Source organism: Leopardus geoffroyi, chromosome A1, assembly GCF_018350155.1.
Source record: "Leopardus geoffroyi isolate Oge1 chromosome A1, O.geoffroyi_Oge1_pat1.0, whole genome shotgun sequence".
NCBI lineage: Eukaryota > Metazoa > Chordata > Mammalia > Carnivora > Felidae > Leopardus > Leopardus geoffroyi.
The window spans coordinates 116,118,216-116,255,198 of NC_059326.1; the positions used below are offsets into that span (position 1 = coordinate 116,118,216).

A 136,983-nucleotide genomic window follows, 5' to 3' on the forward strand; every position below is an offset into this window, starting at 1 on the left:
CAGTGGCCTCAGGAAGTGGGACTCCTTCAGTGTCCGTGTGCAAAAAAAGAGAAAAAGGAAACAGACTTTAGTTAATTTCTAGTTTTGAAAGTTGCGGACTTAAAAAAAGGATGCAGAAATAGTACAAATGATTTCACCCAGATTTCCCCAAACCTTACATCACTACCATGTAACAATCCTGCCCAGGCCCGGAAGACTCACAACAGCACTTGGATCCCGCTCCATGGCCCAAGCAGCCATGGGCCTGTGTGGGTGGGATTCAAGGGGGGTGAGACAGAGTTCAGTGCTTGGGAGGACAGTGGCAAAGCCACACTGCAGAATGGCATATGTGTTGGGGGACCTTTGCAAGCCCTACAGCAAGTCCCAGTGGTGATAGGTAGACTCCTGTTCAGTGAGCCATTCTAACTAACAAAACTGCTGGTAGGCTCTTGCTGACCGTGCCGTAGTTACAGAATTGTTCAAAGTGAAAATTTAGAACAATATCTCCAGTCTTAGAAAATCGATTTAAGGAAGATTTCTGTGAATTGGTGAGAAAGTCGTGAAAGAAGAGACATTTTAAAATGCTGCCACCTGGAGCCTGCTTCCAATTCTTTGTCTCCCTCTCTCTCTGCACCTCCCCCGTTCATGCTCTGTCTCTCTCTGTCCCAAAAATAAATAAACGTTGAAAAAAAAAATTTAAAAAATAAATAAAAAAATAAAAAAATAAAATGCTGCCACCAAAATCAAAATGACACCCCTTCAGATACCCTCAGATCATCAGCAGTGGAGGTCCTCAGGTGCTCGCCCGGTTACTCGCCTTCCAAGCTCATGGCAGACCTTGGAGTCTCATGTGGTCCTTTCTGCTTAGCCCTAATGTGACCTCACAATCCTCCTTACCACGGTGCCCTAGGCAGTGGCTGTGAATAGGCTTGAATCCAGTTGAACTGGATGAGATGAAGCCTCTTAACCATTCCTTGTTGGCTAACCTCCTCCTTTTAGAGAGATTTAAACCAAAGCCCAGAGAGGTTTAGTGACTTCCCCAGGGTCAGCGAGTTCAAGAAGGATGTAGTCGTGATTCCAAGCTAAGTGCTTTTCCTCATTTCATCCTAGTGCTATGGGCCCGCGTGTTTCACAGCAGTTCTCAGACTCCCACGTCAGGAAAATACCTACCTTTGCAGCCCATTCCATACTCCCCCGCTGCCACCATACCCCACCCCCAGCCACCACAAACAAACACAAAAACCTGGTAGTTTAGAGCAGGGCACCAGATTCCAAGTAGTAGGCAGAGACGAAGTGGATTATGATTAATCTGGATTCAGATCCCCTTATTAACACCGGGACCTGGGCAGGTTACTTAACCGCGGTGATCTTTGCATGCCTGCCTCCCCTTGGAAGCGTCCCAGAGGCTTTCTCTCCTTCATCTCTGCCTCCCACAGCACCTAGAGAAGTGCTGCCACGTAGTATGTGCTCAGTAAATGTGTGTTGGTGGAATGGAAATGCTGCCATTTCGAAAGGTGGTTGTGAATTCAGGTGAGTTGTCTGGGTCCCTTTCCCTCTGCGCTCCTTCCCATGCTATTTACCTCTTGCGAATCCAGATACTGGGATTTTATACATGTTCTTCTGGGTTAGGACTGTGATATCAGGCAAGGTATTGATTTAAAATGAAAGAAATTCTATTACAGCAGAGTCCTTGGGATGTCCCCATGGAGTTCAAAAGCCCAATTGGCCTTTGAACTGGGTTTCTAGGCCTGCAAATCAGGAACTGAAAGTGACCTTGGTACAGTTCTTTGTAATTTGAAGATGCAAAAGGAGAGTGTCTGTTCCAGGAGTGCCCTACTGGGTCATTGGCCAACCAACTAGAAGTTCAAAGTGGCCTCTCCTTTAGTCCAAGGTCAGCAGTTGGGGGGAGGGTGGTGATAGAATGGCATATTTCTCCTTCTGGAGGCTCTTCTTGGTGTCTGACACTGCTCTCATCAGTCATTATGAGGATAGAAGAGGAAGGAATTTAATGATCTGGCATCTCTGGCTAATTGGCTTCAGGTGTGGAATTACAGCCTGGCTTGTGGGAGCCTTTTATGCCTTTTCTCATCAGAAACTCCGATCGGGCGTTTTCATTGCCCTGGGAAGCCTTTCCAGCATAAACTCCAGCTCAGAGCCGCCTTTGCCGGGTATCAGATGACAGAATGTCCCAGTGAGGGCACTGCCCGGTGCCACCAAAAGCAGCGCTGGCTTAGGAATCTAGGTGGAGTGTCTCATTTCCGGGGTTCGGGTTTTTTTTCTGTAAAGCTGGGATGACAGGACTGTGATGTAGAATAAAGTAATACGCCTTGTACAGTTTATGGCACGTTTGTGGGCAGAGAGGAAGTTTAGTTTTCTCCTTCAGCCCACGTAAATTTTCTGAATTTTTGCTTATGGGTGGATGGGGGTGGTGAAGACAGGAAGCCTTCAGGGGCGAGGTGGGAAAGCCAATTGCTGAGTGTCACTTGGGTCTCCCCTGAGCATCCCCACTGGCCTGAGGCACCTGGGACAACTCCTGAGTCGCCCTCTGCAGTCATGGCCACATGGCCAGTCTCCCTCCCTGCTCTCGCTCCTGCTGTCTGCTTTCTGTTTGTTCAGACTCCCTAATTGCTTTCCATGTCACTCAGAGTAAAAGCCAGAGACCTTCCAGTGACCAGCAAGGCCCTCTCAGAGCCAGCTGCCCCCTGCACCCTCTGCCCCGCCCTCTCCGGCTGCCCATTCGCTCACCAGGTCCACTCCCCTCCAGGGCTTTGCCTTTTCTCAGAAATCTAAAGGAATATGTTCTCGTTTCTCGTAGTCTGCAGGCACGTAGTCATAGAGGCCGTCCAGCTGCCTCCCTTCACCCTTTGCCTAAACAGGCACCCCACCCGGGCACTCTCTATCCCTGTTCTCATCTCCTTTCCCTATGTAGTACTATTATGTGTTCCTTGGCTGCCTCTCTCCTCCTGCCGGAATATAAGCTCCTTTATACATACATATATGTACGGCCCCTTTGTATGTTAGGTTCACTCCTCAAATAGTTCCTACTATTTGTGGAATGATCGAGCGTCCTCTTCCCCCCGAATATCCTCTACCTGCTCAGGTGTCTTGTGAGTCGTTCTCCTTTAGGCCTTACCTGGGGTTCTTTTAGTCCTCGTCTGGGGAGAATCCTGGGAGTGGTCCTGAGAGCCGCTGTGTGCCGGGCTTGGTGCTGAACGTTGTATATCCTTTATTGTTTAATTGGCCTGACCACTCTGGGAGGTGGGTCCTTTCAAAGGAGGGGTTTTGCCAAGGTCGGAGCTAGTGAGTGGTGGGGCATTCTCATACTCAGTTTCACTGGGGCCTGTCTCTGCTTCACTGGCTCTGCTCGAGGAGAGGTGGTCCGCGCCAGTGGGCTCTGCTCCGCTGCTGCCTTCACCTCCTGAGGTCTGCGCTCGGCGTACTTGGTGCCTCTTTTGTGCTTCTTCCTTGTTGGTCTCCTGGTTTATCTTGGCCTCCTGGTTCTTTGTGGCAAGAGTTGGCTGCCTTACAAAACGCTCCTTTACATCTTATCCTCAGTTTCTCTTTGTTTAGCCTGTTTAACCTTTGTCCTTCCTCTCACATCTCTTAGCCCTTAGCCTGGGTAATTCGTTTGAGTCTTCTGATGCCCAAATGGTGTTCGCATGGAATTCCGTAGAATGCCCTTGTGTTTCACATGGGACTGGGCCAGCGTCTTTAAGACTCGAGCCAGGCCAGGGGCACCTAGGTGGCTCAGTCGGTTGAGTGTCCAACTCTTCACTTTGGCTCAGTTCATGATCTCACGGTTTTTGGGATCTAGCCCCATACTGGGTTCTGTGCTGACAGCGTGGAGTCTGTTGGGGATTCTCTCTCCCTGTCTCTCTGCCCTTGTTCCGCTCGCACCCTCTCTGTCAAAATAAGTAAACTTAAAAAAAAATTAGCCAGGCCTGTCATAATTGAGAAGCTGTGGTTTCTGACCCAGGAAGTGGGCTTAGTCACATATACTCTTTGCTGTGAGGAAGAGACAGATCCAGTGGCCAGAAGGATGGTGGCCTCTAGAGAGAGAGAGAGAGAGAGAGAGGAGGAGGAAGATGAACAAGGAAGGAGTAGGAGATGGACACAGTTCGTTTCCCAGACCCAGCACAGTAGCTGGTCGTGGGACTTGAGAAAGATCTCCTGACAGAATGAATCCCCAGGCCCTGTGCAGATGAAAGTGCACACCTGGAGACGGGAGTTGACTGTGGCCTGATGCAGCCTGAACGCGGCCCTCAACTAAGGGAAGATGGGCTCCTTTTGGGGTCCCCCTGGTATTTGTGGCTCTTGACAAGGGCTCTGACATCACCTATTTCTCTCAGCCATCTTGAGGGTCTCTTTTCCCTCCTCAGAGATGGCATGGGCCTTTATGGCTCATTGGCCTGAGAACTTGTTGAGCCTTGCTTTGGAGGAGAAGCTGTTCCTTCTCTTTGCAGTGTTCTGATGGCTTCCATTTAGGTTGGAGGCTTTGCTACTGGCTTGGGTTTCTGTGTGAGAGGCCAGAGGTTTTGATTTCACTGAGGCCTCGCCAGGCCTCTCTTCCCACGTAGCTTTCGTAAATGGTATTTCCTCTGTATGACTGAAAAGTGTTGACACCTCTCTTGGCTCAAGTAACCCTTATTAAATCCTTCCCATCTTGCTCATGTGGCACTTCAGCGACGTTGAGTGCTACTTTCCACCCCCTAGTCTGGGTCAGCTTTCTGTCCTCCACTGGTTTGTAATTTTTTTAATCTTAGCTGTAGTTATAGAATTAAGGTCTTCCATGATAGCAGAGACTTTGTCTAATTACACTGTTTGAGTCCCCAGTAATTGTTTATTGACTGATGAAAGATGAAGAGGAGTTTAGAGAGAGGCAGGAGAGGGGACAGGTGAGACTCTGGAATGAGCTTTTTCAAGTTTTTCAACTTTGGGCTTGAATTTGCAGAAAAGACTTTGCACTTCCTTTCCCTCCCTCGTTTTGTCTGTCTGTTTGTTTATTGCCTTTTGGAGACAGCATGCAGGAGTGAGAGAGGCAGAGGGAGAGGGAGAGGGAGAGAGAGAGAGAGAGAGAGAGAGAGCGAGCGCGCGCGAGCATCTTAAGCAGGCTTCACACTCAGCATGGAGCCCAATCTGGGGCGGATCTCACAACCTGAGATCATGACCTGAGCCAAAATCAAGAGCCGCTCAACTGACTGAGCCACCCAGGCGCTACCCGAGCAGAAAATTCATTGTGTAGCAGGGAGTGGAGCTCCGTTAACAATACTTGCTATCAGCTATGGGAATGATCACAACTGAGAGATGGAGCGTTGAGTCATTTTTGCTTCCGTGAGTGCTGGCCCTCACTTCTTCGCTGGTCCCTAAACATAGTAACAACTCACATACAAAACAATTTTTTAAATTCCGGTCATAATCCAGATATGCCATCGTCTCAAATCATTTTTGCATTTTTATTTCCCAGGCAGTTCTTGCTTACATGCACGTGTCATTTGTACCTGGCTGCCATTGTAGTGCAGAGGGCATTGCATATACGGTCTTCCTTCCTTTACTTGATCAGAAGCAACCTCCCTATGGGGCAAGATTTCTCAACTTCATTGTTGACGTTTGGGCTGGATAATTTTTTTTTAAGACTTTATTTTTGGGGTACCTGGGTGGCTCATTTGGTTAAGTGTCCAATTCTTGATTTCGGCTCAGGTCATGAGCTCATGGCTTGTGAGTTCAACCCCTGCATCGGGCTCTGCTCTGACAGTATGGAGCCTGCTTGGGATTCTCTCTCCCTTCCTCTCCCTCTGCCCCTACCCCACTTGCTCGCTCGCTCTCTCAAAAAAAAAAAAAATAAAAGCTCTCTGAAAAGATTTTATTTTTTTTTTTTTTAATTTTTTTTTTTCAACGTTTATTTATTTTTGGGACAGAGAGAGACAGAGCATGAACGGGGGAGGGGCAGAGAGAGAGGGAGACACAGAATCGGAAACAGGCTCCAGGCTCTGAGCCATCAGCCCAGAGCCCGACGCGGGGCTCGAACTCACGGACCGCGAGATCGTGACCTGGCTGAAGTCGGACGCTTAACCGACTGCGCCACCCAGGCGCCCCTGAAAAGATTTTATTTTTAAGTAATCTCTGTACCCTACAGAGGACTTGAACTTACAAACCCAAGATCGAGTCACATGCTCTACTGACTCAGCCAGCCAGGCACCCCGACTGGATACTTTTTGTTAAAGGTGGGTGGGGTGTCTCCTGCTTTGTGGGATGCTTAGCAGCATCTTCACCTTTATCCACTAAATGCCAGTAGTGGTTGCTCACTTACAGCAACCAGAACGTTTCCAGACGTTACCAGAGTCCCCCCTAGGGACCCAAATCACCTTTGAGGGCCATTGCAGTAGAGTCTGCATAATGAAAAATTTAAGTTGCCCATTGTTTTTTGAACCCAGTGGAGGAAAAGCATTCCTAAACAGTTTCATCAGCAGCTGAAAAATATATGCCTTTTTCTAGTGGTCTGCCCAGGAGGAAGGCTCGGGAACTTGGAACTATATTGAACTCCCTCTTGACCTCTGGCTGGACAGGCTTTGTTTCTGAGCTTCTCTTTAGTCTAAGACTGGAGAATCTGGGTGTTTGATACCATTCCCTATATTAAAACCAGCAGAAGGTCACCTGGCTGGCTCAGTCAGTGGAGTATTTGACTCTTGATCTCGGAGTTGTCAGTTCGAGCCCCACATTGGGTGTAGAGATTACTTAAAAACAAAATCTTAAAAAAACAAAAACAAAAAAACAGCTGAACAATAAGAGCTTGAGTCTAGTGGTCCAAATTTTTAAGTGGCTTTTTTTTTTAATGTTTACTTTTAAGAGAGAGAGAGAGAGACCAAGTACAAGTGGGGTAAGGGCAGAGAGAGAGGGAGACACAGAATCTGAAGCAGGCTCCAGGCTCTGAGCTGTCAGCACAGAGCCCGTCACGAGATTGAGAATCACAAACTGTGAGACCCTGACCTGAGCCCAAGTCGGAAGCCTAACCGACTGAGCCACCCCAGGTGCGCCTAGTGGTCCAAATGTTTAAATATTTACTGTTAATTGTTAATTATTAAATAGCTAGCTAAAGAACAGAGTTATACTTCAGTGGTTGCTATGTGTCAGGCGCTTTTATATATTAATTCATTCAGTCCTCGGAACACTCCTCTGAGATAGGTCTTAACTATCCCCATCATCTAGATGAAGAATCTGAAGCATAAAAAAAAAGGCTAACTTAACTTTTTCATGGTCGCGGCTAGGAAGTGGTGGAGCTGGGATTCAAAACCCAATCCAACCCCAAGGCCCATGCCCCTCCGCAGCTACCATTTACTGGGTACCTAGTGAGGTGCTTGATGCTGGGCTGAGAGCTTTGTGGACTTGGCTTCAGTTCTCAAAGTAGTCCTTCAGGCTGAGTAGTTATCCCGGAGTTTACAGGTGTGGAGCCAGAGTCTTAGAGTTACGATATGTTGCCCCTGGGCCCCCGGATAGCCGACCCAGTGCTTCCCTGTGTCACGTGGCCTCCCATGAATGAGGAAAAAAAATTTTCTACCTTCATCTTCCTTTTTCCCTTGTGTCAGGCATTAAGTCAATGTGAACTCTTTCTTTCTTTTTTTTTTTAATTCTTTTTAACGTTTATTGTTGAGAACAGAGACAGACTGCAAGCGGGGGGTGGAGCAGAGAGAGAGAGAGAGTGAGACACAGAATCAGAAGCAGGCTCCAGGCTCTGACCTGTCAGCACAGAGACCGAGCAGGGTTGGAACTCACAAGCTGTGAGATCATGACCTGAGCTGAAGTTGGACGCTTAACCGACTGAGCCACCCAGGCGCCCCAAATGTTAAATATTTCTGATTAGATCTTATTCTTCAGGTGGTCTGTCAACATTATCTCATTTAATCCCTACAGCAGTCTTGGTGGTTTCCCATTTTAAAGATTAGGAGACTGAGATTCAGAGAGAGGAAATAACTTGCCTAAAGTCATAAAGTAACTCATGAGCCGTGAACTGAATGAACCCAGGTCTGCTTGATTTCACACCATGTTCTTAACTTTTATGCTCTTTTGCATTCCATTAGAGAATATCCTTAGAATACTTCAAAATTAGCAATAGCTACTGGTGAGGAGTGGTACAGGAAGTGGGCTCTACTGGTAAGACATGTTCTTTCTGGGGACACTCAACTGCAACTCTATTCCGTTCTTTTCACGAAAGCACGTGAGATTGGCCTTGAGTGAATGTGCTGGGCTCTTGGTACCGAATTTGACTCTTGTTTCACACAATTGTGACTTCAGGGTTTAATTTGGCAGATTTGCTCAGCAAGGCCCGGTGCTTTAACAAAGTCCCTCTAAGAACTGCTGTAGGTGTCATGGACCTGGGCATTGTGTGAAGACAGTCTGGTCACAAAGACATGGGAACCATAGGCCCCTAAAGATGGCCTCAGGTTTTTCTGTTTTCTTGGATTGAGAGATGCATTCTGTTTGGGTCACATACTTTATGCGAAACACTCTCTTCTGCCTTTTCAAAAACATTGGCCTGCCCAGCACTCAGGGGTATTGGAGTATAAAAAGGAAACTGCTTTTTGCAGATCCAGTTTACTGAGTTGCCTGGTGGGATGTGCTCAGTGCCTGCTGACATAGCAGGCCTGTTGGTCGCACCTGGCTGGCCTGGGGAGACAGAAGATGTTGGGAGTCTTACCTACTCCCAGACCAGTTTGCTTCATTGTTCTTTGCCCCTTTCCACCCGGGTGTGGCCTCGGTTTTCTGCTCTAATACTCCTTTTACCTAGTCTTCACATGGGACCTATACATTCCCTTCACCTCTCACAGAAGCTTTTTAAAGTTACATTTAAAGTTACATACAAACCATGAAAAAATTGGTTTGGTGGACAAAAAAAAGCCGGCAGACTGCTTTGGGTAAAAGGCATCTAGGGAAATTGGAAGGTGCAGATGGGACAGAGCCGGTCAGTCCCTAGGATTGGAGCCAAGACCCTGGTGTTGGAACTTTCCCGTGAGCGTGGGGTCACCTACGGTGGCAGGAGTCTTTCCCTAGAACATTCATACCCTCCAAGTAGTAGCAGGCATTTGCTGTGCTGGAGAGGCCGGCTCCAGGGTGCTACCTGCACCCCCAGTGGGTGGCACGGTGCCTGCACATACCTAGCGCCTGCTTTCCAGTGGTCACTGTGGTTTGCCATAGGGGGGAAAATCTATATTCTGCTTATATTGTGGCTCCCCAGAGTTGAGGTGCTCTAAAAAGCAGGACACGGCATAGGATGATTATAATGAAAATGCTAACAGTGAAGATGAGGCTCACTGTCCGCATCGTTGGATGAGGGCTCAGCCCAACAGCCACTAATACTGTTGTGGTGACCACATCCACCATGATTGGGGCCCAGGAGAATGGCTTTTCCCACACCCCGACTAAGGCATCTGCCCCACTGCAAGCTGCTGCTCCTGGGTTGTATTGCCATTCTCTCACAGAAACATGGCCTTGTTTTGAAAATACCTTTTTAAATTACAGAGATAGCTCTTACTTACAGAAAGTAAATAATACCCTAATTTTGCTACCCAGAGATAGGAGTTAACATTTTGGTGTGAATCTTTTGTGCCGTGTTTAGTTTTTTTTAATGCAGCCCTTTTTGAAATTCACTTAGTATGTTAGTCTCATTTTCAATTCCTTAGGTCCTATATATCATCTGCTGCATCTTGGCCCTGTAGACTATGCACGTTAAGGAGTGGTGGTTGCTTGTCATCGAGGGCTCCATTTTAAACGTCAGTCTCGCACTGCTGACTTCACACGGGAGTGTGCCCCCAGCACGAGTTACTGTTGTTACGAAAAATCTCAAAACAGTGTAAAACTCTAACATAGATTGCTTTTCTTTTCCTTTTTGCCTTTTATTTAGTTCATAACATAACAGCTATAATTTATTGTCCATTTACTTTGTGCCTGGCACTGTGCTTACTGCTTTTCAAAGAGTTAATCATATACTCTTCCTAACAGTTCTAAGAGGTGGGTTCTATTGTCTCATTTTCAGGTGAAGAAACAGGGCCACAGAGAGGGTAAGGGGGTTGCGTTTTATTTAACTGGACCATACCAGGTGTAGCAAGCCTACCCCCCGAATCTGGTGAACCTGTGTCTGCAGGAGCTGGCCTGTGGCGGGTACAGCAGTGGAGAGGACCCTGCTCCCCTGCTGTTTGAGCTGAGCCGACAGTTTGGGGGCGGCTGACAGACCCACAGAGACAGACCAGTGAATGGGTGCTGACCGTATCTGTAGGCTGCCTTGGTCTTCTGTTCACACTTGCCTGGCTCCCCTCTTCCAGGAAACATGCACTTTGCTCTGGACTCTTATGGAAAGGCTCATCAGCTTACAGCAGGAAGCTTGCTGATGTGTGCCATCAGGGCTGCAGTTCTTTGGGTTTTGAGAGGCCAGTACCGTTCCCCTCCTCTTCCCACCTCGAGGCTCAGGGCCTTTTTCCTCATTTGATCAAAGGTGACTTGTGTGTCCAGGCTGAGATCCTGAACGGGAAGGTGGCACACTTCCTCAGGGTGCCCTTAGAATTAAGAGGCTTTCTGCAGCTTGGAGAAGAAACTAGAGCCTTCTCCCCACTCTACGCCCCCTCACCCCCACCCACATGTGCAGGCGCACACAGTCTCCTTCTAGGGATTTTAGGGATGTACTTGGCGGGGGCGGGGTGATATGGACAGAACTTTCTCCTTGGGGTTCCAGGCATCTGCCCCTCTTCTCAAGGACGTACCTGCTTAAAGACCATAAATTGGGAGTAGCCTGGGAATGTTTTCAGTGCCTTTCTATAATTTTTTTTAATGTTTGTTTATTTTTTTTTTTTTAATTTTTTTTTTTCAACGTTTATTTATTATTTTTGGGACAGAGAGAGGGCATGAACGGGGGAGGGGCAGAGAGAGAGGGAGACACAGAAGTGGAAACAGGCTCCAGGCTCTGAGCCATCAGCCCAGAGCCTGACGCGGGGCTCGAACTCACGGACCGCGAGATCGTGACCTGGCTGAAGTCGGACGCTTAACCGACTGCGCCACCCAGGCGCCCCATTGTTTGTTTATTTTTGAGAGAGAAAGAGAGAGCAGGGGAGGGGCAGAGAGAGGGGGACAGACCTGAATCGGGCTCTATGTTGACAGCAGCAAGCCCAATGCAGGACTTAGACTCATGAACCGTGAGATCATGATCTGAGCCGAAGTTGGACACTCAACCAACCTAGCCACCCAGGCACCCCTCAATGCCTTTCAGTTGTGCTTTCTGTAGGGCAAGATGGGGGAAAATGGCCGGTAGACTTTTTTTTTTCTCAGTAGTGTTTCGGTTCCCTCTGAGCTTTTCCATTTACCCTTGAAATGACTCCATTTGGTTGTCTGGAGGACAACCTGAAGGATTTTAGAGAGAGTGCAAGATTGTATTTGAGTTCTTAATAGGTAAAAATGGATTTTTGCTTTTGGGTGGGATGTGTATCATGCGTAGTTTATGAAGGGTCAGTACCCCCAACGCCCCCCCCCCCCCAAAAAAAAAGCCCTGTCCGAGTACCCTTGGGCAGCCACAGGTAACTATGAGCTCCTCAAGGCTATGGGCAGGATGTCCTGGGCATGTACATCTGAAGTAAAGGCTCTCCAGAGGCCTCTCGGGAGAAGGTATCTTCCATGGGGCCCATTCTCCCTAGCCTAACCAGCTTCTGGACCCTGAGCTCCCTTTACTCGCTTGACTCCCAAGGTCTCCCCCTGGTCAGCTCAATCCCCTGTGGGATAAAGTGCTGGTTCCCATACAAGAGACTGCTCTCTCAGCCACTGCAAGAAAGTTTAGGCTGAATGAGGTCTCTTGAAGGGTTTGAGCTGATAGAAGAGGGAGTGACCCCCTTCCTTTAGAGCTTAAAACTGATAGGATCTTCGTATTTTTTCTTAGTACTGCTTTGCTGTTGCTTCAGAGAATACCTAAGCCCAAACCTGCAGCTTGTTTGCAAGACAGGCTGGAAACGGTTTTTCCAGCCAAGGTATAATGTGTAAGGCAAATTGTTGGTTCATTTGTTCATTCATTCATTGGTTTGTTCCATATCTCCTATATGCCAGGACTCCTGAGTGCCTTGGGCTAGGCTAGGAAAATAGAGCTGCAAGTGACATTGGGAGTCTTCAGTAGTTTTTTTTTTTAATTTTATTAAAAAAATTTTTTTTAACATTTGTTTATTTTTGAGCGAAAGAGACAGAGCATGAGTGGGAAAGGGGCAGAGAGAGAGGGAGACACAGAACTGGAAGCAGGCTCCAGGCTCTGAGCTTTCAGCACAGAGCCTGACACGGGACTCGAACTCATGAGCGGTAAGATCATGACTTGAGCCCAAGTCAGGTGCCTAACTGAGCCACCCGGGCACCCCTAGGGAGTCTTCAGTATTTTTATCCAGGTGGAATCAGGAGCTAAGGGTCACCAGGGTTCCTCCTGGAGGTTGAAAAAGAATACCTGGCCACTCCGCTGGTCAGGCATGGGAGAAGGCGGGTAGTGGTAGAGGGTTCTGGGTGGTCACCAGCTCCATCCTGCCGACAAGGGCAAGGATGGGTAAGTACCAAGGCCGTGTGCTTGCGAACATCATCAGGAGACACTGCCCCTGCCTTTCTCAGTTATTGCCCAGCAGCCTGGTGTCCACAAGCAGTTGGGCTTGGGCAGTACCAACGGGAAATAGATGCTTCTTTTACCCCATTTCTGAGTCCTGTGTTTATTCTTCAGAAAGATCTTGGTTGCTCCTATAAAGTGGAACCTGACTGTAGGATGTCCCTATGAGCTTTACACTGGGCCCATGTTGCTGCCAGGTGCTCAGCAATTAGGGAGCCCTGCCTTCCAACCTTCAGGTCTCTTGTCTTGGGAGGAATAATAGCAGCTAGCATATACTGAGTACCTGCTGTACACTAGGCCCTGGCCTATGTGGATTAATTCATTAAGTTACTGAAGAACACAGTGAAGGAATAGGTACTGTTATGATCCCCATTTTGTAGACGAGGAGCCTGAGCTCAGGAGAGGTGATCACGCCCTCCAGGTGGCACCCAGAGTAGACCCCAGGATATCCAACTGTAAGGCCCCCTCCCCTCCTCTCTCCAGTGTTCCTTGGCGAGCTGCTAGGCCCAGGAGCAGTCACTCGGGTCTGCTTGTGCTGTGACCTGAGGAGGGGTCCTCCTGCCAGTGATGATTGTACTGGCTTGAGTGTGCTGGGCCTCCAGAGTTTGCTGAGAAGCCTCCTGTTCTCCACACTGGTGGTGCTGTAAATAAGCACATTGCTTTGGGCCGCTGAACTCTGTTCGGTGGATGGGGAGTGGTCAGATGCCTTCTGTCATTCCTGACACATTGGCGGCTCCCTGCATGGCCACTCTGCCTCCAAGGCTAAGCCCACTTATTTTAACACTTTAGGGTTTTCCTAGCAAGGATTAGCATGTCTCTCATGGTTTCAGTGGAAAGGTAGTTGGTCATGATGTTGGAGACTTTTTTCTATCAGGCTTATTTGGACAAGCTAGCTAGAACTCATCAGATGACCACAGAAGGAAGCTGTTTCCCTAAACCCCAGACCTGTCTCCAGCCTGGCAGGGTTCTAGTCACAGCCCTACAGACAAGGAAGGCCACACCTCTATCTCCCTTTTTCTGGCCTCACATTCACCACAGTGGGTGAGGACCTTTTGTCATTGCCTTTGGGGTTGATGTTGCTGTGTGGTGGGGTTACAGAACAGCAGAGATTGTTGTGGATGACTTAGTGGGGGCCAGGCACCCCATACAGTTCTTTCTTGATCTACAGGGATGACCATTATTGCTCTGAAATGGTGGGCAGGGAGTTGGGGAGGCAGGACAGTCCTTATAAAGTGAGGTCTGCCTTGAATCACCTCACCGTGTTCATTGAGCATGGTCATCAGTTCTATCCCTGACCTGAGAACTCACCTTGTTCTCACCAGGGCCTGAAACTGAGGTGCAGTCACCTGAAAACACAAGTCTTTTACTATTGCAAATTAATCCAGACAGTGAAGGGAAGAAACAACCTGGGGTGTTTTGCATAAATATATCTGCTAGAACTGTTAATCAGTAACACAGGAATCTGGTGCGTGTAGAAGCCAGTTATGGTCTGTATACCTAAGATAAAAACACACTTTGTGTTCAGCAAAAACGATATGGCAGTGTTTACCTTGTTACAAAATGCAGCAAGTCCTATTTGAATGAAACTCCTGAGGCCGTCATTCAGTGTGAGTCAGACAAGCATTGCTGATAACAGAGCAACCTGTGCCTGTCTGTGCCTGGACACTAATTGGTAGAACCCAGCAGCTACCTCCTTGGCCATCTCTGCCCTTTTGGACAAGTTCCAAAGAGCCAGCTCCCCTTAGTATATTAACTCTCCAATTTTTTCTGTAACCCAGTGCCTGAAAACCTGGAAAATAATAATTTTCCTGATTTCTTTTTAGCTTTCAAAGTCATAACAGTCATTGTCCTATTCAAGAGCCAGGGACATTGGGAGTTTCTGTTTTCTGATCTCTCTTTCCTTGCTTTGTTTCTGCAATTCCCTAGTTCCAGGCATCTTTCCAGCTTCTTAGCAGGGTATGAAATGGCAGATTGTGCATTAACTACCTTGTCTGCCATCTTTTGGGGGCAAGGAGAGTCGCGCTGTGATGACTCAGTCAGAAGCTGGGTCCAAACTAAAGTGACGCCCACTTCTTGATGAGACACTTAGTAGCCATCGTTTCTTTAAATTTTCTTGCATTAGTGGAAGAGAAAGAGACATGACGACGGGGCACTAATAAGATGGACATGCCTTTCCCTGTAGCTCATTGAAAGGATATGTCCTGATTCCAAATGCCAGTTGTGTTTATTATTGATCCACCCAGTGTGGCATGTCCCTGTGTGGCTCCTCAGATGGGTCTCTGGCTCTTCACTCCAAGTGGTCTGTGAGCTCCCGGAGTCGGGTACGGTGTCTTTTGTTCCTGGACTCCCCTGCAGGGCTGTGTCAGAAAAATGAGAGGCAGGCTACACGAGGTGGGAGGGAGACTGAGCAGTGTCTGCCACATCCTCTGGTGGTGCCGCACAATTGAGCCATCTGCGGGAGTGTTGAGGGAGGAAGGCGGGTGGACATATGGCAGGCAGAGTGGACTTGGGTTTTTTATGAGCACGATGTGCCTCTTGCTGGCCGGGTCCAGGCTGGCCCCGGAGGGCCCAGGGTCGGTGGGCACTACCCAACCGCAGGAAACTGCTGTGGGAGTAAGTGCTCCTGAACCGCTCGCATTTGGAGCTCTGCCTGCTGCGAAGCTCAGCCTTGGTGTCTCCTTCCCAGGGCGGCGAGGTGCTTGGAGTCCTCATGAGTAAGCAAAGCATTAAAGAATGTAGGGGTTTGGGGAGTGCCTGGTGGTTCAGTCGGTTGGGCATCCAGTGCTTGATTTCAGCTCAGGTCATGATCTCGTGGTTTGTGGGTTCGAGCCCTGTGTTAGGCTTGTGCCGGCAGCGCGGAGCCTTCTTGGGATTCTCTCTTTGCCCCTCCCCTGACTGCGTGCACATTCTCCCTCTCTCGAAATAAATAAACATTAAAAAAAAAATTTTTTTTTTAAGAATGTAGGGGTTTTTGTATATGGTGAAATACTCAGAACATAAAATGTATCGTTTTAACCATTTTTAAATATACAGTTCATTGGCCTTAAATACAGTCGTATTGTACAGCCATCACCACCATCCATCTCCAAAACTTACTTCATCTTCTTGAAAACTTAATCTATACCTCTTGAACAATAAGCCCGTCTCCAGCCACTCCTAACCACCATTCTACTCTCTGCCTTAGAAGTCGGTCCATTTTAGGTATCTCTTGTAAGTGGAGTCATACAATATTTGTCCTTTTGTGATTGCCATATATGTGTTAGCATCGTGTCCTCAAGGTTAGCCCAAGTCATAGCATGTGTTAGAATTTCCTTTTTTAAGGCTGAATACTATTCCATCATATGTATTAACCATGTTTTGTTTATCCATTTCTCCGTCAGTGGACACTTGGGTGCTTCCGTTTCTGGCTTTTGTGAATATGCTGCTTATAAACATGGGTGCATAAATACCTGTTCGAGTTCATGCTTTCAGTTCTTATGGGTCAAAGTTTTAAAGCACAAGCAGCAAGATGTCTTTGAAGGTCATTTTCTGATAAATTGCCCTTCTCCACTGAGGGCTAGGCTTACAGACCAAAAGTTAGCTTTACTCACCATCTAATTTTAGACTCCAACTTAAGCACCACTTGTAACATCAAGCTTCATTTTGATATTTGATAGGCTTCTACTGCGCATTACAACTCCAACTTAGTTGGCCACTTCTTTGTGATTGTGGGGGCACCCTTGTCACTTGCTGGTGGACGTTGGTAGTGTCCTTATTAGAGCTGGCTTCCTCTAGGGGTGCATGCTCTTTCTGACTTGGCCCCTCCTGACCCAAGTTGGGCTGGTCTTTTGACCTTGTCTCTGATCTGGCTCCATATGGGGACCTGAAACCCTGAGCCCACTGACAACTGAGGCTGTTGAGACCATTTTTCTTCCACCCATGGCAGCTTTGTGAGGCACAGTATTCTCTCCCATCTCTGCTGGTTCTTGTAATTTGTCTTTATTTCATCCAGATCTTATACAGCATTTAACATTATTAGAATTATATGTAAATTTTTTTCATGGGGGAGTACGATATTTTTCTAAATACTTTGGCGTCTGGGGTTGCCACAGGGACTGGTTTTCCCTGTACCAGTTTAAACCTAGTCCAACAGCCCTTGGCAACTGGTGAGGTGTACACACCTGGGGGATAATGGGCTTTTGATGGATTCAGCGGTCCTGGCATGGGTCTCTACCTCTTGATGAGACTTCTTTAGGCCAGACTGCCAGGTCAGTTCAGTTAGGAAGTAGAGATGGCTGGTTGTGAATTTTTTTCTTGATGGTTATATGGTTATTCTCTTTATTAATTTCTTAATAGAAATTCTCCATATCCACACTTGAGCCAACCACAGCTCTTTTGCATAGTTAAGGACGTTAAGAATCAGTGCCCCGGTGGACTTTGAGCCCACGACATGATAAAACCGTGGGCCATGCAGCCCTTATAAAATGGGGCCAGGACCCTGTCTCTGTGCACTGTAGCCATTTATCCTTGGCTGAGAGGCTTTTGCTGGTGCAGGTTAATGGAGACTGCATGCTCCTGGTTCCCATCCACCCTGCGCTGGCCTTCATGCGTCTGGCCCAGCAGGAGAACGAGGAGAACATTCTCTGCTACTTTTCTGCTCTTAGGGCTGTTACCCTCTGCTCTGGCACATGGCTGCAGGGCCCAGGAGGGGGAGGATCAAGCCATATCTTGTTGTCAATGCATTTTCATCTCTTTGGGGCCTCGCTTACAGATAGCACTGTCAACCCTGCTTTTTTGCAGGTGAGGACACTGAGGTTATGAGAGGTGAAGGGGAGGGCTGAGTCAGAGCAAGCCGCTCTGGAGCCTAAATCAAGAAGCAAGGAAGGGAGTGTAGAGGAGTCTGGGCTGGGGATGCGTTGAGAGAAGGCATCAATACATGCTTAGTACTGTGGCCATTGTTTTAGTCTCCTGACGGTTGCTTTATTTGGCTTTGCTTTAGATGCTGGAGGATGAAGGGACAAGTTTGCCAGAGAGCAGATCAGATGCTTCTCAGAGGATCAGAAAGATGTGGGTGGGGCATGGAAGAAGAGCCGTTCACACGGTAACCCAACCTCAAGTTAGGTCTCTGTCCTAAACCCTGGGAGGGGCCTGGTAATGAATCAGGCAGCTATTCCTGGAACTGACGTGGAGGAAAGGGATGCTCCTCTGCTCTGGGGCAGGCGAGCCATTCCTCGGGCAGGGACAGAGAAGGAAGAGCTGGTTCAAGGAGCGCACAGACAGACCCTGGAGGTGGGCTGTTGTCTGCATTCACAGATGTCACTGTCTGTACAGCCTGAGGGCTGGAGGTGCCTGTGAAACCCACAGTGGGGTTTCACTGCTGGAATGGGTGGCCACAGAGCCCAGTGTGCCCAGGACTCCCTTCGGGGGGATGGTTTGTCACTAGGCATGAGCCTGACAGGATACAAGTGTCTCTGGCCCTTGGATTACAGGCCCTGTGCTGTTGTCCTGTTTGTTCCCATGCTGGCCAGGTCCTTCTGTCCTAGACTTGGGATTCCAGCTCCCTGTCCCCTGCTCTTGGAAGCTGCTCTGTTCTGGGCCCTGCCGGAGTTTCCCAAGGTCATACTTGCCAAAGATGTGACCATGTCCCCCTGATCCTGAGCTCTGATGCCATGTGTTTGAGGCAAAAAGAAAAGTGTGTGTGTGTGTGTGTGTGTGGGAGGGGGTGTATGTAGGTACATGAGTTGGGGTCAGGGCAGGGCCTTGTACTCCTGGCATTTCCCCCTCCAACATTTTATGTTCTCCCACCATGGGTCTGCTAGAAGTGGGGCCTGGCTCTGTTCATTCATCCCCTTCCCTCAGAGTGGCTTTGGGCACGTGCCTGCCTAGGGGTGGACCTGTCCTGTCCTCCAGACAGTGAAGAGCCAGCTGGCCTTAGGGTCCTTTGCTCCCAGAACAGCCTGTGACTCTGCTCCCTGGCCTCTGGTTTCTTTCTGATGCTTCTCCCCAGAGTCAGGTGAGAGCCCCCTTCTCTCTGCCTATGTGGACCTGTCTGAAAGAGGCCCACTAAGTCAGGGGAGGGGTCTGCCTGCAGGGTCATGGTCACTTGAATAATAGTGATAATATCAGGGAACATTGATCGAAAGCTTTACAATGTGGTAGGCACTGTGCTAAGTATTTTATAATGTGCCTGGTCTTCTGATTTTCTCGACAATCGGTGGGGTGTAGATTATCAATGTAGTCCTATTTTACAGCAGAGGAAACTGAGGCTAAGAGAAGCGGTCACCTGCCCAAGGTTATGTGGCCCATGTGTAGATGAGCCTAGTTTAAATCCAATTGGATAACGTCATATGAAAATCTTTGTTCTAAAATCCTAATTGTGGTGCCTAATACTAAATTGGAACAGGGTGTCTTTGGGAATTGTGACCAGAACTGGAGAGACAGTGTCAGGTGGGAAGGGTTCCTTCTCTGCTACTCTCTGAACTTCCCATGTCTGGAATCTGAGAACCCTGCTGCCTTATACACACATACTCACTCTCACTCTCAATCTCTCTCACTCTTCTGCTGAACCTCAGGTTCAGGTTCCTGCGAAGAGATGTTGGAACAGCTGAGGCCAGCTGTAAGAGAGGAGGCTGGGGAGACAGGGACAGAACTTTTCTGAGAACACAGCTAGTGCCCTCTGCAGGCTGTGTTTTGGGTGTTGGAGGGTGGGGCATAGAGTAAATCGAGCTCCTGCGTGGCCTGGTCTGTGCTGGGCAGTCTGTCCACAGGACAGGTGGTACTGCTTGCCCACCGCGGCAGTGAGCATTGCAGGAGGTTCAGGGCACCTCTCTCTGCTCTGTGTGTACAACCTTAAGTGGGCTCCTGCCTCCTCACCGCAGAGCTGTTCTGTCCCAGCTTTCCAGGGACCACAGTTCTGCACCCACCCAAATACAGGCCTTGGTGCTTGAAGCCCAGAGGAAATTCACCACGTAGAATTAACACTTTCCTTTGGATTATCAGTCATTCAAGTACTACCCTTTACACTGTGCATGTGCCTAGAGGTGGCTTCCCCACAGTCAGAGAGGAAGCACTGGCCCCACCTCTAACACAGTATTCACAGGTCTCCTGAAAGGGGCTGTGATACATGAGGCCAGTTGAGTCTGCAAAAGCAAGGCAAGGAACCTGAGGCCCTCAACAGGCTAGGTAGCAGGGCTGCTGAACAAGGGCAGATACACACCCCTGGGGTCCATGCAGTCTGACTGTGAACAGTCCAGATAGCCAAGGAGAAAGTGCTATAGGAAGGAGGAACCTTGCTCTTTGAGCAAAGGAGTGACATGCTGGGCAGGTACGGGCAGAACAGTGGGTGTGTGCTGCGTGAGAGGAGTCAGGAAATAGACATGTGAATGCTACCTTCTAGCTGATTTTGGACAGACCACGTAGACTTCTCTTGAGCAGTTCCCTCCTCTGTAAAATGGGACCACAGTGTGTTCTTCACGTGGGAATACGCAGGGCTCTACAGACTTCGGTCTGATGACAAAGACAGGAATGATGAGGGTGGAATCTAGGAGCAGTGGACTGGTACCTTGGCTGAGGTGGCGTCCATCCCATGTCCCAACAATCTGGGGTGTTATAAGGCCCCAAAGGCAGAGCAGAAGAGTGGAGGGGATGTTTCCAGGAAAGGGAAGATGAACGAGCCCAGTGACCTTGTTGCCAGTGTCAAAAGAGGGCCAAGGGGTGAGGTGGGCACTATTTTCAGGGTCAGATGGGTAGGCACTGAAGTTTCTGACAGGTATACTGCTGAGGTGTGACAGACAGGGGTGTGGTGGGTGGAGGGGCTCTGCTGAGGAAGCCAGAAGAGAAAGAGCATGATGTTCACCTCCAGGAGTGAGCAAAGAGCGGAGCCATGGGGGTTGTCAAGGGACCTGAAGACGCCCCTTGGAAGATCATGGAATCTTCTGGGGTGTACATAGGGACTGGCTGTCCCTTCTCCCTTGGTGCCCTCTTTCTCTAGGCCTGGGCTCAGCTGGGCTCCTGACACCTGCCCAAACCTAAACCCAAACAACATGGAGGAACAGAAGAGGATGGGGTTTGGTGATTTCTGAAATGCCACCAGCTGGTGATGGTGGAGAGGGAGGAACCTTGGCAGTGGCCTGTTTCTGATGCACGGGACTCAGCCTTAGGAACTGTACCAGTTTCGGGGGTGCTCTCTGGTCTCCAAGCTCCTTGGAGGGAGTGGGGAGCAGTGATTTGAATATGCTGCTCACTGGGTTTGCCCTGAGAGAGTCAGCAAGGCCTGAGAGGAGTCAGAATTGCATTGAAGACATCACTGATAGGGAGGGCTATGGGTCACAGGAGCAAAGTCAGGTTATGAGAGGAGCAAAAATAACTGGGAGCACACGTTAGGTGGAGTTTGACCAGGGTTGGGGTGAGGGTGGCACTGTCTAGGTAACAGTGACACGGGGAAGACAGTCTGGGACTAGGGTGGGTGCCACCAGGGAGCCAGGGTGGTCAATACCCACTGCCCCCAGACACTTGTGGTAGAGGCTAGTAGGGATCCAAGGTGTGCTGAAAATGGACAGGTCCTCCGTCCTGCCAATAGGACTCGGCAGTGACAGTCCAGAAGAAGTAAGCTTTGAGTGTGACTTTGGAATCAAAGATTCACTTTCCTGGATTAAGGAAAATGTAAAATGCAGATGTAAAATCCTCTACCCCTTGCCACATCCTGACCTTTAAGTTTCTTGTATCCTTTTGGAAACTTATTTGTGTATATGTGTGCATCCTTTTCTTCGTACAGATCAAATAAGGCATGCCATGTACCTTGCTTAATTAGTTGGCAACATGGAAGAACTAACTAGTTCTTTTTAATTTTTTTTTTTAATGTTTATTCATTTTTGAGAGACACAGTGGGAGCGGGGGAGGGGCAGAGAGAGGAGACAGAATCTGAAGCAGGCTCCAGACTCTGAGCTGTCAACACGGAGCCCGACACGTGGCTTCAACTCAAGAGCTGTGAAATCATGACCTGAGGGGAAGTCGGACGCTCAACTGATTGAGCCACCCAGGCACCCCTACCTAGTTCTTTTTAAAGACTGTTTAGTTTTCTGTCTTACAGTATGTGTTGATTTAGCTAATCAGTGTCCCATTGATACTAAGGTCATTGTTAATTTGGGGTTTTGATATAGCAGACACACTATACCCATATCTGAACATTGGGACAATTATTTCTGTAGGAAAAACCCTCAGTGTGGATTTTATGAGTCAGAACTATATGCACTGCCCCCTATCTCTTTAAAAGGGGTTCTGCCGGGGTGCCTGGGTGGCTCAGGGGCACCTGGGTGGCTCAGTCCGTTAAGCGGCCGACTTCGGCTCAGGTCATGATCTCGCGGTCCGTGAGTTCGAGCCCCGCGACAGGCTCTGTGCTGACAGCTCAGAGCCTGGAGCCTGTTTTAGATTCTGTGTCTCCCTCTCTCTCTCTGACCCTCCCCCGTTCATGCTCTCTCTCTGTCTCAAAAATAAATAAACGTTAAAATAAATAAATAAATAAATAAATAAAATAGGTTCTGCCAGTTCACACTTGCTGATAGTGTTTGAGAATTAGAAATGATGCTGGTGACACAGAATTAGAAACGATGCTGGAGCCGTTGTGAGGATTAAATGAGATAATGCATAAAGCTTTCAGCCAGTGCCTGCCACACCAGGCTGAGAACAGGGCTCACTGCAAACTGGACCACTTTGGACAAGCCTCAAGTTAGGTGCTGGGTTGGGTTTCATTGTCAGCTTGGGGCAGGGGAGGCGTCAGGACACAGTGCTCTGACGGCTGCTGAGCCGTCCCCTTCATTCACACGTTTAAGAAATGTTTAGTGAATGCCTGATGTGTGCCAGACACTGGAGCAGAGATGGAGCAGGGAAGCAGACAGGCATGGCTCTGGCCCTCTGGAGAGGGTGGGAGTCTCCGTGGCTTGTGCTAAATACTGCCTGCATAGGACGCTGCTACTCGCAGTCCCCTCTGACTAGGTCTTTCTCTCCCCTGCCCCTGCCTTGCCCCCAGTGTACGTGGTGGAACGGGAAAGGAAGATGGACGTGGACACCGGGTGTCAGGCAGCCCTGGCCGCGTGTTGGACTGCTCTGTGCTGCTGCTGCCTCCTGGACAACTTGAATTGAGCAGTTGGGACCCAAGTGCTCCCTCCAGGCCCACTGCCTTGTTACTGGAATAAACAATTAGTGCTGCACCACTTCCATTTTTTCTTTCTTTTAAAAGTACCTAACCTACGGTCTTATATTTTAGCACCTATGACAGGTGTGAAGTGGCATCTTACTGTCTTTTTAACATAGTGACTCAGTAGTTCTATTCACTGTGCAGTGCTCACCACAATAAGTACAGTCACCAGATGTCACTGTATAACATTAATATGCTGTCACTGACTGTATTCCCTATGCTGTATTTTTCATCTCTGCCACTAACTTATAGCTAGAAGTTTGTACCTCTTAATCCCTTTATCTCTTTCACCCATCCTCCCCACCCACCTCCCCTCCTGCAACCAGCGTTTCTCTAAGACTGTTTATTTAATTCTACATGCAAGTTGAAATCATCTGGTATTTGTCTTTATCTGACTTATTTCGCTTATCGTAATACTGAGTCCATCCATGTTGTCACAAATAACAAGACCTCGTTCTTTTTCATGGCTCAGTAATGCTCCACTGTGTGTGTGTACGCGAGTACACGTGTCTCTGGGGGGGGGGGTTTACATGTGCCACATCATCTTTATCCATTCATCTACGGATGGGCACTTGGGCTGCTCCCATGTCTTGGTTACCGCAAATAATGCCACAATAAACATAGTTCAATTAGTGTTTTTGTTTTCTTTGGGTAAGTACCCAGTGGGAGAAGTACTGGTTCATATGGTAATTCTGTTGTTAATTTTTTAAAGACCTCCATACTGTTTTTCACAGTGGCTGCACCAGTTTGCATTTCCACCAGCAATGCACAAGAGTTGCATTTTCTTTGTTTTAAAGATTTTTAAGCATTCTCCACACCCATTGTGGAGCTCAAACTCACAGCCCTGAGATCAAGAGTCTCTCAACTCCACTGAGCCAGCCAAGAACCCCAAGGGTTCCGTTTTCTTCACATCTTTGCCAGTGCTTGTTGTTTCTTGTTTTGGGGGATGATCACCATATTGACAGGTATAAAGTGATACGTCATTGTGGTTTTCATTTGTATTTGCCTGATAATTAGTGATGTTGAGCATCTTCTTATCTGTCCATTGGCCATCTGTACATCTTCTTTGGACAAATGTCTATTTAGGTCCTCTGCCCATTTTTAATAGAGTTAATTATTTTTTGGGTGTTGAGTTGTATGGGTTCTTTGTAGCTTTTTGGTGTTAACCCCTTTTGGGATATGTCACTTGCGAATATCTTCTCCCATTCAGTAGGCTGTTTTGCCATTTGGTTGATGATTTCCTTTGCTGTGCAAAAGCATTTTCTTTTAATGTGATCCCAGTAGTTTAATTTTGCTTTTGTTTCTCTTGCCTCAGGAGAAATATCCAGAAAAATGTTGTTAAGGCTGATGCCAAAGATTACTGCCTGTGTTTTCTTGTAGTTTATGGCTTTAGGTTTTTAATCCATTTTGAGTTTATTCTTGTGTATGGTGTAAGAAAGTGATCAGTTTCATTCTTCTGCATGTAGCTGTCCAACGTTCCCAGCACCATTTATCAAAGAGAATGTCTTTTCTCCATTGTGTATTCTTGCCTTTGTCATAAATTAATTGACCATATAAGCGTGGGTTTTTCTAGGTTCTCTATTCTGCCCCACTAATATCTGTGTCTAATTTATATGCTAATACCATATAGTTTTTTAAAAACTGAAATATAGTTAAAACACAGTCTCAGGTGTACAGTAGTGATTTTAGAAGTATATACATTATGTTTTGCTCACAAGTGTAGCTACCATCTGTCCCCATACAACAGTGTTACAATGCCATTGACCATATTCTCTCTGCTGTGCCTTTCATCCCGTAACTTATTTCATAATTAGAAGCCTGTATCTCCCACAACCCTTCACCCACTTGCCCATCCCTCATTTCTTCACTCACTCTGGCAGCAGTTTGTTCCCCTGTATTTATGGATTTGTTCTTAATTTATGTTTTGTGTTTTAGACTCCACATATAAGTGAAGTCATATGGTATCATCTATCTCCATCTGACTTATTTCACTTAGCAGAGTACCCTCTAGGTCCATCCATGTTGTTGCAAATGACTAGATCTCATCCTTTTTTTTTTGTGGCTAAGTACACACACACACACGTACATACAAATATATGTATGTATATAGGGATATATATAAAATATCCATCCCATATCTTCTTTATCCACTCATCTATTGATGGACAGTTGGGACTGCTTCCATCTTGGCTATTATAAATTATGTTGCAATAAACATAGGGGTGCATGTTATCTCTTCAAATTAGTTTTTGGTTTCTTTGGGTAAATACCCAGTGGTAACTGGATCATACTATAATTCTTTTTTAAAGAAATTGCTTTTAAGTTTATCCATTTTTAGAGAGACAGAATGTGAGCAGGGTAGGGGCAGAGAGAATCCCAAGCAGCCCAGCTTTGCGCTGTCAGTGCAGAGCCTGACGCAGATCTTGAACCCATGAAACTGTGATACCATGACCTGAGCCTAAATCCAGAATCATATGCTTAACTGAGTCACCCAGGCGCCCCTTTTTTAAGTCTTTTTGAGGAACCTCCATACTGTTTTTCACAGTGGCCGCATCAATTTACCTTCTACCAGCAAGGCACAAGGATTCCATTCTTTCCACCTCCTCACCAGCATTTGTCATTTTTTGCCTTTTTGATTCTAGCTATTCTTACAGGTGTAAGGTGCTTTGTCATTGTGGGTTTGATTTTCATTTTTCTGATGATTAGTGATGTTGAGCATTTTTTCATGTGTCTGTATGTCTTTAGGAAAATGTCTATTCAGGTCCTCTGCCCATTTTTTTTTTTAAATTTATTTTTTTATTAGCATATAGTGCAACAATGATTTCAGGAGTAGATTCCTTAATGCCCCTTACCCATTTAGCCCATCCCCCCTCCCACAACCCCTCCAGTAACCCTCGTTTCTTCTCCATATTTAAGAGTCTCTTATATTTTGTCCCCCCTGTTTTTATATTATTTTTGCTTCCCTTCCCTTGTGTTCATCTGTTTTGTCTCTTAAAGTCCTCATATGAGTGAAGTCATATATTTGTCTTTCTCTAATTTTGCTTAGCATAATATCCTCCAGTTCCATTCACGTAGTTGCAAATGGCAAGATTTCATTCTTTTTGGTTGCTGAGTAATAACTCCACTGTATATATATACCACATCTTCATAACTGCATTTTGTGTGTGTGTGTGTGTGTGTGTGTGTGTGTGTGTGTGTGTGTATACATACACACACCACATCTTCATTATCCATTTATCCATTGATGGACATTTGGGCTCCTTCCATACTTGGGCTATTGCTGATAGTGCTGCTATAAACATTAGAGTGCATGTGTCCCTTCAAAACAGTATACCTGTATCCCTTGGATAAATACCTAGTAGTGCAAATTGCTGGGTCGTAGCGTAGTTCTATTTTTAATTTTTTCAGGAAGCTCCATACTGTTTTACAGAGTGGCTGCAACCAGTTTGTATTCCCACCAGCAGCGCAAAATAAGCCCTCTTTCTCCACATCCTTGCCTGGGGTGTCTGTCAGAGGGCCCGACACATAGATAACCAAGCATATGATATCCATGCTTCAGGGAGGCCCTTCTTTTCTAATACAAATCTTTTCAAAATAAACTTTACATGCAACTCTGGTATGGAAAATAGAATGGTTTGTTGATGGTTTCCTTCACTGTGCAAAATGTGGTTTTTTTGGTGTGGTCCCAGTACTTTAATTTTGCTTTTGTTTCTTCCCTTGCCTCAGGAGGCATACCAAAAAAAATGTTGCTAAGGCCACTGTCAAAGAGATTACTGCCTGTGTTTTCTTGTAGTTTTATGATTTCATGTCTCACATTGAGGTCTTTAATCTGTTTTGAGTTCATTTTTGTTTATGGTGTAAGGACTCATCAGTTTCATTCTTCTGCATGTTGCTGTCCAGTTTTCTCAGCACCATTCGCTGAGGAGAATGTCTTTTTTTCATTGTATATTCTTGCCTCCTTTGTTGTAAATTAATTGACCATATACGTGTGGGTTTATATCTGAGCTCTCTATTCTGTTCCATTGATCTCTGTGTCTGTTTTTGTGTCAGTACTATATCATTTATTTTACTATATAGCTTTGTGTAGTAGATCTTGAAATCTAGGATTTTATGTCCAGCTCTGTTCTTTCTCCAGGCTGCTCTGGCTATTTGAGATCTCTGTGGTTCCATACAAATTTTAGTATTATTGTAGTTATGTGAAAAATGTTGCTGGTATTTTGATAGGGACAGCATTGGATCTGTACATTGCTTTGGATGATAAAGGCTTTTTTAAAAAGATTTAAGTAATCTCTATACCCAACATGGAGCCCAAACCTACAACCCTGAGATCAGGAGTTGCACACTCCACTGACTGAGCCAGCCAGGCACCCCTGGATAGCATGGACATTTTAACAAAAGTAATTTTTCTATTGCATGAACATGGAATATCACTTTGTGTTGTCTTCAGTTTCTTTCATCAGTGTTTATTAGTTTTCAGAGTATAGGTTTTTCACTACCTTGCTTAGGTTTATTCCTAGGTATTTTATTCAGTATTTTACTATTTTAATTTACCTTACCTGATTACTAGTGACCTTAACATAAAAATAAAATTTTTTGGTGATTTACAGATCCTGTGATTTTTTTTCCTATTGGTTTGTCTTATTGGTTTATAGGGAATCTCTAAATATTCCACACACTAATATTTGTCACTTTGACAGGCTTGCCAATATCTTCTCCCTATCTACCTTAGTCTTTTTTATAGTGTACTTTTCTAGTATGAAAGTTTAAGAGAAATTTTAATGTTTGCTTAGTTTTGAGAGAGAGAGAGAGACAGAGTATGAGTAGGGGGAGGGGCAGAAAGAGAGAGAGACACACAATCTGAAACAGGCTCCAGGCTCCGAGCTGTCAGCACAGAGTCCAACGCAGGGCTAGAACTCACAGACTGCAAGAAAAAGTCGGATGCTCAACTGACTGAGCCACCCAGGTGCCCCTCTAGTATGAAAGTTTTTAAATGTCATGTTTATCAATCTTTCCCTTATGCTTTGTGTTGGGTCTTTGAAATATCGTTTTCTATTCCAAGATCACAAAGACAAGCATATTACCTTCTAATTTTTTTTCACATAGTCTTTAATAAAATTAAAACTTAATTTTAGTTTTGATCATGGTGTTGGTTAAAGTTCTGGTTTTCTTCTTTTAGTTCCAACATCATTAGGTCATCCTTTCCCCACTGATCTGAAATAAGATTGGTCATATACTAAGTTCCCCTATACGAACAAGCTAGAATCAGAATGGTTTGGTCCAATAAGCATCTTTCCTACCCTTAGCACATATGTACATATACCCCTTTTTCCTCTTCAGAATTTGCTTGGCTATTTGTGGCCTTTTACTCTTTAATCTGGATTCTAGGATGAATGTGTCAATTTCTATAGAAAAGCAACATGTTTGGCTTTAATTGGAAGAGTATGTAAGTTACAGAATAATTGGGAGAAGAGTTGACATATTTATAGTACTAACCTCCTATCATAAACATGGTATCTCTCCCTTTAGTTGTTTTTATGTCCTCCAGTAAAATCGTATAATTTTCATCACATAGCTTTTGCATAGCCTTATGTTGGCTTTTAAAATTGGATTTTTTCTGAGGTACATTAGTTTTAATGGATTTTTTGGATTGTGGATGGATTCTTTTTAAGAAAATATTACATTTCTGGTGAAAATAATTTCTACACTCCAGTAGGGTCATAGATGAGAAGATTCTAACCCAGTTTTATCACAGCATTGCCTTGGGGCACTTTCTTTTCTTTTTTTTAATTTTAATTTAAGTTTTTAATTTACATCCAAGTTAGCATATAGTGCAACAATGATTTCAGGAGTAGATTCCTTAATGCTCCTTACCCATTTAGCCCATCCCTCCTCCGACAACCCACTTTATTTTTATTTTTAAATTTTATTTTTTTCTTAAATAATCTCTATGCCCAACTTGCGGCTCAAACTCAACCTCAAGGTCATTAGTCACCTGCTCTACCAACTGAGCCAGCCAGACACCCCCCACCCTGTTTGGGACACTTTAAACTGTGGGAGGAGGAGTTATTCAATACACACCATGCATACTCCTGGGGAACCACCACCAGTCTACAAGGAGCAACATTCATTCATTCACTAAATGCTGACCGTTTCCATTGTGTTAGGTAATTGACCACACAGAAGAGACCCCCTCCCTGCCATCATGGAGCTTCTTTCCATTCTAGGAAAGGAACCAGACATTAAATAATCCCCCAGGTAATACTTAATATACTTCTTTCCTACAAAGAGAAGATACATACTGCCATGAAAACATAAAGGGGGGGGGGGGGAGTGCTTCTTGAATAGTCTGGGAGAGATCTGAAAGACAAATAGGTGTTAATAGGCCAAATGGTTGTACAAAGAGCAGGTGCAGAGGCCCAGTGGCAGGAGAGAACATGACTCATTTTGAGAAATCAGAAGAGGAAATCAGCATGGCAGAAAACAGTGGGATGTTGGGGACTGATGAGAAACGGGCAAGAGCAAGACAAGGGGCTCCTAATCCCAGTTAAACATTTTAGTTTTTGTTCTGTGAGAGGTGGGAAGCCACTGAAGGGTGTTAAAGGGATGACATGACCAAACTGGCATTTTTAAGAGATCCCTTTGGCTTCCATATATAGAATGATTTGGACAGGGCATAGGTTCACATGAATGCATCTGAGATATTTGGAAGTAAAACCAAGAGGAGGTGGTGATGGATTGGATATGGGGATTGAAGGAGAAAGGCACAGTCAGGGATGACTCCTAAGCTTCTGAGGAACTGGATGCCTAGGGTTTGTGGATGTTGGGAACAAAAGAAAGGTACTCTAATTGGGAGGAAGAAAACCATGTTGGGCTCTGAACATGTTGGGTTAGATGGAGGTGTCAAGACGTCAATGAGACATTCCAGTGGAGATGTCAGGTAAGCAGCTGCATACCCCTGGACCTTAGAGGAGAGGTTGGGCTGGATATAGCGCCATGGAAAGCACTGGCATGTTGGTGGTAATAGGAGCTGTGGGCGTGAATGACATCAAGGTGGGTAGGGAAAAGAGGTGGCAGTGGAGGACTGAGCTTTAAGGAAAACTAGCTTGGACCTATAGGTGTTGAAACCTACAAAGGAGTCAGATATGGAAAACCAGGAGAATGGGGTGTCCTTGAAGTAGAGAAGAATGTGTATTAAGAGAAAGGAAGTGATGAGTTACCATCAAATGTTGCTGGAAGGTCCGGTAAGGTAAGAATTCACGGATGTCCAGGGTACCTGTGGTCAGTTGAGTGTCCAGCTCTTGAATTTGGCTCAAGTCATGATCCCACAGATGTGCGACTGAGCCCCTTGCCAGGCTCTGTGCTGAGCTTGGAGCCTGCTTGAGATTCTTAATCTCTTTCTCTCTCTCCCCCCTCCACCTCTGCCCATTTCCCCCCACTGGCATGTTCTCTCTCCAAAAAAAAAAAAAAACCCACTTGGACTTAGTCACACTATTGTCACTGAGGGGTGGGGTGGGTTTCTCTCTAGTTCCTATTCTTTGAAGGACATCAACAGGGAAAGACAGGACTGCTAGGACCAGCGAACAGGGTTCCTTGGGTATGGAGGAAGGTGGATATTTGTGTAGGCCTGAAAAAGAGGAGTCCAGAGGTGCAAAGAACCAGCTGGGGCATGAAGGCTTGGAACCCCAGCCACACTGGAAGCAGTAAAATTTCATGCAGTAAGACATCAAGTTCTAGAAATGCCAGGCCCCATGTAAGCAGGTCAGGCTACTGACAGAGGAAACCTTGCACCTCAAGCAAACTGGGGTGTCTGTCAGAGGGTCCAACACATAGATAACCAAGCATATGACATCCATGCTTCAGGTAGGCCCTTCTTTTCTAATACAGATCTTTTTTTTTTTTTCATTGCCTCCCAAGTTTGAGGAATCTAATACAGATCTTTTCAAAAGAAACGTTACAAGCAATTCTAGTATGGAAAATAGAATCTGTGCAATTGCTATTGAGGCAAGGAGGCACTTCCTGCCTTTTTATGGGATCCCAAGGACCTGAGGAATAGATTTGAAAGCCTTTGGTCTTTCCAGGTTTTCCAGTATATTTGGCAAAGGGAGATTTAGTTTGGGTGGGTTTTGCCCTGGAATGTCCCTCTGCCATACTGCCTTGCAAATAAAATCATCAGTTTGTAACTGCTAGTATATTTGTTAAGTTCTGGTGGGTACTTGATTTAAGGATAGCATTCCATTGTATAGAGATACCATTTTATTCACCTCTTGATGGACATTTGGGTTATTTCCACTTTTTGGTAATTGGCAAATTTATGTACAGGTTTTTGTATGAACATAAGATTTCATTTCTCTAAGGTAAATACCTACAAATGGAATTTCTGGATCATATGATTAAGTGTATGTTTAACTTTAAATTGCTACAGTTTTTGTGTGACCGGGTTTTCTTTTCTCAAAGGTGAATAACCAGCAGTGGAATTTCTGGATCATATGATTAAGTGTATGTTTAACTTTAAACAGCTACTATTTTTCAGAGTGGCTGTATCATTTTGCATTTCCATCAGCAATAAGTGACAGTTCGAGTTGCTCTATATCCTAGCCAGTACTTGATGGTGTATTTTTTTTTTTTTTTAAGCCATTCTCATAGGTGTATAGTGGTATTTCATTGTGGCTTTAATTTGCATTTGTTAAAAGGCTAATGATGTTTTCATGTACTTAAATGCCCTCCTTCTATCCTCTTTGGTGAAGTATTGGAGTCCTTTGGCCACTTCTCAATGGAGCTGTTTTATTACTGTGGAGTGTTTTTCAAGAGTCTTTAGATAAAGTAAATACAAGTCTTCTGTGGGATTGTATTTGCAAGTATTTTTTCCCCAGCCTGTGACTCGTCTTTTCATCCCCTCAAGTGTCTTCCACAGAGAAAAAGGCTTTAATTTTGATGAAATCCAATTTTTCATTTTTCTTCTTTTGTAGAGCATGCTTTTGGCATCAGGTCTGAGAAGTCTCCCTATCCCTGGTCATGAAGATTGTCTTCTGTTTTCTCCTAGTGTTTGGTTTTATGTTTTACATTTAGATATGTGATCCATTTTGGATTCTTACATAAAATGTGAGGTTTAAAATGTTTTTCATGCTAGTTTTTTCATCATTTGTTTGAAAAGACTGTCCTTTCTCCATTGAATTGCTTTTCCATATTTGTCATAAATTGACTGGCCATGTTTATGTGGGTCTGTTACTGTCCTCTCTCCTGTTCCCTTGATCTTTGTGTCATTCCCTTTGCCAATACCCTGTCTTGACTACTGTAGCTTGATATTCAACCTTAAGATAGTCTAACTCCTCCAACTTTGTCAAAATTGTTTTAGTTATTCTAGTTCTTTGGCCTTTCTACAAATTTTAGAATCAGTTTAAAAAAGGTGTGATGGGATTTTTTTTTTTTTTTTTTTATTACAATTGCATTAAATCTTTAGATCGTTACAGGGCCTGATGAGTATTTAAATGAGATTGCATGGGGTGGCTTGGGTAGCTAAGTGTGTGACTCTTGATTTCACTTGAGGTCATGATCTCACACAGTTTGATAGATGGAGGCCCACATCCAACTCTTGTGCTCACAGCTTGGAGCCTGCTTGGGATTCTCTCTCTCAAAATAAACTTTAAAAAAAAATTTTAAAGGATATTGCTTGCTCTTAGGTGCTATATAACCTTTAATGACATAAGGCAGCCTCGTCCTTCATTAGCTGTGTGGTGATTATTCCAGAGTTAAAGCCCTGGGTTATGATTGATTATAGTAGTGTCTTCTGAAGGCAGTAAATGAGGTGTGGTCTACATAATAGTGGATAGGAATGGCTAGGAAAAGACAACCAGAACATTGAAGGGCTTGGGCAGGTCAGCCATCATCATTCACAACTTGATCTTTGTAGACCTCTTCCCCTGTTCATGCCCATGGTTCTCCTGGTCTGTGGCAGTGGTACAGACTTTTAGTGGAAGAGTGGGGTGCCAAGGAATCGGCTGTTGCTTGTGTTGTCATCCTGTTTACTCCTTCCCATTAGAGACCTTCAGTCCCCTCCCCAGTTTCTTGGCTGTCTTCAGAAAAAAGAAAAACTCAGGCTTCCCAACTCCTAGTCTTTTAAATGTGTACATCCTTTCCTCCTTGACCATCGTTTCATATTGTTTCATATCCTGTTCTTCTGTGGACCTTTGTGTCTCCATTGTCTTAATGACAGCCACAGACTCCTCCTATCTAACAGGCAAATGCTCAAATGTACTAATGAAATGTTTCCAAATATTGCACCCTCTCTGGTCTCTGAGGGGTCTTAACAGCTGAGGTGTTAGTGTTCTGCCTCCCTAGTCCCCGGGCATATACACAGCCCCTTGCCTCTTCTCTGGCCATTTCCCCTTTTCTTTGAGCAGCTGTGCTTTGCAGTGACTGCCAGTGTCCCTGCTTTTGTCTTCCTGTGATGACTTAGGGACACACACACACACACACACACACACATCCCAATGTGAATGTGGATTGGTTGGAGGAGCCCCTGCTTGCACAGAGACCCAGAATAAGAAAACCTAGATTTCCGGTGATTTCTTACATAGGACGTCATCTTATTGTGGCTCCTACGTAAGTCCTCTTCCCTCTTTAGCTTGATGCCAGGCCCTGGGCCAAGCACTTTATTTGCTTATGTTTTTGTCAGAAAACCTAGACTCTTAGATACTACTGCCCCCTCCCTCATTTTGCAAGTGAGAAGACTGGGACGCAGAGAACACAACCAGTCAGCGGCAGCTTCAGGATTGGAACTTGGTCACTGCCCCTCTGGAACCCATGTACACAGCCACTGTCCTTAGAGAACAGTCATCTCTCCTTGCCCACCCCTTGGAAGCACCTCCCTCTGCGCCAGCACACCCGCTTGCTGCTTGCCTGCCTGGGGAATGCAAACTCAAGTGTGAAGAAGGTCCCTGAAATTCACTCTGCCTCCTAGTCAGTCAACTGCTGACCACGTCGTTCTGAAGTAGTGGACTCGACTATCTTGGGGACACACTCTGGAACAGGGCAAGGACTAGATCTTGCTCTCCCAACACAGACTGTGGATTTTTGAGGGAGAGCAAGGCCCAAACAAAGGCCTTTCACCCCTCCATACACAGCCACATTTCAGGTCACTTGGAGCCAGGCTTCCTATCTGATTTGAAGTGAGCCTGATACGCAAAGGAGGCAGGAAGGCCGGGGGAGAGGCCATGACCTGCCTTTCATTCATTCTGTGACCTCAGTCAAGTTACTTCCCTTCTTTGAGCTCAGCATTCTTTTGCCACAAAATAACTGGCCAACCTGATCCCCAAGGATCAGTGGCCCCAGCAGGTCCAGCCCAAGGATAAGGCCACAGGAGGTGGTGGCACTGCAGTCCTACTTGTCAGACGGGCACAATGTGTCCAAATGTGGTTGTTTTTGTGGTTTATGGAAAAAAAATTTATCAGGTCTGTGGTTTATGCGACTGATAGGGAGGTGGACAGGGCTAGCATGTTGGCCTGGTGACTGAGCCACAGGGGGTTGGGGGCTTGGAGGACTGGGGCTCCTTAGACCCTTGTCACTCAGAAGGTTCCATCTTGGTTTTGTCTAGCCACTGCTTCCTTCACAGGATGGTGGCAAGTGCACTTCTGAGATCTCCAAACACCCGCCTTCATGGAGGTCAGCAGGCTCTCTCACCTTGTTGTACCAATCCACATACACACCTGGCACTCGATGCCTAAAGAATGATGGATGATGGGCTTCATGGGCACTTGGATGGCAGTCAGTAGCTACATGGGTGGGTGGGTGAACTGGTTGCAGTTGTCTCCCATACCAAAGCACCTGGCGTGGGTATCCTGGAAGACTTAATTTCACAGACAGGGCTGCCAGAACTAGAGGCACAGGAGGAGGAGGAGGCGTGAGAAGCAGAGTGGGCCGAGAGGCCTGGGGACGTCATGAGCTTAGCCCCGCAAAGACAGCTGCTATTGCAGAGCCTAAGCCAGGTCTGGCCGTACCAGACCCACATCCTGCCTGTGGAGGAAGACGAAAGTAGGCATTTTCCCAACCTTTCCTGCTTTTAACCTTGACACGCCAATGAAAACTGTACCCCCTCATTTGCCTTCACCATTTCTAATCACCCTTCACCCATCACCATTCCCCTCAGCATATGTACCTGGGCTCTGAGAGCAGGTGGCACAGTGGTAGTGCCTTTGAGACATCTTTTCTCACCCGTGCATACCTGTGTGCCAAGTAATAAATAATCTTGCTGCACATGCACATCCAAGGATAGGTGAAATGAGTCCTCAACAAATTGTGTGCTTTCCTCTCTACTGCTTACAAGGAATAGGATCCATCCCTATGGCTATCTTGAGATTTTTGCTCATTGCTAAATTGCTTAAAGATTTTGGTGTGAGCAGTAGGAGGGCTCTTCTGGCATCGTCTGATACCTCCTGGGAGACTGGCTGCCTTCCGTTGGTCTAGATTCTCAAGATTGGGCAAGGGCAGCTGAGTACAGACTACAGGCTTCCTGCCTCTGGCAAAGCCACCATCTCTGCTGAGGGCACTTCCTGGGAGCTCCAGTGGCCATGGTAGTCTCAGTGGTTGAGGAGCAGTCCTGGGTGTCCATCAGTGATGTGGGCTGTGAGGCCAGGGGGCAGCCTCCTAGTTGCTGGAGTGTTAAAAGGCCCAGACATGAGAACTCTCTGGGAGACCCCAGTCTTTTTGTTTGCTTCTCCTTAAGATCTCTCCCAGGTTGGGACTGTTTACAGATGCACACACAAAAAGGGAGGGCCTAATAAGACTGTATCACCAATTCAAAGCGCTTGATTAATCATTTAAAATGTCTGGGCTGTGCCAAGTGAAGGTTTCAAATTCCAGGACGGGTGATTGAGGAATTGGAGCCTTTAGCTGAGAAGGCCTCTGCTCAAATTTCTTGCAGGTCTTCTCTGCCCTGGCCCTTCTGCCTGGCGCTCCACATGCCCACTGCTGCCCAGAAGTAGGTTTCTGAGTAGCACGTGAGTGGCCCCACGAGGCTTGTACAATACAGTAGTCCCAAACTTGGGACTGCTGGTTGGCGAGTCTGGTGACTCTGGAAAAGACCCCAGGGCTTGGTGGGCAGGTTGTTGGACATGGGGGGCTGCAGGCATGCTTCCAAGTGTCTTCCATCTGTCTTCAACTGCTTCCGGCACCGAGTCAAGAAAGGTTGGTGGGAGACTTTCCTAGAAGCTACTCAGCTCCTTCCAAAGACACCCTGCACCCAAGACTAATCTAGGCCTTTCTGATGTATTCTGGGTCTTGGGGTCACACCTGTGTGCATGTACACCCCTCCCTGCACATTCCACCAACCCCCTTCACTACCATCAAGCACACAGCACTTCTGCACTTGGATTCAGGTGGCAAAGCTCTGAGTAGCTGCTCCTCATTGAGGGTCATTGCCAAAGGGCTATCTGGGAGTAAGAGAAGCTGGTGAGGGGAACCCCTAGGGCTAGGGCAGAGGTAGGAGTTTGGTGGCACTGGCAGGGAGATACCACATGCAAGTGGGGAGGGTTGGCCTTTTGGCTGAGGTGAATATAAGCCAGTCCATAAGGCTCTGCCTGCATCCATCAGAAAAAGGTAGAGCCCAGCCCCTGGCCCCAGGCTGGTCCCAGGGCAGGCATATGATCTGTAAGAAGCAGCTCAATCTGAGCGGCACCTACAGGCACCAGAACCTGCCTCCCAACCTGAGCAGACTGCTGAACTGCCTGGAAGGGCAATGTTCCAGTTGGTCCAGGAGTTGCAGAGACGGTACAGTTTCTCTGTACTGTTCCTCCAGCTTCCTGTAATGTTTAACATCTTGTGTAACCATGGTGCTGCCCCCTTTTTATACCCTGCTTGCCAGTAGAGGCCAGTTGCCAGGGGGGTATGAACACCTGTGTTGGAATCGTCTTTGACACAGCTCCTGCCTGGTGACCAGCACTGTCAGTGATGCTTCAATGCACACAAGTCCCCTGGCTTCAAGTACCCCGGGAGTTGGGTAGAGTGGGCTGCATAGTAGCTGGCCAGTCATCCGGGGCAGTGTAGGAGCTCCCGGGCAGATGGATCCACTGAGGGGCAGAGTAGGGGAAGAGCAGTAAGGCCCCCTGGGTGGGGTGGGGTGGTCCTGGGGCTGACTGGGCCATGCTGCTCAGTGCAGGAGGCAGCCTCTGGACATGCAGGACCTCACACCTGCCATGTAGGTAGGGCATCTAGGAAGATACAGTTGTATGCCATTCCTGGACCACATCGGGGAGAGGTGCCAGGAGGAACTGTGAGGCCTCAAGGGCTTTCTCCTGGGCCACTCCAACCTCTAGACCTACTCTCCACACCCTCTTCCTCCCCCTACTTTTCCAATAGTTTGGGGTCAGAGGTTCTGTCATCAGCTAATGGCAAAGAGAAGGTCAAAAGGGCTTTGGAAGACTTGGTAATCCAGGGAATAACTGACAGGGATTCTAACGTATGCACCAGCACCAACTGCCCCACCTGAAGTTGACACAGCCTTTTGGTTTGAAGTGTTCTGTCCTGTAGCCAGATTGATTTCTTCCCTCTATAAACACTGTGTGTATTGCCCCAGGTTTTGGAGCTTGTCATATGAAAGAAGGCTTGGCAAGGACAAACTTGACTAAACTGAAGGAGAAAGGTGTTAGAGGAAGCAAGTCCGGGACATTTATTTCCCTGATGAAGCTCTGTGGTAAAACAGGAGTAGGCACAGGGCCAAGGAAAAGCAGTGAGGAAGACAGGTGTCCCGATACCTGTATCACAGGTTTGTGAACACTGAGTGGTACTGTATACAGAAGGCCCTTGGCACAGGTCCCAGCACAATTGTGATCTCAAATGGTAGTTTAAGAGAGGCTGCAGGACCTCTCACATGGCAACTGGGCTGGGTCTCAGGACTGCATTAAGCAGACTGGTTGTAAAACTGGCAGGAGAGAGGGTCCTTCTGTCCCCAGGCAGCAGAGCCAGCCCTCCAGCAGGGACAATAAATGGTAAGGAATTATTCCAGGGTGTCTGCACCTAGTTGTGTTGTTGCCCTGTCGGAAGCTGCCCACTGCAGGATCAAGGGGAGGCCAGGGACTTGGGTCAGGTCATCTAGGCAGACAGCAGGTGAAAGCCGTTGCCTAGGACTTTCCTGCTGAGGTGACCCCCCGGGTCTGGACTGCCCAGGCCTTTCATGGGTGGGGTGGGCTCTGACTGGTGTGAAGACCGTCCTCGAGCCCATTCAGTCCTGTGCTTATCCTGGCTTGCCAGAGGCCGGGGTTCAGACCCTGTGCCTGCCTCAGGTGATAATGTGTGCTTGAACAAGAGACTTTTCTAAGCCTTGTGTTTCTTACCGGTGAAATAGGAATGATGGTATTATCTATAGTCAGGTACTACTGTTAAGACTAAATCAGGTAATGCACCTTATAAATGGGCTGTCTTCTCTTTCACTAGGCTTTCCCCAGGGCTGGGTGTTGTCTGCCAGACCTTAGAACAGTGTTGCTTGTGTTGCTGAGCCAGGTCAGATGAAAGCAGCTGACCTGAAAGTTGTGCCACAGGAGAAAGAGAGGCCTGTGGATGGCACCGCCTCAATGGGACAGCTTGGAAAAGCTCAGTACTGGGGCTCCTGGGTGGCTCAGTCAGGCATCGGACTCTTGATTTCAGTTCAGGTCATGATCTCATGGTTTGGGAGTTCGAGCCCAGCATCCAGCTCTGTGCTACCAGCTTGGGATTCTCTCTCCCTCTCTCTCAAAATAAACAAACATTAAAAAAAAAACAAAAAAAACCTCACTACTGACCTGGAGTATTGTAGCTACTATGCCAGGCTCCAAGGAGAGGACTGGCCAAGAGAGGAGGCATAAAAATAAACAAAAATAGAACTGAAAGAAGATTGCCGAAGGACCAACTTAATTTGTAAGATTCATTAACTTTGAAAAAGTTTAAAATCCTCACTGCTTATAAATGAGTTTTGCGGTGGCTGCGGTTTTGAGATTTTCCTACAAGTGGCCACAGATCCTCTGAGGCCAAGGCTGACCATCAGCCATCTTAAGTATGTGCTTACAGGAAGAGAGGGTGATGTCGGCTACAAGTCTGCTGACTGGTAAAGGGTGGTTGGGGTCCTTCAAGACCTGTGAGTTTGTTTAGCATGCAAATTTCTTAATAGAGCACTGAGCCCTGACAGGGCTCAGATTTCCAACCCCATTCTGAGAAAATCCCTCACACTTGACCAGGTCTTTACCCCTGCCTCCTCCTGCTCTGTGTGAAAGTTAAGAGGCTGGGGAACATTCTGATAGCACTGCCCAGGTTTGAGAGATGAGGATTCTGGGTTATTCTTTTAAGGCCTGCAGTTCCTTTTTAGGTGATTTTTTTGGGGGAAATGGCGTAGCCATATCTTAGGCACAGGACATAGTGCTGCCTGGTTTATAAACCGAGCAGGGTTAGCCAACTCTGGCTGGACAGTAATGGACACTTCTTATTGCTTTGGCTGCCTTGCTGTGAGGCCACTTTGTTGGTTCTCTAGTACCTGTCCCTACGGGGATAAAAGTCTGTATGAAGAGGAGACAAAGTAGCTGAGGAACTAAGCCACCCTTCCTCCAGTCATCTGGTCTGGTCAGCACTGGCTCTGTAGGGCTTGTGCCAGTTCAGTCTCACCCTCTCTCTACTTCCCCTCCAGTGTATGTGGTGGAAGACCAAAGACGGGATGACCTGGGCCCATCCACCTGCCTCACAGCCTGCTGGACTGCACTCTGTTGCTGCTGTCTCTGGGACATGCTCACTTGACCTGACCAGCCCTCCGGTCCTGCCAGCTCTGCCACCGCCTTCAACAGGTGTGCCTGCCCCATCTCTTCTGATTGCTGAAATAAATGAAAATGACTAGCTCTGCACAGACATTTCTACCTTCAACACAGTGGGATTCTAGATTATTAGCAGGGGTTGCACTGCTGTTTAATTCAGTGACTTTATCTTTTTAATGTTCAAAATGCATTTCTTATTGGCCTTTCACAAATGTGCTAAATGACTTTTATTTTTTTGGCCAAAGGCTTAGTTATAAAATATATATTTATAATTTTAAAATTATACATTCAAGGTAGTGACATGATGTAATCACACTGAATGATTTCTTTGCTGACACCCTGTATGTTTCAATAAATTGGTCTAAACCTCAACCATCTGAATTATTCCAGACAGGATACAAGCCCTGGGTTTGTACCCCAGGAGGGGTCTATTTGCCTTTTTATTCCACTGTGGGTAGGTGCTATTAGGAAGGCAGGTTCTCACCAGGCTAGCATTTTCTCCCTGGTCCTGCTCAAGAGATAAGCTCACCAAACTGTTATGTGCTTGTACCCAGAGCCTAGGAAAAGGACCTCTCGGTAACTATGGGCTGCTCCATAGGCCTTCTTTTCTGCTGTCACACGCCTCCCTCTACACACACACCCACACCCATCTCAGCTTTGGCCACAGGGTGGCGCTGAGCCGCCATAACAGGAAGTCAATATCCGTCAGCTGGCCCTGAGAGGCTACAGCTGACAGATATCGGCCTGCCCACCTGCACTCTGAAGCAGTGAGGTGCTCATAAATATTTAACTACCAGTTGTCTTTAAAACAAAACCATATTTTGTCCATCACCTTATTACTGTGGAGTAAATGATCCCACAATAGCTGATTTCAAGCTACCAACTTGATGTGGAGTTGGGAAGAAAAGCGCAGGAATACACCAATTTCCATCATCCAGATGCGATAGACTGTTAACCTCAGAAACAGATAATGGCCAGATTTAGTAATTAGGAAGGGACAAATCTGAATATTTATTACCCTTGTTTTAAATAGGATTACATATTTACATAACTTGATTTTTAATAATTTGCTCTCCAGAGCCAGTACAAGCCAGCTCCAGCACACCACTGCCCCTAAGCCTCTAGGAGGCCTTAGGATTGTACTGTCCACCGGAAGACAGCCTGACTGCATTTTTGTATGGAACATGTGGGAGGAAACAGGGAAGGAATCTTTAGGCAGAATGCCACCAAGGTTCACTTAAATTCAGTTATACCCTGGTCTCCCTTCTTCCTGATCTGCATGGAAGCTCAGAAGTAGGATTTACTCAAAGGAACAGAAAGGAAAAAAAAGAACCAGGAAAGGCTTCAATGTGAAAGGAACAGAGCCAATGTTCTGGAGGGGGACAGGTCAGGGAGGAGCCGAGGTTGAAAGCCTCTGGCCCTCAGTTCTCAAGAAAGGCAGACTTAGAGTGGGTGGGGGGAACAGATGCCTTTTATTGGTCTAACCAGCGTAACTAGTAGGTTTGGGCAGAGCTCCCCTATCTGTCCTGGCCCCCATTTTTCCTGGGTGTTCGTGACTCACCCCAGAGGAGGAGAATGTCGGGCAGGGGTGGCAGGCAGAGCCAGGATCGAAAAGGGGATCAGGGTGAAGTAGAAAACACAGGGTTACCAGATCACTCAAATACAAAGTCCATCAGGGCAGAAGAGAGGATGTTTCCCCACATGGGCCCCTCTGCCCTTGCCAGGAGTAGAAGGGGGCAGGAAGCTTTCACTAGAGGTTTCCTACTGTGCCCTTCGTGCCATCAGCATCTCCCGGATGTTGTCCTCAGCTTCCTTCACACTCCGCTCCAGGTAGGATTTTTTCTGCTGCAGTATGACAAAGAAACCAGGGTTAGGGGGTATGGGCCAGGCTGGCAGATGCAGCTTTTCCGCCCAATGGTAATGGCTTCTCCTCTGTGAACAGTGACTTCCACTAGCATGTTGTCTCCTGGGGGCCTGGTACAAACACACCTGCCCAGAGTGCTCCCCTCATCCCGCCCACAGACATGAGGGAGGGAGGGGCAAGTTATTTGGTGCAGGAAGCAGAAATGCTCAGTGGAAGGCAGCTGCACTCTTCCCCCAGAAGGAAGTGAACTCAAAACAGGCGTCTCAGTACATGAAGTTATACCAGACAGACAAAGGCCAGGAAATTCCAGGACAAAGCTCCGGCCGCATAACAGACTGTCTCTCAAGGTTTTCCATAGCCCAGGCCAGGCGCCTGTAGCTGCCACTGCTGCAGAATGGACTGGGCACCCTCCGCTCTGTCCAGTCAGAGGGCAGGCTGCACGAGTGCTAAGAAGTTGTATCACACGTCTCATCGAGGCAGATGAGTCAGGATGAAATCTGCTTTTCTAATGAAACCACTGCCTGCCAGGAATCCAGGACAGTGACACACTGAGTAAAACAGACCTTTTGGACGTTCACCTCCCTACCCCATCTGGGTCCTAAATTAAAAATCTCAACTTAGACAAAGAACTTAAACTACTTTCAGGAGCCACATCTGGGCCAGGATTACAAAAGATTAGTCAAAGGAAATGATGTCTGTACATTATTTGCCCTGTGGTCACCCCAAAAATATGGTGGCTTCACCACTGGTCCCTCCCCTGGGGACATACTTGTGGTTGCATTCTCACTTGACATGAAATGAGGCTCCCTTTTTCAGAAATACTCAAAATAATCCCCTAAGGGTGCATGTGACTAAGCCACACTGGAGTCAGTAATGCAAAGCCCTGACCCAGACAGCTTAGATGCATCCAGTGCCCTTCTCTCATTCACCCCTACACCCTAGCAGCTGTGGATTCACTTTGACCGTTCAAGTGCCCATATGACCTGGGAAAGACTGAGCCAGAGAACAAGTGAGCAGCCTGGCCTGACAGGCCTTCTTTGGGGACTGATGCCCAACCAAACCACCGAGGCAGGAAAATCAAAATGAAGGCCTCTGGGGCTTGAGGCCTTCACCATTAAAATCTCTGATGCCCCTCTACATATTCTTCTGTCTAACTTCTCCCACTCTCTGTCCAGATATTTATTAAATGCAACAGGGGACTTTTTCCTATAGGTTCCAATGCTGTGGCATCTTTATCAGTTCTTATCTGAGCCTCTAACTCCTGTCTGGCTTCTCCTAACTTGAAATCTCCTGAAGGCTAGAAAGAGCCATATCTCTCTACTCCTCTCTCATTTGTCCAACTTGCACACCATTCATTCCTTACCAAACAACAGGAGCTCCATAAAACTCACAGTGGCCACAGATGTATGCTGGTGCTAAGGAATTTATTATCAGTGTGATATCAGAATGGGAACTCAAAGTTCCTTTGATAAACAATCCCTAGACTTTACATGTGGTGACTTAAAGAGGGAAATACTAATAACTCCTGACACACCACTGAAGAATGTACACGTACTGGGTGTTGCACAGAAGGGGAGCAGGAGCTAAATAGTGAGGGCCATGTACCATCTGGGCACCTTCCCAGCCCTGTGGAAATCTAAGGAAAAGGCCAGTGGGGCAAGCGGGGTTGTGCTCCCACAGCATCAGCTGATGCCCAGGGACCCATCAGGTCTGCTGCATTCTATCTCCGTCAACTCGCTGCCCAGCTGGCAAAACTAAACTTGGAACATCAGCCAGAACTTTTCTACCTACTGTACAGGCCTCTGGACAAATTCAGGTTAAAATTCTTATCTTTAAAATTCATCATTCTATGTCTCTTCCTTCTATCTTCCACTTAGAGTTCTATGATTTTTTTTTTCAGGATTTTTACCACTTTATAACCTAAAGTCTTCAAGTTTCAAAAAAATAACGCAAAATAAACTTGTCTATGTTGAAATCTTTAATTACGTAAATAAACTTTTTGCACATTAAATTTTTTATTTCGGGGGCACCTGGGTGGCTCAGTATGTTAAGTGTCTGACTCTTGGTTTCGGCTCAGGTCACGATCTCATGGCTCGTAGGATCAAGGCCCATGAGGATCCTATGGGATCCTGATCCTAGGATCAGGATCGGGTTGTGCACTGACAGCAAGAGCCTGCTAGGGACTCACTTCCTCTCTCTCTCTCTCTCTCTCTGCCCCTCCCCTGCTCATGCTTGCTCGCTTGCTTGCTCTCTCAAAATAAAACTTATTTTAAGAATTTAAAAGATAAATACAATTTTTATTTCATCCTACCAGATGGGTCATCCCTAACACAGAGGGAACTGTTTTCTAACTTTTTCAGTAGTTTGTGTCTCATCCTTAAAGATACCTAAGCCAAGAAGACCTTCACAATCAAACCTGAATCAGAGTATGTGATGTGTGTTGAATTCTGTCTCACAAAAAGATACATTAAAGCCCTAACCCCCAGGACCCATGGATGTGGCCTTATTTGGAAATAGGGTCTTTGCAGGGGTAACCACATTAAAATGAGGTCATACTGAATTAGGGTGGGCCCTAAATCCAATAATTAGTGTCCTTATAAGGCCACATGAAGACAAAAGGGACACAGACCGAATGCCATTCCTTGATGGAGGCAGAAAGGGAAGGATGTATCTATAACCCAAGGAAGGCCAAGAAGGGTCGGCAACAGAAGCTATGAAGAGGAAGGAAGGATTCTTCTTCAGAGGCTTCAGAAGGAGGGTGACCCCACACCACCTTGATTTTGGACTTCTAGCTTCCAGAACCTGTGAGAGAATAATTTTCTATTGTTTTAAACCACCCAGTTTATGGAGCGCCTGGGTGGCTCAGTCAGTTAAGCCTGTGACTCTTAGTTTAGGCTCAGATCATGATCTCACGGTTTGTGGGTTCAGGCCCTGCACTGGGCTCTGTGCTGACAGTGCAGAGCCTGCTTTGAATTTGCTATCTGTTCCTCCCCACTCATGTGCACACTCACTCTCTAAATAAATAAACTTTAAAAAATAAACCACCCAGTTTGTAGTAATTTGTGAAGAAGCCCCAGGAAACCATGAAATGAGGGATGCCCCAGAGAACAAGTCTACCCAAAGTTCTTATGTACTCACACCTTCTGACCACACTGAATCATAGAGGCCTGGGTAAGAATTTCTAAAAGTATGTCGGGACCTGTACTTCTCCCAAAAAAATTGTGGTAGAAATGATCCAAATAAAAATGAGACAGAAAGGACGCAAAACCGTAAGGAAACTGATTAAGTCAAAAATTTTTCTTTCTTAAATTTCTACACCTTCTTCCTAAAACTCACCAAACCAGATATTTTGTGGACCCCAGTCTCCCCCACTTCTATAGATGACAACTCCATTCTTGCAAATGCTCAAAACCTTTGGTGTCACCTTTGAATCTTCCTTCTTTCACATCTGACATCAACCAACAAATCCTATGAGCACTATCTCAAAATGTGTCCATAATCTGACCTTAATAAATAACCTCCTAAGTGGTCTCCCAAGTTGATTTTGAGAGAGAGAGAGTGCGCACGACCATACACGCGTGAGCAGGGAAGGGACGGGGGGGGGGGGGGTGGGGGGTGCGGATCTTAAGCAGACTCCACGCTCAGCTCGGAGCCCAGTGTGGGGTCCGATCTCATAAACCACAAGATCGTGACCTAAACCTAAATCAAGAGTTAACTATGCCCCCCTTCTGCCTTCTGATCCTCTTCAGTTTCTTCACACAGTGCTGAGTCCTCTTTTAATGCTCCAATGGCTTCCTATTTCAAAGTAGAAGGCAAAGCCCTTTTGAAAAGCCATGTTTAGACTTGTTCTCAGCAGACTCTGACCTCAACTCCCTCTCACCCACTCAGCTCCAGCAACACTGGCCTCCAGCTCCGACTATGCACTGCCCCTCCAACCCACCACCATGCTCCTGCTTGGCTTTTGCCCTTTGGCTCCGTTAGGAACACTCTTCCCCAAATATCCACAGCACTTGCTCACTTACTTCCTTCAGCCCTTTCTCAAATGCTTCTTGCTGTGATTATACAGCAGCTCCACGCTCCCTATTCTCACCCTGATTTGCATGCATAGCCTGTTACCACTGGAAGAAGCAGTATTTGTGGGTCTTCCCTTACAAGAAAGGAATGTCCATGATCATGGGCAAGACTCTGTTCTGTTCACTGCTATAATCCCAGTGTCTAGAAAAATGGCTGCTACAAGACAGGAACTCAATACTTGTTGAAAAAAGTACATCATCGGAAATGAGTACTTACTGATTTACTTATATACACACTGCTGCTTTGTAGTTCTCCCTCACAACTTGGAATGAGGATCACCAACAGAGCAAGCAAAGGTAAAAACTGACCATCTCCTTCAAGATGGTTTTCAGTTTGGGGCACTGCCTTCTAACCTCTGCCCCTAGGTATACATAGGTCTAAAACTCAACCCTCCCTGATGTCCATGGGAAAATCAAAGGCTTGGCTTCCATAAACAGAACAGGTCCTAAGGTTCAGGCCCCTTGATCAAACCAACCTGTGAAACTGTGAAACAAGCTATCCCAATTTCCCATGTCCTGGAGTTGGAAATCCTTGAGAAAATGCTCTGAGACTGGCCTGGGCTGCCAGGAGCTCCAGGGGAATTATGACTGCTGTGTAAACTTCCGGAAGCCTTTTAAACCCACACCTTCCAGCAGGAGTCCCAGGAACGCATCAGCTGCAGCATTTTTGTGTGTTGCTGAGCAATCTCCCTCAGAACCTTTACCCTAGGAAACTCTCTAGTGGAATCAAACTACAGAGCCCTGGATGCAGCGACATTCTTGTGGGCCTTGTTCTGGAGTGAAATTCTGAGATTTCCTGTGGGGCTCAGCATGGCCAGGGAAATGACACTGCTTGAGGTACTACTCATCAGCCTGAGGCTCTCCTTTCTGGGAGTCTGGCTGAGGGGCTAGTGTTCTAGTCACATCCTCCCATAAAAGAAAGAGGCTCAAGTCTCTAGAACTTTTCTGACCTCACAGAATCTCTCAGAGAGACTCCTGAAGTAATTCAACTTCTGATGCTTTATCTCTATACTTTTTTCCTCAGAACTTTTGTCCCCCCCCCCTTCTCTAATATTTTTCCTATTTGTCATTTCTTAGGGCATAGAAAGTAGTTTTCCCCTCTCATCCTCTATTTCCCCATTTGTAAAATGATTTGGACAGTATCAGTATCTGCACTCCCCCATCATTATTCTTTAGTCACAAAACGTTTTCTTCAAATGACCTCTTAAGACAAAACAACACAGGTAAAACAGAGCTCGGGCAAGAATGGGGGGTTATGGTGGATAAAAGCAGACCTTCTAGCTTGTCCCCAGACTCCAATCCAGTACAGGATCAGTAGAAAGGGCCATCTTGATCCCCCCCTCACACCCCTGATGTTCTAGGGAATCTGTGTTCAGAGACCTTCTGCTCTGAATCCCATGTTTCAGATCCTGAATTTGACCTACCCTGGCCAAACACTTCTCCCTTATGTTGAACCCATAGCTTCCAGCTTGTGCAGACCATTGCTAACTTCAAGCTCTACTGTTAATCTAAAAGGGTGAAGCAAAGGCTACCTTCTCACTGTTGTTCCCATGACTTCCAAATTAAAAACCCAAAGCCTCACTGATTCTCATGTTCTATCAGTGTGCAGAACTCTAAAACAGCCAGAGGGTACCAGCTGCTCACACAGGGGAAGTTTAGCAAGAGGCCAAAAATTCACCAAAGACTGAGAAGGCATGTCTTAGCAGATGGGGGAGTACACTGTGATGAAGGCAGAGAAACAAAAGGAGGAAGAGAAAATAAGAAAGGCAACGTGGAGGCACAATCAGAGAAGTCAGGAAGGGAAATGAGACAGAGACAGATGGGCAGGGCTACAGCAAGCAGAAGCAGGGCAGAGCTCTGAAAGTGCAAGTGAATGGTAAAGAGCACTCACCAGAAGCAGGCCAGACAGGCCAAGTTTGACCGGCAACCGAAAGCTAAGAGACAACTAACTGGTCCACAGACACGATCTATTTGTGAACTCATGAGGGTGCATCTACTTTACCATCAAGGACACAACTAGGCTATAAGGGACCTTCTGAACTAGAACATAAGGCTGGGAGACCAGCTCAAAGATGAGAAAGTAATTGTAGGCATGGAGCAGAATATAAGAGAAATCTAAGAAACAGTCACTGTCTCTGTGTCTTTTAGAAACAGCTTTCAAAACCTCTTTCAAAGGTTCCTCTCCTAAAAGACTTGTTTCAGCTGAGCACTGACCTTGTTTTTCTCCCAGGTGTTCTCTTAACCTGCAAAGAGACTCTGACACTGCTACTGAACAGGGTCAGACTCCCAAATCCTACCTGTAATCACATGCTCAATCTGCCCAAGTCAAACCTCTACGTTACTCAACACCTTATGGCAGAAATACAATGGGGGTGGGAGTAAGGTTTATTCTTTCCTTCAAACAACAGCGGTTGGCCCCTAGGTCTCCCTGGAGTTTAGGTGATCTCTACCAGTGTTGCCCTCCCTAACACATCAGCTTCAATTAAGTCCCAGAGAAAGCCCAGCCCATCAGACAACCCAGGAAAGAAAGTAGAAACTCCTAGGTAAACAGAGCCAGGGGGCAACTATTCCAGTGCACATGGTGCTGATGATGCCACATTCAAAGAATCATTACATTTTGGGGCATCAGACTTAAAAGGGATGAGGCATGCCAGTAAATCATGTCAAGTGGCTCAGAAAAGATTAAGAGGAGAAAGAACCTGCCCATGGCCTTAAACATCTAAAGCAATGGCTCTTAAAATGTGGTCCCTGGAATTTTTCCAGCATCAGCAACTCCTGAGAACCTGTTAGAAATGCACAATCTCAGGCCCCACCCGAGACCCACTGAATCAGAAATTCTAGGGATGGAGCCCAGCAATCTGTGTTTTCACTGCTCTCCAGGTGATTCTGAGCACTGTGAAGTTTGAGAACCACTGTTCCAAAGTGAGTCAGCAGAGGGCCAAAGATACAGTATCTCAGGCTCTGTGAGGATGTTTCTGTCACAACCACTCAACTCTGCCGTCACAGCATAAAAGCTGCCACAGACGATGTGTATGCTAAGGAGTGCACCGAAAATGAACGACAGCTGTGTTCTAAACACACAAACACAAGCAGCAACGTGGGTCTGGCTAGCCAGGCTATAGTCTGTCAACTCTGTTCTTAAAAAATAGTCTTAACTGAATCCAGCAGGTAGAGATTTCAGAGATTTTTAACTTTCAAGAAAAGCTGATAAAAGCCCAAATGTCCAACCATCCATCCTTCTGATTCATTCATTCACTCATTCAACCCAATGCCAAACCCTATCTCTTTTTTCCTCCCAAACTCTGGTCCTCGAAATTTGTGGCAGCATGCCTTACCATCCTCCCGTAACTCCTTGTTGTCGGAGTGTACAAGATACTGGGCACTGTCCCTCATTTGCTGATGGCTCACGGTCTTCCCATCCACCACTGCTGCACCACTCAAAGTGACTCCAACAAAAATGTAGATGATCCATTCAACACCATGCTCTCCCCTGCCCTCACAGTCTTTACTTCACCCCACCTCAGCCACCCACCCCACAGTCATACGCTCGAGACCATGTCAACACCACTAACTGCGCCACCTCAAAATTTCATTTTTACCACTGCTACTTCATATTTTTCCAACTCACTCTGATACTCTCAACTCTGGCATGTCTTCAACCTCATCCCGATGACAAGGTTTTCATTACATATTATGCTTCCATGGCCTTTTCCCTCTTACTCAGCTAAGCTTCCACAGTGCACCATTTATATTTAACCCCTTATAAATACTTTTTCTCCTCCGCTGTGCTCTCCCTCTGTTGCACTTGCCTGGCAAAATGCCAGCCCAAGTTAAACCCATCTGCCTACTCCATGCGTATACCTAAATGCTGCTAGAGAAGAACACTTAAATGTGCTGGTTTCACTTTAAATTCAGGACCATGAATCTCAAATGGGTACAACACTGACCCAGTATTCTGTTAAACTAAGTTCACTTGTGTGCTCTCCAAAATAGCTACTCCACACTTTTATCTTGTTTCCTCAAATCTCCTATACTACCTCCTCCCTGCCCCCTCCTTTCCAAGTCACTGAGAAAATACAAGCAATCTGAGGAGAATTCTCTCTTCTTCCCACTACCACATCTTCCACCTGACCCACACTGATACATATACTCTCTTCTTACCCTGTTGTTAAAATGGATAGTGTCCCTGCTTCTGTCAAAACGCAACCCTTCCACTTGGGTGTTGGTTCCACCTCTACTCACCTCAAAACCTTCACTGCTGCAGTCAGCCTTTTTCCTCCTTTCTAATTTTCCATTTCCCTTTCTCTGAAAGATCTTTATTGTTGAGGCAAATCACTTTAATTTTTTTTTTAATGTTTATTTTTGAGAAAGAGCAGACGAGCAGGGGAGGAGCAGAAAGAGGGAGATAGAGAATCAGAAGCAGGCTCTGTGCTTTAGTGTAAAGCCGGACGTGGGGCTCAAACCCACAAACCTACAAGATCATGGCCTGAGTCAAAGTCAGAAGCTTACCCAACTAAGCCACCCAGTGGCAGATGATTTAAGACAAATCACTTTAAAAACCCTTTCTTGTCCTCACATTCCCTGTAGGTATTGTCCCCTTTCTTTCCTTCCCTTCTTAGCAAAATTTCTTGAACCAATTGTTTTTAGTAGCTCCCCACTTTCTTACCTCCCATATGCTCCCCAGATATCTCCAATTACTATTGGGGTTATTTTTTATAGAGCAGAGGAATCTGTTACAATCTTCTTATAACTCTGTGGGCCTAATACTCTACAAGTCTTCCAAATGAGCAAATAAAATACGTTTTACTATTTCAGTTTATCTTATTTTGTCCTAGTTTTACAAAACCAAGAGAATCCAACTCACAGTGTTTACAGTGGAGTTTGGCCTGTAGGCATGATAAAGGGGTAGGTGGAAAAGGGTGCGCCCTCTCAGAGAGGAAGTAAGGGCAACTCCTTGCATTCTTGGACGTGGAGGTGCACCTGACTCAACTGTCAGGGCAAGACTAGCAGTGAGATATGTGAGCAAACACCTGAAGTCACTTCAGCACTACTCTCTGCTCCAAGCAAATCAAGAATTTCAGTTTCCTTACAATTCAACAAAAAGATGGACCCAATTAAAAAAAATGGGCAAAGGACTTGAACAGACATTTCTTCAAAAAAGATATGAAAGGGGGGGGGGCACCTGGGTGGCTCAGTCAGTTGGGCGTCCGACTTCAGCTCAGGTCATGATCTCACAGTTGGTGGGTTCGAGCCCCGTGTCAGGCTCTGTGCTGACAGCTCAGAGCTTGAAGCCTCCTTCAAATTCTCTGTCTCCTCTCTCTGCCCCTCCCATGCTCATGCTCTGTCTCACTCTGTCTCTCAATAATAAATAAACGTTAAAAAAAAAAAAGATATATGAGGAGCACCTGGGTGGCTCAGTCGGTTAAGCGTCCGACCTCAGCTCGGGTCATGATCTCGCAATTCGTGAGTTCGAGCCCCGCATCGGGCTCTGTGCTGACAGCTCAGAACCTGGAGCCTGCTTTGGATTCTGTGTCTCGCTCTCTCTCTGCCCCTCCCCTGCTCATGCTCTGTCTCTGTCTCAAAAATAAATAAAACATTAAAAAAAATTAAAAAAAAAAAGATACATGAATGACCAATAAGCACACAAAGAGATATTCAACCTCATCAGTCCTTAGGAAAATGCAAGTAAAAACCACGATGAGATACCAATTTTATTTTTTTTTATTTTTAATTTTTTTTTATGTTTATTTTTGAGACAGAGAGAGACAGAGCATGAATGGGGGAGGGGCAGAGAGAGAGGGGGACACAGAATCGGAAGCAGGCTCCAGGCTCTGAACTGTCAGCACAGAGCCTGATGTCGGGTTCGAACTCACAAACTGTGAGACCATGACCTAAGCAGAAATCAGATGCTTAACCAACTGAGTCACCCAGGCACCCCAATGAGGTACCACTTTACACCTACTTAGGATAACTCTAATCAAAACCAGAAAACAGATGCTGGCAAAGATGTAGAGATATTAGAACTCGCATATAACCGCTGGTGGGAATGTAAAATGATGCAGCGGCTGTAGGAAACAGTCTGGCAGTTTCTTAAGAAGTTAAAAGATAAAACTGCCACATGACCTAGCAATTCCACTCCTAGGCATGTACTCAAGAGAAATGAAAACAGGTATTCAAACAAAAATATTCACAATAGCTCAAAACTGGAAACAACCCAAGAGCCCATCAGTTGAAAAAATGTGACACCCATACAAGGGAATACTGTGCAGCCGTCAAAAGGAATGAAGATGTGAACCTTGAAAACATGGAGTGGCAGCACCTGGATGGCTCAGTCAGTTAACCGTTCGAGTCTTGATTTTGGCTCAGGTCATGATCTCATGATCTCACCGTTGTGGGTTCAAGCACCACCTAAGGCCCTGCACTGACAGTGCCAAGCCTGCTTGGGATTTTCTCTCTCTCTCTCTCTCTCTCTCTGTCCCTCCCTGGCTCGTGCTTTCTCTCTCTAAATAAATAAATAAACAAGAAAGAAAAAAAAGGGGCACCTGGGTGACTCAGTCGGTTGAGCTTCTGACTTCAGCTCAAGTCATGATCTCACGGTCCGTGAGTTCGAGCCCTGCGTTGGGCTCTGTGCTGACAGCTCGGAGCCTGGAGCCTGCTTCAGATTCTGTGTTTCTCCCTCTCTCTGACCCTTCCCCGTTCACACTCTGTCTCTCTCTGTCTCAAATAAACAAACATTTTAAAAAAAGAAAAGAGAAAAAAGAAAAGATCGAGCTAAGTGGGAAAAGGCAAATACTGAAAGCCACATGCTGTGTGATCCATTTATATGAACATCCAGAATAGGCAAATCTATACAGACAGACAACAGATTAAACTCCCCAAGTGCTGAGGGAGATGGGAAAAGGACGACTACTTAATGGATAAGAGGTTTCTTTTAGAGGTGATGAAAATGTTCTAGAATCAGACAGTGGGCATGGTTGCACAACACTGTGCATTTTATGTTATGTGAACTTTATTTCAATTAAAACTAAAAATCCCTAGTCTTCTCAAAATGCTATTCCACAAAGAGAAAAAACAGGACACTGTATTTAAAAACAGGCATGGCAGGATGCTTGAGTGGCTCAGTCAGTTGAGCATCCAACTCAATTTTGGCTCAGGTCAAGATCCCAGGGTTGTGGGACTGAATGCCAGATAAAGCTCCACACTGAGTGTGGACCCTGCTTAAGATTCTCTCTCTCACTCCCTCTCCCTACCTCTCTCTGCCCTTGTCCGTCACTCACATGCATTCTCCCTCTCTAAAATAAAAATTACCAAAAAAAAAAAAAACAAAAACAAAAACAAAAATGAAAAACAACAAAGAAAACAAAAAACAGGCATGGTAAGGCAAGTTCCTAATGAACTACTGTCACAGCAAATCAGTATTTACTCCACACAAAAACTCAGAGAAAAACTCAGAGTAACACACACAAACTGAGCACGGTAAACTAAACTGATGTATTAATTTGTGAAAACTAACTTTAATGTTATTAGCGGAAGCAGTAAACATTTAATGATTTAATAAGGTACTCTTGGAGAGCCAATGAACAAACAAGGGTAAGGAAACTTCTACGTGATCACATTACTACTTTCCAATCGAAGAGCATATTTATACAACTAAAAAAATAGAGATATGGCAACCGGAAACCCATAAAAGGAACAGGAGACAGTGAAAACAAGCAAGAGCTCAAAGCCACCGTAAGCACAGATTAATGACTCAGAGACTCCTCCTTTGCTGATTTGTATAGGTCAGCAGAGGGCAGAACTGGAGAACTACAAATATACTCCAGTATCAAAGAACTATTTATAAAGCTTTTCCAAAAAACTGGCTTTCTTTTCATTAAGAAAGAGAAAAGGGAAACTAATAGTTATACCTCTCAGTATCACCAAGGAATTACTGTTATTGAACTCTAAGCTATACCCCTAGATCAGACAAGCAACCTAGGATCTTTGCTCCCATTGCTCGGAGTGTTCTGAAGGGCACGGAGAGGTTAGCTCACACCACCCAGTGATACTTCTCCATCCGGGGTGATCCAGGAGCTCATACCATGATGGAATTACTCTACAGACCAGACGTCACAGCTGCCACTTGTCCCAACTCCACACACACCCAAGTTACCATGGAACTGGTACAAACAGAATGGAGTTTAATATGCTGTTAGCTCTGATGTAAGTAGCTGACATAACACCAATTAAGTTCATAATGACACTAGAATAATAAAAGAGCACTTGGCACACTTCTCTTTGCAAACATGATTTAAGGAGTGGTTTTCATTTTTCCCTTTCTTCAATTTCCAGATGCTAGGTCACTAAGAAGCCACTTACAATCTTTTAGCTCAAAGAGTTGGGGTTTGGGGTTTTTTTCCTAAGAAAAGAACCACTATATTAGAAGGCCCAGCTACTAGGAATATCCAATTATGATACAGGAACCCCCATTTTTTTCAGAGCATAAATGAATAATACTGTGGGTGGAATCTAAAATCTGGAATCCTGCGTTCCCACTCATCTTCCTCTCTTTCCCTGACCAGTTCTGGTTCGGGCTCTGTGCAGGATATCTGATCTCCATTTCTTTTCTTTTTTCTTTTCTTTTCTCTTATCTTCTTTTCTTTAATGTTTACTTATTTTAAGAGAGAGAAGAGTGCATGCATATGGGCACATGAGGACAGGAGGGGCAGAGAGAGCGGAGAGAGAGAATCCTAAGCAGGCTCCATGCTGTCACCACAGAGCCCAACATGGGGCTCAGTCCCACAAACTACGAGATAATGACCTGAGCCAAAATCAAGAGCCAAACTCAACTGACTGAGCCACCCAGGCGCCCTTGATCTCCATTTCTAAAACATGGGCAGAGGCCATGAAATTTATGAGATGGCTTCACCAGAGAATCCATGGCCATTAGAAAATAAGGGCAGCAGACATCACTAACCTGCTGGTACTTGCATTCTTGAGCCCATCAACTAACCCTACCAATGGCTGTATTTATGCTATACATGGAAGAAGTCCCTGGGCCCTTTGGCCACACTTTCAGGGTATATACTTAAGTTATAGACCGTGGGTTTTTGCACATAATACAGAAAGTTATTTGTTATTATAAATACCTTACAGCAGTTTAAATGAGTGAACTACATATATTAATGTGGGGAGAGCTCAAAAAAAAAAAAAAAAGGTTACTGAGAGATAGCAACAATATGATGTCACTTGTTAACTACAAGATGCCATAAAACATGGGATGGAAAGAGAACACACCAAAAACCTGATAGTAGTTGCTTCCGGTGAATACGAATAAAGTTGAGGTGGGGTTGGAAGGGAAGTTACAAAGGAGATTTCAATTTCATTAGTATTACAATGAACATTTGTTCGTTCTGGGCAGTGAGTACACAGGTGTTTGTTAAGTTAGCTTTGTACATTTGTATGTCTTTATTATTTTCCAAATTAAAAAAAAAAACCTTTATCTTATAAGCATTTGGTGGCAATATGCTCAATTGATAAGCAGCTACTGAGCACCCAACATATGCAAACAACAAATCTTGTATTTATTATTTGCTGTGTACAGGCAGTGTCCAGTGATGTACAACTATTATGTTAAAAGGTAGGTATTTGGCGGGGGTTGGAGGGTGCTTGGCTGGCGCAGTGGGTCAAACATGTGACTCCCGATCTCAGGGTCATGAGTTCAAGTCTCATGCTGGGTACAGAGATTACAAAAAAAAAAAAAAAGTAGGTGTTTTTTAAGGGAGAAATGCTTATCCTCCTAACCTCCAGTATTCGTCAGCTATAGCGGTAGCCTCTCTATCTACCCTCAGGAAAACTAATGGTTTTTCTTTTTCTTTTATAATTTTTTTTAATTTACATCCAAATTAGTTAGCATATAGTGCAACAATGATTTCAGGAGTAGATTCCTTAACACCCCTTAGGCATTTAACCCATCCCCCCTCCCACAACCCCTCCAGTAACTCTGTTTGTTCTCCATATTTAAGAGTCTCGTGTTTTGTCCCATTTTTACATTTTTATATTTATATTTTTTACTTTTGCTTCCATTCCCTTGTGTTCATCTGTTCTGTGTCTTGAAGTCCTCATATGAGTGAAGTCATTTGATAGTTGTCTTTCTCTGACTAATTTCACTTAGCATCACACCCTCTAGTTCCATGCACGTAGTTGCAAATGGCAAGAATTCATTCTTTTTGATTGCTGAGTAATACTCCATTGTATGTATTTATTTACCACATCTTCTTTATCCATTCTTCCATTGATGGACATTTGGGCTCTTTCCATACTTTGGCTATTGTTGATAGTGCTGCTGTAAACATTGGGGTGCATGTAACACTAGTGGTTTTTCTGATTGGTATGTTTGGGCAAAGGCAATGTTGCTTAGCTTCTTTTGCTCTACCAGCATCTGCCTGCTTGCAAAAGGTACACAATCTGCCTAACTTCAGCTGGTTCCAAACTTAGGCAGATAATAAAGGGATTATTTATTGTTCCTCTCCATCAACACCATTGTTGCTATTTTATAGAAGAGCATATTTAGGCTTATAGAAGCTAATTTACCCAATGTGGTGAGTGGCAGAGCTGAAGTTCAAATTCATACTCATCTGATTTCAGAGTTCATACCCTTAATTATTATGCCAAGGCATTATGCTACACATATCCGAGCAAAGAAAAAAAAGTACCTACCACTTGCTAAGAATCTTGAGATGAACTAAAACAAAATATTCTCAAGGTTCAAGTTTTTCTTAGTATATCCTGAAAGAGGGTAGGAAAGTGCACAAATTTGTGTGTGTGCATATATGAGAGTGTGTATGGGGAATAGGGAAGGTACTAGTTATTAGGAAACTTCAAAACTAGTTCAAAATTAGTAGGCATGTTTGCTTTCACTCATGTTAAGTACCCACCTCCCTCAAATATTACTCAACATAGCAGGGTTTCTTATCTCCTGTGCTCTAAATGAACTGTGTTCAACCACTCCCTGCAGTATAGGCCCATGGACCGAGGGCTCAGCTCTAAGCCTAATCTGACGTCAGCCTCTACCTTTTGCAAACCCTCCCCAAGTAACAAACCTGCTTCCCTCAGCAGACCAGGCTTGCCCAGCTCCAAGGTCAGTACTAGTAAGAGAAGGCCAAAAAGCATTTGCAACTCAAGTCTAACTGAGTTGACAGCTCCTGCTGCCACCGCAAAACCAAGGGTCTGAACAGTGTCCTTGTCTCAGCATGGGCTTGCCCATGTGGGCGTTCACTTAGTTCTTTGGACTCACACTACACACTGTCTACACCTCTGGTAAGAGCTTTACATCCTGGTGCAGTGCCCTCGGGCTCAGTCCATGAAACTCATTCTTTCTCTAGCTACCTCTTCTCCTTAGTTGACCTAATCCAGCTCGGTAACTTTAAATGCCACCTATAATAGATAATTCAAATTATATTTCACTAGCCTAGAGTTCCAGATTCACATATTCAACTATCTATTCAGTATCTCTACCTGCGTATCACAAACCAAACTTTCAATTTGCTTTTTTTTTTTAATTTTTTTTTTTTCAACGTTTATTTATTTTTGGGACAGAGAGAGACAGAGCATGAATGGGGGAGGGGCAGAGAGAGAGGGAGACACAGAATCAGAAACAGGCTCCAGGCTCTGAGCCATCAGCCCAGAGCCTGACGCGGGGCTCGAACTCACGGACCGCGAGATCGTGACCTGGCTGAAGTCGGACGCCCAACCGACTGCGCCACCCAGGCGCCCCAGCTCAGAAGTAATTTTAAAAGCAAATTGAGGGGCGCCTGGGTGGCGCAGTCAGGTGTGTGTCTGACTTCAGCTCAGGTCATGATCTCATGGCCCATGGGTTCAAGCCTTGCGTCAGGCTCTATGCTGACAGCTCAGAGCCTGGAGCCTGCTTCAGATTCTGTGTCCCCCTCCCTCTCTGTCCTTCCCCCGCTCGCACTCTCTCTCAAAAATAAACATTAGGGAGATTTAAAAAATAAAATTACTTTTGAAACTTGAAGCTCAACTAGGAAACAATGACCAATGAACTACCAATAGCACATCTGTTCCCATAAACATATGCAATCTCTGTGGAGCCCAGCACACATGGAATGTTGTGTGGAAACCACACTAAATGAAGAGCACTGGCACTGGGAGTAACTACTTGCCCAGAACAAGTAGTACTTACACAAAGTGAGCAGAAACAATGCAGATTTCATTCATTTTAGCCTTAACACTTTTCTCTTAAACCTCTCCAGCCTCATTTCTCACTCCAACCTCCTTTACCACTCCACTCCCAGACTTTCGTTCCCATGATTTCCTTTATCTGAAATGCTCTCTCCTGTGCCCCAGCCCTACATCAAGCAAAATTCTAACTGACCTTCAAGGCCCAGGTGAAATGACCCCTCTCCCATGAACCCACTCCAGATCTCTCCAAGAGGAGAATGAGTGATACATGGGGAGGAAGGAGGGTCCAAAACTTCAGTCCTCTCTTCCATCCCTACACCCAATTGTCTTTGGCACTACCTTAAAATATATTCAGTCTGACCACCTCCTCTAGCACTGCACCCTGGTCCAAGCCACCATCAATCTCTCCCCTGGATAATGCAACAGCTTCTTAACAGATCTTCTTGCTTCCACCTTTGCCCCCAATATTGCTATTTTCAATATAGCACCCAGTCTGGTCCTTTTAAAATATGAATCAAGGGGTGCCTGGGTGTCTCAAATGATTAAGCACCCAACTCTTGATTTTGGCTCAGGTCATCATCATCTCACAGTTGTGAGAATGAGCCCCGCACAGGGCATGGAACCCTGAGATTCTCTCTCTCCTTCTCTCTCTGGCCCTCCCCGGCTCATGCGCTCTCAAGAAACAAACAAAAATGAAAAGCAGTATGAATCAGATCATGTCATTCATCTGTTCAAAACCATCCAAAACTCCCAATTCCAGAGCATAATCCAAAACCTTTAATATGGCCTGCAAGTCCTATGTAATCTACTTCTCAACCACTCCCTGATTTCTTCTAATATTCTCTACCTCACTCAGCTCCAAATGAACTGGCCTCTGTGCTATTCTTCCAACTCATCAATTACAACCTCACCTTCGGGTTTTTATACTTTCTGGCCCCTCTGCTTGAAAGCCTCTTTCCCAGATGTACACATAGCTTGCTCTCTCACTCCCTTCAGGCTTCTGCTCAAGTATCACCTTATAAGTAAAACCTTCCCAATCAACACTATATAAAATAGCTTATACACTCCCATCATTCTCCGTCTCCTGACTCCATGTTATTTTTCTGTTTAGCATTTATAAATTATACTGTTTATTATCTGTTGCTCCCTCCCTTTCTCCAAAATATAAGCTCCATGCTCATCAGGGTCTTTGCTAATTTTGTCTTCGTTGCATTTAACAGTGCAAGGCATATATTAAGTACAAGAGACTATGTCCCTTAATGTATGAAAGTAAGAACAAAAAGCCTCCACAGTTAGACATACCCCAAAGTACCATGTATAATCAAGATACTTAGCAAACACTTAATAATCTTTGTTTTAAAATATGCATATACTTCTTCTGACCTAACAACTACGACTGGCCAAAGCCTTACAAATCCAGGAATTGCTTACTCCTCCCAAAGGAATCAGTTTTAAATCAGCTCAACCTCTGATATGAAAAGCATCTAAGTTTAAAATTTAGTCAGTTGTGGGGTGCCTGATTGGCTCAGTGGGTTAAGCATCCGACTCTTGGTTTCAGCTCAGGTCACATCTTGCAGTTCGTGGGTTTGAGTCCCACAGCAGGCTCCACACTGACAGTGCAGAGCCTGCTTGGAATTCTCTCTGCTCCTACCCTGCTCATGCTCTCTCTCTCTCAAAATGAATAAACTTTAAAAAAATAAAAAACAAAAGTTTATTCAATTGATACTTTAGAGTTTTGTTTGAAATTTGAACTAGTTTAAGGCTTCAACTGTACAATCAGAAGCTCCTTCTTTCTCATGTTTTTTATCGCCACCTATCTAAAGACAGCAGAGAGTATGCATGAATAAAGGCTTTGAATATGAACTCCAAAGAAAGCCCAGTTCTGAGCAGAAAGTGAAGTTTTTCTTTACAAATTTCAAGAGCTGATTAAACTCAACTACAAATTACACCTGTTTTGTGCTACTTGTAAAGATTTAAAGCACTGCCAGTTATGTCACTCCACATGAATCACAAGACTTAATCATATATATAGCACAGATAGTCGTTAAGACTGTGTTCTACATTATGTATTTGAGAACCTTTAGTTCAGTTAAAATCATGAATTCACGGGGCGCCTGGGTGGCGCAGTCGGTTAAGCGTCCGACTTCAGCCAGGTCACAATCTCGCAGTCCGTGAGTTTGAGCCCCGCGTCAGGCTCTGGGCTGATGGCTCAGAGCCTGGAGCCTGTTTCCGATTCTGTGTCTCCCTCTCTCTCTGCCCCTCCCCCGTTCATGCTCTGTCTCTCTCTGTCCCAAAAATAAATAAACGTTGAAAAATAAATAAATAAATAAATAAAATTAAAAAAAAAATCATGAATTCACTAAATTAGGGAGTATGGCAGGTTGGTGACTTAAGAAATGTCTAAAAGTAAGCATTCCCCTGGGCACCTGGGTGCGTCAGACTTTGGCTCAGTTCATGATTTCACTGTTCGTGAGTTTGAGCCCCACATCAGGCTCACTGCTGTCGGCACAGAGCCCACTTCAGATCCTTGGTCCCCCCCCCCCGCCCCTCCCCCACTCACACTCTTGGAAAATGAACATACATACATACATACATACATACATACATAAGCAAGCATTCCCAAAGCCTGTAGTAGCCAAGTGCACAAATCCCAAATCTTTAGGTAAACAAACATGAGGATCTTCATTAATACAAACTTTCCCAAGACATTCCCCCCAGCAAAAGAATCTCTAATAAAAGCAATCCATTGGGGCGCCTGGGTGGCGCAGTCGGTTAAGTGTCCGACCTCAGCCAGGTCACGATCTCGCGGTCCGTGAGTTCGAGCCCCGCGTCGGGCTCTGGGCTGATGGCTCGGAGCCTGGAGCCTGTTTCCGATTCTGTGTCTCCCTCTCTCTCTGTCCCTCCCCCGTTCATGCTCTGCCTCTCTCTGTCCCCCCAAAAAAATAAATAAAAAATAAAAAAATAAAATAAAATAAAAAAGCAATCCAGTTCTCTCTTTGGTGTTTGAAGTGGTCAGGTTCAAACCACCTGCCCCTACTGCCCCCCCCCCCAAAAAAAATTGCACAAAGGAAGGGATGTCGGATAGGACTTCAGATACAAAAGTAAGTAAGCAACTTAAGAATATAAAAAATCAATAATCCCTCAGGTGGGTTACACAAACTGTAGAATACCAGCAATATAACTGAAAATCTGCCCTAGTTTTCATATACTCCACCACTGGTGAACACATAGCAGGAGATAGGAAAGGCATTTAAACCATCCCTTTATGATCAATAGTTTTACAAACAAGTACTAGACTGCTATCTCTATAGACCGTTACTTCTATTATATAGAAATATTTATTTCTACAGAAATATTTCTACAGAAATAAATATTTCTATAATAGAAATATTAGAAAGAAGTGAAGGCACAGAGAGGTCAAAGCCAAATCCAAGTACAGCTTTATGCTGGCACTGTGGGTTAAAATTGCACACAGGTATACTGGAGTCAAATGTGTGGTTAATTTCATCAAACAACCTGACTCTCTAAACAGTGCGTTAGGGAAAAGTAGTCAACAGAAAGATTTCTTTATTCTCACACTAACTCCCCCATTTGTAATCACCATTCTCTCCCTCTTACCTTCTCTCACACACTGACTGCATATTTCCACTGTCAAAAGTCACATTTAAAAGACTAGCAAAAGACCACAATCAGTTAATCTCTAGCATAACCACTGATCAGAACATGCTCTTTGAGCCCCCCAGCTCTGGTTCTGCACTGTAAATGGATGTGGGTGCGTGAGCCCTATAGGGCTTGGGAAAGGGAGAGCTCAAACAATGTTCTTGTCAGCACTTTAAACAAAAAATCCATTCAATGAGAATGGCACCATGTTCCTTTTGCCCTTTCTCCCTAGGAACTAAATTAAACAGATTACAGACAGTGGCAAAAGCTGGCCTTAGAACAGCCTCCCCCTATTTGTTATTTTTAGCAATTTAGTCTGACAACGCCTGACAACTAAACATGCCTAGAATAGCTAAAGGGAGGGGGGATTATCAGATACTACCAGCAAAAAAACACTAGTCACCACTTCCTCCAACCCTAAGAAATAATTTTCCATGTCTTTATAGCATCATCCAGAGTTTGAGCTTTTAGACTCTCATATAAAAACAGACTGTGTAGAAAACATCAGTGGAAACTGATAATGCTTCCTGATCTAGAGGACTGTTCCACCCTCACATATGTTTTCTTAAAAACAAAAGCAGAATAAAGTGAAGTAAGTCATTTTACACAAGTTAGGGGTAAAATGCATCTGTGTCCATTTTGGAAGAATTCCCTCACCAGGTAATTATGTACCCAAAAAATGGTTTCATGAATAATGAAGGAATTCAAATATTTTTATTATGCTGGTGACAGGTGAAGGACATGTTTGCAAGTAGAACAAGGTGAAGTGGGAGAAATTCTCTAATTAATCAAAATTAGGAAGAAAGCACCACCCGTAACACCTTATTTATAAATGAAATAATGTGCGGGGCACCTGGGTGGCGCAGTCGGTTAAGCGTCCGACTTCAGCCAGGTCACGATCTCGCGGTCCGTGAGTTCGAGCCCCGCGTCAGGCTCTGAGCTGATGGCTCAGAGCCTGGAGCCTGTTTCCGATTCTGTGTCTCCCTCGCTCTCTGCCCCTCCCCCGTTCACGCTCTGTCTCTCTCTGTCCCAAAAATAAAATAAAAGTTGAAAAAAAAAAATGAAATAATGTGGTGAAAAATCTCTGAAAAATGAAAAAATAAAAAGGTAAAGTCCTGGGGCACCTGGCTAGCTCAATTAGTGGAGTATGGGATTCCTGATCTTGTGAGTTCAAGCCCCACGATGGGTATAGAGATTACTTAAAAACAACACCTTTAAAAAAAAAAAAAAAAAGATAATGTCCTAAGCAGTGTAACTATCTGCATCAGATTAAAATTCATACAAATACATTTTTTAATATTTAGTAAGATAAAATGTCCATGAACATTCAGGAATTTAATAATTTAAGAACATTTTCTGAACATTTTTTGCCACTATTCTAAGTAGCATGTATTTTCTAAGACAGTATAGGATAAAAAAAAAATACTAAAATGAATAAAATGATGTCTTCCTGGGTATGTTATTTATGTTTGTAGAATTAATTCAACTCCATCCAAAAGTATCTCTAAAACGTGTAATGCCTAATATAAACTACCTTAAGCCATCACATTCACATTTGTGACTTCAGTAATTTAAGAAACTACTATAAAGATATCAAAAGAGATGCTGTTACCTTGTATTACACTTTAACTGGCAAAGCTGTAGGCACACAACTACTTTTATTTTAGCTTCAAAGAAAAGGATTCCAATTAACTTTATAAATTAAATCTGGACATGAAAGGAAACTGGTGTTTGTTTTGTTTTCCCTCCTTCCATCTTTTCATTTTAAGGGGGTGTTTTTGCTCCTAAAGTGTCAATTCAGAAAAAGACCAATGTTATAATGATAAACTTAATAGAAGTGATCACAGATATCGTCTAATCCAACACGTTTTACAGATAAGGAAACTGAAGCCTAGAGTACAGCAAGGGCTAGGGGTGCCTAGATGGCTCAGTCAGTTGAACCCCCGACTCTCAATTTCAGCTCAGGTCATGATCTCACAATTCGTGGGATCAAACCCCAGGTCAGGCTCTGTGCTCTCTCTGCCCCTCCCCCACGGGTGTGAACACACAAGCTATTCTCTCTCTCAAATAAACTAAATTAAAAAAAAAAAACAAAAGTACAGCAAGGGCTAGAATCCAGAACTCCTCACTCAACAGAAGGTATTTAAATTAAGAATCTGGGGTAATGAATGCTCTGTTGTAAATCTAGTAGACTTGGAGATCTCAATTTATGGTTCAAGTATCAGTGTGGATCTTGTTCTTTCGAACTGACATGCAGAGTGCTCATTAATACAGGTGTGGCCTGTCCACACTGAGTATCGAACAACTCACTTCCTCTGTCCAGTATCTGTTACTTCAGTTTAGAGAAGACCTGTGCTGTAATAACTGACCAGAATCAGAATGTGAGGCCAAAAAAAAAAAAAAAAAAGTATACTGATTAACTTCTCCTTACCATCTAGATACAAGAGGAGGGAGGTGTGCAATAACATGAAAGAAAATTCAAAGTCTACATCATCAAAAGAAATCATTCTCTAAGCAGGCTGAAAGTGACTGCAGGAACTCTCAGGTATGGGAGGGAAGAGGATAAAGACAAATATTTATGGTCAGGCACAGAGAAAAGGTAGACGATATAAAAAATAAAGCAGCAAAGCCTGAGGTCAACAATCCTCTGAAGCATTCAAAGGGATAGTCTGGTGTGGGTACAGACAAATATTCCGAGGAAATCAAGGCACTCTGGGAATGTATCCTAGCAGAAACGATGAACAGAATCAAGATGCAAAAAGCTAAACTCAAGGCTAAACGGAACGCAAATCCTTTTATCTCATTCATAAAATGAAGACACACGTTATCAGTGAACAGATCAAACCAAAGGGGTATATGTGTAAAATATTTGTGATATATATTTCACAAATAAGAAAGACTGTCTAGTTAAAAGGGCATATCTATTTGAATTGTTCACGTTTAAGTTCTCACCAGAGCTGAAATGCTTTTTAAGTAAACTCTACTCCCAATGCGGGGCTCAAATTTACAACCCCAAAATCAAGAGTCACATGTTATACCAACTGAGCCAAGTAGGCAACCCTGAGCTGAAATATTTCTCATAAGGAAGTGAAATGTATCACAGTTTACAACTGGGTAAATATTAACACTTGGATCATAACACATAAACATTGACCAAGGCACTGAAAATATTTCTAATAACCAATAAAGAATACTCAACCACAAAAAGAGCATACTGGGCTTTTCCAGACGCATGCCTACTCTTCTCTAAATGCCAAAGAGGAAGATTATGCAGCTCCATTAAGCTCTAAGACAACAGGACATAGAGAATATATATATATAGCTCACTATAAACTCTAGGGCTTCCAACCATCAGGCTCTTTAAGATTTAAGTCTTAAATAACTAAAAACTATTTTAAAACAAACATCCATTTTTATAAATGTTGAGAATGCAAATGAACTCTATAAAGAGATAAGTATTCATATCTGAAATCCCAAAGTATTGGACAGTAAGAGAAACTTCACTCAAGACTTCCCAAGTCAAAACATAGAAATGAGTTTACAAACTAGTAATTATTTTTTTTAATTAAAAAAAAAAAAAGCCACTCAGAGGTGTCTAGTGAGCTAGTACTACAGAAGGTATGAGACACCATCAAGCTAATTTTTACAGTAGAAACATTTTTTTTTTAATTTTTTTAACATTTATTTGTTTTTGAGAGAGAGAGTGAGTGAGTGTGAGTGGGGTCAGGGCAGAGAGAGAGAGGGAGACACAGAATCCGAAGCAGGCTCCAAGCTCTGAGCTGTCAGCATAGAGCCTGATGTGGGGCTTGAATTCATGAACCATGAGATTATGACCTGAGCTAAAGTCGGATGCTTAACCAACTAAGCCACCCAGGCGCCCCCAGTAGAAACATTTTATACTTCTCTTCAGGACTCAAAGTCTCCTGGGTCAGAGTGAGAGAGGACTCTAAAAAAGAGCTCCCTTCAGCAAAAGGCTACAAGATAAACTGTATAAACACTCTATGAGAACTTGACTTGGTAAGAATAAATGGACTGTCTACAAAGATAAATTGTGTTACTTCTACAAAATGGAATACCACATAGCAATGAAAATCAACAAGTCACAATCTTGAGCAACATGGATGCACTTCACAAATACAATATTGAGCAAAAGGCAAAATATGTATATGGTGATTTTTTTCATATGAAGTTCAAAAACGAATAAGAGTAAATTATACTGCTTGGGGGATGTATACATAGGTAGTAAAAATGTATCTAAAAATGAAAGAAAGAAAAAGGGACACCTGGGTGACTCAGTCAGGTGAGGGTCTGACTCTTGATTTTGGCTCAGGTCATGATCTCACAGTCGTGAAATCAAGCACCGTGTCGCATTTGGCACCGACAGCACAGAGCCTGCTTGGGATTCTCACCCCCCCACACAGTCTCTCTCTCTGTGCCTCCCTCACTCACTCGTGTGTGTTCTCTTCTCTCTCTCAAAATAAATAAATTAACATTTTAAAAAAAGAAAGAAAAAGAAAGAATACAATTACACCAAAATCAGGAAGATACCTAAGAATAAACCTAATCAAACAGGTAAAAGACCTGTACTCCAGAAGCTATGAAACAATGATGAAAGAAATTGATGACGAAGCAAAGAAATAGAAAGACATTCCACGCTCATGGATTGGAAGAACAAATATTGTTAAAATGCCAATACTACCCAAAGCAATCTATGCATTCATATATTCCTATCAAAATACCAACAACATTTTACACAGAGCTGGAACAAACAATTCTAAAATTTTTGTGCAACCACAAAAGACCCCAAACAGTCAAAGCAATCTTGAAAAAGAAAAGCAAAGGGGCTCCTGGGTGGCTCAGTGGGTTAAGTGTCTGACGTCAGCTCAGGCCATGATCTCACAGTTCATGAGTTCGAGCCCCATGTCAGGCTCCACACTATCAGGGCAGAGCCTGCTTGGGATTCTCTCTCTCTCAAAACAAGGAAAGGAAAGGGAAGGGAAAGGGAAGGGAAAGGGAAGGGAAGGGAAAGGGAAGGGAAAGGGAAGGGAAAGGGAAGGGAAAGGGAAGGGAAAGGGAAAGGGAAAGGGAAAGGGAAAGGGAAAGGGAAAGGGAAAGGGAAAGGGAAAGGGAAAGGGAAGGGAAGGGAAGGGAAGGGAAGGGAAGGGAAGGGAAGGGAAGGGAAGGGGAAGGAAAGTGGAGGGAAGGGAAGGGAAGGGAAGGGAAGGGAAGGGAAGGGAAGGGAAGGGAAGGGAAGGGGAAGGAAAGTGGAGGGAAGGGAAGGGAAGGGAAGGGAAGGGAAGGGAAGGGAAGGGAAGGGAAGGGAAGGGGAAGGGGAAGGAAAGTGGAGGGAAGGGAAGGGAAGGGAAGGGAAGGGAAGGGAAGGGAAGGGAAGGGAAGGGAAGGGGAAGGAAAGTGGAGGGAAGGGAAGGGAAGGGAAGGGAAGGGAAGGGAAGGGAAGGGAAGGGGAAGGAAAGTGGAGGGAGAGGGGGAGGGGAAAAAAGGGCAAAGCTGCAAAGCTAGAGGTATCACAATTCCAGACTTCAAGCTGTAGTGACCAAGAAAGTATGGTACTGACACAAAAACAGACATGCAGATCAACGGAACAGAATAGAAAACCCAGAAATGAATCCACTATTATATGGTCAAATAGTCTTCAAAAAAGCAAGAAAGAATATCTAATGGGAAAAAGACTGTCTCTTCAACAAATGGTGTTGGAAAAACTAGACAGCTACATGCAAAAGAATGAAACTGGACCACTTTCTTACACCATACACTGAAATAAATTCAAAATGGGTGAAAGACCTAAATGTGAGACCTGAAACCATAAAACTCCTAGAAGAAAAAAAAAGGCACTAACTTCTTTGACATCAGCCACGGTAAATTCTTTCCAAATATCTAGGTCTTTTGAGGCAAGGGAAACGAAAGTTAAAAAAATAAAAAGTAAACAGTTTCTGCACAGCAAAGGAAACAATCAACAAAAGGCAGCCTACAGAATGGAGGAAAGAGATTTGCAAATGACATATCTGAGAGAGGGTTAATATCCAAAATAAAGAACTTGTAAATCTCAATACTGAAAAAATGAACAATCCAATTAAAAAACAGGCAGAAGACATGAACAGACATTTTTCCAAAGACAGAGACGGCCAACAGACACATTAAAAGAGGCTCAATATCACTTATCAGGTAAATATCAATCAAAACTATAATGAGAGAACACCTCACACCTATCAGAATGGCTAAAATCAGCAACACAAGAAACGGCAAGTGTTGGCGAGAATGTTGAGAAAAAGAATCCTTCGTGCACTGTTGGTGGGAATGCAACCTGGTACAGCCACGAGGGAAAACTATATGGAGGTTCCTCAAAAAGTTAAAAATAGAACCACACTATGACCCAGCAATTGCACTACTAGGTATTTACCCAAAGAATACAATAATACTAATTCAAAGGGGTACATGCACCTCAATACTTTTTTTAATGTTTTATTTTTGAGAGAGAGGGAGAGTGCGTGCGCGCGCACGCACGCACACAAGCTGGGGAGGGACAGAGAGAGGGGACAGCTGACAGTAGAGAGCATGAGGTGAGGCTCAACCCTACAAATCATGAGATCATGACCTGAGCCAAAGTTGGACGCTCAACTGACCAAGCCACCCAGGTGCCCCACATCTCAATTTTTATAGCAGTTTTATCTACAAAAGACAAATTATGGAAAGAGCCCAAGTATCCATCAATTGATGAATGGATAATGAAGATGTTGTGTATATACAATGGAATATTACTCAGCCAGAAAGACGAATGAAATTTTGTCATTTCCAATGACATGTATGTAACTAGAGAGTTTTACGCTAAGTGAAATAAGTCAGGCAGAGAAAGACATACCACGTGATTTCACTCCTATGTGGAATTTAAGAAACAAACGTGCAGACGGAAAAAAACAAGAGAGAGGCAAACCAAGAAACACTCTTACCTACAGAGAACAAACTGATAGTCACCAGAAGGGAAGTGGAAGGGGAGATGGGTTAAAGAGCTGATGCGAACTAAGGAGTGCACTTGTTGTGATGTGCACCTGTGATGTACGGAAGTGTTGAATCACTATATTGTATACCTAAAACTAGTATTTTTAAATTTTTGTTAATGTTTATTTAGTTTTGAGAGAGACAGAGACAGAGCTTGAGCCGGGGAGGGGCAGAGACGGAGGGAGATACAGAATCCGAAGCAGGCTCCAGGCTCTGAGCTGTCAGCACAGAGCCCGACGCAGGGCTCAAACCCTCGGACCATGAGATCATGACCTGAGTTGAAGTCGGACACCCAACCGACTGAGCCACCCAGGCGCCCCACCTAAAACTAGTAGTACACTGTGTGTTAACTAATTGGAATTTAAATAAAAACTTAAAAAAGAAACAATTATCACAAAACTTATGGTAGCAGCTAAGGAAGGGGGCAGGGATGGCCTTGTGACTGGGGGGCGGGGAGAAGAATGGGGGAGCCTCTGGTGCATGCCAATTTTTTATTTCTTGGCATACATGACTGTTACAAGTGTTCATTTCATAATTATAAAGCTGTATGTATTTTAATGTATATTTCTGTAAATGCTGTATTTCACTACCAAAAAAATGCTAATTTCTTAATGGATTCTAAATTTTAAGTTATGCCAGCACTGAGTATAATTCTTGTATGATGAATAAAACAAACATTCCATCACTGGCTCTGCTCTCACCTGCCCTTCTCTCTCCACTAAAAATACAGATAATAATCAGTGTCCATCATATAACAGTGTCCATTTGACCTCACTCCCAAAGAGGGGCTCCCATCATATCCACAAATGGTACCAGCTCAAAAATGAAAAGTACTTAGGGCAAAACCTGGACATCCAGCCAAATGCCTACCAGTTACCACCCATGCTATGGAAAAAATGACCTTCAACAGGCAGAGTAAAACCTCCTCAATCATGGGAACTCCTCCAAAACATTCCCTCATCAGAGTCTCAAAAACTCAGCCAAATGCAGAGTGTTACAGGCACCTCCTACCAGGAACCTTGCCGCTATTCTTCCTACTTATTTCAGGAACCACTATCTGACCAAAATTGTCATTTTTGTGGAAGAGTCAGAACTTTTACAGTTTCGTAGATCTTACTTACAGCATGGGCTGCAAAGCTATTTCACAACCCTGAGATTGTAACATTCTGTGTCAGAAGTGGCATCATACAGGCCAGAATGTCCTGGGTTTCCTTATTCTTGTTTTTATTCTGTCACTGCTGAGCTAACCAGGGTAGTGGAAGGGGTGGTAACCATGTCAAAGATAAAGGAAAGGAAGTGGTCACCCTGTATACGCGTGTGCTTAAAATATGTAATGGAGACTTCAGACTGAATGCAGATGAGCCTCAAGCAATAACTGCCCCCCACCTGGAACAGAGAAGCGAATCTAGGAGAATGGTGGCCAAAATGTGCTCAAATACACCACTGAAAGCTTGCACTCATCTCAAGGATTCCAAATCCTTGAGATTCAAAAGACAAGAGGGCAGAAACTGAGCTCCAGATCATCTGAAAGCTGAATCCAAATTTTTCCAACTGCAAAAAAAGTCTACAAAATTATTCCCTCTTACCTCCAAAAAAAGTGAGTAAAAACATAGGATGTATTTTTCACTCTTTAGAAGAAATCTATCACCTCAATCTATCAATAAGGTTTCAACTCAACTTTAACTAAAAGTGGATTTTCTCAAAAATTTGAAGACTATTTCCCCATCATAGAAATGCTATACATTTCAAAAAGAAAATTATTTTTACAATGACAGAGAAGACTCAGAGTCATCATTCCAAACTCCAATTATATTTATGTCATTTAAAAAATTAGGCCATTGGGGTACCTGGGGTGGCTCGGCTGGTTAAGACTCTTGATTTCTGCTTAGGTAATGATCTCACGGTTCATGAGATCAAGCCCCACATCAGGCTCCATAATGATAGTGCAGAGCCTGCTTGGGATTATCTCTCTCTTTCTCTCTGCCCCTCCCCTGCTCACGCTCTCTCTTTCAAAAGAAATAAATAGACATTTTTAAAAAAATTATACCATCAGGTGCCTGGGTAACTCGGTTGAGTATCTGACTCTCGATTTCGGCTTGGGTCTTGATCCCAGAATCGTGGGACAGAGGTCTGTGCTGGGCGTGGAGCCTGTGTGATGCTCTCTCACTCTCTCGTTCTCTCGCTCTCTCTCTCCCTCTGCCCCTCTCCCCCACTCACATGATCTCTCCCTAAAATAAAAATTTTTTAATTATGCTTTTGTACTTTCCTAACAACATACACTATACTAATCACCATTGTATTTGACAGAGAAAGAGTGTGAGCAGGGAAGGAGGAGAGGGTAAGGGGAGTGAGAGAAATTTTAAGCTGGTTCCATGCTCAGCACGGAGCCCCACGTGGGGCTCAATCCCACAACCCTGGGATCATAACCTGGGCTGAAATCAAGAGTTCAATGCTCAACTGACTGAACCACCCAGCTGCCCCTCGGCCATCTTCTTGAAAAAGTTATTATCAAAAAAATTTTTTTAAATAGACATAAATAACATGGTTACTCTATCATACTAAAGCCACCATTTTATGTTTTCTCTTAAATAGAATCAGCTTCACTGGTCTATACTAATCACCATCAGGATAAATTGGTGATTATTCCTCCAAGACCCTGATCTATCATCTATACAAAGAAAAACTAAAAATCCATGCAAGATTATCATATTATGAGTCTGTTATGAAAATATTTTCCAATCAATCCCAGTAAAACAATTACAGCCAGAAGAATGGCGCACCATGTGGGTATTAACTTGTAAACATGGAGTTTTAAGAAGAAAAAGACAATAAAACTATCTTCCCAAAAAGACAGTAATTTCCTTTACCCTTCCAGTAAGTAAAGAGAACTCCCTATCGAAGGAACATGAGGGCAGGGTTATAGTACTCCCACCTCTGCTGCATAAAAGGAAAGGCTCAGCAAGTGAGCCCACTAAACTGCTTGACAATGTAGCACAGCATAGGAGAGTTTATCAAGAGCCAAACAAATTCTAAGTAAGCTTTCAACTCATAAATAAAGACAGAAGGAGAAAATCTGCAGAAGGTAAACGTGAACAGTAAGAAGAGACATGGATGAAAAGGAGTCTAGAAAATACTAATGAAAATGGGTTCTCATAGGAGAGAAGATGAATCAGACAAGTACCTATATAATTAAAAAGGGTTATCCACAGTGTCATCTGTATACATTGCTGGCAGAGAGTGAGGAGACATACAAATTCGACCAATTTAAGAGCTTTGGTCAAAAACTCAAACTACACACCCAGACACAAAACAGTCTTACTCCTTCTAAGATGAAAACATTCTTAATGGAAACAGCCTGGCCTTTATATGCTGACTTATGTATAAACTGTGCCTCCCCAACTATATAGTAAGGTATTTTAGGGCAAAAATTTAATGATGACAATAAGTACATAGGATTAAGACAAAACAGGTGGAACTGACAAGAAATGCTAGGGCCCAGAAAAAAACACTGTCAATCTGAAAGGAGAAGCAACAGCTACTCCTTAGGAAGAACTACTTAGTGCTCTGAATCTATAGCAAGCTTTCCAAGTAATAGGAAACCCTATTTGTAAGTACTTCAGCTGGCAATAGCTTATATGTCCAAATTACCACTCTATGCTATGAAACTAATGAAATCATTAGGGAGAACAAGGAAAAAGGACTTAATTTAAGACTGAGGAATCAGAAAATGATTCTTTGGATAAGGAGCCCTAAGCTAAGATCTTAAAAACTAATATATAGAACTGGTAATAACTAACTGCAGGAGGAGAAAGCTCCCCAGGGGAGTCAACTAGTTTTTGCAAAGAAAGTAGAAACAAAGAAAGCACAGCAAGTTCTAAAAACAGAATATTCCTGAATGGGTGGAGTATACAGTGTAAGAAAAGGCAAAGGAAATGAGGGAGATAATAGAAATAAACAGGAGTCCTTTCACAAAAAAGCCTTGAAAGTATGTTAACAAGTGTGAACTTTATCTTAAGAACAACGATGGGCTTTACACAGAAAAGTAACAGAACCACATTTTCTAACGTTTTACAAAGGTCATTCTAGTTTAAAAGTAGGGGAAAAAATTCCAGAAAGAAATACCACCTAATAGAGAAAACAGGAAAAGAAGTAATTTTCAGAAATACTAAGAATTTTCCGGAATTGATAAAGGATCTTAATCCTCAGATTCAGGAAACCCAACTTAAACCAAGTAGGATTAAGAAAAAAAATTAAAAGGTGGGGGAGTGGCGCCTGGGAGGCTCTGTCAGTTAAGAGTCTGACTCCTGATTTCGGCTCAGGTAATGATCTCACAGTTTGAGAGATCGAGCCCCGCACTGGGCTCTGTGACAACAGTACGGAGTCTGCTTGGGATTCTCTCTCTCCCCATCCCCCACCCCCCTGCCTCAAAATAAATAAACTTAAAAAAATAAATAAAAAGACTAACCCCACACCTAAACATATCCCAAAGAAACTACAAAGCATGAAGACAAAGAGAATATTAAAAGGAACCAGTGGAAAAAAAAAAAAGAAACAACTAAGCTGACAGATGACTTCTCAACAGCAACAATGGAAGCCAGAGTCAGTAGAATACTTTAAAAGACCTGGGAAATTCCTTCATATATAAAGCAAAATTAAACCTATCCTCTGAACTATGTATACAGTAATAATGAGCACGTATAATACCCAGACAGTGGTCTATAAACACCACTGTCCACTAAACTGAAAGACTAAGGAGAAATTGGGAAGTATCATCATAGAGGGAGATTTGACATCTCTCAATAACTAACTGAATAATCAGGAAAAAAAAATCAGTAAGAAACATAGAGAATTTGAACACTACAATTAACAACAATGTATGTGTTGGGGCATCTGGATGGCTCAGCCTATTGAGCATCCAACTCCTGATTTCAGCTCAGGTCATGATCCCAGGGTCATGGGATCGAGCCCTGTGACAGGCTCCTTGCTGAGTGTGGAACCTGTTTAAGATTCTCTCTCTCTCTCCCTCTGCCCCTCTCCCCAGCTCATGCTCACTCGTTCTCCTTCTGTCTAAAATAAAGAAAGAAAATTAGAAACAAAACAAAAAAAACAATGTATGTGTGCATTAGTGCACATGTGGGCACATGTATATGCATTCGTTTCAGGCTGAAGTAACAAAACTATGCAAGTATGGCAGTGCAAAATACAGCATTGCTTCAGGGGAGAGAACAGAGTATGTAGTAGATGATACTATTAAAAATACAAATTAGAGCAGTATTGGAAAGCATACTAAATGTAGAGGTAGGGATCATGCAATAATTAAATGCTGAGGTAATAAGGAACCTACAATGGTTAAGAGAAGTGGAAAACAAGAAGGTGGGAAATATAAACTACAGGTGGAAAGATAAATTGTAAAATGATGAAAAACAGTATATACAGCATAATTCCTCTCTATTTTTAAAAAGTGTATACATGTGTGTATGAATGGGTTTATAAAATAAAGTTTGGAATGATACCCACGAAACTCCAGGGGTGACATCTGCAGGTGTGTTGGCTAGAGGGGAAAGTAGTATTTTCATTTAATCATGTTTTATTTTTTGGCCTTTTTTCTTTTATAGTACACTTAATAATGCTTTTATAATATAAAAAGCATGTAAAATAAAAAATTAAAAAGAAAAAAGACACAATATAATGTTCTAGGGAAGAACCTAGAGTTTAACCCCACTAGTTTTTCCTAGCTGTAATTAGCATTTCAAATGGGTACCAACGAGCCAGCTATTCTAGTTCAGTTACCTGACACTTGTCAGGACACTCTACCAGTAATGAGAAACTCCAAAAAAGGTAACTTTGGGGAAAAAAATTTCTTAATCCTCTTCAAAACTGAACAGTATGCTAAAATCATCATCTGTGGCAATTTTACCTTTAATATTCTTTTTAATTACAAAAGTTAACACAGGGATGCCTGGGTGGCTCAGTTGGTTAAGCTTTCGACTTCACCTGAAGTCATCATCTCATGGTCTGTGAGTTCAACCTCGCATCAGGCTTTCTGCTGTCAGCACAGAGCCCACTTTGGCCACTGTCCCCCTCTCTCTCTGCCTCTCCCCTGCTCATGCACTCTCTCAAAAATAAATATTAAAAAAAAAAAAAAGTTAACACATACGTGTTAAAATTTATCCAACACAAAGATTATAAGAAAAAATAATTTCATGCCCATACCCATCTAAATTAATTTCCTTAGGGGAACCAGTGTTAATTTAACGTATATACTGACATCATTTTTGCCATTCATATACAGATCTTATTTTTTGTGTTTTCATAAAAAGAGAATTATATACACATTACTTTCTATCTGGCTACTTATTCATCAGGATCATTTTTAGATGTATTTACCTAATGCTACAAAAACAGATTTTTGGTTATCTAACATGAAATAGTTTTAATTGGAGTTTTTAAAGTTATTTTGTTTGAAAACAGAAGATATAAAATTCAATCTAGAACAGCTGGGCTAACAAAAATGACAAATAGGACATGATAACAACCTGGTTACTAAAGGATAAGGATTTTTTTGTCCTTATTTGTTTACATGCTTATTTATTATTTTTTCAATACACTTTCTAAGCTACAAATTATCAAGTTTGTTTAAATTATGATCAGTAGTTAAACAAAAATAAACCTAAGTAACCTAAGACACTACACACTCACTCAGGCCATGCCAAATTGGTTCCCCTAAGAAATCCCCGGGAAGCTACAAGGGGTGTCTCACCAATTCCACAGAGAGCTGAGTCAGATTCTGAAATACTGCCTCAAATAGTACTCACACAAATTAGATAAAGTGACCTATGAAGTCATTGTAACCATCCCCATTTCAGGAAATCTTGGCCCCAAAGAAATAATAACCAGTCTCTTGCCCAGGCCAACTTTTACTATATACAGGATGGACCTTCCACTCAATCCCAAGAAGAGTATCTCATCAAAGGTTTTAATGTATACAGAAAATGTAGTAAAATTCAATTTTCCAAAAATGTAGTAAGTTACTCTTACCCATCATCTTTTTCCCTAGCTAAAAAAAAAAAAAAAAACTCGTTTTCCTCACTGCAGCACCATCATTCAGATAGTTATACCTAATCTATATTAAAGGAATTACAATATATAAAAAAGACCTATGTCGAGATCTTTTAAATACTATTATAATTACCTACTCTCATGCCTATCTACCACAATATGTGATGTTTAAATATACACCGTGTGTCTTACTTTGTTTTTAAGAACAGACATGTTCATTCAAAGGCAATGGAGAAAATACATTCATATTAAAAGCATCCTATCTTCTTCAAAAGTCTCTACAGTTGCAACAAACCATTTTTCTGTCTTCCTTTCCTTTCCTTTCTTTCATGGGGCGCTGGGGGGGTGGGGGGGAGGTGGGGGTGGAGGTCTTACACACTGCCATGACCGCTTCACTGCTCTAACACAATTCGAAAAAATGAAAACAATGGCAGGCATACATTTTCATTTAACATGACAAAGTTGAGGTAATTATTTTTTTTCTTAAAATTTACTGCTGTCAATATGGACTCAAAACTTACTTCCAATTCTTTAATTTTTTCTTCTGCTATTTTCTGTTTCTCTAACAGTTGATTGTGAATTACCTCTTTGGACTGAAGAATAAACCTACGAAACAAAAAAGTTGACAATTAAGCCACATGACCACTATAATCAAAATCAACAGCTACATACTACAAATATTAAACGAAGAAAAAGAAAAGGATGATCTCCTAATTCAAGGACCAATAAAATACACTGCTATGTTCATGTGACATACTTGGGAAACCACCACAGGTTTAAGCCTTCTTGGCTGAGAAAGACTAAAGTTTAAAAGAAAATTCTGCTTTCTTGTCTAAGAAGCGAATCAGGCTTTAAGCAAGATTCATAAACAAATTTAAAAAATTAAAAGGGATAAAAATCTATCACAGGCTAAGAGAAAGTTAAATAATAAAAATCCCCCATAATTTTATTTTTTCAATTGTCTGTATCAACTTTTCTCTAGATATTTAGTATTTATATATTGGAGCTCCCCTTCCAATCTTTTTTAACTTTTTTGTAACAGCAGTAACTCATGACCTTTTAAAGTCACAATCAAGTACTGTGTTAGGATCAATGCATTAGTGTTTATATGAGTTCCTCAAACAAAAAGCACTGTATAAAGCCTAGTATCTTTTATTATTATTTCCAGAGTGTATAATACCTCTGAAAACAGCTCAAAAGGCACAAGTGGAAAATTTCAACTTTTTCCATTTTACAATCAAGCACATTATTTATAACTAATGAGAATGGAAATATGGGGAAGCTTTAAAAATTAGCATTGAATCTGTTTTGTACACTTATGTTCATAATTCTTGCTGTAGGGAAAGGAAGAATAAACTATTTTGTAGACTCAAAAAAGTGAAATGAATTATTTCCTTTCAACTCAAACCAAGGGCCCAACTAGGCTGTAACAGATTTCAATGAAAGATCACATTTAATGAGCAGATGGTTTCTTCTCTTTGCATGAAACTTAGAGTTTAACAACAAAGAACATCATTTCTTTTTGTTGTTTTTATTAAAGTATAATTGACAAGCAACATTCTATTAATCTGTGTACAACACAGTGATTCAATATTTGTATATACTACAAACTGATTACCACAATAAATCTAGTTACCTCTCATTGTATTCCCCATGCTGTACATTATACAACCAAGACTTAGTTATTTTATATTTGTACCTCTCAATTCCCTATTTTATATTTGTACCTATACTTTATATTTGTACCTCTCAATCCCCTTCACCAATTTTGTCCCCCCAGGCAGTTTCTACACTCCCCCTCCCCACCCCCGCCCAGATTCTCTGCACATATGAGTCTGGGTTTTGTTTCTTTGTTCTGTTTTTCAGACTCCACTCATAGTGAAATTATTTGGTATTTGTCCTTCTCTATCTGACTTCTTTCACTAGCATAATACCCTCTAGGTGCACCCATGTTGTCATAAATGCCAATATTTCATTCGTTTTCATGGCTGAGTACTATTCTAGTGTGTGTGCGTGTGTGTGTGTGTGTGTGTGTGTGTGTGTGTGTGTTTTAATATGTCTGTTGGCCATCTGGATGTCTTCTTTGGAAAAATGTCTATTCAGGTGCTCAGCCCATTTTTTAAGTGGATTGTTTGGTTTTTTTGTTGTTGTTATTGAGTTAACAGAAGTTCTTTATATATTTTGGATATAAACCCCTTATCAAACAGATGATTTGCAAATTTCTCCTCCCATTCAGTAAATTACTTTTTCATTATGTTGGATTCCTTTGTTGTACAGAACCTTTTTAGTTTAATGTAACCCCAACCATTTATTTTTGCTTTTATTACACCTGCCTTTGGAGTTCGACACTGCTCCCGCACACCCTGCCCCCCGCCCCCACAAAAATCACGAAGGCGATACTAGGTGCTTACTATGTTTTCTTCTAGGAGTTTTATTGGTTTCAAGTCTTACGATGAAGTTTTTAACCCATTTTAAGTTAATTTTTGTATATGATGTGCGATCACAGCTCAGTTTTCCCAGTACCATTTATTGAAAATGACCCTCCTTTCCCTAATGTATATTCTTCCCTCCTTCACCATAAATTAATTGACCATATATGCATGAGTTTACTTCTGGGTTCTCTACCCTGTTTCGCTGATCTGTACATCTGCTTTTAACAAAGAGACAACATATCAAGGCAGCAATATGCAGTTTTCTCTACCAACCTCAAAAAACAACAAAAAACAACAAAACCACCACTGTGTCCAGGGTAGGTTTTTACCAAGACAATCTATTATTATAAATATAAAACAAGTAAAAACAGACCAAAAATGGCAACTCCAGCTTTGTCCTCCAGCGTTTTTTCCACACCTGGGGGAAAACTGCTTCCCTCCACTTCTTCTTTATGAGTGAATACATCTTGGTATATATAATACAATCTGGTAAATTTCTCTTTCATTCCACTAATAATTAACCTTGTTAATGTCCTGATGTGGACAGTCCAGATAATTTAACTGATTATCCTGGTCTTTAGTAACTTAATCCTTTATAAAAATCTTACTCATATAATCACTGCAAAGACAGCCCACTTCTACGTAAAACAAGGATTACTATATAATCCTTTGTGTCCAAAATATTACTATTAGTCCAAAAGACAGGTGTGCTGTTTCTGATGTGACTATGATTTATAGATATTTCTTCTCAGTACTAATTATTTAGTACAGTATTTGAAGAGCAAAGTGTTTTACAACTGTATTAGCTCTCGGTGACACCATGTAAAAAGTATTATAAATCTAGGCCCAAAGTCACAAAATTATGTCATTTCATGCACAATTTTACTAACAGCCTTTTACCATGAAAATGATTTTCAGAATAAAATATACATTTTTAAATAGCATTGATTGCTGTCCAGTGAGTGGTATCCTCAAATAATAGGTCATCAGACATTACCTTTATTAGTGTCTGGGAAATTTTCAAAGCTAAGATTAGAGATCAAGTCACTACTTATGTGGCCTTTAAAAATAAAGTATCTGAACAGATACTAAATCCCTTGAGCAGAAAATAAAGTTACTAGAAAGCGAGAACACATCAACAAAAACATGTTTTTCCATGGCCACACACCCCTTAGGTAGCTATAATGGACTGTGCCAACTTCAAAGACCAGAAAGATGTCACAGAAGCTGGCCAATTTACTATTAAGCCTAAGGACATCTCAGCCATGAAAGTTCTAAACAAGGAGTATTGAGTAAACTCAAATGTATTACCTCAATGAGTAGTTACATTGTAAAATTAAAACAAACAAAAACTTAAGGACAACTTGGTTGAGTCCTTGATTTTTAAAAAATACCAAAAATGGTATTAAAATTAAAAATGGTATTTAAATACCATGTATTTAAAAAATACATGGAGTGTGTGGGTGGCTCAGCCAATTGAACATCCAACTGTTGATAATAGATTAGGTCATCAGCCCAGGGCCATGGGATTGAGCCCCAGCCCCACCATCGGGCTCCACAGTGAGTGTGGAGCTTGCTTGAGATTCTCTTTCTTTCTCTTTCTCTCTCTCTCTCTTTCCCCCTTCTGCCCCTCTCCCTGACTCACTCTAAAAATTTTTTTTAATTATTAAAATATAGAAAAAAATTACGGGCGCCTGGGTGGCTCAGTCAGTTAAGTGTCTGTCTCCTGATTTCAGCTCAGGTCATAGCCTCAAGATGTGAGAGCTCAAGCCCTGTTGTCAGGCCCAGTGCTAACAGTACAGAGCCTGCTGGGGATTCTCTGCCTGTTCTCTCTCTCTGCCGCATCCCTGCTTGTGCTCTTTCTCTCTCTCAAAATAAATAAACTTAAAAAAAATAAAAAATAAAACATTAAAAATAATTAGTAAAAAGTAAAAATTTTAAAAAGCCAAACATAAATCCAATGAAGCCTGGAAAGAACCCCAAGAAACATTTGGATTTCTGGAAAAACTCTCTAGAAAACACGTTATCTGTTGTTAAAAGGCACTGAATTATCAGATGCTATTTTGAAAACAGAACATATAATAATGTAATTATGAGTCATACATCAAAAATAAATATTAGGCACATAGTTTCTCAGAGTAGAGAATTTCACAGAGATCCTGCCTGATAGTTTATGGAAAGCCAAATGGTAGATAAAGGATTCTGCAGTTCAGAATGTGCCACAAAGGAAAAATAAACTATGAAGAGGCAAATTATTTTTATATGACAAATGTCATGCAAAGAATGTACTTACAATATTCAGGATTATATATTTTAATTTTTTTATGTTTATTTATTTATTTATTTATTTTTTAAAATTTTTTTTGTCAACGTTTATTTATTTATTTTTGGGACAGAGAGAGACAGAGCACGAACGGGGGAGGGGCAGAGAGAGAGGGAGACACAGAATCGGAAACAGGCTCCAGGCTCTGAGCCATCAGCCCAGAGCCTGACGCGGGGCTCGAACTCACGGACAGCGAGATCGTGACCTGGCTGAAGTCGGACGCTTAACCGACTGCGCCACCCAGGCGCCCCAATGTTTATTTATTTTTGAGAGAGAGAGAGAGAGAGTGCGCGCTAGTGGGGGAGGGGCAGAGAGAGAGGGAGACACAGAATCCTAAGCAGGCTCCAGGCTCTGAGCTGTCAGCACAGAGCCTGACATGGGGCTCGAACTCATGAACTGTGAGATCACGACCTGAACCAAAGTTGGACACTTAACCGACTGAGCCACTCTGGAACCCCTAGGGATTATATATTCTAAAGTAGAGTCATTGCTTTGTAAAAGGCCTCTACATGAGAAATCAGTGCTATGTAGGCCTGCACTGTCAACTTTCAAGGACAAGTAGCCTAGTTCATTTCCTCATTTATAATTATACTAACTGAAGTACATAATTTTAATGATGGCTTGTAGATTTGTTTTCTGAGAAACATCAGAGGTTATGTTCTGAACTGTCCTGCAGGTTGGTACATGACTTCCATTTTCTTATGACTCAGAATGAACCAAAAGTGGCGTTTACCTGCCCAAAATAAAATCCAAGATGAGTGGCGACGTTATCTTTTGGGTATACTTGCAAAGTATGCTCACCTGGACTCACTATTGAGAAACAAAAACATGCTCCTGATAATGTATTATGTTCGGGTGGGAAATTCTTAGAGGACATCTGAAAACACATTCTAATGGCATTTAGGGCATTCACAAATTAAGTGGCACAGGAAAGGCTGAATGAGCCTATCTTGCTTGTTTCCTTCCACTGGTGATGATAACTACTATCATGTGCACACAAAGATCTATGCGCAAACAAATTTTTACTTCATAAGTTTTAGAAAGCAAGCAAGGACGAACCTAAATCAGTAAAGAAGCAATTTTAAAATCATGGGACATCCATATTGTATAATACTGAGCAAGTAGAGACTTTTGTTAACTTGGCACAATGCAGAACAGATCCCCAGAACATTCTTCCTGATTAAAAACAAAGCAAAAAATTTTCTAAAATTTTGCTAAGTCAACACACATAAAACATTCCAGAGGCCCAAAATAAAGTGAAATCAAGAACTGTGAAAGTTATGCAAGTAGTAAATTTGTTTTCAAAGTGAGAGTTTCTGCTGAATCCCAGAGACCTTAAGGATTCATACTGGCAAAGAAATAGGAGATAAAACCTAGAAACCAGGGACACCTGGGTGGCTCACCTGGTTAAGCATCTGACTCTTCCTTTCAGCTCAGTTCATGATCTCATGGTTCCTGATATGGGAGCCCCTCGTTGAGCTCTGCACTGAAGGCATGGAGCCTGCTTGGAATTCTCTCACCCTCCCTCTCTGCTCCTTCCTTGACTGTGCTCGTGCTCTATTTCTCAAAATAAATAAACTTAAAACTGAGCCAACCTGGCTCAGTCGGTTAAGCATCCGACTTTGGCTCAGGTCATGATCTCATGGGTGAGTTCGAGCCCCACATCAGGCTCGGTGCTGACAGTTCTGAGCCTGGAGCCTGCTTCAGATTCTGTGCCTCCCTTTCTCTCTGTGCCTCCCAGCTTGCACTCTGCCCCTCTCTCTCTCTCTCTCCCAAAAATAAACGTTTAACCAAAAAAAAAACCCAAAAAACAAAAAACTAGAAACCATCCAAAATGAGGATACTTTTAGGAGAATCCTCAGTTAGAGTCAGGTCCCTAAAGATTTCCACCTTCAGTCTAAGAGTGAAGAAACTTGCCTCTCAGTAGCGTAAAATAGAAGAAACTAGTCTGTCTATAACATAGTAGTAAATAAAGTGAATAAATAAAATGAAGACATAAAATGTCCCCTAAGCATGTATAACCACAGGAAGGGCAGTGGGGAGATGGGCAAAATGGGTGAAGAGTAGTGGGACGTACAGGCTTCCAGTTATGGAATGAGTAAGTCACAAGGATAAAAGATACAGCATAGGGAATATAGTCAATGGTACTGTAATGGTATTGTATGGTGACAGACAGTAGCTATACTTGTGGTGAGCATAGCAGAACATACAGAGTTGTCAAATCACTTTGTTGTACACCTGAAACTAACATTATTTTTTCTTTTTGTTTTGTTTTTTCAGTTTGAGAGAGAGAAAGAGAAAGCACAACACAAGCTGGGGAAAGGAGCAGAGGGAGAGGGAGACAGACAGAAAGAATCCCAAGCAGGCTCCAGGCTCAGCGCAGAGCCTAACACACAACTCGATCCCACGACCCTGAGATCATGACTCTAGCTGAAATCAAAAGTCAGACACTTGGGGCACCTGGATGGCTCAGTCGATTAAGAGTCCAACTTAAACTCAGGTCATGATCTCATAGTTCGTATGTTCAAGCTCTGCACTGGGACCCTATGCTGCCAGCTTAGAGCCTGGAGCCTGCTTCAGATTCTTTGTCTCCCTCTCTCTCTGCCCCTCCCTTGCTCTTGCTTTTTTTCTCTCTCTCTTAAAAATAAATAAACATTAAAAAAAAAATAGGGGTGCCTGGTGGCTTAGTCGGTTAATCATCCGACTTCAGCTCAGGTCATGATCTCAGGATCCACAGGTTCAATCCCTGCATCGGGCTCTGTGCTGGCAGCTCAGAGCCTGGAACCTGCTTCAGATTCTGTGTCTCCCTCTATCTCTGCCCCTGCTCTGCTTGTGTTCTCTCTCTCTCAAAAATAAATAAACATGGGGGCGCCTGGGTGGCGCAGTTGGTTAAGCGTCCGACTTCAGCCAGGTCACGATCTCGCGGTCCGTGAGTTCGAGCCCCGCGTCAGGCTCTGGGCTGATGGCTCAGAGCCTGGAGCCTGTTTCCGATTCTGTGTCTCTCTCTCTCTCTGCCCCTCCCCCGTTCATGCTCTGTCTCTCTCTGTCCCAAAAATAAAATAAAAGTTGAAAATAAATAAATAAATAAATAAACATGGGGAAAAAAAAAGTCAGACACTCAACCAAATGAGCCGCCCAGGCTCACTGGGTTAAGTATCATGACCCAACTATGCAATCACAAAGAAATCCACCTTAAATAAAAAGACATATATAGCTTAAAAGAAAAGGCATGATCATACCCACTAAGATGTAAATAATGAAAAAGACGGATAACAGCAAATGTTGGAGAGGATATGGAGAAACTGGAACCCTCATACATTGATGGTGGTAAGTACAATGGTGTAGCTGCTGTGGAAAACATTCTGACTGTTCTTCAAAAGATTAAACATAAGAGTTACATGTGACCCAGCAATTCTACTCCTAGGAATATAGCCAAGAGAAATGAACACACACACATGTATGTAAATGTTCAAAGCAGATTATTCATGATAGTCAAAACTGGAAACAATTCAAATATCCATCAAATGATGAATGGATAAATACAATATGGTATATTCATACAACAGAATATTACTCAGCAACAAAAAGGAATAATGTACTTATACAAGGCTTCACCTGGGATTAACCTTTAAAATATAATGCTGACAAGGTAAACATAATCTCTAGTACTGTATGATTCCATTTACATGAAATGTGAACAGGCAGATCCATAAAGACACAAGACTGCTTACGACCTCAGGAAGAGAGGAATATGGGATAACTGCTAATGGAGTTGGGGATTCTTTTCATAGTGAAAGAGATGTTCTGGAATTAGTGTAAGTGACTACACAATTTCACGAATATTCTAAAAACCAATGATTTGTGCGCTTTAAAATGTTTTAAAAAGTCAATTTTATGTTATGTGAATTTTATCTTTAACAAAATAGCAAAAAGACTTAGACACTTCATACAGAAGAGGTAAAGATGGCACCTAATAATATCAGGAGTTAGTAAAGAAATGCAAATTACACCCACGAGGAGAGGCTGTTGGAATGCCTAGGATTAACAACAACAAAAAAGACAATATCAAGCATTAATGAAGATGGAAAGCAACTGGAACTCTAATATATAGATGGTTGGCAAAATAGTACAGCCGCTTTGGAAAAGAGCTGGGCAATTTCCTATAAACTTAAGCAATTGCTCACTATTCAACCCAGCAATCCCATTCCTAAGTTTATAAGCAAGAGAAATAAAAATATATGTCTATGCAAAAAACACACACAAATATTCATGATTATTATATTCATAACTGCCAAAAACCAGAAACAACTCAATGTCCATCAACCAGTGAATAGACACAATGTGGTGCCGCCATACAAGGAAATACTATTCAGCAATAAAAAGGAACAAACAAGTGATATACCTAACATCATCAAGAAATCTCAAAAGTTACGCCAAGTCAAAGAAGGACACAAATGGTTATATACAGTATGCTTCCATCTAGGTATCGTTCTAAAAAAGAGAAAATAAGAGGGAAAAACAAATCAATGGTCACCAGGTAGTAAGGGTGAAGAGAGAAGAATGAATAAGGAATGTTTTAAGGAGATGTAAATATTTCATCACTAGGCTGCGATGTTAATTACACAATCACATACGTTTGTCAAAACGTATAGAACTGTGTGACTAAAAAGGGTAAATTTTAGGGCTGCCTGGGTGACTCAGTTGGTTAAGTGTCCAACTTCAGCATAGGTCATGATCTCACGGTTCATGAGTTCGAGCCTGTGAGTTTGAGCCCAATATCGGGCTCTATGCTAACAGCTCAGAACCTGGAGCCTGGAGCCTGCCTCAGATTCTTGGTCTCCCTCTCTCTCTGCCCCTCCCACTCTTGCACTCTGTCTCTCAAAAATAAACATTAAAAAGAATTCTTTTTTTAAAAAAAGGGTAAATTTTATTCTATGTAAACTATACTACAAAAATGAAAAATGAGGAAATGACTTTATTTCCAACAAAATAAAAATAATACAGTAATGCTAAAATGACATTAATGTAATATTTAAGAGTTCTAGGGGCATCTGGGTGGCTCAGTCGATTGAGCGTCCTGCTTAGGCTCAGGTCATGATCTCACAGTTTATGAGTTGGAGCCCTGCATCAGGCTCTGTGCTAACAGCTCAGAGCCTGGAGACTGCTTTGGATTCTAGGTCTCCCTCTCTCTCTCTGTCCCTCCCCTGCTCATGCTCTCTCTCCTCTCTCAAAAATAAACAAACTTTAAATAGACTCTCAAAGTGACTAAGGAAAGAACATCAATTTTTTTAAATTATGAAATAAAATCAGGAAGATGCATAATCAAAAAGAACTGATAACAAAAAGAACCAAATTCTGGAAAATAAAAGTAACAAAAATAATTACAACTACAATAATTAGTTAAGAGATACATGAGATAAAAAGATGTAAAATGTTTCCATATGATTTTACTCATACCTGTAATTTAAGAAACAAATGAGCAAAGGAAAAAAGAGAGAAAGACTCCTAACTACAGAGAACTGATGGTTACCAGAAGGGAGGAGGTGGGAGGATGGGTCAAACAGGTGACAAAGATTAAGGGCTGCACTTGTCATGATCAGCACTAGGTGACATATGGAATTGTTGAGTCACTATGTTGTACACCTGAAGCTCAGATAACACTGTATGTTAACTACACTGGAATTATAATTTAAAAATAAACAAAAATAAAAACATTACTATAAAATGTTAAAAAAAGGTGTAAAATATGCAGTCAAAAACATAAAACATGGCGGGGGAGGAGTAATAATTCTGAGCTCTACAACGGGGTCAAACTTAAGTTATTATTAACTTAAAATAGATTGTTTCAGGTATGTCATCGTATGTAAGCCACAAAGTAACCACAAAGCAAAAATCTATAGTAAATATACAAAAATAAAGAGAAAGGAATATAAGCATACCACTAAAAAAAATCAGACCACAAAGGAAAAGAGCAAGAAGCAAGGAACAGAAAACCACGGGGGCACCTGGGTGGCTCACTGGGTTAAGCATCCGACTTTGGCTCAGGTCATGATCTCATGGTTTGTGAATTTGAGCCCTGCATTGGGCTCCCTGCAGTCAACATGGAGTCCACTTTGGAGCCTCTGTCCCCTTCTTTCTCCACCCCCCACCAAAAATAAACATTAAAAAAAAAAAAGAAAACCATGAAAACAACAAATGGCAATAAGCACGCATCAATAATTAAATAACAGACTAAATTCTCAAGTCAAAAGACATAGAGTAAACAAATAAAAAACACATATGACCCAGCTCTGTGCTGCCTACAAGATACTCCCTCTAGAGGTCTCTAGGTGGCTCACGGTTGAGCACCCAACTCGATTTTGGCTCAGGTCATGATCCCAGGGTCGTGGGATCAAGTCCTTCATCAGGCTCTGCACTGAACATGGAGTCTGCTTAAGATTTCTCTCCCTGTGTCCTTCTCCCCTGCTCATGCGCGCACACTCTCTAAAATAGAATAGAATAGAATAGAACAGAATAAAATAAAATAAAATAAAATAAAATAAAATAAAATAAAATAAAATAAAAATAAAACAATTAAAAAAAACACACAAGATACTCCCTCTAAATGTAAAGACATATGCAAACTTAAAATGAAAGGACACAGAAAGATATTCCCAGGCAAATGGAAACCACAAGAAAGCTGGAGCATTTATACTCCAGCTTTTATATTTATATAAAAGCATTTATACATCAGACAAAATAGACTTACAATAAAAACTGTAACGACAAAGCAAAGAGGGCACTACACACTGATAGGGATCAATCCAGTAAGACAATACAACATTTGCAAACTTTTTTTGCACCAATCATAAGAGCACCTAAATATAAAGCAAATGTTATCAAATCTAAAGGGAGAAATAGACAGCAATACAATAATGGCAGAGCACTTTAATGCCCCCACTTAAATCAATGGATAGATTATTCAGACAGAAAATCACTAAGGAAACGTCATCCTTAACGACATGTAACACCAAATAGACTTACCACATATTTACAGAACATTCCATCCAAAACCAACAAAATACATTTTTCTCAATTGCATATGGAACATTTTCCAAGTTAGATCATATGCTGGGCTACAAAAAGTTTTAATAAATTTGAGAACTGAAATCATATAAGCATCTTTTCACGAAACTAGGAATTACATGAATAAAACCGGGAAACTCACAAATATGTGGAGACTAAACGATATGCCACTAAACAACCAATGCACGAAAGAAATCAAAAGAGAAATCAAAACATACCTTGGCATAAATGAAATTAGAAAAGCAATGTAACAAAATTTACATGATGGAGAAAAAGCAGTTCTAGGACAGAAGTTCACAACAATAAATGTCTATCGCAAGAAACAAGAAAAATCTCAAATAAACAACTTAACTTCATACCTCAAGGAACTAGGGGGGAAAGAAAAGACAAAACAAGGCTCAAAGTTAGTAAAAGGGAGGCAATAACAAAGATTAGAGCAGAAATAAATGAAAGTAAAAAGACAATAAAAAAGACTAATGAAATTAAAATCTGGCTCTTTGAAAAGATAAACAAAATAGACAATCTTATAGCTAGACTCACCAAGACAAAAAAGAGACAACTCAACATCAGAAATGAAAGAGATATTATGATTGATACCACAGAAATACAGAAGATCATAAAAGACTGAACAATTGTATAGCAGCAAATTGGACAGCCTAGAGGAAATGGATGAATCCCTAGAAACAAATAAACACGACTGTTTATACAATTGTGAATAAACAGAAAATCTGAATAGATGATGACTAGGAAAGAGAAATCAGAAACCTCCCAACTAGTCAATGGATGGATTCAAAGATGAATTCTACCAAAAATTCAAGAAAGAATTAGTATAAGTCCTTTTCAACCCAACTCTTCCAAAAATAGAAGAGGAGGAAACACTCTCAAGTTCATTTTAGGGAGCCAGCATTACTCTGATACCACATACAGATAAGGTCATCATGAGAAAAGAAAATTATGGGCTCATATTCCTGATGAACACAGATACAAAAATCTTCACAAAATGTTAGCAAACTGATTTCAACATAAATTAAGAGGATCATACACTGGGGGGACTTCCAGAGAAAATGGCATAGTAGGACTCACCTCATCTCACACATACACCTAGATAACACCAACATCAGTGTAAATAACCCAGAAAACAACTTGAAGGCTGGAGGAACAGACCGCCCCCAGCTCAATGTAGAGAAAGGGCCACACTGAAGAGGATAAGAAGGGTGGAAATGCAATTGAGAGCTAAATAGACCCACAGGACTGTCTGGGGAAGGGAGGGACCAGCAGGTGCAGAGAGGGGAGATGATCAAATCCCCAACCCAGGCACCCCAGGCACCCCAGGCACCCCATGCACCAGGCACCCACATGGGGAAAAAACTAATCCCCATAACATGTGGCTTTGAAAACCACAGGGGCCTAACAATCAGTAAGGCTTAACACATGGAATTTTAAAAATCAGAAAGAAAACTCTGTTCTAGGAGAGCAGGGAGGGTGGAGTACCTTTCCTTAAAGAGACAGCACAACAAATAGCCTCACTGATATACAGCACAAAAGCAGAAATTAGAAAATGCCGGGTGGGGGCGGGGGTGAGGGGTGGGGGTATAACAGGAAGATTTAATGGTTGATGTCAGAGTGCATACTGGAGAGGTAGGGATCTTTGGGACACTTCTCCAAGAATAAAAGAGCTGCCAGGTGCCATTTCTCTCCCTTGTCCTCCAGCCTAGAAACACCTGCAGAAACCAGCACAGCACCTACATTCTCCATGGTGCTTCCTAACAGCATCCCCCACCACAAGCATTTCTGCAGTTTCTGCCCCCTCCAACCTGGCAGGCCTCACCAACAGTTTTCTCAGGTGACTGCAATGGACCTTTGCAGACCATGCATACACCATGTGCCCTATGCTCCTATTCTGCTGCTGACATGCCCCCTCCAATACACCCTTGTTCAGAACCCATCCAAAGCGGTGCCACAACAGTATGCAAGCAGTCCCAACAGAGACCAGCACCACTCCAAAGTGACTCCTGCCCCAGGGAGAAGGGAAGATAACCCCACACACTACTCCCAACTGCAGACCCAACTGGAGGCAAACTGGGTCCCAGGCAAACTGACTTCAGGCCCAGTCTAGCAACAAAAATTTCTCAAGGGATGACAAAGGGAGAGTACCCTGAGGTTCAGTTCTACTACATCTCTGGCAAACACCTGGTCTGACTCAACTCAAGCACAAGACAAACCCAGACTGGCCCACTAACAACACAGGGACCAAACCCTGCCCACAACAGGCAAAGAGAGCCATTACGGATGACTGGACTGAAGGCAAACACAGATCAGCCACAAGAGCGGGGCACACACAATACACGTAGGAGACCCTGAAGCACCAAGTCTGTTGAATGGGGAACACTGCACTGGAAGGCACCACAAGACCTAGTCTTCATCAGGCCACTACTTTCAAGACAGGAAAAATAGCTGACTTTCCTAACACAGAAACAGACACAGAGTTAGACAAAATGAGGAGATAGAGTATGTCCCACATTAAATAGGACAAAATCATAGCAAAAGAGCTAAGTGAAATGGAGAAGTAATATGCCTGATAGAGAATTTAAAGTAATGGTCACAAAGATACTTACTAGACTTGAGACAAGACTGGAGGACCTCAGTGAGACCATCAACAAAGAGAAAAAAAAAAAAACATAAAAATGAATCAATCAGAAATGAAGAACAATAACTGAAATTAAAAACAGACCAGTGCTCACTTGGGCAGGATATATCTAAAATTTGAACAATACAAAAAAGATTAGCATGGTGCCTGCACAAGGATGACATGCAAATCTGTGAAGTGTTCCACATTTAAACACACACACACGTACACACACACACACACACACACACACGCACCCCAGGTGGAATAAACAGACCAGGGGAAGCAGAAGGAATCATCAACCCGAAGGACAGAGTAATGGAAAGCAATCAAGTTGAAGAGGATTCAGAACAAATAATTTAAAATGCAATAGACTTGGCGAACTCAGTGACACCATCAAGTGTAGTAACATTCACATTTTAGGGATCCCAGGAGAAGAGAGAGAAAAGGGGGCAGAAAACGTATTTGAAGAAATAATACTTGAAAACTTCCCAAATCTGGGGAAGGAAACAGAAATCCAGATCCAGAAGGCTGACAGCCCCCAACAAAATCAACCCAAGAAGGTCCACAACAAGACACAGAATAATTAAAAAGGCAAAATGTTGTGATAAAGACAAAAATTTAAAGACATTAAGAGGAGTGTCTGGGTGGCTCAGTGTGTTGAGCATCTGACTCTGGCTCAGGTCATGATCTTGCAGTTCATGGGTTCGAGGGCCACAAAGGGCTCTCTGCTGTCAGTGCAGAGCCTACTTCAGATCTTCTGTCCCCCTTTCCCTCTGCCTCTCTCTCTCTCTCTCTGAAAAATAAACACTGGGGCGCCTGGGTGGCTGAGTCGGTTAAGCATCCGACTTTGGCTCAGGTCATGATTTCACAGTTTGTGAGTTCGAGCTCCACATCGGGCTCTGTGCTAACCGCTGGGAGCCTGGAGCTTGCTTCGAATTCTGTATCTCACTCTCTCTGCCCCTCCCCCCTCAAAAATAAATAAACAAACATTAAAAAAATTTAAAGGGGCATCTGGGTGGCTCAGTTGGTTAAGCATTTGACTCTTGATTTCAGCTCAGGTCAGGATCTCAAGGTTTGTGAGTTTAAGCCCCACATTGGACTCCGCAATTATGCAGAGCCTACTTGGACGTTCTCTCTCTTCCTCTAACCCTCTCCTGCTCATGCTGTCTCAAAATAAATATTTTTTTTTAAATTTTTTTTTTCAACGTTTATTTATTTTTGGGACAGAGAGAGACAGAGCATGAACGGGGGAGGGGCAGAGAGAGAGGGAGACACAGAATCGGAAGCAGGCTCCAGGCTCTGAGCTACCAGCCCAGAGCGCGACGCAGGGCTCGAACCCACGGACCACGAGATCGTGACCTGAGCTGAACTCAGATGCTTAACCGACTGAGCCACCCAGGCGCCCCTTAAAATAAATAAACAAGAAAGAAAAGGAAAGGAAAGGAAAAAAAAGGAAAAGAAAAGGAAAAGGAAAAGGAAGAAAAGAAAAGAAAAGAAAAGAAAAATTTCCCAGAATAGGAAATAAAGAGCTTCCCAGACAAACAAAAGCTAAAGGAATTAACCACCACTAAACAAGCCCTACAAGAAATGTTAAATGGAATTTTCAGTGGAAAGACTATAAGTAGAAGAAAAATAGGAAGCACAAAGCAGTAAAATTGGATTTATCTATAAAAATCAGTCAGGTGGGGGCGACCGGGTGGCTCAGTTGATTGAGTGTCCAACTTTGGCTCAGGTCATGATCTCACAGTTGATGAGTTTCAGACCTGCATCGGGCTCTCTGTTGTCAGTGTGGAGCCCACTTTGGATCCTCTGTCCCCTCTCTCTCTGCACCTCCTCTGCTCACTCTCCCTCTCTCTCAAAAATAAATACACACAAAAAAAGAGTCATGTGATTCACAAAATAAAAGAATGTAAAGTATGACACCATATACCTAAAAAATGGAGAGGAAAGAATGGGTTCAAACTTAAGCAACCATCAACTTAATATACACTGCTACATGCATAAGATATTATATAGAAACCTAATGGTAACCACAAATCAAAAATCAGTAGAAGACACACAAAAATAAAGAGAAAGGAATCCAAGTATATCATTAAAGAAAGCCAGCAAACCATGAGAGAAGAGATCAAAGGAAGAAAGGCACAGAGAAGAAATACAAAAACAACCATTAAGTAACAAAAGAGCAATAAGTACATATCTGTCAATAACTTTGAATTTATATGGCCGAAAATACTTCAATCAAAAGACACAGGGTGACGGAATGGATAAAAAGGCAAGACCCATCTATATGCTGCCTACAAAAGATTCATTTCAGACCTAAAGACATATGCAGATTGAAGTGAAAAGAAAGCCAGGGTAGCAATATTTACATTGGATAAAATAGATTTTAAAAGACCATAACAAGAGACAAAAAAACATTATATAATCATAAAGGGAACAATCCAACAAGAAGATATCACAATTGTAGATATTAACATACTCTACACAGGAGCACCCAAATACATAAAATAGCTAATAACAAACATAAAGGAAGTAATCAATACCAATAAAAGTAGGAGACTTTAACACATTCTTTTCAAGTGCACAAGGAACAGTCTCAGGAAAAGATCACTTATTAGGTCACAAAACAAGTTTTAACAAATTCAAAAACACTGAAGTCATACCATGGAATCTTTCTGATTATAACATTATGAAACTAGAAATCAATCTCAAGAAAAAAATCTGGAAAGAACACAAATACATGGAGGTTAAACAATATGCTACTAAACAATGAATGGGTCAACCAAAAATTCAAAGAGGAAATAAAAAACTCATCATCAGAGATATAAACAAATCAAAACCACAAAATGAGGTACAACCTCACACCTGTCAGAATGGCTAAAAGTAAAACTCAAGAAACAACAGATGTTGGCAAGGATGTGGAGAAAGGGAAACACTTTTGCACTGCTGGTGTAAATGCAAACCGGTGAAGCCACTCTAAAAAACAGTATGGAGGTTCCTCAAAAAATTAAAAATAAAACTACCCTACAACCCAACAATGGCACTACTTGGTATTTATCCAAAAGATACAGAAATGCTGATTCAAAGGAGCACATGCACCCTAATGTTTATAGCAGTGCTATCAACAATAGTCAAATTACAGAAAAGGTCCAAATGTCCAACAACTGAGGAATGGATAAAGATGATGTGGCATATATATATATACATATATATATATATGTACATATATATGTATGTATATATATGTATATACATACATATATATACACAATGGAATATTACAAGGTGATCAAAAAAAATGAGATCTTGCCATCTACAACAACGTGGATGGAACTTGGGTGTGTTATGCCTAGCAAAATAAGTCAGAGAAAGACAAATACCATATGATTTCACTCATATGTGGAATTTAAGAAACAAATAGAATAACACAGGGGAAGGGAAGGAAAAGCAAGATAAAAACAGAGAGGGAGGCAAAACCTAAGAGACTCTTAAAGACAGAGAACAAACTGAGGGTTGCTGGAGAGAAGGTAGGTGGGAGGGATGGGTAAATGGGTGCTGGGCATTAAGGAGGGCACTTATTGGGATGAACACTGGCTGTTAAATGTAAGTGATGAATCACTGGGTTCTACTCCTAAAATAAGTACTACACTGCATGTGAACTAATTTGAACTTACTTATTTTTAAAAATTTTTAAATTTATTTATTTGGGGGGCAGGGGTAGAGAGAATCCCAAGCAGGCTCTACACTGTCAGCACGGAATCTGACACAAGGCTCAATCTCACTAACTATGAGATCATGATCTGAGCCGAAATTAAGAGGTGGGCGCTCAACCGAATATGCCACTGAAGTGCCCTTTGTGTTTATTTTTATTTTATTTATTTAAATTCAAGTTAGTTGGGGCATGTGGGTGGCTCAATCAGTTAACTGTCCGACTCTTGATTTCGGCTCAGATCAGGATCCCATGATCCCTCAGGTCATGGGATTGAGTCCCGCATCGAGATCCATGCTCAGAGTGGAGCCTGCTTAATCTCTCTGCCTCTCCCTCTGCCCATCTCCCCTGCTCATACTCTCTCTCTAAAATAAAATTAAGGGGAGCCTGAGTGGCTCGGTTGGTTCAGTGCCTGACTTTGGCTCAGGTAATGATCTCATGGCTCATGAGTTCAAGCCCTACATCAGGCGCTGTGCTGACAGCTCAGAGACTGGAGCCTGCTTCAGATTCTGTCTCTGTCTCTCTCTGCCCCTCCCCTTCTCATGCACTCTCTCTCTCTAATATAAATAAATATTTTTAAAAATTTTTTTACAAAATTTTTAAAAAATGAATAAAATAAAAATAAAATAAAAATTAATTAATAAAAAAAATACATGGTGGGTACCTGGGTGGCTTAGTCAGTTAAGTGTCAGACTTCAGCTCAGGTAATGATCTCACGATTCATGAGGTTGAGCCCTGCTAACAGTGTGGAGCCTGCTCAGGATTCTCCCTCTCCCTCTCTCTCTGCCCCTCCCCACCCTCAAAAAAAAAAAAAAAAAAAAACTTTAAAAAATTATAATAATAAATCATAAAAAATCATAATAAAATAAATAAACTACATGGAGACAAATGAAAATGAAAGCACAAGGGTCCAAATCCTTGGGATGCAGTATAAGTCATTCTAATAAAGAAATTTAGAGCAATACAGGTCTACTTCAAGAAGTAAAAAAAAATCGCAAATAAACAACCTAACCTTACAGCTAAAGGAACTAGAAAAGAACAAACAAAACCCAAAACCAGTAGAAGGAAGAAAATAATAAAGATTAACAGTAAAAATAAACAAAATAGAAACTAAAAAACAATATAACAGATCAATGAAACCAGGAGCTGGTTCTTTGTTTTTGTTGTTGTTCTTGTTGTTTGTTTTAAAGATTTTTTTTTATCATTTTTAAGTAATCTCTACACCCAACATGGGGCTCGAACTCACAACCATGGGATCAAGAGTCACAAGTTCCACCAACTAAGCCAAGAGCTGGTTCTTTGATAAACCTTTAACCAGTCTCATAAAAAAAAAGAGAGCGAGAAAGAAGACCCAAAATCAGAAATCAAAGAAAACAAGTAACAACTGACTCTACATTAAAACAAAAGATTATAAGATAATATCACAAAAAATTATATGCCAACAAACTGGACAACCAAGAAGAAACTGATAAATTCCCAGAAACATATAACTTCCCAAAACAGAATCAGGAAGAAACAGAGAATTTGAACAGACCAGCAGTGACATAGAATCTGTAATCCAAAAACTCCCAACAAACAAAAGTCCATGACCAGACAGCTTCATATGTGAATTCTACCAAACATTTAAAGAAGAGTTAATATCTCTTTATTCCAAAAAATAGAAAAGGAAAACTTCCAAATTCATTCTATGAGGCCAGCATTACCCTGATACCAAAACTAGATAGACACTGTGAAAAAAGAGAACTACAGGCCAATATCTCTCACGAACATTGATACAAAAATCCTCAACAAAATATTAGCAAAGTGAAACCAACAATTCATTAAAAAAAATCATTCATCCAGGCACCTGAGTGGCTCAGGTCATGATCTCACAGTTTGGTTCATCTGCTCTCCACACAGAGCCCATTTCAGATCCTCTGTCTCCCTCTCTCTGCCCCTCCCCCACCCGTTCTTGCCTGTGCTCTCTCTCTCTCTCTCTCAAAAAAAATAAACATTAAAAAATCATTCACCATGATCAAGTGGGATTTATTCCCAGAATGCAATGATGGGTCAATATTCGCAAATCAATCAACATGACACATCACATCAACAACAAAGAAAAGAGTAAGAACCATCATATCATTTTAACAGATGCAGAAAAAGCATTTGAACAAGTATAACATCCACTCACGATACAAGCCCTCAAGATAAGTAGGTTTTGGAGGGAACATACCTCAGCATAATAAAGGCCATATGTGAAAAACCCACAGCCAACATCATAGTAGTGAAAAATGGAGAGCTTTCCCCTAAAATCAGGAATAAGACTAAGATGTCTATTCTCACCATTTTTACTTAACACAGTATTGGAAGTTTAGTCATAGCAATCAGACAAGAAAAATGAATAAAAGGCATCCAAATTGGTAAGGAAGAAGCCAACGTTTCACCATTTGCAGATGATATGATACTATATACAGAAAACCCTCAAGACTCCACCAAAAAACTACTAGAACTGATAAATGACTTCAGTAAGGTCGCAAGACACAAAATCAATATACACAAATCTGTTGCATTTCTATACACTAATAATAAAGTAGCATAAAGGGAAATTAAGAAAACAATCCCATTTATAATTGCACAAAAAATAAAATACCTAAGAATAAACTTAACCAAGGAGATGAAAGATCTGTACTCTGAAACTATAAAATATTGACGAAAGAAACCAAAGACAACACAAACAAATGGAAAGATATTCCATGCTCATGGACTGGAAAAACAATTACTGTTAAAATGTCCATACTACCCAGAGCAATCTACATATTTAATGAAATCCCTATCAAAATTCTAATGACATTTTTCACAGAAGTATAACAAACAATGCTAAAAGTTGCATGGAACCATGAAAGACCCCAAATAACCAAAGCAATCTTGTGAAAGAACAAATGGAGGCATCATGGTTCCTGATTTCAAATTATATTACAAAGCTATAGTAATCAAACAATACAGTACTAGCCTAAAAGCAGACATAGATCAATGAAACAAACTAGAGAGCTCAGAAATAAACCCACACAGGGGTGCCTGGATGATGGCTCAGTCCATTACGCATCCAATTCTTGATTTTTGCCTCAGGTCATGATCCCAGGGCTGTGAGATCAAATCCCGCATTGGGCTCCAGGTTGAACATGGAGTCTGCTTGGGATTCTCTCTCTCTCTACCCGTCCTCCACTCACATACTTGTGCACACTCTCCCTCTTTCTAAAAGATTTAAATAAATAAATAACCTGCTGATATCCTGAGGGCATGACCTTAAAAAAAAAGAAACAGACCCACACATAGATGATCAATTAATTTATAACAAGGCAATCAAGAATATACAATGAGGGGGGTGCCTGGGTGGCTCAGTCAGTTAAGCGTCCAACTCTAGATTTTGGCTCAGTTCATGATCTCAAGGTTCATGAGTGCGAGTCCCGCATCAGGCTCTGTGCTAAGTGTGGAGCCTACTTGGGATTCTTTCTCTCCGTCTCTCTCTGTTCCTCCCCCACTTGTGCTCTCTCTCTTTCTCTCTTAAAATAAAAAATAAAATAAAATTTAAAAAAAGAATATACAATGAAGAAATGACACGCTCTTCCATAAACGGTGTTGGGAAAGCCAGACAGTCACATGCAAAAGAATGACACTGGAACATTATCTTATAGCACACAAAAATCAATTAGAAATGTATTAATGATTTGACATTAAGACCTGAACCATAAAACGACCAGAAGAGAACTTAGAAAAACTTTCCCTTTATATAGGTTTTGGTGATTTCTTGGATTTGACAGCAAAAGGCAAAGGCAAAAAAAAAGCAAAATCAAGTACATCAAACTAAAAGCCTTCTACATAGCAAAGGAAACAAAATGAAAGGCAACCTGTGAACTGGGAGAAAATATTTACAAATCATATATATGATAAGGCACTCACATCCAAAATACATATAAAAATGAATTCTTAAAACTTAATTAACAAATCTCATTTAACAATGGACAGAAGATCTACACAGACATTTTTCCAAAGAAGACAGATGGCCAACACATACATGAAAAGGTATTCAACATCACTAACCATGAGGGAAATGCAAATCAAACCACAATGAGAATATCACTTCAAATCTATGAGAAATAACAAGTGATGGCAAGGACAAGGAGAAAAGGGAAGACTTGCGCACTATAGGTGGGAATATAAATTGTTGCAAACACTATGAAAAAGAGTATGTTCCTCAAAAAATAAAAAATAGAACTACCACATGATCCAGCGATTCCACTTCTGGGTGTCTGTTGAAAGGAAATGAAAACACCACTTTGAAAAGATACATGCACTCCCTTGTTCACTGTAGCATTATTCACAATAGCCAACACATGGAAGAAACCTAAGAGGCCGTCGATGGATGGATAAAGAAAATGTGGTATATACAAAAAAAGAAGCAAATCTTGCCACTTGAGATAACATGGATGGACCCTGAAGATTTTATGCTAAGTGAAATAAGTCAGACAGAGAAAGGCAAATACTGATGATCTCACATATATGTGACACATGTAAAAAAACAAACAAAGTCACAGATTTATAAAACAGACTGACAGTTGCCAATGGCCAGGGTTGGGCAAAATGAATGAAGATGATCAAAAGGTATAAACATCCACTTAAAAAATAAATAAGTCAACATATAAAGTACAGCATGCTGATTATAGTGAACTCTATTGTATATTTGAAAGTTGCTAAAAGAGAAAATCTTAAAAGTTCTCATCACAAGAAAAAAAATTTGTTACCACGTGTGCTGATGGATTTTAAGTGGACATACTATGATCATTTCACACAATACAAAATATTGACTCATTATGCTGTAGACCTGAAATTAATGTTATGTCAATTATACCTCAAAAAATAAATACCAATTTGGGCATTTACAAAAAAACTTTTTATATAGAAGCAGATTTATACATAACAGACTTAAATTTCAATAAATATATATATATACACAGATAGATATCACCAGACACACAAATAAATAGGAAAATATGACCCACTGTCTGGAGGAAATTCAGTTAATAGAAACAGACTCAGAAAGGAGAGAAAGAAAGCAATTAGCAGATAGAAAAAAAGTTTTTAAATTTTTTTTAATGTTTATTTTTGAGAGAGTCAGAGCGCAAGCAGGGGAGACACAGAATCTGAATGAAGCAGGTTCCAGGCTCTGAGCTGTCAGCACAGAGCCCAATGTGGGGCTCAAACTCATGAACCATGAGATTATGACCAGAGCTGAAGTGGGACGTTTAACCAACTGAGCCACCCAAGCACCACTTGCAGATAGAAAATTTTAAAATATTATATAATGTGATTAAGAAATAATGGAAGACATGAACTTAACAATAGAGAAATTAATATAAAAAAGAGGCAAGGGGTGCCTGGGTGGCTCAGTCGGTTAAGCAACTGACTCGATTTCAGCTCAGGTCATGATCTCATAGTTAGTGGGTTCGAGTACAGCTAACACTGACAGTGCAGACCTGTTTGGGATTCTACCTCTCCCTCTCTTTCTCCCTCACTCATCACTCATTCATATATATATAAATATACATAAGTGTAAATATACATATATATATACACACACACACACGCACATACACTCTCTCAAAATAAATAAGTAAACTTAAAAAAGAAAAGGAAAAAAAAAGAGGCATGTGCTACTTCTGATGATGAAAAACACCATACTTACACCAACAAAATCACTGGTCAGGCTTTAGAGCAAATGAGACACTGTAAAAAAAAAAAATCAATAAACTCAAAGATATTGAGATCAACAGAACTACCAAAACGAAGCAGTGTGGGATGGGGGGGTGGCAGGGAAATTGAGCTAGTGAGCTATCAAGCCATGAAGACAAATGGAAGAAACTTAAATGCATACTGCTAAGGGAAAAAAAAAAAAAAAGTCAGTCTGAAAAGACTACATACCGTATGATTCCAACTATATAACATTCTGGAAAAGTTATAGAGAACATTTTAAAAGATCAGTAGTCATCAGGGTACGAGAAAGGAAAGAAGGATGAATAGGTGGAACACAGGAGATTTGGGGGGACTATGAAATGATTTTTTACGATACTGTAATGGCAAATACAAGATATTATACATTTGCCAAAACCCACAGAACTGTACAAAACAGTGAATCTTAATGTAAACTATGGATCTTAATCATAATGTATTCCTTCATTTGTAACAAATGCACCACACAAATGTAAGATGTTAACGGAAACGGGGGTGGAGAGAGGGTATGTGAGAGCTCTCTGTACTTTCTATAAACCTGAAACTACTCGAAAAAATCATTGGCTCTTTCAGGTTGTCTCCGTCCTGTCCCCATTTTTTCATTTGTTTGTTTTTTAAATTAAACACCACCCTTCCCTGTCCTTTTCTCTTCCAGTGTCAATATTACAAGCATTATGCAAGGTTCTCCACTAAGCTATCTCTACCCAAGTCTCTCCAAGAACTCCTTTATGATCAAGGTTTTAACTTGGCTAATGAACTGCAAAATATTATCACCCCCTATCACTTGCACTATGTCTGCATCATCTGTCATTTCTACCTGTACGTTCCCCCACTTCAACCACAGCTATCAATGATTATCACCACTTGCCCACTCACCTAGTCCCAAACTTGCAAGTATTCTCCTTGTACCCTATATATTCCCCATTTATGACTAAGACTCATCATTTACTGACCCTTTTCCTCTCCCTTCCACTTCTGCCACCTTCTGAACTTATTACATTCCTGAATTACTTCAATAGCTTCTTTCTGCATTCCATGTTAAACTCTCCTCAATTTATCCTACATATATTACCAACAGTTTTCATGTGGCTAGCCCTCAACTATTGGTCACTGGAAAGACTGTTGTGGATGATTTTAACAGACACTATTGACTGGCTACCCAATATCCATTCTTCTTTGTTGAGAGAGCTCCAATTTTGTTTGGGGACCTCCACTTTCCCAAGTGACTCAGGGAAGTGAATCCTGGGATGAATCTTGATTGGTCTTACCCAATCACAGCAGTCCCATCCCCCAAGATTTAAGCCCAAGCATGTGGTTCAGTTTGGGTCATGAAATGTGAGAGGTGGCCCTCTGAAGACTTCTGAGAAAGATTTCTTTGCTCCTACAAATATGACACAGGAAAACATGGTACTTTCTCACAGTGCCTGGATGGCTCAGTCAGTTAAGCATCTGACTCTTGGTTTCGGCTCAGGTCATGATCTCACGGTTTGTGAGTTCAAGCCCTACATCGGGCTCTGTGCTAACAGCGTGGAGTCTGCTCGGGATTCTCTCTCCCTGTCTCTCTCTGCCCCTCCCCTACTCTCTCTCTCTCAAAATAAGTAAATAAACTTAAAAAGAAAAAGAAAAAAAAACACAGTACTAACTCTACATGTTGTCACATTTGAATTAAATCCTTGGAATTCCTACAGCCAACCTGAAGATAAAGCCGGCAAGCATAAAGGGGGCAGAGGCAAGAGTACTTAAAGAAGTGGAAATGAAGCCCAGATATAGTCCCTGAGGAGGCCTGATATACACAACATCAATAAATCTCAGATGCATTATGCTTAATGAAAGAAACCACACAAAGTAGTACATATCATAATGATTCTATATATATATTCCATATGCAGTTCTAAAACAGGAAATATTAATCTATACTGAGACAAGTCATATTATCAATTGCCTGGAGCAGAACTTCCAAGAAATGACTTGGAAGAAGGAACTTTTTAGGGTGATGAAAATGTTCTGTATCATGACAGACGTGGTGATTACAGTTATCAAAATTCATTTAACTGTATCCTTAAAAATGAATGTATTTTACTCTATATAAGGCATATTTCAATAATTTAAGAAAAATGGATAATTAGTACTATAGTATGCCAGATGATTATAAATGCCATGAAGAAAAATAAAGTCAAACAGAGAGAGTACAGGAGGCAAGAAGGTAGGGGTAGAAGTTATGTATATAATTTTAAACAGGGTGGTTATGACAGGCCTCAGTGCCTTTTTAATAAAGACCTAAAGGAGTACAGTAGACATCTGGAAGAAAACATCTCCAGACAGAGAGACCAGCAACTGCAAAAGCCCTTGTCTTTTTCAGTGATAATATGGAAAGCTATCTGAAGATTTGGACTAGAGTGATTTTTTTTTTAAGTTTATTTATTTTGAGAGAAGAAGGGGCAGAGCTAGGAAGAGACAGAATCCCAAGCAGGCTCCACGCTGTCAGTGCAGAGCCCAAGGCAGGGCTCGAACTCACAAACCGCAAGATCATGACCTGAGCCAAGATCAAGAGTGGATGCTTAACTGACTGAGCCATGCAGGTGCCCCTGACTTCTGTTTTGCAAGGATCACTCTAGGTGCTCTGTTGGGAAAAACTATAAAGTGGTAAGGATGCAAGCAGGGGGAGCCCAGTTAGGAGGCAGCTGCAATAATCAAATGGTAGCTGAAATCAGGGAGGTGGTAAGCAGAAATGTTCAGATTCTGGATCAAATTTAAAGATAGTCTTTGCTAATGGACTGAAAGTAAGACTGAAAGAGAGGAGTCAAGGATAACTACAAGATTTGGAAGACATGGAAGGACTAGGGCACCTGGGTGGCTCAGTCAGTTGAGCATCCAACTTTTGATTTCAGTGCAGGTCATGATCCCAGCGTGGTGGGATCTAGCCTCATGTCAGGCTCTGGGCTGTGTGGAAACTGCTTGAGATCCTCTCTCTCCCCACCCTTCTGCCATTCTCCCCCACTCAAGCTTTCTCCCTCAAAACAAAAAAACCGAAGAAGAGGAAATGGAAGGACAAAAAAGTCATCCACTGAAATGAGGAAGACTGTAGGGAAGAACTGGTTTACCTGGAACAGTGACAATTTTATTTTGGTCAAGTTAATCTTGAGAGGCCTATCGAATGGAGATGTAAAGTAGGCAGGTGTATATACAAATCTGGAGTTCAGGGAAGGGGTCTAAGCTAAAGATAAAAACCTGGGAGTTGCCAGTATATCAAAAGGCACTGTAAAGATATAAGCCTGGGGACACCTGAGTGGCTCAGTTGGTTAGGCATCCAACTTCGGCTCAGGTCATGATCTCATGGTTCACGAGTTCAAGCCCTGCGTCAGGCTGCGTGCTGACAGCTCGGAGCCTGGAGCTTGCTTTGGATTCTGTGTCTCCCTCTCTCTCTGCCCTTCCCCCACTCACACTATCTCTATCTCTCTCTCTCCAAAATCAATAAACATTAAAAAGAAAAATCTTAAAGAGATAAGCCTGGATGAGATCACTAAGAGACTGAGTAAAGAAAAGAAAAAAAATTCCAAAGGCTGAGCCCAAGGTCAATCTAATACTTGGAAATGGGAAAGAAAAAGAAACAGTAAAGGAGACTGAGAAGGAGTGGCCAGTGAAATAAAAGGAAAACCAAGAGGTGATCTCCTAGAAGCCAAAGGAAGAAAATGGTTCAACCAGGAAAGACCAACTGGAATAAATGCTGATAGGTCAAATTAGATGAGGGTTGAGAATTCACTGGAATTATTAGAGAATCATGGTCCCTTGAGGAACCCAAGTCCATGTAAACATTCCTTGTTCTAGATGAGTAACTCACACACTGCTAGGTTCAATCTGTACTAATTAGAATTCACTATGTATTTTTAAATCAAACTATTACTCCTAAAATGGAAGCAGTAGTATGTTAGTCTATTTTAAACATGATGTTTATTTTTGTCACTATTTGGTATTCTAAGTATTCTGGTAAATAATCACCTCTGATGTTTACCACTTTTACTCTAGCCTCATCAAACCCCAAACATTTCCACATATAATCATCAAGATTTGCTATAACTTTTTCCAAGATGTGATCTTTCTTTTACTAAAAGGTTAAAATGTAACACTGGATGAAACAGAACCACTGGACAGTACAAATTATCATCCAGTGAGCATTAAAGGACACAAACAGAAGACTCCTAGTACAAAAGCATAAAGTCAGAGAAATATAAATATATTTTAGGACAAATGCAAAAGACTCAGTCTAACACACACATACAGGATGCATACTGTGATCCAAATCTTATTACCCTGAGCCAAACAATGTAAAAGGCTTGGTTTAGGGCAGCCATGCTCTTATCTATTTAAAGATACATTTTTAATACTGGGATCCTGCTGCTGTGCAAATTTTGATAGGAGAACATTTCAAGTCCTCTTCAAAGCCAAGGAAACAGTGTCTCCCAAGTAATCTGGTCCATTTCAAGGTAACTGACCTTCCACAAAACAAGAGATGGTAAGTAGAGTTCTTGGCCAGGACAATAAGATAACATTCCCTCAGACATGTCCATTCGAACTTGAATGCTAAAAATAAATTGAGCATACATTCTTCACAAAACCACAGGCACTAATGGTGCATGCAACACACTGCAATCCTAATTATTCCTTCTGGGCAAAGGATATTTGCAGCCCCCATCAATTCCTGATATAAGGAGTAAAAAAGAATACTAACAAGTCATACCAAGTGTGTATTCACATACATGGACTGACTGCCTTTCAACTTCTAGGTCAATATTTTTTGTGAGCTCCTTTTGGATGTTTCATTAAGCAGATTATGTTCCTGGACATGAACATTTCAGTCCTCTCTCAAACAGATTAGATAGCAAGTTGTTCCTAAATTTGCCACTATGAGATAAGTGGCAGCTAAAATCAGAAAATTCTTGGTACAGCCTAAAAGTGATTGTTTTTCAGGGGCGCCTGGGTGGCTTAGTAGGTTAGGCATCCCACTCTTGATTGCAACTCAGGTCGTGGTCTCAGTTGGTGAGATCAAGCCCCACGTCGGGCTCTGTGCTGACAGTGTGGAGCCTGTGTGGAATTCTCTCTCTCCCTCTTTCTCTGTTCCTCTATCTCAAAATAAAGAAATAAACTTAAAAAATAAGAACTGATTGCTTTTCATTTCAGAGAAACTGAGCTAGTCAGTTGCAGCAAACAATTCCCCAATGACAAAGTAACATAGTTCAAGGTTACTGCTACCTTTATTTTTATTTACATGGGAACAACAAGGTAATAGTACTTTTCACCCTTCCCTCAGTTTACTAAATCAATCCTTATCACCAATTAGAATACACTGTAGTATCCTCTTGGGTTGCTGAGTAATTGCTACTTTCATGCAACAAAAGCAGGTTTTGTTTCATCCTTTGCCAGTTTAAAAAACAAATGTGAAGCCTTTTGATGTCAGGAAATCCAAAAGCAAAGTGCTCCAAGTAACCAAATGAATCGATTCCATTTACATTTTTTAATCAAGTTCAAGCCTAAAATAAGTAACCCTACAAGGACACATTAAGTAAAAATTTTATTTTCGCATGTTTGTACATCCCAAGTAGAACAGACTTCTCCTGTTTTTACAATAAACTTCTAATTAGCACACGAATTTTCAAAACTAATTTCCTGTGTTTCAGTGAGACTGGATTCTGGAGGACATGGGAGGGGAAGAAGGGAAAGAATTATTAAAAGTACTCTTCTAAAGAAGAAACATGGCTATGTAATTCCTACGCAAATGTTTGTTAACTTGCCCTCGCATAAAAACAGTGATGTCATTCTACACAGCAGTACAGCAGAGTTATAATGAACACTAAGTTTTTAAATCACTGACAACTTAAGGAAATTAAGAATATTACTCAAAAATCTCCTCTCCCTAGAGTACCACATCTGTGAAAGAGGAGAATGTGCCCGTCTGAGGTTACATACACACTCAGCATCAACAAAAGTGAAGTCATTTCTCCTTGCACAACAGGAAAAGTTGTTTTTGTTTTTTTTTTCCCCCTTACAGCTCTGAGCAATGAAAGCCAGGACTTTAAATGGCTCTGTATAAAAACACAAAAAGGGAGGGTCACAATCTATTAGTAAAAGCAGTTCAACATCAAGAACCCCTCTTTAAAATAAAATCTAAAAAATAACTTTAAAAATGCCTTCTTACCTTTGAAAATTATTCTATCTTTGCTTCATTTTCTCTACTCTAAAATACAGATTACTACATTTAAAGAGAAGATATAAGCAGCTGATAAATTTCTATCTGCAGTGTGCTCTCACAGCAAAAATAATGTGTACTTTTCTCCTATAGCAATCACTAAATAAAATATCCAAACCTGATTCCAGTAAGAACAATATAAACTATTTTTACTATAACATCAACAATATTTACTGCACCAAGTTTTGTGGTTTATTTCCTAATCTAGTAAAACTATTTCATCAGCTTTAAAATTACACCAAATTGACTAGAATACCAACTTTACAACTATCTGAAATTGTAAAATGGTTGCAAAACTTCAGGCACCATGACTATGTCCCTTTCTATTAATATTTAACATAACTAAACAGAGAAACCAAATATTTCGACCTGGCTTTACTAACTGTCATGATTCAAACTACAGGTCAACATCCAAACTAACAATTAAAATCACAAGAGAACTAACATAATAGTTTAAACAAAGGGCAGTTAAACCAAGCTACCGTGAAAAACTCAGATTTCTACATCCTAATTGCTTGAAAAGTTGCTCAACTGTTCAGATTTTGGCTACTGTTAATTTGTTCCCTATCAGGAATATGTCTACTGTTTTTAGTTTCTACCTGTGCCACATTTATCTTAGGTTTTACACTTCTGGATCTTTCAACCATTAGAGATCAACCATCAAATTACTTCAACAAGTAGAAATAGCAACACCGCTCCCAAACAGCAAATTCTGCATTGCTAGACACTTATCTAGTTGGTAGATTTATACCATTGTTCATTCTTAGTTCCTTAAATGTAAAAAATACCCGCAGAATGGTGGCATACCTCTAAATTGGTTTAAATATGGTACAAAGTTATTTTTAGTTAGGTTCAAGTTTTAAAAAGGCACTAATCATTCTTCTCAGAGACTAATCTACTCAAGTTCCTCCCATATTAAAAAAAATTAAAGCTTAATTTGTCTCTCTTGGAAAAAAGAAGTGTATGTAATGCTCAAGTAAAAGAACATTAGAATTACAGAATACTAAACCTGATATCAAATCAGGGTCAGGATCATACCTATTGTTAATAAAAATAAGTCTGACATTTATTCTAATGATGGTCCTTTCAAACACTAGCAAGGCTAAATGTTCTCTATATGCACTTTCAAATGTAATTCTTATTTTTAAAAAATTCTCCTATCTTCTAGTGTGCAAAAAGGGAAGAAAACCCCCATAAATCCTTATAAACTGGTTCTTATTCATAAAAAAAAAAGGATACCAGAAACATTCATGTATTATTTGAGAATTGTGTCTATTCCCTCCTTGCATGCTAGAAAGATGCAAAGACAAACACTTGCAATTATTCAGACAGATCATTCCACAGTTGTACTTTCATCACAGTTCTCAAAGCAGTATGGTGAGGTCAGCTCACAAACAGCTTAAGTAGCAAAACTAGAAATTGGTGGTAGTAGTATCAGGCTACATAACAGCCTCTCCAAAGAATATGAAGTAAGAGAACTGAAATGTGCTGGCAACATGCCAAGAGACTGGACAGAATATAGCTTTGAGCAATGAATACGCAGAGTTTACAGTATATAGCAATTCATCATCTCTTATCCTGTAGTTTGATTTTCCTTGTATAAAAACCAAAATAAGCCATATACAGGAGGTCAGTTAACACTACCAAATTTCTCTACATATGTGTCTTAAAAGACATCTGGGCATGTAATGATTTGGTTAAACTAAAAACATACCCTATAAAGGAATATGTAACTTCCATCTTATATGGAAATGAAGAATATAAAATAGATATTATTATATTGATATTATTCTACATAGAACAGCTTTTATTCTCTAAGGATTATACTGCCCTGGGCCTAATTCTAAATGCTTAGGTTTTTCTATAGTGCCAGTTCTAACTAATTATCTCTGCAACTGATTGGCTTTTAGAATTGGTTAACCTTCTCAGGAGATTTAATTAAGAATTTATCTTATCCAATCAAAGAACATAATTTTGATAAGAAACAACTGCTTTGACCTAGTCAAAATGTTACTTTTACAATTTCACCTTTGTTGAATCATATTTTAAAACAGAATAAGAAAACGTAATTCTTAAATCTTTGACTTTCTAACTGTATTTTCTTTCTGAAGAAACAAAAGAAAATGTACCTATTTTAGGCAAAAGAATCATATTCAATTCAAATCAAGACACATTTTACACCTATTTTGTGCCAGACATTATGTTGAGAACAGAGGAAACAAAGATAAAGATGTATACAGTCTCAATGAGCTGACAATCAATCTAGTTGAGGCAAATGACCCACTTAGAAATCAATCATCTGTGTCTCTGTCTCTGCTATACTAGCTACAGGAACAAAGCTCTGGTATCACCCAGGAAAGTGTGAATAAGTCTGCCAGGGAGGGCAGAAAAATCTTCAGAGAAGACAAGCTATGTCTTGAAGGATAAAAATTTCACAAGGGAAAGGGGATACTTCAAGCCAAAGAAAGAATGAACAAAATCAAGAAAGCACAAAAACATCTGACAGGGGCACCTGTGTGGCTCAGTCAGTTAAACGGCTGACTCAATTTCAGCTCAGGTCATGATCCCACAGTCAGTGAGTTCAAGCCCCGCACTGGGCTCCATTCTGACAGCTGGGAGCCTGCTTGGGATTCTCTCTCCCTGCCCCTCACCTGCTCAATAGCGCATGAACCAGCTCTTCCTCTCTCTCAAAATAAATGAATATACTTAACAAACAAACAAAAAAAACGGGTGACAAAGTCCGGTGACAAAAGTAGGGACAACGATTTCTGGTACATGTACTACTTATTCCTCTTCTGTCGTCACCCATGACACACATACTAATCAATTAAAGCATGTTTAAAGCCCACATGAGACTCAAAGTCCTTTTCAACAGATCACCCAAAATCAACGGAAGGATGTTAAATCCATGAGATGAAATTTGCACTATACTGAGCCTGGGACTAGAAAGTGGTGGGACTTGAGGCTACAGGGGTACATTAAGGACAGATTATAAATGAACATGAATGCTAGACTAAGAAGTTTAGATTTCATCCTGTGGGCAACAGATCAAAGAATTTTATGAAAAATATGGATGTGATCAATTCTGGCAGATGTATGAAGAGTACATTTGAACACACAGAATAAAGGCAGAGAGAACAGCTAAGAGGCTATTGCAATAATCTAGGTAAGATACAATGAAGCCCGAATGTCAGTGATGGCAAAAATCTACTGCAGGCTCTAAACAAAATGGAGTGTTTTGGATTCTATAATTCATGGTTTTAAACAACAGTTTGAGAAAAATTAGTATTCTAATTGGAATTCCCAAATAATATTCAAAAAAGAAAAGACAAATTAAGGTAAAGACTGGAATTAAAGAAGTGAATCACAATGATACTCAAGATTACTCAAGACTATAAATTCAGAAATAGTTATTTCAGGTTTAGCATCAAGGGGAACATCCTCATGACCAGACTAATACTCAGCAAGTCTTTTCTTCCTGAGGGCGCTAATACTCTAGCCAAACAACAAACTCTATTCACCTTACATGCCCCCACAATGCAGAGTCAAATTCGCACTCCCAGTGGGATGCAGAAAGAACAAAAGTCAAATTGAAAACCAAAGTTTGAAACTATGTAGGAAGTTCCACTTTATCCAAACATTTACAACAATGTATTTATTTTACACAAAATAAATCTTTATGGAAATACTACTACTATTCTACCATGAACTAAATCATATCCCAGCCTTTTAACTCTAGACTTCTTGGCGTGGAATACTATCTAGCTGTAGCACTTAGGGCAGTATGCAAAAAAAAGTAACAACCTAGCATTTTTGGAGAACGTTTTAATAAAGTATTCTGATTAAAACCAAAAACTTCATTATAGCCCAAAAGGCCAAAGACAATCAAAAGAGATTTTCTATTTTGGAAAAAGAGATTCTTTTACTGTTGCAAAGGCTAATGTACTGATGTGAAATCCAAGTGCAACGTGTTAACGTGCATGCTGGAAAAGCTACCATTACTGTTTAAGACCTAAGGATACTCATATTAAGAATAAAATTATCCCATAGTGAATGCCAACAATGCACCTGTACTATATAGATATATATTCAAGGGTTTTACTTTGTTACTGTCCCAATGCTTTTCTCTCCTAATAACAAACTGTCCAAGTGGGATTCTCCTCCTCTCAAAATAAGCTAAAATGAAAATATGAACTACAGATATAAAATTTATGTGATATATTGTTTATTCTGAGAAAACAAATCACATGTTTATCATAATCCCTCTCTTTTCCATTAAGAAAAGGAGTAGCTAGTCATGAGCAGAGTCTACTTCTCATGATGTCATTCCAAAGCCATTACTAAATGTTACACATGTTATGCTTCCTTCAAATCAATCACCAAACAAGTCATCTTCAGACTGAGGTCAAATTCCATTCACTACAAGATCTCCAAACTTGAAGTAATGGTCCATTTACTAAGTAATATTCAAAGACCAAATTCCAGAAAAACCCTCCCCTTGTACCTCCCCCACTTAAAAAAAGTCTTCTCCTTTTAGCTCATTGTAATGGAATGTGACCTGTAGTTAAGGGCTTTTCCATTCCTTATTTACTGTTTAGAGAACATGAAGCTCATCTATTCTCTCTCATAAGAGTAATATATTTCTTAAAATAAAAAGAGTGAAGTATAGGTGGTCAATCATATAACAATTAGAACAAACAAAAAGTAAACTGGTTTACTTGATTTCTCATGCATGACAGAATGAGTGTATTTAAATGATAAATGGATCTATTTTTATCTTACAACACTAGTCCAACATCTTAAAGGACCTATGATTTGTATGACTCCTAATAAATCAGGTAAGGAAGGAGAAGTTAAAACTACACCTACTTAAATAAATCTTCACACACAAAACTACTGTAAACTTCTTTTCATGACAAATCATTTTCGTCATTGAACTTACACACTTAAATATCGACCTGATCACAGAGAGAAGAGGAAAATATCTAAGAAATGTACTGCAAAGTCTAAAATTAAACACATCTATCTGGGGTTCAGTTAGCATTTTTAAAAAGTATGTATTTGACTAGGTGATCCTCAAAGTTTCCATGATACTTTAACCCAAGTTTTAAAATGAACAAATTCTAGACAAAAACTTCTCCCACAATAACCCCCTTCAGGATACATTTTACTTACATTCTTCCTACACCTTCATACATGTTAGTCTCATCTATCAAAGTCATAATCTCTGTATCTGTAAGATGTGCATGCTTTTTCGTCCTGTTTAGCTGTTCAATCTGTATGTCTGCAAGCTTCACCTTCTGTTGAGTGTCAATAACTTTGGCTTGAAGCTCTGTGAAGGCCTAATAAAAAAAAAAGTCCTTCATTTAGTGGGTGAAACATTTTACAGGAAACACTTGAGTCAAATCCAAATATATTAAAATAAGCTGCTAACCAGAAACAAAGTTGTGAAATTTACCAACACAAACATCAATAAAACTCAATACAACTGTAAACAATCAAGCCACCATGCTAAATCATGAACTTACCCTGTCCTCAGAAAATGCAGTCTACATGAAGCAGAACAAATGCACCTTAAATAACCATATGAAGAAGCAGGTATCCAAAGAGTAATAAAACAATAAATGCAACAGAGGATGAAACACAGTGATTCAAAACAAAACTATAACGATTCACTACATTTGTATTACGCTGCTAGGTTTCAAAACACTTTCCCACATTTATTTGAAATACTAACATGGGAATATTAATATGAGAACATTGAGGAATATAGTAATATCTCATTTACTCCTCTCAATAATCCTATGATTTAGGAATGGGAGTTTTCATCATCACTCTTTACAGATTAAAGTAACCAACTTAGGGGCTCCTGAGTGGCTCAGTCTGTTAAGCATCCGACTTTGGCTCAGGTCATGATCTCATGGTTCCTGAGTTGAAGCCCCGCGTCAGGCTCTGTGCTGACAGTTCCAGGCCTGGAACCTGCTTCAGATTCTGTGTCTCCCTCTCTCTCTGCCTCTCCCCTGCTTGCTCTCTGTCTTTCTATCTCTCAAAATAAATAAACATTTAAAAAACATTTTTTTTAAATAAAGTAACCAAATTAGTTGAAGAGATGTAAGTGGCTTGCACAGGGTTGAACAACTATTATGAGGAAAGGCAGGAACTTAACACTGAAACCCATTTCTTCTGACCTTTAGTTTAGGAATGTTTCTATTTTACAGTAACATTCAGGATACAAATATTTTTAAAATAAAGATTAAAAAAAATTTAAAAATTCAAGGCATTGGTAGAATTGCATCATAATCTTCATATGCACATACCAAGCCAAATTTGACCCTCGTGTACACTTAGAGATAAACACAGTTCTTGGATACTCTTATTTAAGGGCCTAGAATGACTTTCAGATGTTGTCAAATGTATGCCTTAATAATACCATTTGTGACTGCATTACAGGGCAAAGCCCTCTACTTAACTTTTTTCAGACTTTGTTCTCACCTATTAGTAAGGTTTCAAAAGATTGATTTGGGGAGAGAGGAGGTGCCTGAAATTTCCTATTAGTCTCCACTACCCCCCCCCCAAAAGACCTTATAAAGATATTAGAAGATGAAACCTTTAAACAAGTTTGTTTTTTACTTAAGCTAACTGGCTGTCAAAACTATCCAATTTAAGTCTCCAATCATCTTCTTAGTTTGCATTCATTGTCCAGAGGTTTCTTAACAACAAATTCAAATGCTGGGAGTTAAGTCCACTCACAGCTATACTCTACTGTTAGCTCTTTCACTAAACCCTGACTTACATTAGAACTTTTAACGGAAAAAAAGATAAACTTTTAGAATGCTTTAATCATTCTTCAGATTAATTCTGTTTTGCATGTAAACTTACAGGTGATCTGTACACATTGCTAAAGCAGCTGGTATACAGTTCAAGCTAAGATATTACAGCATTAGAGAACACCAGGTTAAGGGCTAAATTTACAAGTTTCAAAAGAAAAAACACAAAAAGCAAGGTACATACACATAAATCCTCAGAGCAATAACAAACAACTTCATTTAATAGGAGCAACAAATATTTGAGCTATCTTATTTCATATGCAAAGGTTCACCCAAACGAAGTGTTAAGACGTTAAATTTGCTCTTCTGAAGAACCTAAGCTAATAAACAAAAGGTGTGGAGTTAAGCAAAGAATAGTGGATTCTAGTCCCAACGTTCGACTACATCTTTTCTAGAATTCAGTTTCCTTTTATAGACAAGTATAGGTTTAAAGTTGATGAAGTCCAGGATCCTTTCCCTGACAACCCTTAAGTGGCAAAAACGTTTTTGGTAACAACACATTTATAAACAACTGTTTGAAGAGAGAAACCCAATTCCTTCCGATACCGATTTTATTTGGAAAATTTTACGGGCTTGTTCTTGTTTCTTTTTTTTTTTTTTTTTTTTTTTTTTTTTTTTTTTTTAGCAGGTCATTCAAGAAAGGGGGAAGGGGAGATAGGGCTGGGAGTCAAAGCCCTGCTATGAGACTATCTAACTTTGAACTGTATGTACATACTGTGACCTTTCAAAGCATGAGATGGAGTAAGTGGCCTAAAAACACAGGATGGCCTTGGAGTTTTTCAAAGCAAATGAAAGATTAAGAATTTACAGATGCCTCAGACCGGGCAAGCCGTCCGAAGGGGCTCCAACTTGAAACGCTTACTTCAGGCCTTACTATGAAACTGAAGGCTCCACGCAACGAAACGGCCCTGGAGGTCAGAACGAGAAGACGGGCCAGCTATCGGCCCGCCACAGGAATCAAACCAGCCCAACCGGCTCTTAGGCAGAAAGAGCTGCTCGCCCCCCACGCCATCCTAAGGAGACCCGGTCTCGCCTTAGGACTCTGGGAAATCACGCCCCAGTTCCCTGGGGCCTCTTTTCTTCCTCCGGACTCGAGTCTCACTCGATATTCTTGACCACAGTCCCCTTAGCTTCCAAAGAGAAGCCTCTGCCAAGTGAGGACCCTCTTTTACCTTCTTCAATTCCAGATCCACGGGAGCGGCCATGTTGGTTCAGTCGACGCGCCTGCGCAGTAGGAGAAAGCCGGAAGGATCGTGGGGGAGGGGCGGGCCTTGGAGGTTTGACTGTCCCCTTTCCTTCTGCGCCTGCGCATGGGTCGGATTAGCCGCGCTTCAAGAACTATTACGATACCCATTACGTCCTCCTCACGTGACCTATCAGGCCTGGCGCGCAGATTCTGAGGATGGTTTCAAGCACTTGGACACATAGCTTACCTTGTGCTTGCTGAATAGAGTTGCATGCAGATTCGGCCAAAACCTTTTCAGGCATTCATTCCTTCAGATAATCCCTGTGGTGTCAGGGAAGTGGAAAAATCAGCCGGAGCTTCAGGCAGGATAGTGTGGAGGAGACCAGAGGTCTTCGTTGAAATGTTCTTCCAAAGAATTTATTTCTACTGAAATCCCCTGGAAGACTTTCTAGACACAGTAGTTCTCAAGAGTGGCCAAATGAATTTATTAAAAGAGTACAGATTCTCTGGTCCTCATCACAAGCTTAATTATTTAGAATCTTTGACACTGGGGCCAGGAAATTTGTGTTTTCGAAAACTCCCCTTATCACCTGTAAGTCACCCAGCAAGTCACCTGCAGACCACATTTTAAGAATCTGCTGTAAAAGCTTTGGCATTCGAACCGGAAGGATGAATAGTAATTAGACTTTAGAAATGGATGAAATGGATGTTTTACCTGATGTGGAGAACAAGGGCAAGAGGAAATGTAGATAAATTTCCTTATAACCTGAAGTTCATTGACAAATACTTGAGACAGGCAGAGTATGACATTCCTCCAGGAACTCCCAACTGTCTTAATGTTTTGCTAGAGGAGAAAAACCCTTAGCTAAAAATAATTAAAATCTTGTAAGTGTTCTTTAGCATATGCAAGTCCTTTTGGAAACTTCACCATGTCTTTACCTCCCCCAACTCCCCAACTATGGTAAAATCTTGGTTTGAGAGCATAATTTGTTCAGGAAACATTCTTATAATACAAAGCACCCATATATCAAAGCGAATTTTAAGAACCATTGGCTCATTTGGGATCATGTGTCATACGGCATTACATACTGCTCTTATTGTAAGACATTGCGCGTTTATCAAGTTAAAATGTATTAGAAATGTTTGCTCATCTTGCGGAACACTGGCAGAACAAATTACTCACAATCCAAGGTTTTACTGTATATAGTCACTCACCCCTGACAATCCCGGTGCAGCTCTTTCTGCCCACAGGTCTTGTCCCTGTGCTTTAATAAAAAGACCTTTTTGTACCAAAGACGTGTCAAGAATTCAGGGCACCTGGCTGGCTCAGTCAGTTAAGTGTCTGACTTCGGCTCGGGTCATGATCTCACGGTTCTTAAGTTCAAGCCTCACTTCAGCCTCCGTGAAGAAATGTACTTTCTTACATTTATTTTTATTTATTTTGAGAGAGAGAGCACAAGCTGGAGAGAGGCAGAGACAGAGGGAAAGAGAGAATCCAAAGCAGGCTCTGGGCTGCCAGCCCAGAGCCCAATGCAGGGCTTGAACCCACAAGTTGAGAGATCATGACCTGAGCCAAAACTAAAAGAAAAGAAAAAAGAAAAGAAATTAAGAGCTGGTTCTTTGAAAAGATACACAAAATTGATAAACCCTTAGCCAGACTCATCAAAGAAAAAAAGCGAAAGGACCCAAATAAATAAAATCAAAAATAAAAGAGAAGTAACAACTGATGCCACAAAAATAAGAAGGATTATAAGAAAGTACTGTGAAAAATTATATGCCAATAAGTTGGGCAATCTACAAAAAATGGATAAATTTCTAAAAACATACAGTCTTCAAAAATTGAATCAGGAAGAAATATAAAATCTGAAGAGACCAATAACTAGTGATAAAATTGAATGAGTGGGGCACCTGGGTGGCTCAGTCGGTTAAGCGTCCGACTTCAGTTCAGGTCATGATCTCACAGATTGTGAGTTCGAGCCCCACATTGGGCTTTGTGCTGACAGCTCAGAGCCTGGAGCCTGCTTCGGATTCTGTGTCTCCCTCTCTCTCTCTGCCCCTCCTCTACTCGTGCTCTGTCTCTCTCTCCTTCAAAAATAAATAAACATTAAAAAAAATTTTTTTTAACTGAATGAGTAACAAACAAACAAACAAAAAGTCCAGGACCAGATGGATTCACAGGTGAATTCTACCAAACATTTAAATAAGTTAACATCTATTCTCTTTAGGGTGCCTAGGTGGATCAGTCAGTTGAATGTCCAACCCTTGATTTTGGCTCAGGTCATGGTCCCAGGGTTGTAGGATAAAACCTTGCTTAGCATGAGCCTGCTTGGGATTCTCTCTCTCCCTCTGCCTCTCTCCCTGGCTCATGCTCTCTCTTTCTCTAATAAACAACAACAACAAAGAACAACAAAAGGGATGAGATTCTAACACGTGCTACAACATGGATGAACCATGAGGGCATAATGCTAAATGAAATAGGCCGGTCACAAAAAGACAAATATTGTATGATCACGCTTATATGAGGGAATTTGAGTAGTCAAAATCATAAAGACACAAAGTAAGATGGTGGTTTCCAGAGGATGGGGAGAAGGGAAGGAATGGAAAGTTATTGTTTAACAGGTAGCTTACAGATTTCAGTTTTACATGATGAAAGGGCTTCAGGAGATGGATGATGATGGTGGTACAGAGCATTATAACCATTTCATACCATTGAACTGTACGCTTAAAAATGGTTAAGATGGTGGGGCGCCTGGGTGGCTCAGTCGGTTGAGCGTCCAACTTCGGCTCAGGTCATGATCTCATAGTCCGAGAGTTCAATACCCTGCGTCGGGCTCTGTGCTGACAGCTTGGAGCCTGCTTCGGATTCTGTGTCTCCCTCTCTCTCTGCCCCTAACCCACTCGCGTTCTGTCTCTGTCTCCCTCAAAAATAAATAAACATTAAAAAAAAAAATGGTTAAGATGGTAAATTTTATTCTGTGTATTTACCACATAAAAAATTGAAAAAACTTATTTGTTTTTCAAATCCACATGTCCTTTTCTTTTTCGTAATGATATGTAATGATATATTCTTGCCTAATAGAATACAATGCACATAGTTATTTTAAAATTTATTTACAACGTCTTATCACCTCAGTTTTTTGGGTGTGAGTTCTTTAGGAGCATCTGCTGATCTATTTTATAACAGTTGATTTTCTCCTTTGACTCATGAGTTTTTTATTAAGAATGCATCTTTAATGTCCGGCATGTCTTAGGCTATAGAAATGTCCTTACACGTGGCTTCATAATCAATTCTGCCAAAGCCCTCTGAAGTTCATGGGTTCCAGATCAGTTTTTATGTTAATTCTTGACACCACTTGAGAGCAGCAAATCCGGGAAAAAAATAAAACTTTCCCTGGGCATAAAGTTGGCAGAATGTGATATATATTTATGGACTGGGAGCCACTGTAATGTATTTCTCCCTTTCATTTGGGTCTTCAAAATAAATTACTTCCTTTCTCTCTCTGGAACTTCTAAAATGGCAGGAAGAGACTATAAAAGTCCTGAAGTGTTTCCAGTCATTAGACACTTACCACAGAATAGCCATGATGTGCTGACTTCTGTTATTTTTCACAGAGCAAATAGACTTCATGCTGACAGCTTCACAAATACATGGACTCTTTCCATAGTACTCCTTCCAAGATTTAATCAATTCACAGTTGAGGAACTTAAAAAGGTGATTTATAATCCTTCAGCCTTGTTTATGCATGCTCAATACACTTGTTTATTCATTCAACAAATATTTGTTAAATATCTGTTAGACACTGATCTAGGCCCTTGGAGTATAGCAATAACAGGAGACAAACTCCCAGGTCAGAGTATTGGCAGCAAGGTGTGGGAAGGAGGTGCACAGACCATGAAAGCCCTTTGCAAGCTACAGTCAGGGGTTAAAATATTATTCTGAGTTTGATTGGAAGGCACTGAATGAATTCAAAGAGGATATTGATCTGATATGAGGAGACTGATGTGATCCCATTTAAAAAAAAATTTTTTTTTCAACGTTTATTTATTTTTGGGACAGAGAGAGACAGAGCATGAACGGGGGAGGGGCAGAGAGAGAGGAAGACACAGAATCGGAAACAGGCTCCAGGCTCTGAGCCATCAGCCCAGAGCCCGACGCGGGGCTCGAACTCCCGGACCGCGAGATCGTGACCTGGCTGAAGTCGGACGCTTAACCGACTGCGCCACCCAGGCGCCCCATGATCCCATTTTAAAGAGGTCATTGTAGGTGCTAGGTGGTGAATGGATTGGAAGAAACAAGAATTAAAACAAAGAGACCAGTTAGGAGACTATTGAAGTGGTATGAGGCAGATGATGGTAGTCTGGGTGAGGATGATAGCAGTGGAGGTAGAAGTAGATAGATTTAAGTAGAGGTTACTGAATTTGATGAAGGAATGGATTGGGATCAGGGTAGAGGCAATGAAAGAAAGAGAGGAACCAGGGGCACCCGGGTAGCTCAGTCAGTTAAGCGTCCAACTCTTGGTTTTGGCTCAGGTCATGATCTCGAGTTTTGTGGGGTCAAGCCCTACATTGGGCTCTGTGCTGGCAGCATGGAGCCTACTTGAGATTCTCTCTCCCTCTCCCTCTCCCTCTCTCTCTGTCCCTTCCTGACTCTCTCTCTCAAAAATAAGTAAATAAATAAACAAACAAAGAGACAAACAAAAAAAAAAAAAAAGAAGAAACAAAGGGAGGAATCAAAGATCATTACTATACTACATGATTCCATGCATGTGAAATTCTAGAATATGCAAACAAACAAGATCAGTAGTTACCAGACAGAAATGAGGATGAAGGGAACTGGGAAGAAGACAGAAGAAAGGGATAACAAAGGAGCATTACATAACTTTTGCAGTGATGGATATGTTTACTATTGTGACTGTAGAGACAGTTTCCTGGCTGGAAACTTAATGAATTGTACTTTTTTTTTAAAAATTTTTTTTAATGTTTTTATTTATTTTTTTTAATTTTTTTTTCAACGTTTATTTATTTTTGGGACAGAGAGAGACAGAGCATGAATGGGGGAGGTGCAGAGAGAGAGGGAGACACAGAATCGGAAACAGGCTCCAGGCTCCGAGCCATCAGCCCAGAGCCGACGCGGGGCTCGAACTCACAGACCGCGAGATCGTGACCTGGCTGAAGTCGGACGCTTAACCGACTGCGCCACCCAGGCGCCCCGTAATGTTTTTATTTATTTTTGAGAGAGACAGAGTGAGCAGGGGAGGGGCAGAGAGAGAGGGAGACACAGAATCGGAAGCAGGCTCCAGGCTCTGAGCTGTCAGCACAGAGCCCGACGCGGGGCTCGAACTCACACACCGCGAGATCATGACCTGAGCCGAAGTCGGCCGCCCAACCAACTGAGCCACCCAGGCGCCCCTCGAATTGTACATTTTAACATATTCAGTTTATTGTATGTCAATCATACCTCAAGAAAGCTGATTTATTTATTTGTTTGTTTATTGTGGGTGTATGGGGTTTTAAAGCTTTTTTAAACTTTATTTATTTTTAAATGTTTATTTATTTTTGAAAGAGAGAGAGCGAGAGCATGTGGGCTCAAGCAGGGGAGGGTCAGAGAGAGAGAGAGAGAGAGAGGATGACAGAGGATCCTAAGCAGGTCCCGTGCTGACAGCAGAGAGCCCAATGTGGGGCTTAGACTCACAAATCATGACATCATGACCTAAGCAGAAGTTGGACATTTAACCAACTGAGCCACACAGATGCCCTAAATGTATACTTATTTTTGAGAGAGAGACAGAGAGCAGAAGAGGAGGAGGAGAGAGAGGGAGACAGAGGATCTGAAGCTGGCTCTATATTGACAGCAGAGAACCCAGTGGGGGCTCAAACTCACAAACTGCAAGATCATGACCTGAGCGGAAGTCAGACCCTTAACCTACTGAGCCACTCAGGTGCCCCAAGAAAGCTTGTTTTAAAAGGAAAATAAAGGCTGCTAGGTTTTTGACCTGAGCAAACTAGTTGAATGGTAATGTCTTTTACTGAAAAGAGAAAATTAATTCTTTCTTTTAAGTATTTATTTATTTTGAGAGAGAGAGAGAGGGAGAGGCAGAGGGAGAGGGAGAGAGAATCTCAAGCAGACTGCGCCACCAGTGTGCAGAACTGTGCAGATCTCTCACAAACAGTGAGATCATGACCTCAGCCAAAATCAAGAGTCAGACATTTAGCTGACTGAGCCACGCAGGCACCCCGGGAAAAATTAACTCTTAGGATATAGCCTGCATGCAGTCTCAAAGCCTCTGCATAGAAATAATAAGAATAATGCCTCCCCTCTGTGAATAGACTACATTAGTTACAGTAAGTTAAAGTATAGGTTTAAGTGCTGTAACAGAGATTTCAAATGGCTAAAATAAGATAGAAGCTTATTTCTCCCTGTCACAAGCATCCATACAGAAGCAGTATAGGGTAAGTATGTGAATTCCACAAGGCCAGAGTTCCCAGACTCCTTCTATCTTATCCATATGATCCAAGATGACTCATCACCGCCATGTCCACAGCCTACCTAGAAGGAAGGGGAAAACAAAGGAGGAGGCTCACTCCTCTTTAAAGGCAGGTCCTCGAAGTTATAGATGTGGTTCTGTTCATATCACATTCACTCAAACAGAATCACACAGCCATTCCTGGCCTTAAGAGAGTCTGGGAAATGTAGTTATTGTTATGGGCAACTATGTGTCTAGTTGAATACCAGGGATTCTATTATTACAAAAGGAAAATAGAAGACAAATATTGGAAGGGTGGGAATTAGTTTCTGATACCAGAGTTTTTCATCTTTACAAGGCCATATCCTATTCGTCAGGTTATTTGATCTTTGCAACTTTGTAAGATAGATAGATCCCCAAGGTTCGTTCAATTTGAGAAGAAGTTTAGCACTTTCAAAACATTTACTAGCTATAAGTGAGATCTATAAGATCTAAGGAAAATTATTTACTTCACAGAGCTTCATTAGAGATAATAGTACTTATAAGTTGTCATGTGAATTAAATGAGATTATGCATGCAAAATTTCTGGTATATAGTTGTACCTAATTAACATTAGCTATTATTATGTGTCAAGTTTTGCAAAACTACAGATAAATAAAAGGGCAGTTCATAGTACAGTGGGGGTCACAGGTAGAGAGTTATAAAAGAATATGAAAATTCCACTGCAGAAGAAGTGACTCCAGGAGCTGGAGGAACACAGAGAAAGGCCTCCTAACCCAGGAGTCTTACAGGTTGGAGGCTTTGTTGGTTGCTGGAGGGAGGGATAGGCCAATTAGGTGAAGGAGATTAAGATGTACAAACTTCCGGGGTGCCTGGGTGGCTCAGTCAGTTAAGCGTCCGACTCTTGGTTTCGTCTCAGGTCATGATCTTACAGTTTGTGAGTTCAAGCCCCACACTGGGCTCCACGCTGACAGCACGGAGCCTGTCTGGGATTCTCTCTCCCTCTCTCTCTGCCCCTCCTCTACTCTCTCTGTCTCTCAAAATAAATAAACTTAAAAAAAAGAAAAGATGTACAAACTTCCAGTTATAAAGTAAATGATTCACAGAGGTTCCCTGGGTGGCTCAGTCAGTTAAACGCCCAACTTTGGCTCATGGTTCATGACTCCGAGCCCCGCATCAGGCTCTCTGCTGTCAGCACAGAGCCCTCTTTCAGATTCTCTTTCATTCTCTATCTGCCCCTTCCCCACTGTGCACACGCACAATCTCTCTCTCTCCCCAAAATAAATAAACATTAAAATAAATAAATACATGATTCACAGTGATGAAAACCAAAACATAAAATAATATATATATATAAACATACATATATATATATATATATATATAGAGAGAGAGAGAGAGAGAGAGAGAGAGAGAGAGAGAGAGAAAGAGGAGTTTCTGCCAAAAAAGGAAGAAGGATTAGGCCTAATATTCCTAGAAGAGATAACGATACCAAAGCTAGAGCCTGGTGTCTTCAGGGAAATATGAGTTTTTTGGTGTAGCTAGAGTGTGAAAATGTGTTAACTATGAAGAAAGGGCCAGAGAGATCGATGAGGGCCAATGGCAGAGGGCCTTCCAAGTCAAGCTCAAGAGCTTGGATTCTATCTTCTAGTCACTGAGTTCAGTGGAGTATTATAAGCAGGGTATTTATACTCCAGAAGATTACCATGGCTACTTCATGTGGAGTGATTCCCAGAAGGCAGAAGATGCAAAGCTAGATCACAACTGAAGTAGCCCAAATATCCACCCACTGATGAATGGATAAAGAAGATGTGGTATATACACATGTATATTACATGTACAATAGAATACTACTTGGCCATCCAAAAGAATGGAATCTTGCCATTTGCAACAACGTAGATGGAGCTAGAGTGTATTATACTATGTGAGATAAATCAGGCAGAGAAAGATTAATATCATATGATTTCACTCATATGTGGAATTTTTTTCATGTTCATTCATTCTTCAGAGACAGAGAGAGACAGAGAGACAGAGCACAAGCAGGAGATGGGCAGAGAGAAAGACACAGAATCTGAAGCAGGCTGCAGGCTCTGAGCTGTCAGCACAGAGCCCAACTCAGGGCCTGAACCCATGAACCATGAGATCATGACCTGAGCTGAAGTCAGATGCTTAACTGATTGAGCCACCCAGGCACCCCATAGAATCTAAAAAACACAACAGATAAGCATAGGGGAAGGGAAGGAAAAATAAGAGAAAAACAGAGAGGGAGGCAAACCATAAAAGACTCTTAAATATGGAAAACAGACTGGGGGTTGCTAGAAGGGAGGCAGGTGCGGGATGGGCTAGATGGGTGATGGGCATTAAGAAGGGCACCTGTTGGGGTGAGCACTGGGTGTTACATGTAAGTGATGAATCACTGCATTCTACTCCTGAAAAGTCCTGTGTTCTGGGAAACCCTCAATCCTGGGGTAGCCAGGATATTGGTAGCCCAACCTTCAGAGGTTTATGGAGAGGCAGTGTGGTATAATGGTTAAAAGCAAATTCTGGAATTGCCTGGATTCAATTCCAAGCCCCATCTTGTATCAGGTACAGTATTTTGAGCAGGTTACTTGCTGTAGCCCAGTTTCCCCACATGAAAAACAGGAGGATGCAGTATAGTATTTACATCACAGGGACATCGTGAGGATTACATAATATATACTGAGTATTTAGAATGGTGGCGGGAACATTCTATTTGTTATAAGCATTCTGAAATTTCAGCGGTTATAAACCTACCACCTTCTAGTTTATTTCACTTCTGTCCCACACATCCTCTTGCTCTGTCATCCTTTCTTGGATGCCTCCAGACCCTTCACTTCAACCTCACAGTCATCCAACCTAAGGGTGGTGAGAAAAAGTAGTTCTGTGACACTGGAGACACTCTGGTCTATGGGTAACCTCTGAGAGTATTAAATTGAATTAAAAATAATTGAAGCCTTTTAAGACTCTTTTCCAAGCGAGGCTACCTCCTGATACCCCCCAAGAATGGGTAAATCTCACCTATTACCTTTGAAAATGAATTCTGCACAGCAGTCTGCCTAGGAGTAGGATGGGATTGGGTAGGGCATCTGTAAGGCTCACGTGGTAGTTCTGTGAGGGCCTCAGGAACAGGGATGGGGGGGTGATCCTTCCCAAGTGACACATTTGCCAAGAATCTCTGAGGTAGCTCTTCTACCTGACAAAGTAAGGTTTGGAAGGGGACCTTTCTAGGAGAGGAAGGGGAGCCTTAGCTGTGCCTACTAAGTGACACAGTCTTTGGAAATTCTGCAAGGAGAGGAAGTGAGTCGTTGTCATCATAAGCAGGAACTGGTGGTGGCTTTTCCCAGGCACTTTGCCACATCTGATTCAGTCTGTTTACAAAAAGTCCAAAGAAAGGGAGTATTTTCAGTCAATCTGATTATTTAAACCTGTGTAAGAGATGAGGCTGGGTAACAGAGCATAACAAAATCTGGGTTATTTATCCCACAGCTCACCAGAGAAAGTGAGGGTGTGGGGACTGCCAAAGGTCAAAGCCAAGGACAGGAGACTCTGACGAAGAATAGAAAAGGAATAAAACCAGAAATCAAAGCCTAGCGGAGAATCCATGTCTCCATTACCCTGGCTCACTCCAAGCGGAAAAAGTTCACGGTCTGTTAGAACAGGAAGAGGAATACAATGGGGTTGGGTCAAAATCTGGACAAAACTCTACATGCATTTTATAAATAGGCACCAAAAAGTACCAGCACAGAGAAATGTTTTTCTACCCTCAGAGCTGTACCTAAGACAAGGTGACTAAAGCTTTACCCCAGAGCACTCACACATAGAAGCTCCAAAGTTGTAGAGGTTTCTTAAGTTTTTATTTATTTTAAGTAATCTCTACACCCAACGTGGGGCTCAAACTCACAACTCCAATATCAAGAGTTGCATGTTCTTCTGACTGAGCCAGCCAAGTACCCCTCCAAAAGTTTTTAAATAAAGATTTCTTTTCATTGTGAGAAGCTAGAAAATTTAATCTTTTTTTTTTCTTTTACATATTAGAAGACCATAAATGAGTATAGCACCTGGTAAGCAAGAAACTTAGTTGAAATAGGAAACCCCACATCTTCCACCTTGTTACTAACTCTCATAAATATCCACAAGCAACTCCAGGCTCACATTTAGGTTATCTTTCAGGGTGAAAAGAGACAATGCTTTTTTCTTTCATAGCTCCAGAAAGAGTCCTAGGGTTGGACTTCTCTGTTTCTTGCTGGCCAGCTTGAGTAATGTGTCCATCTTTAAAACAATCACAATAGCTAGAGGTATGGAATGCTCTGATTGGTCAGGTATAAGCCATTCCTGGAAGGTTAGGGGTATCACCCTCCCCCCCAAAAAAACACATCGACTGAGGGTGAGTACAGTGTCTTCTTTACAAAAGAGTAAAGCATAACTATGAAAGGAAAAGCAATGGGTACCACAAGGAGAAAAAAATATAGTTGTCTGCCATTTCAATCTTCTCTCCTAATGAATAGGTCAATTCCCTTTCAATGGGTACATAAGTTTCATGATTGTGAAGTTCTTCCCCAGATAATGATTGCCAGGGACCTCAAGGAAACAGTCTTGCTTTGCACTGGTGTCCTTGGATCCATTGGATGAGAAGAGTACCATCCAAGGGGACTGAATCTAAGACTTAATGTTGCTTAGCTTTTCTAACTCAGAGAAACTAAGACTGTCTCTCTGTTTCATTAAAGGCCAGATGGAGCAGTTGATAGGGATGCAGAAGTTACCACTTCCTTTTGTCCCCTCAGCTAAGGTCAAATGCCTCAGCCTGGGTTTGGGAAGATGGCAAAGTGGGTTGGTTCTAGGTGAGCAGCCTCTGTGACCTCACAGGTCTTTGCCTTTCTAACCACAGTGATTAGTGGAATACATAAGTGGTACCACCAGGAGTACTTATCCTGGAATCCTGGAATCTGAAGGCAGAAAGCCACACAGAAACAGGGAGCAAGCTTTCCAAAGGTCCCTATTAATCCATCCATTCATCATATATCTCCATTGTGCTCTGCCATCGGAAATGGATCCTGTATAAAACTTCCTGAAAAGAATCCTAGACTCAAAAAGCTGGAAGGGATCTGTGAGTTCTTCTAGTCTACCACCTCACTTTATAGTCGAGGAAAAGGAGTCTCACAAAGGAGAAGTGACTAGCCAAGGACATAGAAAATTGGTGTCCAAGCTAATACTGGAGCCCAGAAGTCTTAGAATCCCTTCCAGAGTTCCTTCCATTCTTCCCTGTGGCCTTTGTTGGGTAGATTCCAGCAAGACTATTGAGTTTCGAACAGAAGGCTCCATTTGTCTTGGGAATATGGGACTCTTTTTTTCCAGCCACATACCTTCAACAGCACTTAAACATGTAGATCTTGAAACTTGCATTGATCTTGAAAAGATCTATCCCAGAGCTCAGAGATAAGATAGAAAAAGCTCAAGAGCTATGCCCTCGAAGCAGGATGAAAGTGGTGTTCTTTCAGACATACGCTATGCCCTGGGAATTCTGTGTACTCCGTAAACACACTAAGACGTCTAGGGTATCCTTGGCAGTGTGTGCCAAGTGTTGTGACTGTGAGGTGTTTTGTCTGGATCCGGATCAGCATCTCGTCCCCCTCAAAAAGTTAAGAAACACCACACTAAAAGTGATCTTCCAAATGTGGCTCATCGTTAGAATTGCCTAAGAAGCCTTAGAAGCACTGATACGTGGGCCCCTCCTCCTAGAGTGGCGGACTCAGAGGATCTGTGCTGGGACACAAAGAATCTGCATCTTTTAGAAGCTCACCAGGCTTAGTAGCTGTACCTCTAGAAGAAAATATTAATGGAAATGCTTTCCTGGAACTGAGAAGGAAAAACTATCTGTGGATTTATCACTTCAAAGCCATTCTGATGTAAATGTCGCAGGTGTTTAGGACAAAGAAAAATTAGAATTCCTGGAAAGAAGGGAGATCTGGAACTCAAGAAGCCATGGAGAAAACAGAATTCAAAAGGCCAAGTTCCTGTTATATTGCATTGTCACCACAACTTACACCTCAGGAAATCAGCTCTTAGCCCAGACTTTGCCTCCCTGACTCTACCCTCCAGGGATTGTCAGATTCTGTGAATCCCCAGTGCTCAAGTCAGTAAAGCGTTAGTGCAAATCCGCCACTTCTTGGCATTTTTATAGTTTCTGAACAAAAAAGCTATGTACACTTTTTTTCATTGATGCGTGAAATAAATATGTCAATGCCTACAGGGTGGTGGGTTCTATTCTAACAGTGAACAAACTAGACACCTCCCAGTCCTCGGGATCTTCAGTTTGGAACGGGTGTGGGATTCATTTCACAGACTGAGCACTGGGGTCAAAAAGAGATCTTTCCCTTATTTTAGCAACTCCATCACACTAGTTTCTCTCCTATTTCTAGAACACACCACATATTTTCTTTCTTCTAGACCTTCCACGTGCCTGTTCTCTAGCACCTTCTTCCTGGCACTTTGCCCCATCCTCTGCAATGAAACCTGTAGCGGTCCACTTAAATGGACTTTTCATGGACAGGCCTTTGACTCCTCAGTTTAAAGTAGTTTCCCCCTGGGGCACCTCCCTGGCTCAGTCGGACATCCAACTCTTGATTTCGGCTCAGGCCCCAGGGTCAAAGAATGGAGCCTCACGTTGGGCTCTATGCTGAGCAGGAAGCCTACTTAAATGTCTCTCCTCTCTCCTTCTGCCCCTCTCTCCCACTCCCACTCTCTCTCTAAAGTGAAATAAAATAAAATAAAAAAATAAAAGTAGTTTACCCCTGTTATCCTCTCTCAGAGCACCTTACATGTTTCCTTCATGGCATTTAGCATAGTTTTGTGTGTATTTTTTATTTTTTTTTAAGTTTATTTATTTATTTTGAGAGAGATAGAGACAGTGCAAGTGGGGAAGGGGCAGAGAGAGACTGGGAGACACAATCCCAAGCAGGCTCCACACTCAGAGCTCCATGTGGGGCTCGAACTCATGAAATCTTAAGATCATGACTTGAGCCAAAACCAAATTGGAAGCTTAACCAACTGAGCCATCCAGGTGCCCCTGGGAAACAGGAACTTTATTTCCAACCCCAGTTGAAACATTATTGAGGCAATGAGGTGAGAATCACTAATAAAGTAAAAAAAAAAAAATCGTCCTCTTTTTTTCAGTGACTTTTTTTCAAGTCATTGCAGCAATGACTTGAAATATAATGGTTGCATCTCAGAGAAGCTGCTGAGTGATGCATCCTTAAGGACAGAGACTTGGGAGGTCCCTCAAGGCCATAACAGTCTGGTTGCTGCCTGCCCCTTCTGTCTCATCTTGCAGGTGACTCCCTCCCTCCCCTCTAGGCTCCAGCCACACTGAGCATCCTTTGTTCCTCCATGCACACTGTTGATGCCTGGCCTTTGTATATGGTCTTCCATCTGCCTGTCACTCACTTATCCCATAACTCCAACTTTAAATATTTCTTCCTCAGGAAGATCTCTCTTCACCCCCTGAACCTGGTTAGGTCACTATGCTGTAGGCCACCCTATAGAACCTTGTTTTCCCCTTTTCATAGCACTCATTGTAGATATGAGTCTCCAAAACGCCTCCATTCAACTATGGATTTATGCAACAATTATTTCCAGAATTCCTACTATGTGCAAACCATTATCCTAGCAGCTGGGGAGGCAGTGATAGGCAAGATAAGCAAGACAAGTCACATACCTTGCTCATAATGTTTAAAAAATTCTTTTGATGTTTCATTTATTTTTGAGAAGGGGAGGGGCAGCAAGAGGGGGAGACAGAATCTGAAGCAGGCTGCATGCTCTGAGCTGTCAACACAGAGCCCAATGCAGGGCTCGAACCCACGGACTGTGAGATCATGACCTGAGCCAAAGTCAGACGCTTAACCGACTGAGCTACCCAGGCACCGTGCTCATGATGTTTATATTCTAGTGAGAGAGACAGACAATAAACAAATAGATGAATTAATACAAGGATTTCTGCCTTACTTATTGCTGCATTTCTGGAACTGGACGTTGTACCCAACACATAGCAGATACTCCATAAATGCTTGTTGAGGTGAAGGAAAAGAAGTGAGAGAGAGTGGCAGCTAGCCTCAGGGAAGAGGCAGGAGTGGCCAGTGTCAGAGCCAACATGATTAACCACCACAAGACCATGTCAGCCTGAAGATCTGCCCAACTTACCAGAGGCACCAACATGGGCTGGAACCTACCCTCTCCCGTTGGTCTAGGGAATGTGAGTGTAGGCAGTAAAAGCAGTTGCTAATCTTCACTTCTGTGTGCCCTGTGCCTGTGTGAGCCTGTAAAAATGGGGACAAATGAATGGGAACAAGCCCCAGACTTGCTAAGTGATCTTATCCACTCCTGTGCTTTCTTGGGCCAGAGACTGGGTAGCTGGTTGCCAAACTCATTTCCTCTTTCTCATGGACATCTATCTAGACTACATCTCCCCACTTCTCTTGTAGTTAGGTTTGACCACATGATCAGCTTTTGTCAGTGGAATGTGGATGGAAGTGATAGAATCTCCCATGCACCATCCTTTATGCACTTCCTCCGTCATAGTGACCTTGGAAGCTGTGTGTTAAAGATGACAGAGACACAAGATGGAAGGAACTGGGTCCCTGAACTGCTACTTGCAAAAGTATCTCCCATTAATTAGGGTTAGGGCCACCCATTTTGGACTTAACCTGAGTGAGAAATAAACTACTGCGACAGGCCCCTGAGGATGGGGCTTTGCCTGTTAGAGCAGCTATAGCACTATCATAACTATAAAGCTCCTCACTCTCTCCAGGCCAAGGATACATCTCTAGCCCAGAGCCCATCCCTGGTCTCAAGACTTGGCTCTACAACTGTGCACCGATCATTTCTGCCAACAAGGTGGTCTCTACTTTAGACTTCATGCGACCAAAACTAGGCTAGCTGTCTTCACCCCCAACCAGCTCCTCCTTCTCCAGAACGGCCCATCTCAGTGGATGGCTCCACTTTCCACCCAGGCATAGAAGCCTAAAACTCAGTCATCCTTGGCTCCTTTTCCCTTTCTGTCATCCTCTGCTTGCCTCCTACATATCTCCTAAATTCCTGTACTTCTTCTCCACTGCTACTACCATCAGACTCTGTAACAGCCACCAACCACCTGGTCTCCCTATGCTACTGTAGCTTCCCATCTGGTCCATTCTCTACACTGCAGCCTGAGTTGTCTACCTGAAAGTAGATCTGATCATGCCACCTCCTACCTACACTCATGTTAGAACCCTGCACCGGCTCCCCAACACTCTGAGGAACCAGTCCAAACTCCCTGGCACAGTTGTGAAGGTCTCTGCATAATCCGGTCTGGTCTCACTCTGCAGTCTCTTTACCTCTTCTTCTGACTCCATCCCAGTTGTCTACACTCCTGTCATACTAAATTCATTTCACATCATCCTCCCTCTCTGTTCTGTTACCTCTGCCTAGAACACTCTTAATAACCCCCTCTTCCCTTAGACCATAGCTGCTCATCCTGCCTTACTTTGAATTTCACTTCCTCAAGGAAGTGGCCTCCTTGACCCCTGGGCTATGCTCATCAAAGCTGTCTCCACGTTTGGTTGTTATGACGTGTTGTCTATCTTCCCTGTTAGAGCGCAAGCTCCTAGAGGGTAGGGCCTGGGTCCTGGTCACCCTTGCATGTTTAGCTTCTAGAACAGAGTAGGAATCACTCTATGTGTGTTAAACGAATGCATGTGAGGGCAGTGAACTAGTTCAATCATTGCCAACTTAAACCTGCTGTGTAGACACTCTTGACAGCCTCTTAGGAATATCAGGCCTTTTTTATGATAGCAAATAGTTAATTCTCAGAGTTTCTCTGCAGTCTGAGTCAGTGTGATTAGCTCCTACTTATTAATGAGGAAACAGAGCCCCAGGGGTGCAGGTGATCTGCCCCAGGGAGACACAGAGGTGAGGTAGTCACAGGGCTCCAGCTATGACCACACTACTCCACCTCCCTCTCCCACTTTTCTTGTTTCTGAGCACCAGGCGGAAATGTAATGTCATGACACATTGGGGGATTTCTTTCTTTCATTGCATTTTTCTGATGTGACTCCAGCCTGGCAGCTTGGGGGAGCATAGGCCAAAGGAGGAGGGAGGCGGGTGGTGGGGAGGTTACTGCCGCATTCCTTAGCGGCCTCCGTTTGCATAGCTCTGAGAAAGAAGAAAGAAGTTAGCAAGCTTTGGCAGAAGCACTGGGCATTCAGCTCCTGTTCTGGCAGCTGCAGAGGCTGAGACTGAACACACGCTCTGCCAAGGCCAGGGAGGAAGGCTCTCTCTCCAGGCTCAAGCTGCCAAGATGAGGTGGAGGAGGTCAGGGCCTTGGCCTAAGATGGGGAATCACAGAAAGAGTCCCCTTCTTTCTGCCCAGCCTGGAAGCCAGTTGGCCATGAGCCATCATTAAGTGTGTGTGTACAGGATGGGGGTGGGGGAGTAGCGTCAGGGCCTCAGTGCAAAATCTTTCCAGGTTGGAGAGCTGGCGAGGGCATCAGAGAGCCCAAGGGCTACCTCAAGCCTCTCACCCACCCTGGACATATTGGAGAGGCAGCCCCTGGGAAGATGTCCCACCCAGCTGTTGGGGCCACTGCCATCACATTCCAGAGCAGGCCAAGCACCACAGAACGTGGCTTGAGAAAGAGTGTGAGGCCCCACTCACCATGGAAACTGGGCTTCCTAGGAAAAGGTCACATATTTGATGTGGCTGTCATCCGGGCACCTTAAAGGCAGCACTGTTCCTGTTTTCCTGAGGACACCCGCCAGCAAAGAAGCCCTGAGACAATGGGGGGTGGCAGCGGACCTGTTTGCTGGCTTTAGGCAGGCCCCTGTCACAGTTTCCCCTTCTCGGCAAAGCCCAGTGCTGCAACCACTTACACACCCCGGCTCCAACTTGCACCCACTGGGAGTGCTCCCACTGCACCCACTTGGTCTGCAGGCTGGACCAAGAATCTGGAAAAGGAGGTGCTCACAAGACCCACGAGCATAAAAAGAGCAGAGGGCTAGAAGTCAGAGCTTGTTAACAGCTATCATGGGTTGAATACTTACTCTACACCAGGCCCTGTGACAAGTGCTTTATATGCATTATAATACTCACAAAAACCCTAAGAAAATGGAGGCTTTGAGAGGTTAAATAATTTGTTCAAGATTATTAAACAACCAGGGGTGCCTGGGTGGCTCAGTCGGTTGAGCGACCGACTTCAGCTCAGGTCATGATCTCATGGTTTGTGAGTTCAAGCCCCGCGTTGGACTCTGTGCCGACAGCTCAGAGCCTGGAGCCTGCTTCGGATTCTGTGTCTCCCTCTCTCTGCCCCTTCCCCACTCATGCTCTGTCTCTGTCTCAGAAATAAATAAACATTAAAAAAATTTTTTTTTATAAAAGATCATTAAACAACCAGAAAGTGGCATGGTTAGGATTTGAACCCAGCTTTGTCTAATCCAGAGTCTAAACCCTTCACTTCCACTCTGTCTTCACTCATTCATTTACTCATGCATCATTCATTTGTTCCATTGTCCTCTCATTCATGCTTGCACCAAACATTTAGTGAGAACTTCTGATATGCTAGGAGCTGTGCTTGGTGCAGGTACACAGAGGTGCAAAAGGACATGCTCCATGACTCCAAGAGTTCACAGTGGGAGAAACAGATGAGCAAACAATGACAATACATGGGGTGATGAAAGCCAGGTAGAGGAACACAAAAGCTGCCATGGAAAGGACTAATTTTCCTTACATTGTCCAAGGCTCAGTGCTATGGAAGTATGGAGGAGGAGGTGACTAACACACCGGGACCGAGTGTGGGTGGCAGACTTTCTCCAGAAGGTGCCCAAACACACACCTGCAAGAGGATGTTTGTACCTGCAGGGTTGAACTTGGGTCAAGCTTCTCAGGCCTGGAGTTTCGGGGTTCAGAGTCACATCCACGGGGCAGGAGAGAATACTTACTCCCAAATGAACCCAATCAGGCCCCCCTTCCCAGGCACAGGGCTTCCCAGGGCCACCAAACTCACTCAGTATCCCCCCCCCCCCAAAGAAGAAGTCAGACCTGCATAGAGGGACTTGGGTTGAGGTCATGGTTTACATAGCCTTAACTCAGACACTAGGAGCATAAATGAAGAACAAGCTGGTAGTTTCTTCTTTCTTTCATAGTCCCTATGAAGCCTGCCTGCTGTTTAAAGCCAGGGTCAGCAGAAACAAAAGTAGTCCCTCATTAAAAGGAAGCCAACCCAGTGACTTCTAGGTTAGGCAAGAAAATAAGGGTTGGGGAAAAGGGTGACTTAATTCCTCCCGTCTGTCTGGTTCCTACACCCACATCATATGTCTTTGGGGAAGCCTCCCACACAGGCTATGATCCATTAACTACAGCACTCCAGCCCTGAAAGGAGGCCTTTTCCTTAGATGCCCTGTTGCTTAGTAATGGCCAAGATGCTGGGAGGGAAGAATGGAGGGAGGAAGGGAGGGATGTTCTCCGAAGAGCAAGAGGGCAGCTGGCTTCCTTCGCAGCTGTGTGGGTGGCAGTGAGCTAAGAGGTCCCTGATCTCTTCTCCATCAATCAAGGGGCAATCAAGAAAAAATGTGCAATTTTCAAAGTTCAAAAAGAAAATCCAAACCACAACAACCTCCAAATTATATTAATTTGGTGGTGGCCTCACACTCCGGAAACCAATCATGGAAGGGGCAATTCTAGCTTCTTCCTCCTGCTCTTGGTTGAGGTTAGCCTTTTTTAGTTTCTCCAGTGTTGGTTTTCAGAGATTTCCACCCACTCGTGTTCTGTTCCCTGGAGGCATGGCCTGGGCACCTTATCACAGCAAGGAGGAAAACACACCGCCTTCTCCTCTCTTCTCTTTTCAGAGAATGGTGGCCAAGATAGGCGTTGATGGTCAGTAAAGAGCCTGGGGCCTCCTGGGAAGGATGAGAAGCAAAATTACATTAGGTAGCAGGAGTCCTGAGCAATGTACTTTACTCCTCTGAGCCTCGGGGCCCTCATTCATGAAACTGGGGTTAATAATACCACCACATCCCTAGGGCATCATGAGGATTAAATAAGATTCTATAAGAGGAGTGCACTTTGGACTATGAAACAACATATAAATGTCAGGTGTCCTTATTTGCTTCTGGTTTCAGGTCCTTTTTTTTTTTTAATGTTTATTTATTTGTTTTTGAGTTGGGGGGGGGGGAGGGAGGGAGGAACAGAGAGAGGGAGAGACAGAGAATCCCAAGCAGGCTCTGCACTATCAGTGCACGTGGGGCTCAAAATCACAAACCACGAGATCATGACCTGAGCCAAAATCAAGAGTCTGATGCTCAACCGACTCAGCCACCCAGGCGCCCCTCAGGTCCTTCTTATTTACACTTTTGCCTCTTTTTTTTTTCCTCCTTGCATCTCCCATCCTTTCATTGCCTTCTCTGTAGTGCCCTCTTTAACCCCATATGGATTTAATATGTCCAGAAAACTATTTTCATTTTTTAAAAATTTTGTTTAAAGTTTATTTATTTTGAAAGAGAGAGAGGCAGGGGAAGGGCAGAGAGAGAGAGTGAGGGAATCCCCAGCAGGCTCCACGCTGTCAGTGTAGAGCCTGATGCCAGGCTCAATCCCACGAACCATGACATCATGATCTGAGCTGAAACCAAGAGTCAGACCCTTAACCAATTGAGCCACCCAGGTACCCCAGAATTTTTTATTTCTATGGTCCCTGTGAACTCCTCCCTCATTCCTTCCCATCTTGATGAATAGAACCATCATTTACCCAGTTTCTCAGATTAAAATCCAAGAAGTCATCCTTGATTCCTCTTTACCCGCAACAACCACATTCAGCCCAACAGCACATCTTACAGGTAATTCCTCCAAAACATATCCTGAACTGGGTCATTTCTCACCACTGCCTCTGCTCCTGCCATAATTCTGGCCACCAGCATGTCTTGCATGCTGGATGAATGCATGGGTCTCCCAACTGGTCTTACTCCTTCCACTTTTGTCCCCTAGAACCTCTTCTGTGTATAGCAGAGTCATATTTGTAAAACATAAATCAAGTCATATCACTCTCCCACTCCAAACACTCCATTGGCTTCCAAATGGTTCACCATGGTCTACAAGGCCTTACATGATCTTGTCCTTGCCTCCCTCTTCAACCTTCAATGACTATGCTGCACCCTGGGGGTCTTTTTCTGTTCCTCGTACAAACTATGTTTATTATTGTCTCAAGACTTTCACTTATGCCTCATCTGATCTTGTCCCAGTCCAGATATTACTTCCTCAGATTGACCTTCCTTGAGCTGCCTATATAAATTAATTCCCAGTGACTCTTCAGCATATCATTCTTGTGTGTGTGTGTGTGTGTGTGTGTGCGACTTATTTTTGAAGTTATTCTATTTCTTTATTTATACATATATTGTTGATCCATGTATCAGTCTTGTCCACTGTTCTCCGGTGACAAGAATAGTACTTGGCACGTTATAAGTGCCCACTCAACATTTTGTATGAATGAATGAGTGCCTTTGCTCCAGAAGTATTTCTCCTTTTTTTTTTTTTTTTTTTTAATTTTTTTTTTTTCAACGTTTTATTTTTATTTTTGGGACAGAGAGAGAGACAGAGCATGAACGGGGAGGGGCAGAGAGAGAGGGAGACACAGAATCGGAAACAGGCTCCAGGCTCTGAGCCATCAGCCCAGAGCCCGACGCGGGGCTCGAACTCACGGACCGCGAGATCGTGACCTGGCTGAAGTCGGACGCTTAACCGACTGCGCCACCCAGGCGCCCCTCTCCTTCTTTTCTTCCCTCACCCTCATCCCATCAAAATGTACTCTTCTTCAGAGATTTCATTTCAGATTTCATTTGGAAGGTGATAGGGAGGCCTCCACAAATATTTGCTGAATGAATGAAGCTAAAATGAATTACATCAACAAAGAATGCCAGCCTCTGGATGCTTAGCTATTCCCAGAAGTATTAGCATTCTTAAGCAGGAAGCTTGAATTTCAGGCATTGTTGACAAAGGGAAGAATTTCAGGCCAGCCAAGTTGAGTGATATATTTGGACAGAGATGCTTGCTGTTCCATGGCTTCTTAAACCCACAAAAATTTATTAAGGCACTTTAATGCTCCTTTGAAACCAAAGTTGACATTAAAATGTAAAACAGTGGTTGAGAAGCACTGTTTGCATCTAAGGAAAAAATTGTGGATTAGGAATCAGAAGACTGGGTTTCAATCCCCCATGTGCCACTAATCAGTTCCTTGGACAAGTAGCTAATGATCACCAACATTTAGTGAATATCTAGCATGTGCCTGGCCCTGGCTTTATTCACACATAACATTTTTGCAATTCCTTGAGGTGGGTGTACCTAGTATCTCTTTTATAGACAGGGAAACAGGTTCAGAGAAGTCAGGTGTCATGCATGAGGGCACTCCCTAATAAACACCGGGGACAGGACTCAGACCCAAGTTTGTGTCAGCCTGCTCTCCTGTTCCTCCCCCTGTCCCCTGATGAGGCACCCCACATCTTCTCCTGTGAACGTGTAAACTGGGGGCAGGGAAGGAAACTCTTGGGATCTGAGGAGTTGCTTTCTAAGATCCCTTTCATATGATTTCCTCACTATAGTGTTATTTCAGGATGAATATGGGAAGAAGAGAAAACAAGGCTGGCCCTAAGAACTCATTCGGGAACGTAGTTTAGTGGTTAGAGTGAAGGCTTGGAAGTTAAGGTTCTGAGTTAAACTTCTTAGGCATCAACAACACGGGTAGTCAGGGCACCTTCATCCTAGGTTGTGATGAGATGCACCTGAGACAAAGCCTGTGAAGTGTGTGGCCCAGTGGGCTGTGCTCAGTGAGCACTCCGTGACCATCAAATATTTATTAGCCTAATCATGATTGTGATGAACGCTATAAAAAAAAGTATTGCAAAGGTGGCCAAAAGGGAGGACCATAAGAGAAGAGGCGGATGTTTCTCAGAGCACAGGGGGGCCAGATACCTTCTGCCAGCCAATTTGGAGAACCAACTGCAAGTTCAGAGGCTCCCAGGGCCTGATATCAACCAAATAGAGGCCCAGGAAAGCTCCGCAGAAGGTAAAGGAGTTCCCAGCAGCCGCAGCAGGGGCAGGAGAGAGCCCCTGAAAGGCAGGAAGCCTCGAGGCCGCAGGAAACATGAGCTGGAGAAACAAAATGGGTTTGAAAAGCCAAGCCTGGGTTAAGGGCTGGAGGCTTGAAAACTGGAGCAGGAGAGAGAGCCCCGTGAAGAGTTCAAAGTAAGTCACTGCTCCACAGTTTTTTCTGATATCTGTACTATTGTCTCTGATTACCAAATTAATATACTGGTACATTATAGAGCTTTATACGATGCAAATAGCAAACGAGGCTCCTACCCAAATTTTGAAAAATCTTTTTATTGCAGTTTAATACATATAGAGAAGAAATGCACAAGCCATATTCGATGAATTTTTCTCATCGTGAATACTCCCAGTAGCCAGCACCCAGATTGTGGAACATAACGTTAATCAGAGCTCCAGAAGTTGCCCTGTCTTGCCCCCTTCCTGTCACTACAGAGCCCAACAGGAATCTCTTTCCTGATTTGTTTCACCATAGATTAGTTTTACCTATTTTAAAATTTTAAACAAATACGATCACTAAGAATATACTATTTTGTGTCTGGCTTTCTTCACTCAGTGTTATGTTGTAAGATTCAATGATATTGCTATTTAGTAGTTCATTGCATAGATACATGACAATTTATTTATTCGTTTCATTGTCAAATATTGATGGGTTTGAGGGTAATTTCCAGTTTTTAATTATTGTAAGTAAAGCTAAGATCACTCCTATATACGTTTTTTGGTAAATACATGTATTCATTTCTCTTTTGTATACCCCTAGGAGTGGAATTGCTGGGTTGCAGGATGTACATAGGTTCAGCTCTGGTAGTTGCTACTGCACAAAGTTTTAAAAGCAAGATCTC

At 42.4% G+C, this 136,983-nt stretch overlaps 2 protein-coding genes, 2 long non-coding RNA genes and 1 other non-coding gene across 5 annotated transcripts in view; 3 read left to right on the plus strand and 2 right to left on the minus strand.

Moving 5' to 3' along the window:
• LOC123604475 overlaps positions 1-1,207 on the minus strand; it is a 3,848-nt gene extending 2,641 nt beyond the window's left edge. The window contains exons 1-2 of the long non-coding RNA XR_006715342.1: positions 718-1,207; positions 1-570 (exon numbers count right to left, since the gene is read on the minus strand). The exon at positions 1-570 is cut by the window's left edge and continues 2,641 nt beyond it. This is a non-coding gene — a long non-coding RNA (uncharacterized LOC123604475). The remainder of the gene's footprint in view (positions 571-717) is intronic.
• CYSTM1 (cysteine rich transmembrane module containing 1) overlaps positions 1-22,770 on the plus strand; it is a 43,216-nt gene extending 20,446 nt beyond the window's left edge. Inside the window, exon 3 of the mRNA XM_045490596.1 lies at positions 22,587-22,770. Within this exon, the coding sequence (XP_045346552.1) occupies positions 22,587-22,699 (113 nt within the window). The 3' untranslated portion in view covers positions 22,700-22,770. The remainder of the gene's footprint in view (positions 1-22,586) is intronic.
• Positions 22,771-26,787: 4,017 nt separating this feature from the next.
• On the plus strand, positions 26,788-39,609 carry LOC123604474. The gene is made up of 2 exons (XR_006715341.1): positions 26,788-37,304; positions 39,397-39,609. It is a non-coding gene; the product is annotated as an uncharacterized LOC123604474 (long non-coding RNA).
• Positions 39,610-40,504: 895 nt separating this feature from the next.
• PFDN1 (prefoldin subunit 1) lies at positions 40,505-113,659 on the minus strand. Its single transcript, XM_045490583.1, has 4 exons — positions 113,529-113,659; positions 110,705-110,871; positions 75,889-75,973; positions 40,505-41,362 (listed from the first exon to the last, which is right to left on the minus strand). Exons 1-4 carry the CDS (start codon positions 113,559-113,561, stop codon positions 41,279-41,281), a joined length of 369 nt encoding a protein of 122 aa, XP_045346539.1. The 5' UTR covers positions 113,562-113,659; the 3' UTR covers positions 40,505-41,278.
• On the plus strand, positions 89,922-90,026 carry LOC123581688. The gene has a single exon (XR_006703942.1). It is a non-coding gene; the product is annotated as a U6 spliceosomal RNA (small nuclear RNA).
• Positions 113,660-136,983: the final 23,324 nt, after the last annotated feature.

Coding starts and splice junctions, on each gene's coding strand:
- PFDN1 (XM_045490583.1), bottom strand. CDS start 113,561: ATGGCCGCTCCCGTGGATCTGGAATTGAAGAAG. Junction 110,872..113,528: donor TGGATCTGGAATTGAAGAAG/GTAAAAGAGGGT, acceptor TTTTTTTATTAG/GCCTTCACAGAGCTTCAAGC. Junction 75,974..110,704: donor TATGAAGGTGTAGGAAGAAT/GTAAGTAAAATG, acceptor TTTGTTTCGTAG/GTTTATTCTTCAGTCCAAAG.